Source organism: Leuciscus leuciscus (assembly GCF_965113295.1).
Source record: "Leuciscus leuciscus genome assembly, chromosome: 20".
In the NCBI taxonomy this organism is placed as follows: domain Eukaryota; kingdom Metazoa; phylum Chordata; class Actinopteri; order Cypriniformes; family Leuciscidae; genus Leuciscus; species Leuciscus leuciscus.
The window spans coordinates 21,642,622-21,770,806 of record NC_138744.1 but is presented as its reverse complement, the minus strand read 5'-3'; the positions used below and the strand labels follow the sequence as shown (position 1 = coordinate 21,770,806).

Below are 128,185 nucleotides of genomic sequence, written 5' to 3'. Positions count from 1 at the left end.
ACTTGGGGGGGTGCCGGGCGAACTGAATCGTATGGCCGAGTCTGATGGTCCAAATGAGCCAGTGAGACGGGCTGGGAAGCGCCAGAGCCTGTACAAGCGGGGTCAGAGGGACCACAGACATAGCCGCGAGGTGGAATGCAGGGATCCGACTCGGACGGCATAGTCTGAGTGTGCGGTGCAACACTTACCTGGTTCCACGATTGGGCAGGGGGTGTGTGAGAAAGCTTGGTTGCGTCCTCAAAGAGCACGCTGCTGCCCGCTGGTGATAGAAGATTGGGCTGAGGGTGGCAAGGCATAGCGTCGCACACCGCCAACCTCGCCCTCTTGGGACCCAGAGATAGAGGAAGCTGCTTGTTACTGAGAATTTAGTGGCGGCTGAGATGGGCGGCCAGAGTGCTTGGTTTTATACCGCAGGGGAATGGACACCCATGGCCTTGGGAATGGTCTGGTAGCATTTTGGAGCAGGCTCTTGATTGCCTCGGCCGGCTTCTGGACTGCCAAGAACTGTTGGGCATACTCCTCGACAGCGTCGCCGAAAAGGCCAACTTGTGAGATGGGAGCACCAAGAAAGCATGCTTTGTCGACATCTCGCACCCCTACAAGGTGTAGCCAGGGGACACTTCTGGACCATGAAGGTGGACATCGTCCAGCCGAGGGCCTGTGCTGTGATTTGATCACGGTCAGTTATCGTGCGTAGTTCCTGCATCAACCCCGGCTCAGAACTACCCTCATGCTAAGAGTGCTTTGGCTTAGTAAACTTGCAGGGTGCCATATTGCAGGGTGGAGGCGGCCTAACCAACAGCACTGTAAGCCCCAGCAGCAAGTTGCTGTTGTCTCACAGGTGCTGGATGGGACGCCAATGTCCATTGGCTCGTTTAGTTTATAGTGGTAGGTGATTGGACTCTCAGGCGAGATACCAATACGTCTGTGATGTTCCGATGTGACGTCGAACGTGACCGACTGAAAGGGAACTACAGCTACAGGTTTCATTGCGTTATTTGTCATATCACAAGTAAAACAATTGACTCCAAGCACAGCTACACAATATGCTTACAAAATCTTAAAAACATTTTTTAATAATATTTGAATAAAGGGTGAAGATGTCAATCACTTTTCATCACCACTTTTTATCTCGCAATTTGATATAAATATAAAATAAATCATAAAAATATCTCTCTTTTTACTTTGCGTGGAACTATACTTTGAAATTGTGATTTTATTTCTTGTAATTTCTACTTTACATCTCACAATATGACTTTATAGCTCACAATTGTGACTTTATTTCCTGTAATTGGGACATTTATTTCTCATATCTTACAATATGACTGTATGACTGATTTTAAACTTTATCCCTATCTCATTCCCCCTTCATATTAAAGTCAAGAAAGACAATGTTACCTTCTTTTTCGTTCTGTTACGACATTGTAGAATTAAAACGCTTGCGTACTGCACAGTTTTATGCCTCCAACCTGTCAAAACTTGATACTTGCTCTTTGGGACTCTGATTCACCCTAGCCGAGGCAGCGTGCAGTGTTGTTTTTGTGCGAGGCTGCATAGGAGGGCCCTCTCAAACCCTCCCCCACCCCCCTCCAGTTCCTCTTGTGGGCCAAAACACAGACGTCATCGATTTCTTCACAGACTGCTTTCAATCACATTGATCAAAAACGCAGAACCTCATTGTTAGGATTTTAACTCTGTGACCCCTCTTATGGAAAAACAAACTATGGTTGATGTTTTAGCTAATTACGGCATGCAGAGAAAGCCAAAACTTGTGGTCGTCCAGCCGGAGATAATCTTACCATGTAGGGTGGCATCTTCTGGAAGAGAAAGAACTTCAGAGGACAGAAGGAAACAGAAAGAGAGAGAATACAGACGGGCAGGATGTACATCTGAGCTGAATTAGAGTGAGCTCATTGTGTACGGCGTAGGGTTTAATAGTGCGTTTGGAGAGGAACGCCCAGGCCCTGCTCCTCTCATTCCAGCACCACTGTGTCATCCTCGTCCACCACACAGACACATGCAGAAACGCACACATACTCCTGCAAAGAGAGGGACAGAGAGAAAGAGAGAGAGAGAGAGAGAGAGAGAGATACCCTCAGAGCAGACAACAGGAAGACAGGAAGAGAGGGAAAGGGGACCTTGATTGAGAATATGAAAGGATGGAGAAGGGGAAGAGGAAAGGATCTGGGGTGTTGGATAGTCAAGAGAAAATCAAGTGATCAGGTGGACATGAAAGACTTTAATAAAGTATTTTATATTAATATAAATAACAGGGACAGGTGTACTTTGGGGTCCATAAGTCTTGAGATCAAAATCTAATTTGAACCTTTTTTTAAAGTAAAACAAATAAATGTTATAAAATTTAATTATTTAATTATTTACGATACTGCACTACTGTGTAACATACAATTTAAACACAAGGATGCCTTTCTTGGTATCTTTACAGTCACAGTTCTTTAATGTGGGATCTTTACATTTTCCTCAGTCTTTTTGGGATTGCACACTATCCACTGGTTGCACACATCACACTATTTCTAAATTTAAAGAAGTAAATTTGTGACCGTGTACTTGTAAAAAAAGGTCAGATGTTCCTGTCCTCATTGAAGCACAAGATGCTTTTTGAATTCCAGAATGATCAGCAGGTTTTACACAAACTTGCCCAAATTTACGCAGATCATTTGTAGTGTCATTTGTTAAAATAATTGAAAAAACATAGAGCTCTTGGTCTATTGGACCGCACTATAGGTCATTAGAAAACACATTGATGTGGTACCATGGTTCATGGCGGTGTGAGATTGTAATACCATGGTACATTGCCCTGTGCCATGAAAACATATTGTTTTCATGATATTTTTTTTTATGGTAATATGATATCATTGTACATTCTTTTAAGAATGTGAAGGAGCCCAAGGTAGACATTACACATTCTGTGGTTTCACAGCTGTTTGACGAACAAGTGACACTTTAAAGTCAGCATGAAACAGCATTTGAATCCACACCATTTTTCTCTCCATAATTTGACATATTTACAAAACAAACAGGATATTTAGTGAGAAAAAAAAAGTTGTGTGGCATCTGATTTTATCCTTTGGGAATTGATTGGAACCTGAACATTTTTTCTCCAAATGACTTCTTTGGAATTATATATCAGAAATATTCACAATAAAGTCCCCAATATACTCACAGCAATGTCTTTTTGTGTTCTTTGCACGGGGTACAAAGAAGTTTGAAATTTGTGTTTGTAAACTTTCCGAGCATGGAAAGTTTTCTGGAAAATTTGCACAAGTGAGTCGTTTCAAAACCATCAAAACGAAATCCAAAAAACTTTGTTTTGGCTAGAATTAATTCAAAATGACATAATTTGTCCTTCGATTTCGCTTGAAGAATATCGGGGCCGTAAGACTAAGATCTTGTATTAAGAATGTAAATAGCATCTAATTTTAATTGTATTTATACGACTTTTAAATGACAATGATTATAATTATAATTATATTCATTAGACCAAGGGAAGTTGACAAATGGAAGTTGGTGTGGAATTGATGTCATAATGATTTGTTTGCAAAGCCATTAGAGTGTAAAAAATGATTATTGAAGTTGTAGGTAAAACAAAGATTATTGTCGTTTTACTTTCTACTCCAGAATTTTGTTTAATTCAATGTTACTTGCTGTTTCTTCCTAATTATTTGAGAAATCTACTAGCAATTTCTGAGGGAAAATTGTTTCGAAGTAAATCCATTCTTTTTGTGTGCCTTTTGCCTTTCCATGGCTAAGAGTGCTATTGAAAAGCCATGGGAAGGATTCAAGTCATGCTGCTCTCAGTGTGATGAATTTGACGGACAGGTGGGGGCGGAGCCTGAAACCTCCCTCGGTCAGTCATGCTGGAAATCTCCCAGCATAGTTTCAGTCATGGGAAGAAACAACTGGCTGGCCTTGAGCCAAACCACTCTCTGTTTGTCTGTCTGTCTGTCTGTCTCTCTCTCTCTCTCTCTCTCTCTCTTTTCCCCCTCACACTGTCTTTCTCTCTCAGCCGGCTGGGATGAGAGATGTATCCGTGCATAATTGGGGCTTTGTGGTGAGCTGTGCCATGCTTGCTTGCCCTGAGGTATTCCAAGATAAGTCTCTCGCTGTTGTTCTCATTGACAGACTTTGACTTTACGCAGGCCTTCAATCTAGTGAAGTCCCTCCTCCGAATGGCGCTTTTTCATCGCCCCGTCCTCACTGGTCTTTAATGAGACTCAGGCTCCCTCACGGCCCTTCTCAGCTTGATTTATTTGATCAGATTCATATGATTCTACCCACTCTGCAGTCCTTGGGCCCGTGGCAAGCCCGTTCTCTCTCTCTCTCTCTCTCTCTCTCTCTGAGTGTGATTAAAGTGGTAAATCAGGGGCAGGTCCTGTGCTGTGTTTACTCGGACGCCAGGCAGCTGCAAGCTGTTTGGCCTCTCTCTGTTTCTCCCGCTGTTTAGGCCCATTGCCATGGAGACCGCACCACCGTCTCCCAGCGGCTGGAACCGTGCCCCGGGCTGTTTTGGTTACATTCACACAGCGAATGTACGAAAAAAAAAAGAGAAACGTTTTTGCACCATCGCTGCTGCAGTGTCTGCTCAAGTTAGTGTGGTGCAATGAGTGAGAGAGAGAGAGAGAGAACATGGTATTTAGAGAGAGATGGTGAAAGAGTGTAGACTTAAAAAGAGAGGTAGATGGGGAGAGGGTTTGGGGGGAGGGGGGGGGGGGTGTGTGTAAGAAGCCAAGAGCATTACATCATTGCTGGAGTAGAGTCAGAAGGGAAGGATATGAGTCAGTGGGCTGACTGTGCCTGGCTCTCTCTCTCTCTCTCTCTCTCTCTCTCGCTCTCTCGCTCTCTTTCTGGCTCTTGTCTCTCTCCCTCACTGAAGTGGTAGTCAAGCCTCTTACACTGAAGTCACTTCAGTTGGGCATATAGAGATGGGTGAATGCGCTTATAGTGGCATTTAAACAGCGTTACATTTTATAATTTCTCCTACTTACCATGATCATAAGTTTAGGACAGCTGTAGTAAAAATGAAAGCAACATGTATTGTTTATGTAAAGACTTGAATTACGTGCAATTTTCCAGAATTTTGGGAATTCCTCTCTAGATTGTGTTGAAGAATGCATTAAATGTTAGTATCCAGAACTGAGAGTCTTGGAGAATAAAAAAAAAAAAAAAAAAAAAATCTAGATTATGTTATGTATTGACTGTATGTTAGATTGTGTATTGAATATCAAAACTTGTTCTGTAACATTGAATATGTTTATCTAGAATCTACAATCTTTTATAATTCTTTTTTAAGAGTTGTCTTTGTATTCTAGAACCTACTGTAATATGCTTATATTTACAATGGTTATGAAATATAATTTTGTATGTCTAAAGTTATTAAATACCTATCCATAATTCATAATATATATGTATTTTTTTATCTTTTTGATTGTATTCTAGAATGCTTTGAATTGCCTTATCTAAAATATACAAACTTCCTAAGGATCCTAGAAATCTTCTAGAGTTCTATTGTAGATTATGTTCTAAAATGTGTTGAATGTCACTAGCCAGAAACTATAATCTTCAAGAATTCTTTAAGAAGTTTCTTTTAAATTCTGTTCTAGAATATGTTGAATGTGTGTCTATGGGCCCTATTTTAATGATCTAAGCGCATGGTCTAAAGCGCATGGCGCAAGTTCACTTAGGGCGTGTCCGAATCCACTTTTGCTAGTTTAACAACGGGAAAAATTGTCTAAAAGGGTTGTCCCTATTCTCATAATGAGTAATGGGTGTGTTTTGGGATTTACGTGCGTTAAACCAATCAGAGTCTCATCTCTCATTCCCTTTAAATGCCAGTTGCGCTCGCGCCATGGCAGATTCGATAGCTACATGACGGAATTTGCAAGCGGAAAGACTGAACGCTTCTCCAGAGAGGAAACGGATCTGCTTGTGCGCGAGGTTAAAGCGCGTGATCAGACCATCTTCGGGACAAGCCGGATTCCACCATATCTTTATGTACACAATATTAATCTTTTATATAGTAATCCCTTTATATTTAATATTTGGCTAGTTTGTGTGCTGCTGGGTGTCCCTGTGTGTGTAATAAGCACGAGCAATAAGCAAGAGTGTATGCGCGTTGTGCACCCGCCTATAGGCGCATATTACTAATGTGCCCTTTAAATAACAAAAAATATATATACTGCGCCATTGACTTTAGACCAGGTTTCAGTTGGTCAACCAGCCAGAAAAATAATCTTCTAAAATTCATTCAGTTCCTTCCTTCCTTCCTTCCTTACTTCATAAATTATTCTTTAGAAAAGAAGAATCTAGAACTCTTCAACACTTCTTCAATACTTTTTGTTTAGATTCATTCTTTTAGAATGCAGTGAACATCACTTGCTAAAATGTAGAAACGTCTTCTTTCAACATTCTTCAAGAACTTTGTATTAGATTGTATTCTGAAATACATTGCATATGTCTAGATTATAATTTACAATCTTCTAGAATTAGGCATCATTCATTAAAAAAAAGAATGAGAAAGTCATTCTCAAAACTTTTCTTGCATGAATGCTGCACTGAATTGTATGTGACAATTCAAAACACAATCATTTTACAAAAGGTCTAAACAGAAATTCTCTTTGTGTTTCAAGAGTAATGTCCCTATATTCTGTTCAAGAATTCATTATGTACCGTACTTATTGTAAATGCATAATGAGACTTTAGATTATCCTGTGATGTTATAACTCTATATGCAAGGAGAGAATGGAGTAACTTCTTAAACTCTCTAGACTCGAGGCTCTCTAGTAACGTCAGTGATGTTTTGTGTCTATTAGCTCAGAGAGAGAAAAGATAGTGGAGGATTCTGCTGAAAGAGAAAAGACGGTGAGGAATAGAAAGGGAGGAGTGATGTCATGTTGGAACAGGGAGACAGTGTGTGTAATGTGAGAGGAGAGGGTCAGGATTGCACTGTGTATGTGTGTGTGTTTTTGAGTGTGTCTGTATGCCCACCCCTCACCCTCCAGGGGTCTTATTATTCCCTCTGAAATGACAGCCTGTCATTAATACAAAATATAGAGTACATCATTCACACACATACACACAGTCACAGACATTCATGCACTTGATGTACACCCACATGAGCAGTTTTTTTGGGGAGTATGGAAAGTTTTTGTCTGTTCTGATAATTTGCTACTTTCATAACAGGTTATTCTTTTCTCTGTTGACACATTCTTTATTTCTCTCTCGCTGAGGAGCAGGTGAACGAGTTTGGCAGGGAACCTGTATAGCGTCTAAAGCGCCTTTCTTCCCGTTGGCCAGGTTGAGCTCTTAATTAAGGCTGTTTCCTGTTCGCTGAGTTTTAATGTGCAGCGGGACTGGCCCGTAGAGAGTTGACCCGCTCTCTGTTTCCCACTCGCTGAATGGTGGCTCAGAGCTGAGCTGTGGCTGTTCTCCACCACAATAATGTAAATCCTTTTTTACCAACTAAATTCCCTTATATTTTATTATTACACTGAACCAAAAGGGAAAAAACTCTGGCTGCATCCTAGTATGCATAAAGTAGGCAAAAACAGTATGTGAAATGAGTAGTGTGTACAAATTCACGGTAATGTGCATCCAGTAGACACTTTACTATCCCATGAGGCCATGGGAGAGGAGTTGTGAATGGCAGTGAAGTGATGCTACTAACACTGGTAGTTCACATGACAAGTGACAACATGGCAAATGTAGTATGTCCGGATCACATTCTTACTTCACGCATTTAGACTACATAGAACATACTTTTTAAAGGTTGTGAAGTAAGTACTTATTCAAAAGTTAATCTAGAGAACCTTTGCAGTCTCTGTGTTTTGTGGCAGTTAATGAGTGCAGGTTTTCTATTATTAGCGGAATGCTAATGTTGTTAGCATCTTTTTTTGCTTAAAATGCTAGAGTGAAGGAATAGTTCACTGCAAAATTAAACTTCTCTCATCTTATACTCACCTTCATGTCATTTATTAATACTTACTTTTTTTGTGGAACACAAAAAGAGTAGTTTTGCGGGATATCCTACAGTAGCGGTTCTTTTCCATATAATGAAAGTGAATGAGATTGGGGCTGTCAAGCACCAAGTGTGACAAAAAATTCCAGAAAAAGTTGCTCATATAACTTGTGAACTATTCCAGGCATTGTGAACCTGAATATAAGGTAACGCAAATTAGATTTGACAGCCGAGGGGAATATTTCTAGCAAATAACAATTTCAGTTTGGGTCTGTTACTCACAAAGCTATTGGATGGTTTCTGAAAACTTTGTAATACAAATGTGAGGAAATGGATATTAATGGAAGTTCATTGTTTTTGCTATTATTTGTCGATTTTGGAGTTTCATTGTATGAAAAAGAGTTTCTTTCCACAATAAAGAAAATGTGAGTTTCATTTAGGGGTGAACTATTCCTTTAAAAAATGAGCTAAATCTCAGCTGGGTGTGTATATGTGTGTTTTAGAGATGTGAGGTTGTTAAGCATGTGATGGATTGGAGTGTTAGACTCAAATGACAATATGTCAGAATGTTAATGACCGTATGTGCTTGTGTGTGTGTATACGTACACAGTAATCATGCAGTGTAAATGCTGCTATTTAGGCCGGATAAATACAGGTATTTGTTCAGGTGGGGACCCCCTCCTTTCCCTTTTAGCTGTCCGTCAGCCCTCCAATCAGACCCAAATAATGCTTGTCATCTGAGGCTAAAGGTTATTCAGACAAGCGGCGTTTCTCCACGCTGTGGTGGTCCTACAGGACGGCATAATGGTGAAGTTAGTGAGTGCTATATCTGACACGCTCTACCTAAATTTCAGTGTGGTCAGGGGAAGTGTAACGTTGGCAGCTTCATGCCAACCCGGAGAGGAAGTTGTGCGGTTGGTGTGTTGAAACCCCACCTCAGAGGTTCTGGGAAGTGTATCGCCTGTATTAGAAAACATTTTATAGATGTTTATTGTATTATGCTATTAAACTCTCTCATGTGTTTGCAGACTTCACTAACTGTGAGAGAGATTTGTAATAGGCTGATACTCCTCTTAGCATATTTTTGTATTCATCCATACCCACGTATTTATCGAAGCACACAGACTTTGATCAGCCTTAAGGCAAGAGTAAACCTCCATTGAGAGCTTCCAGCAGAACTTCTCTTGCTGGGAAAGCCATTCTGCCTCTCTGTGCATGCCTGACTTTGTGTGATTACTTCTTAAAGAGATAGTACGGCCAATATTTAAATTCTATTATTGGGTCAATGACATGACGCTTAATTCTTTGTTCTATCTGTTATATAAAAATAAAGAAACTGCAGAACCTCATGACCATGTACCAAGGTCAATAAGTCTCTTAAATAGCAGATAAATAAATAGATATCAGTCCTTTTTTATGACAAGGCAAGGTTATGTGAAGTCCCCATGAAAGCCATAGTGATATTTATGAATTAAAAATTAATATTTGTGAAAAAATAATAATTTTTAAAATATGTACACACATATATTCGAAGTATGAGGAAAATATTTTTTTGCATAATGGTTACACCACATTGCAATTTTGTAGCCATTTTTAGGATGTAAACTTTTCTTGAAAATGGCATAAAAGTTTTTAAAAAAACGTATGAAACATGAATACAATGAGAGTACACTGTAAAAAAAAAAACTGCCTTAAATTTTTAAGTACTATCAACTTGGATATTTAAGTCATTTCAACTTAAATCAGGAGTTGAGTATTGTATAACATAAAAAAAAGTTTGTTTGTAAGTAAACTTATTTTGATGAGTTAAAGAAATGTAAAAACATATGTTGTCATAACTTATTGAGCAAATATTTTTGTACAGTATTTTTAAAAACTTGGCTCATGTTTTTCAAACTAGATTTTCGAAATAATCTTTTTTTTAAATAGATACTTTTTTATAGATGAACTATATAAATGTTACACGACATATTATATGGAAAAGCGCAATTGGGACATTCTTCTAAATATCTCCGTAGTATCTCATAAGAAAAAAAGCCTCATGGAACAACATGAGGATGAGTAAATTCTAACAGAATTTTCAGTTTTCGATGAACTATGCCTTTAGTTAGACAAAATGAGTCACTGAAAATTATTAGGAACTATGACAAACCGTAACAAGAACTGAATTCATACCAATTCCAAATAACTGCAAATGTTTAGTGCTTGTGACGTCAGTTTCCTCAGAAGTTTCATCCGAGGAAACAGGTCAATCTCCCTTTTCCTTAATTTTTCTTTCTCTTCTTGTTCTCTGTTTTTTAGGCCAGTGCCTGGTTCCCTTTCCTCGTTGCTGCACCTGAGGAACAGACAGCGACAGCCACTGCCGGCCTCCATGCCTGGCACACTGCCTGACCCCACTATGCAAGGATCGTCTGCTGTTCTGATGCCTGTGAGATCATAAATACAGCCACAAACACACACAATGCATTTGCACTTCCCAGCCGTGGTTTCCTGATGCCTCTGACAACCGAAACGCATTAATACGCACACAAACGAATCTTTCATGCACCATTCTCATGCTTTTATCAGCAGTCTGCTTTAAATTAATATCTTTTCCAGTGCCGTGGCCCATATCAGTGGCTGTTTTATCAGGAAGCCCATCAGCAGAGGTGTAATTTTCTACCAAAGCTCGATCTGTTTTAATTCTATTTCAGAAATGTCAATAGGAACCTGAATGCAGGCTGAGGAAGGAGTGTGTGTGTGTGTGTGTGTGTGTGTGTGTGTGTGTGTGTGTGTGTGTGTGTGTGTGTGTGTGTGTGTGTGTGTGTGTGTGTGTGTGTGTGTGTGTGTGTGTGTGTGTGTGTGTGTGTGTGTGTGTGTGTGTGCGAGCCGCCCATATCAGGGTTCTAATGACACAACACATGTTCTCATTGTAACATAAGCCAGTCCATGTTGGCTATAGAGGTAAAAGCACAGAGTTGATTAAATTAAAGTAGGACGTTTTTTCTCTCTCTCGATTGACATCCCAAGAAAGGGGTGCAGGGTGGGGTGATATTTTTAAACCAAATATTCCTCCAATAATTACTGCGGACTGCTGCGCTTTCACCCTGCAATAGGTCATCAGGGGGTTGGAAAGGGGGGTCGGAGGGAGATCTTGGAGGTCTTGGGTTTTAGTAACAGGACCCCCAGTCTCTCAATCTCACACACACACACACACACATATTGAAAGTACCATTTTACAGTTTCCCTCACCTTAAACTGAATGTAAATCACCAGCGCACTCTTTGTATGAGTGCAAACATCTAAAACCTCCATTTCAGCCTTTTAGTCGCATTTAATTGAGACTTTCTGAATTAAGATATTCTGTCTTGCTCACAGAACTGAGCTTTGGTTGAGTTTGTGGTCTTGTTAATAGTCCTATTTTAGGCTTCACACTTCTGCAGTATTCAGCTTCCTCTCTTAGCTTCTCTTTGACTGCTGATTTTCCCGCAGAGTTGTGGAATATGTATAAATACACACATTAAACCACATGCATATATTTACGTAGCTATCTAAATGTGATGTTCGGCCATGGACTTTTACATATAAAGCTTTTTTTAAATACTAAAGTGTGACCCTAAACCTAAAATAACTTATAAATAATTAAAAATGAATTAATAAATATTTAAATAATACTAATATCAACTGTTTAGATTATAAATAAATGTTAATTTATAACTTTATTGTTACTGGAATTAAGAACATGTATATTAAAATATTTTAAGCCACTTTACCCTTTGATGAAGGTCAAAGCTACTTTTACTTTTTTACTACTACATATTGACTAAATGATTTTAAACCATACAAAAACGCATACATAAATACAAATTAATATACTTGTAATGTTTAATAATAAATACTTAAGATTATTGCATTATAAATAAATATTAACTATTATGTTTTGTGTTTTTAGACTACAACATGAACAATTATAAACCAAATGTCTCCATGATGTTCCCATCTGTAAAAAATGATATGATCAATAAGTTCAATCATATGTTTTTGCATTGCTTTAACTCATCAAAATAAGTTGAGCAATATTTAACTTTTTTTTTATGTTATACAAGATTCAGCTCATTTTTAACTCAGTTTAATGTAATTTAAGTTGAAATTACTTAAATGTCCAAGTTGATTGTACTTAAAAATGTAAGGCATGCAGCAACTTTTATTACATTGTAATTGTAGTAATGCTTTTCAGTAATTTTGTCCTCAAAGTAATGTAAAAGATTTACACACTTACATTGTAGCTTGCTGTGAAATTGCTTTGTTTTTGAAAATGTAATTTTTTATTCAATTAGTTTCATGCATTGATGTGTTTGGTTCTAAAGTATTATATTCACGTTTGTGGGTACAGATGGAGAGGCAAATGTCTATGGGCGCCAACATGATGGGCATGCAAGGCCCCGGCCACAACAGCTCATGCTCCTCCCCTCATGTTCCATCCATGCACTCAGAAGCAAAGCTGGTGAGTCAGTCATCAACACACATACTTGCATATTTTCTTGCTTGCCTGGCCTGTATAATTTGATTTGTGATTTTTTTTATCTTCTTATGGAACTAGTCACCCGTATAAGATACACAACACAAGCATGTATGAGCATAAGGAAACGTACTTCTTTCTGTTGCTCATATACACGCAGCCCCACACACACACACACACACACACACACACACACACACACACACACGTCTTTCTCTCTTTTACTGCAATGTAAAAGAGAGAAACCAAATGTCCGATGTATATCTTGATGCCCTGAACATACACTTGTGGCTTTGCTGCTTGTTAGCACTAGTTTGGCGTGGTGGTGATCTCATCAGAAACAAAGCAGTCAGTCAGAGCTCACGGAGACAGAGAGAACGAGAAAAAGAGAAAGAAACAGACTGGTGGAGAAAGCCTAGGAATTGAAAGAAAAGGAATATTTGTTTTTTTTTTACACATTTCATCAATTTGTCCAGATGACAAGACAAACTTATTTATAGTTCTCTAGTTGCTACAGGAATGTACAAATCTCATTAATTGATATAGTGTTAATATACGAAATTGCTAAAATTGTTTTGTAACTTTATAATATACTGACCACAGATACTGTACATAGATGGCTGTTTCAATGGGACGCCATGCATAAGTCATCCGCCATATTAGAACGGTCAAAGCCGGTCCGTAAACACCCGAGAGCAAGTTGACGGTACGTCTGCAACCGTAGTTATACATATGTATAAATATCTATATCTGCAATAGACTTCAGCAGATTATTTTTGTAGGATTTAGTTTATCACTGTTAGATGTGTTCATCAATTGTCTGGTTACCGACATTCTTCAAAATATCTTCCTTTGTGTTCAGAAGAAGAAAAAAATCGTTTGAAACAACTTGAGGGCGAGTAAATGATGACATATTTTTCATTTTGAAGTGAACTATTCCTTTAATTCATATAAAAACAAACCAACACACTCTCACCTGCGAAGGGTTATCCCATTTCTTTGGGAATTTAAATCTTAGCGTTTTTTACAATCAGAGACTGCGCCGTGTTGTGGCATCTTGGAAAAACTCATTGACTTTTAGTGTGAGTGACGACAGCATCTGAAATGTTGACCGTTCCAAGATGTCGGACGCGTTGACAAACTGAAGTCTCCAGCCGATAAAGTTCATATCCCGTCTGACTAGCACGCTTCCCATAATGTTTACGCGTGAGACCAGTAGGCGGTCTTTTGCGGCCGGTCAAATGCATTTTCCGATACCTCAGGAAGTTGTCGAAAGTGGACAATATCAAAACGTTTTAGACCCTGTTTACAATCAAGCGTAGCGTTGTTCTGGCAGGTCATGTTAGTCAAGCTTGCATTAGCTGATCCACGTCTAGCTATAGGAATATGACCCCTATCACTGTATTCATATATAAGCTCCTTCAGTATTATCAGCAGCTATCGCGTTTCTCAGGAGCTAATTACCCTCCTCCATCCCCAGCTCCACCTCTCATCCAGTCAGGATTTGGCATTCTGATTCCTCTTGAATCAGACTAATTTCTCGGATTATGTTGTACATTAAAATATTGACATTAATGATATCTGCATTACATTCATGTTGGTTCTGTTCTGTTTACCCTAAGGGTGGTTATTGCTGCTCTCCCTGCTCTTATCCATGCTAGGCTGCATGGATGCGCAGGGAGTTCTTGCCCAGAACAGAACCATATACCGCCAATCCAAACTGTATGCTAATTGTCAATCGTCTTTGACGATAGTGGTCCTGACAGAACCTGTATTTAGCATCATCCACAATCAACCTAAACGCATCTTAATACCAGGGAAATACTAATATATAGAGACTGCAGTGTCATACACACCATCACTAACATAATGCAAGAAGCATTCATTTAACAACAAGCTGAAACATAAAACTTACAGTTTGCTGTAGCATTTTTAGTCTTTTACCATAAAAATTAATGGTAAGGGTTTTTACAGTGTGCAGAACCGATCTGATCAATCAAGATGCAAACAGGCCTATAGAAGTACCATAAATGTAGTTTTTATGATTTATGCAATATATTCCAAGTCATCTGAAACTTTTATTTATGTTTTGAATAGACTCAAATTTAAATTGTTATTTGGTGAACATAATCCAAACAGCTAATTTGTGTTTATGTACATTCAAATCAAATTTGACTTTTTTGTCCCATGTAAGAAAATCATGCAGGTTTGGAACTGCTTAAGGATGAGTAAATGATGACTGTGGACTATTCCAGGACGGTTACATCCGTCTGCCTGGATTTGTACAGTTACCGTAGATCCCGTTTAAGTTTTATTTGAGCTTCATAGCGGTGGCAAGAGGATCAGCAAGACAGATTTGGTAATTAGATTAAAATCCACTAATTATACATGTAATAATCCGGTATTTGTGGATTTGGAATTGGACTCAGGAGGGAGTTAATTATTTTTCTCTGAGAAAAAGGGGAGCGCAGACATTTCCAGAAAGGAGGCGGCTGAGATGAATAGAGAAAAACAATACAAGATAAAAGACAGAAAAGGAGGGAGAGTGTCTCTATGTCAAAGCATGAGTGATGATTCTGACGGTGGAAAGAGCGTTCGAAGAGCACTTAACTCTCTCTCCTTCCCTCTGTCCCGCTGGAGATTGATCGCCGCGTGCATTTTTTTAATCCTTTCGTTTGTTGCCATGGGAACGGGCAAGGGGAGCATAATATTACTTTAATGTGCAGTCGTATCTGTCCCCTGGCTGGACTCCAGGCTCATCCCCCCTCCATGCCTCTCTCTCGGCCCTGATTGTAATTGAATTATAAATTCCTTTTTTTTTTTCTCTCTTTTGCTCCGACACATGAAACCATTTGTTTTAAGCTTTCAAGAGCCACTAAAACAATCGTATAGGAAGAATTAAACATGGGTCATTCTGCCTTTGAATGCTGGATAATGAAATTATCTGTAAGAATGTAAATATATATAAAAATGTAAAATGGATGAAATTTTAAAGTGATGAAAAGAACAGCTGCCAACATCTAGTGTTCCATCAGTCAAAAATATGATTAGTATTATATTGAGCCTATAACATATCATATAACAATATTTATTCATTTAATTATTATTTATGAGATCAATTATTATTATGAATTATTATTAATGAGATCAATTATATATTAAATACTAATTGTCAAACATTAATCAAATAATTTTTGATTAATGGTAAAACATAAAAAACAAAAGATTTTTATGTTTGGTAACAATATTTATTCATTGGATTATTATTGATTATTATTAATGATGTCAATTATATATTAAATAATAATGATCAAAGATGAAAAATGTTCTTGGAAAAACAATGTGTACTGTATGTACAGTCTTATTAAATTACTTCTGATAATGATTATGATAATTATGATATAATATGATAGTGATTATGATCATATGCTAAATGTACTTGATTTTTTTTCCCTTTGTTCTTTGTTTCTCTGTTTGGTAATAAAAAAATATAATAAAAAAAAAAGATTAAATTTTAAAAAATATTTTAATAACTTAATTCAAGATACATTCTCTGAAATCAAGTCTTAATATTTTCCACAATTCTGATTATTTTCTTTGATTGATTTTTTGATATTTTATGATATAACTGCACAAAGATTTCTTCCAGTGCAAGATCTTTTTTTAATTCCTTGTTTGTTGTTATTACTATGGCATTGGCGCCTATGCAGCTGGGATAATGGTAACCGTTGCTGTCAGGTGACCTGTTCTGGGGTGATCGGAGCCATGTGTCCCCCACATGGCCTGTCCCGGCCCAGCACAACCTCAGTGTGGAGATCCAACCCTAATCTCATTAAACAGAGATGTCGACTTATTCCAAATGGGAAATATCTCCCCCAACTGTAACCTCATACCCAGCCCTCAGCCACAAGAGAGAGAGAGAGAGAGAGAGAGGGGGCCGAACTAGAGAACATGAAGAAAGCGAGAGACAGAGGAAAGTGAAAGACTGTGTATGTGAGAAAGACAGAGAGAGAGTGTGTGAGAATATAGTATGTTAGATGGTGGATCAGTGTGCAGATGTATGCGTGCGTGTGTGTCGGTGCTCTTTGGCCGATGAAGCCAAATTGATTTTGTGGTGGGCCAGGGGGTCTCCGGTGGAAAAAAAAACCTGCTAAAAGTGCTTTTGTTCCCACGGGACCGCTGTCAGATCGTCTCTCTCTCTCTCTCTCTCTCTCTCTCTCTCTCTCACACACACACACACACATACAGCGTTGTATGGCAGAGTGCCTTGCTGTCTTCATTCTCTGTGGTTAAGGTGTCATTTATCTCAGGCCAGATGTGGATGAGCAGGCTCGTGTTTGTGGCTGTTTTGCTCTTGGGCTGAGCAGCAGAGTATTTATTATTAATGAAGCCCCTGATTATACGTTTCAGATATCCAGTTGTTCGATGTGCTGGGCAGATGTAGTTGTTCTGTTGTAGAAGTGGGAGTGAGATACAGTATAGTCAAATAGTAGTATATTCAGAGTTCATAAAGACATGTTTCTCTCTTGGTTTCCTCTTTTTGGCTTTATGATGTATTTTCATAGACATAGACATATACTCAACAACATTCTATTTATCTCACATAACCAAACCGTGCCCGGTCATTTTGTTTTTCCTTGATTTTCCACATGCTGTGTTTTGATACATGAAAGCTCTGGTGTCTGTGGAAAAGGAAGCATGAATGCTCTTATCAGAGAGAGGAAAATGCCTGTGTATGTGCCAGCTGAACCCTGTCAAACTCACTGCGGATCCACTTTCAGTTCCACCACTGTTTTGGCCTGTGCGGGGTTTTGAAAAGAAAAGTCCCTATGAGTTTGTGCCAGTTATATACTATACAGCTTACAACTTCCTTTGAAACATTAGTATGTAAATATTTGCTTAGAGCTATGAACTTATATATAAAAAAATGTGTATATCCTATTCTTAATCAGCACTTTTGTCTTGTTTTTCAAAAAAAAAAAAAAAAAATACAATACAGTGCTCAATACTAAGGATTTTTTCTAATCAAAATTCTAAATTAAATTTTTTTTACTTGCCCTGCTTCAAACAAAATGTTATAAATAAATGGAAAAAAAATAGCCCTAGTTATTTTTTGTTGTTGTTTTTGACCCATGTCTGATGCTCTTCCGTAATTTTGGATAAAAAAAAATCTTACTTCATCAGAATAGTACGAAACTTGGTAAATCATGACAGTGATTCGAAAAGGTTAAATGGTCCTGAAAAAATAGTCCAATGCTATCTCACGACCAATTCGTACGAATTCGTACGAGTGATAAAAAGGTGGCTAATTCGTACGAATTCGTATGACCTCACTCGTACGAATTTTTACGATTTGTCTAAACCCACGTGATGGGTAGGTTTAGGGGCGGGGTCAGGGGTAGGTCATTCGTATGAATTCATACGAATTGGGCAATTCGTAAAATATGTACGATTTAGCAAAAATCGTACTAATTCGTACGAATGAGGTCGTACGAATTTGTACGAATTAGCCACCTCGTAGAATTCGTATGAATTGCCGCGAGATCAGGCTGAATAGTCACACTTGTACTGTGGAAAATACCGCATTGGAATTGAATGGGAAGCAAATTTAATCTAGTGGAAACGTTTGGTGCTGCGCCCTAACAAAATTTTTGGGGGATATCAAGCTCAAATTTGGAACACTACTTGGTTAGATTTATGACTTTCTCTCAGTTTTAGAGTAAAACTTGTTTTGGAAAATATATATTGCATATAAATGTGAAAGTAGTATTTTTGTGCATTTTAATACAATAAACATAAAACTTTGTTCACTTTTTAAAACTTTTTAAAACAATAATCTGCCATGTGTCTTCTTTAAAAAGAGACCAAACTTATGCTTGTTCCAAAGCATTCAAGATTTATGACAGTTAAAGTTGGGAAATTTTAAGGTCTATGCTCAAAAAGTGAATAAATGGATTACAACTACTGCATAAACATAATTTAGTACCAAGTAAACTGTAATAAAATAGGAACAAACAATCAAAGTATGAGCAATAGCACAAAAAAAGACAGAACAAACTGACAAATGAAATAAACAGTGCTTTTCACTTTTTTTTTTTTTGAGGTAAGTCTATAACAGTAGTTTTATATTATTATTATTAATGATTAGGCCTCCCAAGACTAGCAAACAAGACCAGGAACGTGCATCAAGAACGTTTTATTGGATGTTTAAAACTAAACACCCGAGAAGCAAATTGTATAATATATTGAGTCTAAGTTTACAGTTTTGAAGTGGATTTTTTCCCCACTCCTTAAGTATAAATTTCACTAGATGTATTGTATCATATTTTCTAAAAATCATTTTGTGCATGGAAAGAAATGAAAGAAAGAAATGAAAATGATTCGACTAATTTCATAAGGAAAGACACAGAATAAAAATAAATTAATAACTACAGTATGCAAATAATCCACAGAATGCATTGAGTTTAATGTTTGCAAGGGCATTTGCTTATAGCTGCTTCACACAAGTTCTCTTGACCAAGAACTGAAAAATCTACGACTTCTGGTTGGAATGTTAGTCCCACTATTCATGCCAATGACAGTGAAAAACAATCTGTGGTTCTTTGTTTTATCAGGGGGTAATTATCTTTTGTTTACATTGTTACCAAGATGATAAATTTGTGACTAAGCGTCAGGCTAGGTGGTGAGTTTTTTTTTTTTTTTATGAGATAAACAATACTATATGTTCCTGCTCTGTTTCTCCGGGGCCCTTGCGCTGGCACACACCGCTCAGATGACATAATCCTTGGCATGCTCTAAATGTACTCTTTTTTTTTTTTTTTTTTTTACTTGAGCAGTGGAAAAAAAGGAACCTTTCTTAAAGAAACATTCCACTGAGGGATACAGCTATCAAAGTGATGTAAAGTTTTTATTTGAGCGCTGGAGATTCAGGCTTATGTAATCGCACCCTCGTTCTGTAACTGTAAGTACTGAACGCAAAAGTGTTCTGTTGCAGACATACTTTAAGCACAAAGTTACGTTTGTTATATATATATATATATATATATAAACAGATGTCTTAGAATATCCAAATATGAGTTTCTGTAATTGTGGTGAGTTATACTATATATTTATAGTTATAATATATATGTTATACTATACTATATATGTTTTAATCCACAACATTTTTATAATATTTTATAACATTTTTATGAATATAATAAAAATGTTTTGTGGATTAAAACAATGGAATTCTTGAAAAGAAAACCTGAAAAGAAAAGTTGTTTGGTATAATATTTTATTATTATTTCTTAGAAAAATAATGGTGAGTCTCCCCAAAACTGAATTAATAATTCATGATACCTGAAAAAAAAAAATACTTCCACTTCGACAAATATATGATATATGAATATGTGAAACTTTTGTTTGAAAATAAAGATTAGGATGTATACAGTCAAAAGTATTCAAGGTTTAAGATTTTCCCTTTTAATCGTAGATCTCTATTATGTAATTTCCCCATTATTATGTATTATGCATAATCATATCTTGTGCTGCAAATGTGAGATATACAATTATGTAACTTCATTTTAAATGTCATGTGTAACTTCAGACTGTCTCAATGACTCAGTATTTCTACTTGACTTCATACAATGAATTATGTAATTTCACACTATGAGTCCTTTACTGAAGAGACACCTGCAGCTGGTGCATAGGTTGTGTGTGAAGCTCTGTTTGCACAACGACAAACAGAAATCCACGTTTTGTCGCCACATCTGTATGAATAGTGGCATTGTCAGGGAATGATGTCATAGGAGAGCGGTGATGAGCTAACGCACAGCTGAAACGAGCAACACTGCATAACTCGGCTTTTACATATGTTAACATACAAAGAAAGAGAGACTGAATCCATCATGGTTGTGAGAAAATGTTATGAAACTTTGTTTAACTATATAAAATGAGTTTAACACTCATCAAAATGACTGCTTATACACTATTGACTACTCAGAGCATATCATATAATCTATGTCTAAAAAGTCATTAAAGGGGTGATTGATTATGATTTCACTTTTTAACTAGTGTGTAATGTTGCTGTTTGAGCATAAACACCATCTGGAAAGTTACAACGCTCAAAGTTCAAAGCAAAGGGAGATATTTTATTTTAAAGAAATTGCTTTTTAATTACAACAAATGGCTGGTTGGGACTATACGACATTCCTCCCGGGTTAGTGACATCACTAACCCTAAAATTTACATAAACCCGCCCCCAGGAACGCGATTTATAGATTATCATGACAGAATATGCTAATCAGTGACTGGAAGATAATTACACATAAGCTACATAAATTCATCGACTAACCATTGAGAAATGTTGTCTTCATGTTGTCACTTCTTCTTGAGTCTCTCCATCTTTCTGACTTCGGTTTGAACATAAAAGGCTAAACGTTTTTGACATTTTCAGTGCATGTCTGTGTGAGGTAAAAGGACACAAGCTCTTGAAGCTCCGCCCCCTGTGCTGGGAGCAGCAGCTCATTTGCATTTAAAGGGACAGACACAAAAACTGTCTGTCTTTTGTGAGGTAAAAACTGTGTGAGGTAAATAATAATAATAATTATTATTATAATTATATTATTTAAAAAAAGTGACAACTTTAACATGCTAAATAAAAATATATGTGGGGTATTTTGAGCTAAAACTTCACATACACACTCTGGGGACATCAAAGACTTAGGCTATTTTACATCTTGTGAAAAGGGCATTATACCACCCCTTTAAGGAATTACGCAATTAATTGTTGTATTTTTCTCAAGCAATTGTCAAGGAATGGCAATTACTTAATCCTCTAGCTTCTTTGTGCATTGAGTCTTTCCTTGTCAATGCAACAAAAGGATTATCTCGTTCAGCTAATGCATTTTCAATGCACAATAGTTTTTTTCATTAAGTGGATGGGGGGGATGGAGAACATCTAGTGTGCATTTGTGTTCTAATGGCAGTGTGTTGTTATAGCTGTATGGGCGTCCATACTGAGGCCGCCAGTGGGTCCACACACCAGTTGAGGGTAAACATGTGACACGCGTTTAGATGACCACCAATGAACACTGCTTAAAGGTGCAGTAAGTGAATTCTGAGAAGCGCTGTTTAAAGTTGACCGGACCGAGCACCAAAGCACACTTGTAGCCAGTCGGCAGGAAGGAGCGTATACATTCATGAGGGGGAGGTGTCCGTGTTGCATTGCGTGTTTGTTTTGGAGATTTACGATATCAACAGCGTTTCTCAGAAATCGCTTATTGCACCTTAGGTTAAAATAGATTATGCCTACACTGTAAAAAAAAAGTTGCTGACTTAAATTTTTAAGTACACTCAATTTGTTATCATGTTATGTTTAATTAATTTCAACTTAAACTATATTAAACTGAGTTTACAAAAATTGTTGATGTTGTATAACTTATAAAAAAGTTGAAAACTGCTTAACTTATTTTGATGAGTTAAAGCAATGTAAAAACATATGTTGTCATAACTTATTGATCATATATTTTTTTACAGTGAAATGCAAGAAACTCCAGAGTTCCCTGCTTCATTTGTCACCACAGCTGCAGTTAATAGTTTATTTATCAATTAAATGACATAGGTATAAAGAAAAGGAGCAATGTATAGCATAGTGTACAATAGGCTATTGATCACCTATCTCACACCATCTTTGCAAAGATTGTGTGAGATAGGTGACCAATAGCCTCATGCTTTGCTATTCAAGCATTGTGTACAAATTTAGTTTAAAATGAGTTGTGTATATTTATGTCTATACACATGGCTATTTATATTTACTTTGTGAATAATTTCCTCAACTACATTTATAGACGCACCTGAAATAAACTTCCCTGAACTAGTTTCCCTTTTCTCATTTGTAAGTCGCTTTGGATAAAAGCGTCTGCTAAATGAATAAATGTAATACTACATCACTGTGGTTAAATATGCCACATTAGCCATTAGATGAAATAAGTGCTTTTTGTAGTTTACATTTTGATTCTGCACTTTTGTTACTAAGTATGTCAAATTAAGATTTGGTATTTTTATGTTCCTCATCATACGACTAAAACTTAATTGAGAAATCCTCAGCTGATACTTTTGTTTGTCTAAATGTAATGCATGCTAATATGTTTCAGTGCTAAAGACATTACCCTACCTGTCTCTTTCTCCTTGAAGTTAAGGACCCTTGATGCTCACAGATCCATGCCTGAGTGCAATCAGCTCTGTTTTTACAACTGTTTGACCCTGAAATGTTTCAAATGGTGTTTGTTGAATGCACCCTGTAGGTAATACAGGTTGATTGGGAAGGCTGGAGTATTTCTTTTCATTCTGTATTTACATGGTAAAGTGATGGATGTCTGTGTCGGCAGTTGCACTCGCGTTGATTAGCTCGTCCGCAGAGCTGATTGTGTCTGCTTTTGTTAGGTGATCCTGATTGGGTTCTAGCTATTACCCAGCCTGTCATTCAGGGGCGGCTTTAAGGGAGTGATTTCCTTGCTCAGCTCCTGCCTTTTCTGGTGCTGAGCCACTTTATGTTGTGTGAATTCTGTATTTGAAGAGCATGTGTCCTTAAAAACTGAAAACTGAAAAAAGATTTGGTGTAGGATTTACTTTTAAGAAAGTTTTTTCAATATCCGTGACTGAGGTACCCCTGAGGAAGGCACCTAACCCCCAATCGCTCCCCGGGTGCCGCAGTGAATGGCCGCCCACTGCTCTGGGTGCGTGTGTCCACGGCTTTCAATGTGTGTGTTTGTGAGTGTGTGTGTGTTCACTACTCACTGCTTCTAATGTGTGTGTGTGTACTAACTTGGATGGGTTAAATGCAGAGGACAAATTCCAAATAATTACAAAGAAATAACACACTGAATAGAAAAAAGTAGAAAAACTGAAATAGGTTTTTCTTGTAAAATGTAATCTTAAATCGTTGAACTTTGAAATATACAGTATATATATATATATATATATATAGCGCATGACATTAAAATGTAAAGTTTGTTTTTAATAAACCTTTTTATTTTATGGGTCAATTTGTTAACATTAGTTAATGCATTAGGTATCATGAACAATCAATGAACACATTTTTTTTTTTTACAGTATTATTGTTTTAGGTTAATGATAATTCTTAAATATACTATTGTTCTTTGTTTATTCATGTTCATTTATAAGACATACAACTTAAAATGTAAAAAAAAAAAAATAGTAGTATATGCAGAGTTTAATATTATCCAGATTAATTAAAGCTGTAAAAGTATTATTCATTGTTAGTTCATGATACCTAATACAATACACTTTTAACAAACTGAACCTAATTTTAAAATGTTAACTTGTTTTAAATAAAAAAATTTCATTGCACATTCATTTTTCAACAACTTTTCTCAGCTAATTGCAGAACGCAGTGGATAAAATCAAGTCCCAATCTAGTCCTATCCAACTCGTATTCTGCTTCACATCACATCATGGAAGTTAAACACATTTGCATGCAGTTTTGTGTTATTTTTAACCCTTTAAACTATTTTGACATACTGAAGTGTAGAAAGCATTTTTTTACAAGAATGATTATCCTTATTTTTTCTGCCACATGTGCCAGCTTGTAGGGTTTTTGCCTTCCCGCTGTCATTCCTCCCATTAACTACATCATATATGAAATTCCTGCTCTGTGACAAGATGCAAAGTAAAGCCAAATTAAATTGGTTCCAAATGATTAGCCTGGCAAAGCTGACACAGACCCACAGTTGTGCCAAACAGTTCAGTCTGACGGCAGTGCTCCCACCAAACGGATTGCCTCTCCCGGCTCAGAAACCCTCCCATAAGAAATCAGTTAAGTGGTCCCCGGCTCGCAGCCGCTGGCAGGGTCTTGCTTTAGGGGGCGAGAGTGGAGTGGGGGTGGGGGTTGTTAAAAATGAGCTAATGGGTGGTGTGGAGGGATCGAGCATGCGCAGCGAGGCACAGCAGGGCCTGGACTCGGAGAGATGAGGGCAAGACCCTTATTGAGTCTGGCATCAGTGTTCAGGGGGAACTGGGAGAAATAGATGGGCGTCTCATACCTTGGAGCCCAGAGAGCAGGAACCAGTGCCAGGAAAATTACAGCTCAGATTTATGCAATGAGAGAGAGTGAACATAAAGCACAGTACAGACCCAGAGGGCTGAAGGACGCAAGAGTTAGTGGCTGAGACGCTTGAATCTATGGGACTCTGATGCAGGATATACTTTAATACCTGATTTCAGCCTCCTCTGTGGTTTGAAACGATTGTAAAATAGCAGAGCCATGGCTAGAATGAATTCAATCTAATTTTGCTGTTACATGTTGCTGTATTATGCTGTCAATTTAACAACACTTTTATAATAAAAAATATTATATTACAATTAAGTATGTTCATTTCATTAATTAATTTCATGAAAACATTCATTAATACTTGAATTTATTTTAAAATGTAATGGCAAAGCTGAAGCTTCAGCATCACAGTCATTAGAGTCACATGATCCTTCAGAAATCATTCTAATATGATCATTTGGTGCTCAAGAAACATTTCTTATTATTATCAAGGTTGAAAACAGCTGGGGGTTTTTTGTGTGGAAACTGAATAAAAAGTTAAACTATTGTGGCCTATTTGAAATCAGCTTCTGACGGATGGCGATCCGTTCTTGTCTTATTAGTGCTCGGGGTTGATCACAAATTGTGGACTTCTGTTTGTCCACTCGCCATTTGAGGATTTGACCACAGGTTCTCTATGGGATTAATGATCTCCAAGCCAGTTCATTATCACTCTTTTGCCTTGTGCTCCATCATGCTTGAAAAGGCATGGATCATCACCAAATTGTACCTGGGTCATTGGGAGAAGTTGCTCTTGCAGGACGTTTTGATACCATTTTTTATTCCTGGGAGTGTTCTTAGGCAAAACTGTGAGGACCCACTCCCTTGGATGAAAAGCAACCCCACACATGGATGGTCTCAGGATGCTGTTGGCATGACACAGGACTCACCTTTTCTTCTCCAGACAATCGATTTTCCAGATGTCCCAAAACAGTCGGAAGGGGGCTTCATCAGAGAAAATACCTACTGCTGTCCAATCATTACTTCCTGCAGAATGTCAGTCTTTCCTTGATGTTTTTCTTGGAGAAAAGTGGACACCACTTTTCTTGGACACCAGGCCATTGTCCCAAAATCTTTACCTCACTGTGCGTGCAGATACACTCGAAACTACCTGCTGGTGACACGAGTCCATAGCTGACTGCTACGTTTCAATGTTCAATGTTAAAAAAATGAAGATTTTCGCCAATGAAGCTTTTTGCAATTATTTAAAATGCATCTCACTCTTCACAAGCATCTAGAAACAATGTGAATCAACACCACAACAACTGAAGCAGCAAACTTTGCTAAACACAACATTGATGTCACTGCCAATACTTTTGGCCATGGCCGTGTATATAGAAATGTTATTAAGTTGGTTCATGTTGGAAGAAGAGAGAACAGTCTCACAGTTCAAAAAGTGTAATCGTCACAGGCAAGGAATAGGAGAGAGATGAAAGGAAATGAAGAAGAAAAGGAACAACACAGAACAAGACTGACAGAAGGAGTATTAGACAGGTAGAGCTGTCACTGATACGGTTCAGAGTGAGTTTAGTTGGCAGTAAGTCTGGCAGACAGCAGACAAGCTCTTTCTGGCTAGACACACACACACACACACACACACACTGTCCTGCTCCACTTCTACCCAGGGGCTCCCTCTTGCCTCTGACCTCATTCACTTTGATTTACTCCTTCAGCAGCAGGTGTGGCCCTCCCTCTCTCTTTACACTCTTTTATTGATATGAAGTCATCCCTCCGTCCTCAGAAAGCTGAGGCTGTTGTCAAGATGCACCTTGATGCATTCGCGATGATATCACTCAAACACCGGTGTCACGAAGGAAGAGGCAATTAATAAATACCATTAATGTGCAATTACCCGTCATGCCTCTGGCTTTGTGAAGCACATGTGAGTGAGAGAAATGAGAGGTCAGGCTAAAGCTCAGCGATGAAACGGAGAAGGATTTGAAACGATCGCTGCTCTTATGATTGTGCGGACGGATGGACGTTGCGGGATATCTGTGTGGATATCACATGAACGAAACCCGATAGATCATCGTCTGGGCTCTATGGAGCTATGTTTTATATTGCTTAAAATATCTGATGATTGATTTGTAGAAGGAAAGGAACAGGATAAGAAGGATTGGGGGTTATTTCTCAAGATGCTGTGGAAGGTATTGTCCAGGTCCAGACGCATCCCCCTTTGTCTCATGTTGTCACATTTTTCACTGTACAGTTTAGTCCAATTTGCAGCTTGTTGTGGCTTTTAGGTGCGAGATCATCTGAAATGTAATTGTTAAATAAAAATTAATTCAAATAATTTAGAAGTTATAAAAAAAAAAAAGTTCATATTGACTAGTAGTTGGCACTTATTTTGATAAAGGTTGAAATAAAGTACACAACCTTTGCACATATTTTTGCCTTGAATTGCAGTCTGGAGGCTAGTTTCCGAGTATCATAGATAGTCTGCTTTTTTTGGGCGGTCTGAGTTGACAAATTTCTCAGATAATTGTGTTGTGTATGATGTGTACAACCTCTGCTTCAGACCAGTTGAATTACATCAAACATGCTTGATATTTTCACGCATAGTGCATTCCAGCCTTAAAAAGACTTCATTAAAACATTCTACATGTCACCTATTCTCATTTTTTGTTGTCTGTGTGTGTGTTTGGATTTGAAATGGGAAACATCTTTTGCTAAAATCTCACACATGGTGACTCATCTGACATAAATCTCTCACATCTTATCTACATATAACTTGCAGTTTGAACAGTCAGTCTAAAAAAAGCTGCTTTACAAATTTACAGTGATTGAATTTTATGGGCACAGAAATAACTCTACACTGTAAAAAAAATCATATAATCAATTATACAAGATTCAACTGATTTTTAAAGTCAGTTTAATGTAGTTTAAGTTGAAATGACTTAAACATCCAAGTTGATTGTACTTAAAACTTGAAGTCAGCAACTTCTTTTTTTTACAGCGTAGCCTACTTAACTTGCTACTAAGTGCTTCAAACAAAACTCTTTGAGTAATTTTTAAAAGTTTTAACTTGGCAAACGTTGGACAATCCAGTGCTTAGCTTTTCCACAAACATTTTCCACGATTACCAATTCTTTTACATTCCCTCCCCACCTGTCTTGAATATTTGGTTACATCTCTCTCTCTCACACACACACACACGCACGTGCGCGCACACACACACTTCTCTCTGTCGTGAATCAGAAGAGTTTATCTCTGAAGGACAGCTTCTCAACAGGCCAACACTTGTGTTACAGTAATGACTGTTTTCCTCAGGTTTTGCAGTGCCAGCGTGCAAGACAGCACTATCATTACAGGCTAATACAGCTGCTGTTTCAGCTCGACTCTAATGTCTGTTTACACCTCATTACCAAAGGCAGATGAGACACACACCAGCGCTGATCTGGGTTCTCAGCCAACGTCATAAGAGATTATGGACACCTAACATAAATACAGTAGGTTATATTACAAGCCTCCCTGCACCGTTCATTTCTACCTGCCAGATCTGGAAGAGAAAGTTTTCCTTGAAGTACTTGGGTGAGAGTACTTTTATTCTTATTTCTTTGCTCTTGCTACACTCTTAAAAATAAGATAAAATACTTCTATTGGTTCCATGAAGAACATTTGACATCCATGGAACCTTTCCGTTGCTCAAAAGGTTCTTTAGATTATTTAAATGTTCTTCACACTAAGAAAAGAAATGGTTCTTTTAAGAACTGATCACTGGGGGAAACCATAATGGTTCTTCTATAGCATCCCTGCGAAAACCCCCGTTTGGAACTTTTGTTTTTATGGGTGTATACATTATTGACAAGTCCAGTTTGTGGTAGGAAGTGTAAAGGATGAGAAATCCTAGTTAAGTAATTGCTTAACAAATGTGATCTGAACTTTCTGGTTTTGATGTGTCAGATTTTTGTCCCGTCGAGTGACTAATGGTTTCATGTTTATTCTGGGTTTCTGCCAGCAGGAGAGCAGGTTTCAACGGTTTGTTTGATGTTACCAAAAGCTCAAAGAATTGAATGTCTGTCTAATAAGTGTGCCTTTTGTTCTTTTATGGTCCTTTGTAGCTGATTATCCGCTCGTGAAGTTGTAAATAAAACAAAGCTTATTAGAGTACGTTTTGCAAGAAAATGCGATTTTCAAAATTGTGTGTTTCTTTGTAATTGTTTGTGAAATGTAGTAGTTCTGAATTAAAAAATAAAATTCAGTGTATATATTATCTATTATCAATTCAGACTTTTTTTTCCTCACATGTTTAGTCAAGTGTTTCAGCACATTGCTTGTGTATTCCGTATCAGTAGTGTGTCTAGTGGTTACTAGGTATCTGTTAAGTGTGCACTTCCTGCTTTGTGCCGTCTCTCTCTCTCTCTCAGCCTGTTGTGGCTCATTTGGCCTCTGACCCCGTGTGGCACTCTGGGGCCCTGCTCAGAGCCAGACTGATTACATTAGAGCACTGATAGCGGACGCTCTCCCTACGCCCCACAAATGATGGATGAATGTCTCTTCCTGTGGAAGAGAAAGAGCGAGAGATACTCCAATACCCCCCTTCTCGCTTCCCCCCTCCATCAACTGCTGGCTCACTGCCAAGCGGAGCTTTATAGGACGAGGCCCCGTGCTTGTTCTCTCCTTTAGTGTGGCGCGGCCCCAGACAGTGGCATTCCCCCGTGTGGGAACTCGGCGCAATCTGCCCCGGACCAAGAGGGAGGGAGAGATAGGTGCACAGCTGCCCAGGTCCAATCAAAGCGAGAGTGTTGATGGACAGGTGGCGCAATCAGTCAGAGGTGTTTTAGTGCACTGTGACCCCATGTCAAGTATGTTAATGGATGAAAGATGGTCCCTTGGCTCCTGTGATTCTGATACACTCCATCTTTGTACACGTATTAGAACCTAGACGTCTCCTCTTTTAGATGAGCGGAGAGAGTGACATGCGGTATGTTATATAAAAAATTCTTATTGTCGATGTCCTATTGGATCTGACAGTTTTGAACTGTTGTTCATTTTTGAACAGTTTAACCACTCCTTGATTAAATTGACCATTAAACCATTCTTTGTGATGGAAAAGTGCAGAATTTCAAAATTCCATACAAAGATTTCAACATTAAAGTGTCCAAATTTGATTAAATATTATTAAAATTTTATATAAATATTAAAGTGTCCAAAAATATTTTATAATTAAAAAAATATAAATTTTATATATATATATATATATATATATATATATATATATATGATGAGATGATTTATAAAATTGAATCTTAAGACACTTCTTTGAAATTTTTTAATATATATATACACACACACAATTTTTTCATGCTTTTTAAAAGAAGTGGTCATATGCTCATTAGGACTGCATTTATTTGATCCAAAATACAATAAAAGACAGTAATATTGTGAAATGTTATTGCAATTTAAATGAACTGATTTCTTTTTCCATATATTTTAAAATATAATTTACTCCTGTGATGCAAAGCTGAATTTTCAGCATCATTACTTCAGTCTTCAGTGTTGCATGATCCTTCAGAAATCATTCTAATATGCTGATTTGAAACATTTCTTATATTATAAATGATGAAAAAAACACTTGTGCTGCTCAATATTTTTGTGGAAACCATGATACATTTTGTTCAGAATTCTTTGATGAATAGAAAGTTAAAAACAACAGCATTTATTTCCATTCTTTTCTAACATTGTTAAAGTCTTTACTGTCACTGTTACTGACTTTTGATCAATGTAATGCATGTTTGCTGATGAGTAACAGTATAAACATTTTATTCAAACAACAGCAACAACAAAAGTCTTACTGACCCAAAACCTTTGAACGGCAGTGTGTGTATATATTCAAACACTGCATTTTTTCCAATAAAATGTTTGATATATTTTATGTAGTGTCCAAATACTTTGTTTGTATAGTGTGTTGTTAATAATGTTACATTTTAAAAGGCAAAACCAGCCACTCTTGGTCCTTTTTCAATACAACATTAAAATCCAGACATATAAATCATACACACAATCATGCACTAGACATATACACAGATATCAGACTGGGGAGAACAGAAAATAGAAAGTTTAGGTGCCTCACAGTGGCTGGCAGTGTTTTCTTAACGGGAATTGTTTTGCATGCTGCAGCAGAAATGTTGATAAAGGCAATGGTGGGTTATTATTGCTGAGCTGGCAAGGGTTAGAGTGGATTACGATGCAGCGGGTGGGTGAAAACAGCGTTAACGCCAGTTAAGGGCAGCAGTAAGGATGGGAAAGTTAGTGCTTGTGCATTTGGCCGCCAGTGTGTGAAGGCAGAAAGCACTGGCAGCTCCAGGAGTCAGGGAGGGACGGTATGGCTTTGCTTGGCTTGGAGAGCCGAAGAGCCAGCAACTTATCAAATCAATTTGGGTTTTGTTTTGGTAAATAGCAACTAGGATGATTCAGAGAGTAAAGACATCTTGAAAAAAAAAAGACATCTCACAGGTTGACCAGCTTGAGAAGAAAGGGATGCTGTGCTCCGGTCTGTGCCTTGGCACTCACATACGGTCCAGCTGGCTCTGACTCTCAGAGAGTGAATGTGCTGCCTGTTACAAACACACGGCTCTGGACACTGGCCTCTCTGACCCACAGCATCTGGAGCGCCTGCAGGGAGAACAGGAGCATGGCAGGGACATGTCTGATTCTTTTCTCTCATTCTTCTGGATCTGTTTGTGGAAACTTGTGAGATTTAAATTACATGAAGGTGTGCTAAGTAATGTTTCTCTCGTTTAAAAAAAAAAACGTATACATAAATGAAGTGAACAGTAATTTTGTAAAATATGTGTAAAATTATGTACATTCACATGAGATGAAGCCTCTATTTGTAGCCTATATTTATTTTACTTGGAGTGGGTTGCCTTATGAATCAGCCATTTTGAAATCACAAACTACCAACTGATGTGATAATTGTGTGAAGAATGATTGATGACGGACCGTTGAATGATGGGAACAATAATTGTGTGCAGAATTGATTTCTTAAACATCTCATCCCAAGACTCCGTTGCTAATTCCAAAAACATCATTTTAGAGTTAGTAACAGAAGCTTGAGCCATTGATAAACAGACTAATGTAGTTAATTCAGAAGCAGAGAGATTAATTGATTAAAAGTGTGTGAATTACTTCAGTCTATGCGACTCTCAATCATCTTCGGCAGCAGCGTCTCTACTAACAGCAAAGCTGTTACAAACAATGATGTTACTACTTTGATACTGAGAAATGTCGCGTGGCTTTTCAGTTGCGAAACTATTTTACTGAGACAGTCGTAGGGCAACTCTGACATCAAGTTGCGTGCACATGTACTGTATGTTTCCATGTGTGTGTGAGTTTGTGTCTGTGCTGTATGTGAGAGAGATGGGGAGAAAGAGAACGTGCTATTCATAAATAATAAAACGTAATTTTGTGGGGAAAACATAGAAATAGTGTGTCATTTGTGGGTTCTATTTATTTGCTTGGTCAATGTCTTAGTGGGTTTTGGATCCTTTGCTGTTGTAGGCTGTGTGGAACTTTGAAATAACTGATATCATTTGGCGAAGTATGGAACTGTAATGCGGTCAAGACCTGCCTGGAACTACTTTAGCTGTGCGTTTACTTGAAATGAACTGCACGCCTTAGAATATTCATCTACCAATCAGAATCAAGCATTCAACAGCCCTGTACTTTAAAGTAACTTAGTAACCCCTCATTTTATTGGATTCTTACAGTATTCATGGCTGACTAAAAATTGCGCTCTTTCTACAATGGCATTTGACGCGTAATATTTTTTGCTTTTGCATGACGCTGCATCCACACCACTAGGTGTCAGTATATGTCCAAGAAGCCATGTCGGCCATTGCAACAAACAAAAAACTACTGAGTGCACTTTTGAGTCATTTTGTTAGATTTTTTGTTAGTCTTACTTTCCATGAAGAGATTATCCTTGCTTGACTTCATTTAATGTTTTCTTTAATTTATTTGAGGGTTTTTTTGTGTTTTTTTTGTGTGTTTTTTTGATCCTCAGACCCATTTCTTATAAAGTCAGTCTACCTGCTCAGCTCTTGTGGAAATATATATACCGTAGACTCAACACTCTAAAAATACTCTTCCGAGTTTTTGCCTTGGCTCAAAAGTGACACTGAATGGACACAGACATACAAGTATATATGCACATGCTTATGTACTTTTATTTTTTTCATTTTGTCTACATGTGCCGTCAACAGATCAAACCGTCGGACATATTTTGGCGGGAGGTATGTTTATACTTGTGGCTTTTTTCAGACCCCTAAGTTGTCTTATTGAGCTGCCCAGAAAAACAGCTCTGTGAGAGAGAGAGCAGTCAGGTAAACATATTCCAAACACAGACGCTTTGAGCGTCTCTAGAGTCATAGACTCAAAGACCAGCCCTGGGTGAAAACTTAAGTAGACCACACGGTTGAAGCAACAGTGCGTAGGCCGAAGGGGAAATGGGCAAATCGAGTCCTCAGGGGCTTCTTGCTGCCAGAACTGCACCGCGCTGGGCTCGTTCTTCAGATGAAGCTTTTACACAGTGACGACAGATAGTGGAAAAGTGTGTTTGGGTGTGTAAGCGGGTGTGTAGGTGTGTGGGTGAGAGGGTAAATGGGAGTGACAGGCTTAGTTTCGGACATTCATGTACGTCAAAAAGTGGGCGAGCCGTCTTATATAATCTATCGGAAAAATGTAATCGCTCACTTGTCGACTCAAGAGACAGCCATGTTTTTGTCATGTTAACTGAAATTTAAATGAATCAGAATTTTGGTCTTGTTTTCCAGGTAAATATCCTAAAATAATAAAGATATATTTTCTTGGGTAGCAAAATTGTAATTTGTTTTCTCGTAATTCTATCTATCGATCTTCACTGGAAAATAAAAATACTAAAAACATTTAATGCAATGTTCACATTCACAACATGACCCCCTTCCCCCAGGTGCTAATCTTAGTGACAGGTTCCTTTGGTTTTCGTACAATACTCTTTTTAAATGGAGCATTTGAAACTTGCTAGTCATATTGCTAATAAAAAACATTTCCCCCCATTTTTCTATGCAGAGACTGAAAGCTGCCCTTGCCCACCATCCAGGGGGCATGGCGAACGGCAGCATGAACTCCATGGGTCATATGATGGAGATGATGCCATCGCGGCAGGATCAGGCCGGTCACCACCACATGCACTCTCACCCTCACCAGCACATGCAGGGCCCGCCTCACGGATACCCACACCATGCCCACCACCACCACCCCAGCCATGCACAGAGCGCCCATCACCACCCACAGAGCCACGGGCACCACAACTCCCACCCACCCCACCTGCACCCTGCACACGGACACCAGACCTCTCCGCACCAACCCATGCACTCCGCTGCTTCACAGGTACTGAACTGGGTTGAGATGCATTCGTGGAGGTTTTAATGCTGTAATATTTACAATGGGGATTGATGAGCTCAGCTGAATTGAACTTACTCTAATTTATCTGAGTTGAGTTGGGATGAACTGATTTCCGCAGAGTCATGTCTAATAAATGTTGTGTGTTTTTTTTTATAGATTTTATTCAAAAACAGTGTAAATTAAAAATACCATTACTTGAATACACCTCTTTTATAATAAGTATAATTATACATTTTTATAATATAAATATATTATAATTATACGTTTCTGAGTGGTACAATTGTCTTGATATCATAATAAATAAAAAGACTGACATTATTAAAAGAAGTTTAGAATAAATTGTTTACATATATTTATTAAAAATCAATGTTTTTTTTTGGAAGGGTTATTTATATTTAGAATATATAATCAAAAACGTTTGTCTGCCAAATCGAAGTCATGTAGTGCGACCAACATACATACTGCATCCGAAATCGCATACTTCCCTAATATATATAGTAGGCGAAAAACAGTATTTGACAAAAAAAAGTATGTCTGAATTCACAATATTCATAAAAGAGTAGGCAAAAAGTACCCGGATGATGTACTTCTTCCGGCAAGATTCTGAAATGTGCATACGATGGACACTTTGGGGATATTTAATTTAATTTTATCAATCAATAAATTCCTCTTGAAACAAACTTTGTTGTATTATTTTAATTTAATACTGTGAAGCTGCTTTGATACAATCTGTATTGTGAAAAGCGCTATACAAATAAACTTGACTTGACTTGACTTTACTATCCCATGAGGCAACAGGAGAGGATTTGTGAATGACAGTGAAGCGACGCAACTGAGGCTGAGGCACATGATAATGACAACATGGCGAATGTAGTACATCCAGATTACATTCATACTACACACACTCATACTATATAAAACATACTTTTTTAGCAGTAATTACTGCTTAATTAATGACTTATTCAAAATAAGTGCCTAGTCAAGAGAGAATGCGGTTTTACGATGCAGACTCACAGAAAAAAACATAAAACAGGAAATTATCATAGAGAGACCCCTGCAGACTCAAGTGTGTGTGTCAAGGTCAATAAATCTCTTAATATATTAGATAATTTGACCACATTATGAAAACGCAATGTTAGTTCAGGTTGTAAAATCCTCAAAAACTTTATCAATTAATAATTCATGATTTAAAAAAAGCATTTTTATCTTGGAAAATATATTTAAAAACTTCTCTAATAATAATGTATTTAATGTTGTAAAGTAAACATAATGCAAAACAGTATGTCATGTTTGACTTGCACCACATGACATTTTTGTTGAAAATGGTGTCAAAGTTTTCCAAAATCATATCAAATCAAGAGTACATTTCTAAGAAAATGAAACGTGTTTACTCTAGATTTCTAAAAGAGCTTTTCTTTATTTATCGTGTACACTCTTATTTATATAAACCTTCAGGTCTGGACATGACTGAATCCATCTTTTTGTGATTCAGAAAGTCTGCCTTAATGTATTATTAAGCCAAAGAAGGGGCCCTGTATACATACAAACCATCAAAGCCACTGCATTTTCCATCGCCTCCAGAAACCTGTAATGATCTGAAGACGGCAAACATGGCAACTGCCAAGCATATGTCAAAGAAGCTTTTTGTGGGCCATGTGCGCTGGTAGTGGCCCTGTTTCTCAGGGTGTCGTAGAGCATTGGTCCGAGTGGAAAACTGGGCCCTGACACCTCTTTATGAGGGTGGGGCAGCCTGTAAATCACACTGCTGTTTCTCACACCCAGACGTCCATCATAGGGCCGTAGGGCCACGTGTACAGGGCACATGTTGTTTTAAAGAAAACTCCCAGACAGGATGTTTCTGGCTGGAGAGGTCTGAACTAGGAGAATGTTTGGCAGGTGATTGGCCGGCAGCCAGGTCTATGAATATGAATATGATGCCTCGGGGGAGAATGTAACTTCAGACTCTTTTCTTTTTTTTTTTTTACAGTTATCTCCGGCTGCGCAGCACATGCAGCCGACGCAGACCCTTCATTCCCCGCCGCCCAGCGGAGGTCGTCGCAGGCGGGTCATGGATGAAGACCCTGACGAGCGCAGACGGAAGTTCCTGGAGAGGAATCGCGCAGCCGCCACACGCTGCAGACAGAAGAGGAAAGTGTGGGTGATGTCGCTAGAAAAGAAAGCCGAGGAGCTCACCCAAACCAACATGCAGTTGCAGGTCAGCATCACTCATTCGCACACTTCTCCTCAGCTGAAGGCCTCGGTTCTTAAGCGTTAAAACGCACTTCACTTTGGAACACACACTGAGATGTATTTCACGCCTGGCGTCATATTTCACTCGGTATTAGCTTACTCTAGACCACAGAAGCTCATAAACACCCTTCATTTGACAGCTGAAGCTACTGTAGATGGAGAGCAGACGGGGACGGCTGTGAGGAGGGAAGGGTCAATGGGTTATTGAGGTCTATAGAGTAACCAGAGCACAGCCCAGCTGCAGCTGAATGTGTGGTTTGTAGGCCAGTAAAACCTCTGAGCATCACGGGACATTTCGTGGTTTCCATTTGAACGCGTCCATTTAGGCTCTCAATAGACCTTGAATCTGCATAGAGGTTTACCTGAAAGATTGATGCTGTGTGGATATTCATGTAAGTCTATTTTTGAAGGATGTGTTGAGTACATCCTGCATTGCCCACAACTTAAACCAGCCTAAACTGGTTTTCAGCATGGATGTTTCAGGTGGTTTAGTTGGTTGGCCAGCCGGTCTCCCATTCTAACCATATGACACGTGTCCAAAGCCCCTCTAAAACCTGGAAACCAGAACAGCCTGACCATCTTTGGGTGGTCTTTCTCCATCATGCCACATCATTCACTCTATGCTCTTTTCTGACCTGAGCATTACCCTGTCTTGCCCCGGGACAAAATAGTGAATATTTGCTGGTTGCACGTTTGTGTGGTTTGAGTCTTTCAGTTAACACCACCAGTCTTTCAACTTTAACCACTAGGCAACAACACATCTCAAAAGTTCCTACTAGGGCTAGGTGATCTAAGAATACTTCTGATATATTTAAAATATATTTTGTTGACAACTTTGTGAATATTGCAAAGAGTTTATTTAGTTTTTAATTACATTTTGTGATTCATCTTGGTCTCATGACTTGAATCAGTTCAAGACAGTTTTAGAAAATCAGTTCAAGACAGAGTCATTGGCATAGTGACAGAGAAATGTTCACTGATATATTTACAGTAAAATACAGTAAAAACAGTAAGTATGCTGACTTTTCAGCAGTCATTACTTTTGAATTTTTTCACATTATAAATATCACTTTTGATCAGTTTAATGTATCCTTGCTGAATAAAAGTTTTTAAAAAAAGAAAACGGTTGGATGACATTTAGCAGAAAATATGTAGGCAAATATTTCTGTTTATTCTGATGTCTACAGTAGCTGTACTGGAGCATATAAATGAAAACATAAAATCATATTCTTCTTTTTATTTAGTAAACTAATGTGGAAAAAAAAACATGCCTTTTTTGTTGCAATGTTTACTGTATTTTGCATCTTGCATTAAACAATGCAAATTAAATGAGCTATAATTGAAATGAAGGTTCTTCTAATAAAAAAAAAATTAAAAAAACTTTTTAATCCAAGCAATATGCATCAGTATATATTTTATATAGTCAAAAGGCTGAAAAATATTGAGATATAATTTCACCCAGCCCTAGTTCCCACCAACAATAGAACAAAACATGTTAAATGTGTTTGTTTTTCTTTGTTATTGCATAGTTTGACGAGATGGGACAGAATGCTCATAGACACCCTGGCACTCCCATAATTCCACTGTTCAGGCTTGTTTTGTCTTTTGGGAAATATTCACCCCACAGTCACAAACATGGTACCTGTCAAAGCGAGGATTCTTCTCCACCAAGCATCCCTGAAACGCTGCCATATATTCATATTGGTTCTGCTTAATCGTTTAATCAAATTCAAGAACACTGTGTGATCAGATGCTCGTGTTTCCCACAATGGTAATTGCTGAGAATTCACCGCCTGTTCATTATGAGGTTTTCTAATGAGACCCAGACTTGTCTGGCCTTTAATTTAGTGTGTCTGCTGGGAGGTTTGACGTGAAGCTGCCAATACAGCCACCAGAGACCTTTTTCCCAACATGTTTGTCATAATTATGTTAAGTATTGTATGGTTTATGACAAAAACAAAACATCATAAACATGTGTGACTTTGTTTAGATTTGTTTGCATACTAAGGAAGGAACCAAAGGGGTTAGCTCTCACAAACGTGATTTCCCCAACATGGCTTGAATTTAATTTTAAACTATGAAGGCATTTCAACGGACAGTAATTCTTAAGCAGTCAAATCCAGGCCAGGCTGTATCCAGGAAACTTGTGCTTTGTGAAATATACATGTTTTTAATCTGTGAAATAATGAGGGACATTTAGTTTTGCTTTAACTTTTAGTTGCTACACACCAGAAAAAAAAAAATTTGTTTTATGTCTGTTGCCAAAGTGTATGATTGGATTGGATATTTCACTAGCAACAAGTTATTGAATTCCTGTAAACACTGAGGGACTTTTTGTAAGTGTTTGATATTATCATTGTGTTTGTTGGCAGAGCGAGGTCACCATGCTAAAGAATGAGGTGACACAACTGAAACAGCTGTTATTGACACATAAGGACTGTCCCATCACCACCATGCAGAAAGAGTCTCAAGGTTACCTCAGTGAGTACTATCACGCACCCACACGGCCAGGGGTGACATATTACGTTATAACAGATTTATATTGTTTGTAGGACACACCCACTGATATAGATACTTGTGACATTTTTTAAATGTATGGAGGCTGTCACTCCCTGGTTATAGGGGAGGGGAAAACACACTCATTTTCTCAGTCACTGAACAACCTGTTGTGGTGTTTATAATGCAGGAAATAGATATATTGTTTCCATTTTCATTTTGAAGTACAGTAAATGCCTTCAGGTAATGGGCCCTGCCTGTCTTTCTAAACTTCCAAATTCATTAATAATACAAGATGTGAATATTTAAATATTCATCTAAGTGTGGTGTTTATTATCTTTACATTATTATTCAGTCTTCTCATAGGAAAGAAAAAACACAAATGAGATCTCTTTATTGATACTGTTTTATTTTCTAGACAGCAAATAGAAAGACATACAGATGGATGGATGGACAAATAGACATATGAATGTATGGATGGAGTCAGACAAATAGATGGATGGATGGACAGATAGACATATGGGTGGATGGATTAGATGGATGGATGGATGGATGGATGGATGGATGGATGGATGGATGGATGGATGAATGGATAGACAAACATACTGATGGATGTAAGGATGGATGGATACATTAAGTGTTGGACACGGATGAATGGATGGATGGATACATGGATAGACAGACATATGGATGGATGGACAGATAGAAAATTCTACAGATGGATGGATGGAAGGAAGAACAGATGGACAGCAATACAGATGGATAGATAGACATATGGACAGAAGGATGAATGGATTGACTGAATGAACAGATGTGACTGGCAGACAGACAGATATGGACAGATGTCAGACAGCTGGACGCACACACACATCTTCATCTCTCCTCTTGTCCCTCAGGTCCAGAGAGCAGTCCGGCAGGGAGTCCCACCCCTGTAACCCAGCAGCAAGTCATCCAGCACAATACCATCACCACCTCCAGCACGGGACCCAATCACCGCACAGATATTAACCCCATCCACTAGAGACTCGACCCCCTGACGACACCCCACCCCCCCTTACACGCTGGACATCCCGACTGCAAACTCTGGACAGACACACACCTCTGTGCCTCTGTGGCAGCTTTTTCGTCTGTTTGTAATTTGTAAATGTAAACTGATTACCATTTTGTTTAGTTCTGTGTGTTTTATGTTACCATTTGAGTCCGCTTAAAAAAAGGGAGTCGGCATAATTCATCGGGCACCATCTCGCTTGTCAAGAACATCACTGATGGGTTGTTACATCTGCTACATCTGTTCCTGGATTACTACTGGACAACTGCCTTTACAAATGGCAAAATTCAGATAGCTGGAGAGCTTTTGCTATGAATTTTCCATTGCCAAAAAGATCTTGTCCTTGCGGTTCTGTTTATTGTAATAACAACTACTCTCACATTCCCCTTTTTATCTAATTCAAAAGGATAAATTAGGAAGGGCAGTCTCCAACAGGGAATTCGTAATGAAAGTAACCTGAAGCAATATTAATCTGATTGTGTTCACTTGCTCATTCTGACCAGAATTTAGATCAGATTAAGTTCAACCTATTGGCTCCTTTCATTTCAGATGTCATATCAAAAGTTATCTTTTTAAAACGAAACAGCTTTGACTCCTTCGCTGGTACAGATCATGTAAATGGAATGCATTTATCAAGCTCACACAGGCTCCTGTGAGCATATGCCCCGCTGAACGTGTGTGAGATTTCAGAGTATTCCCAAAGTGTTGAGATCACAGCTGCAATCATGTAGCACCAGGAAAACATCTAACTTGGCATTTAAGTCTGAATGTTTTAGAAGATGCCATCAGCTGTTTCATTTTAAGATGGTGCAACTTCTGGTCAGATTTACCCCTGGTCCTCATTAGTTTGCACACTTCTTTTACTGGCAGTCATTTCAGTATCTGTTTCGGATAAGTATGGACTAAGTATTATGCACATTCTTGAGTAAATTTTTATATATGTAGTATACTCATAGATGGGCCTTCCAACCCTGTCCAAAATGCTCCTCAAGTGCGTCTCGCACCAGAATAATGCCATGGAAAACTTTTGGAAGGATTTTGCTTCACCTGAGGCTATGGAAAACTTCCACGTGAGCCAAATGCGTTGTTAAATGCTACTTTACATCAGCTTTCGTTTTGGCTCAAAGTATTGTTTAGATCTTCCTCAGGCATTCTGACTGTGAGATAAGATTCATTTAATACGATTTATTGTGATAGGATATATTTTGATACATCCCAGTTTAAAGTTCTGGTTTGTTTGCTGCCTAGGAAATCTTGAGGCTTTCTTCTTGACATGGACCAAGGTCAATTCTGCACTTGAATATAGTCCCTACGAAACTGTCAAACCCCTAAAGGTTCTGGAAATGTGCTGTTGAATTGGAGATGTTAGTATAAAGCCAGCATCTTACTGTTAGGGGCCGTTCACAAAAGAACACGTTATTACGTTTAAAACGCTGGATTAAGCACGAAAGGCTTGGAAAAGAATGAAGGTTTTTGAGACGCATTTTTGAAAGTTGAACTGCTTACAACTTGACGCAGCATTGAGTATCTGTGTAGCAGATGTTAACATTGAAAAATAAAGGGTGCGTCTCAATCAGCTCCCAAGTTTAGTAGTCAGGGCACTAATCGGGGAGTCTGCCATTTTAAGGGCCACTTCCAGTTCACTGGAACGTTCACTCCCTAAAAAAAGCCCCCAATGCACCACAAAAACCAGGGAGCATCAATGGTCCCTTACCGGAAAATACGTCACATTTTCTGAATCGCAAAACATACACGTCATGACACGCAACAGAAGATTCTGTACTTTTAAAAGATATCAGTCCTGCTGTTGTTGATAAATAACAAAATGCAAGTATGTTGTCGGAAACGTCCCAATGTGTATGTGTAGGAAGTCAGGGTTCTCAGCAGTGCCCGAATTTGTGCAAACAACATACACTTATTCACAACCTAGGGAGCTGATTGCCCAGACAGCAACATAGTGTAACAGAGTACCAGTTGTGGGCCGGATCTGGGCCGACACTATGTTGCTGTCTGGGTGAGATGCACCCAAATAAATGCAGCGCAGTGGAACGTGAAAACGCGTTCTGTGTGAACCGGCCCTAATAATGACATTCCAATGTGTACTTGTGCCCTTTGTGTAATTTTAAGGGATGCGTGTGCAAAGTCCCGTATACCTCATGAGTGTATGATGGACTGTTAAGATGGCCCATTAGATTTTGGATGGATAGATTTTTCACTTACAAGAAATCCTAAATCCCTTTAAGGCTGTGAGAAACCAAACTGGCATCAACGAACTAGCGGCGACAAAAGCCGACATTGTTTTCGCCTTGCGTCTGCCGCTTGAACACACCGCAAAGACTACATCCAACGGCCAACTAGCATGTACGTTCTGTGAGAGGAAATAACTTTCCATACCAGCAGTTGGCAGTCTGTATTCGTCATTCAAAAAGGGAAACCGGAACTAGGACTGCTGAAATACAAACCGCTTGCTTACCATTTTGAAATATGAATCATGTTGATCACTTTCTTCATTCCAGGCGGTCATGTTTTTATGAAAATATTTGCATATTGGAATGCGAATTTACATGATGTAAAATAAGAAGAGCCTTCTGTGTGTGCACTCTTGACTTTGTGAAGTATCTTCTCGGGCACTGGTTCCCTAAGCCGAACAGCCAATTAAGAGTGATCTATTTCACCGACTGCCTACACAGATTCAACATGCTCAATCGGCCACAAATCCGCCGATGGGGTCCAACTAAAAACTGAGCTGACAGATGTGTCGGCTTGGTATGTTACGGCCTTTAGTCCTGTTGTTCTTGTTTAACTGCAAATAATGATGCAATTTGGTCCTATTTTGTTTTTCTCTGCTGCGAAAATGTAGCATTTTACTATTTCTTCGCAGGTACTGATCTAGACCGATCTAGACACTGCTTTCCAAATGTCACTATGTGCCTGAATATGTCTTAAATACTCACATAGCGAAGAATGTCAGCCCTTAGTAATACCTTTATTAGTACATTTATTTTCAATTCAGGTTGAACTTCAAGGCCTTGACGTTGTTTAGCTTTTTTTGTAATGACTAATTACTAGTGTTTTAATGCAGACACTGTTTTGTTTTTGGACTCTTTTTGGTGTTTATGGACTCTTTTACCTTCTTCAACCAAGGAGGCCTGTGATGAGAACACAGGCCAGCTGGACATGTATTAGCATCATGCGGAGATATGCACCAAAATGTTTCCCCTCTGCCGAAAAAGGGCCTTTCTTCCAGCAGCTAAGCTCAGAACTTTGTTTCATGTTTTTCACAGTTTGTAGAGGATATTTCATCCCTCCTAAATGGAACATATTGATTCCCACCGCCTTTCCTCGCAGCACTGTGTTTGGAACATGAGCGTGCAAAACGACCTCCACATTGAGAGGTGGAAATCTTGTAGCTGTCTATGCACTTTGACCTCTGCGCAGCAGAGGATGGAATAGCCATATAGAAGACTCAGCGATTCCCAGTTCCCACACCAGCGAGAGCCAGCCACTGTCAGTCTATGGAGCAATGCAACTTGTGTGGGCTTACCGGAATGGAGCCCGGAATGGGTCGCCCAAAGAAGGACACGATTTAAACCCTGAAGGCTTGGGTTTGGCGGGCGTTCAGTACGGTGCTCCTGTAGCTTTAAGACTTTAAATTGTCCCTATAGAGAAAGCCTGTTTTTCACACTGTGAAAAGGGTGACATCAAGGTGAACTGGAAACATGATTGTGCTTTTATTGTTGATTTTGTTGGACCTTTCAGTAGATTGGTTGTTTCCCAACATCTCAAAAGGATAGTTCACCCAAAAATTAACATCATTCTCTCATAATTTACTCACCCTCATGTCGATTCAAAACTCGTATAATTACCTTTATTCTGCACAACACATTTTTAAGAATGTATGTGTTTTGTCAGTACAATGAAAGTCAATGGGGTCCAAACGTTTCAAGCTCCAAAAAGGACATAAAGGTAGAGTAAAAGTAATCCAAACTTTAGCGATATGATTACTTTGTATGGTGAATAGAGTGACATTAAAGTGCTTATTCACTCTCAAATCAAATCAAAACTATCAAATGTTTAAAGTTTTAAAAAGGGCATAAAGGTATTAAATATCAAATCATTTATTAAATATGTTGGCACGTCAGTAATATCAAACCTTATTGGTTCTTGTGTCATGACATCATGTGGCTCACAAGAACCAATTTGGTTTGATATTACTGACGTGCCAACATATTTAATAAATGATTTGATATTTACTACCTTTATGCCCTTTTTAAAACTTTAAACATTTGGACCCCATTGACCTTCATAGACAAAAACCATTGAGACATTCTACAAAATATGTTCTTTTGTCTTCTGCAGATAAAGGTAATTCAGTCTGGAACAGCACAAGCGTGTGTAATGGTGCGGTAACAGTTTTTTTCTGCTAAATGAAGAAATGTCAATTTCAATAGAAATCGATAGGAATTTTGCATGTGTTCTGGAAATCCCCCACACTGATGATTCGCCACGTTGACTAACACAAAGCTGCTTCGATTGAAATTGTCAATAGCCTAGAGATGTATGAAGCACAACTCATACAGAAGGACCTTTTTTGCCTGCAAAATTTCACTGATGTGATGATAGATTTTGTTTTGGGTGAACTATCCCTTTAAGTAACACAAGCCACCATTCAATGTTCTTTTGTGCATGTAGCATCATAATCTGGTTTCAAATGGGATTCAGATGACCACATGAGGTGCGAGTTTAAATGTTTTTGGATTGTGAGCTTGAAGGTTAACTTGAGATCTGTGTATGCATGTATTTTCACTCCCATTGTCATCTCACAAGTTTTGCATTGTTTAGCCCAACATTATGATGTAATACTATGGTGGGAGGGGCCTGCTAAACAGCAGTTTGCATCTTCATAGAGGACTGAAAACAGTTGCATTATATTTCATCTCCTGCGTCTTTACATTTCAAAGCAAGGTGGTCAGGAGCGTGTCGACGCAGGGCCACGTCATCTCTTACCCAAGCAACATAACATACAACACATTGAACTGGAAATATTTCAGTTGCTCTCATTGAGTAACAGACATTAATCTCAAATTGTTGATTTGGCACCAGTCCTTGTTAGGATGGGTGGATGGATGACTTTTGTAATAGCATTCTTATAAAGCGGAGGGAGATTTTTGTGTGTGTGCCTGGGTATATGTGTGCTTTTGTGTGCATCGTTTTTTTTTTTGTTTTTTTTTTAGGTGGAGGACAATGAATACACATTAATAAAACTATAATTGTATCATTGCAACAAAACTATAAATATTGTATAAATTCTCATTAATTTTTGTAATCTTGTTCCTGTAATGCAACCACCTTTCTTTTTGAAAGGAGTACATGTTTGGTACTTGTTTGTAAATAATGTTTGCATAGCACTTGCCGTCTTCAAATGTTCGCCTGTTCATTTTCGGAGCTGAAACATTGTAATGTTTGTTACGCATATTGAATTCATGAATTCACACACGCTTGCATAACTTTGTATATTTTATATGTTTATTAATGCCTTGAACAGTTTGTGTTTATGCAAATGTACAGATGTGAGATCACAACAGCTATATTACAATATGAAAATAAAGCACTTGTTCTGTAACAAAGCCAATTCATGATTTTGTCACTTACAAAAAAACTGTAGCTTGTGTATGTGTATACTGTATATATATATATATATATATATATATACACTCTACACACACACACAGTCAACTTGTCATAATATATATTGCACAGTATTTGTCATATTCTTAATTATTCCACATTTTTGACTGTATTTATATTGCAATTTAAAGTAGCAAATAACATACAAAAATATTTTATTCAAAATGTATGCACTAAAAATTATTTGACCATTTAATATACTAAAGAACTCTGGTTGACAGTTTTGGTGAACATAAAATACTTGATTTATTCAAAAGATATACATCAAGAACCTATGTGCTATACCATGTTGATAATCGTTCATATTAATGGCTCATAAAAAGCAAACATGCTTGACACGAAATGAAGCCCTATTGTGAGTGAGGGCAGAATTATGCAAATATATTAAATTACCTGCATAATAATAAGAAAGTAAGCCTTAAAATGCTATTATATTCCTAGGATGAGAAATATTTCAATAGTGAAAAATGCAGAATTTCTAACAGCTATGTAAATTAGTTGACACACTGAATGACACCAGTGATGTTAAATAGTAACACATACTGGTGCAAATTACAATTTATATAGATTACAATATAGAGACAATAACATTATTCAAATTTATGAATGTGCCATATAATTATTGTAATGTATGAATAATAATAATAAATAAATATAAATATATTTATAATTTTTATAATAACAATAATAATTGTTATTGTAATTGTTAGTATTATTATTAGAACAAAATATAATTACCTGATTTTCAAAAGACTCAATCTAGTAATGTTTGAATTGAATGGTTGCAAAACATTTTTTATAAAAACCTTAAACTTATGGTCAACAACCAGGTTTGTACAAATTGACATAAAAGAACAAAGTATAATCTCGCATGAAGTAGGCTAATACAAGCGCCATATACATTTTTAACCGCATTCACCGATCTAATTAACTAGACACGTTTCGTTTTATACAGTCAGCTGTCGCCCCCTGTAGGACACACAGAGGAAATGCTGTCAAAAATACCGAGGAAACAAATGGCTGAGAAAATGTATTACACAGAGTTAATTAAATATAAATGCATTTCATTTTATGGAATGTTGTGGTATTGGCAAATATATTTAACTTATTTTGTTAATAGCACTGCTAATACAAAATGAATCGGCTTCCTGTGGAAGTAGGTCATACCTTTCTTGAATGTTTACCTCGGTCTCACTTCCTCTTTGTGGTTTCGTTCTCTCATCTCCTGTGTGCACTGAAGCGCATACGGTTTTTGTTCTACAGTACATTACAATAAAGCTACTGAAACAGTCTCACCATTATTATTATTATTATTATTTTACTTGTTATGCAAATACGATGGATGGCGAATTTGAACATTAAGCATCAGAAAAGTATTGCTAGATAACAAACTAAAAGTACTGATCACACAGAATAGATAAAAACATCCATTTGGGTTCAAAAAGACAAGACAAAAAGTAGTACACTATACTCAAATCATACTTTAATCAAAAAGTTACCATGTACAATAAAACCATACACTTTACACACAGACCAATAAAAATATAACCCCCAACCCTTTCTTCATTATAGCACACAAACGATTGCATTAAAATTACACTACTGAACATGGATTCATTCAGTGATCACTTTACATTCTAGTTGCTCTTAGTGTATCAATGTGATGAGAATCCCTCTGTAGAAAGGAATCTATCAATCATGACAAATGATCTCTCTGGTTGGTCATAAGGCAAAATGTGCCCGCCTCCCCTGACAATTACCTGAAGAGAAGAAAACAGAGAGGAATTCATTATCAGCCAGCTTTCTATTGTATTTCTGAAATATTCATGTATTTCTACTACATTAGCTGATGCCAAATAATGACAGTAATATCATTTAATTATAGAAAGTAATATTTATTAAAATAATAATATGGCGAATTGAACAGCACATATTAGTATGGCTGTTAGCTGATGCCAATAATTTCAAAATTAATCAGCCAATTATATATATATTATATTATATTGATCTACCAATACTGCAAAACCTCACCTGAAAGAACTCTTTCACTTGTCGTACGTAACCTGCCACTTCAGTGTCACTGGGCTGGACCTTCCAGGGGAAGCGCATAGTTTTTTTGTACTCATCCGCTCCAGACCAGCTCACGGTGGGCAGGAAGCGCTCAGTCAGAGGGGCCGCAACGATGACATCAAGCTGTCCACTATAGATCAACACCTGAGTACACAAACAAATCAGTCCCACAGTTCAATCCAAAGTGGGAATTACTCCGGAAAAGGAAGACATGTGAAGACCCCAATGCTATTTAAACCCACAAAATGATTTGACAAGAATGATATCGACAGGGTGTATCTAAGAGCTGGTCCTTTTTACAGATATGGGGTCTAATAAATTTGATTTCAAGAGACACTTAACAATACAAGTAATTCAATTAACCAAAAACAGGGCAAAATATTAACCAACTTTACACAGGCAGTTGGATCATATAGTGTTTTATAATTCCAAATATTAAATTTACTTCAACAAATGATTCCCCCTGTGAAATACTTCAAACTATAGGCATGCACTCATATAACAAATCTGGCCAATAACGATAATCTGATTGTTATACTCAGTCGATATTAAAAAGCTGGTCACACTTTAGATTAGGGTCCAATTCTCACTATTAACTAACTATGAACTATGACTTTTGCCTCAAACTCCTAATTACTGCTTATTAATAGATAGTAAAGTAGTTGTTAAGTTTAGGAATTGGGTAGGATTAGGGGATGCAGAATATGTTCATGCAGAAAAAGGCATTAATATGTGCTTTATAAGTACTAATAAACAGCCAATATCCTAGTAATATGCATACTATTAACCAGCTAGTTAATAGTGAGAATTGGACCCTAAACTAAAGTGTTACCAAAATTCTATATAATTTTATTTAAATATAAACAGATTAATTATCCATTTAACAATTAAAAAACATAACACTAAAACCTAAAATCAACCTTTTGAAATGGCACATTTCAAATATTATATACTGTATCTATTAACCTATAAAGCCTACTGTATCATATTTGATACGCAAATTTTGAAGGCCTCTAAATTATCAACATGATCAAAACTTGGCTGAAAATCCTGTTGTACACTATCTTCTATATGCCTGCCGTCATCTGATTGATAGTTCATACTTTTTAAGTAAAAGGTCATTAGAATCATTAGCCGCTTGTTCTCATTGCTTTCCCGTTCCATGCCCGGCCTGAGAACAGTTTGTAAACATGGTGTGCCAAACCTGTGAAATCTTTACTGATTTATACATACAGTAGTCAACATTTGAAGTGGATCAAAACCTTTCATCAAAGTTATACATGAATTTTGAAGAATACCCGTTCTTGTCTTAGGACAACTTTGATAAACTTTTTTGATCCACTTCAAATGTTGACTACTGCAGTAAAAGTAAGACTAACTTTTATATTGCTAGTAATATTTCACCTAATTGTGGGCCACCAAATAACTTTGATCTTCACATTATCCTATATCATACTATGAGATAATGTATCAAATATGATATTCAACAAAAAAATGCATATGCAAACTTTTTTTAATAGATTTAAAAAAAAAAAAAGGATCTAAAAATCAATAAACTCCCAAACCAAAGTTTGCTCACTCTATAGTTGTCCATGAGGACGCCCAACCAGGGCTTGATGGACTTCATGACATCCTGAAGCAGGTGCTTCTCAACCTCCGAGCCGTCATTAAACGTAAGATTCCCGACGTGGATGGAACGTCGAACATCTGGTAGAGTCACAAATGCAGAAAAATACTCCTGATCTGGAGGTTCCTATTTAGAAAAGAAAAACAAGAAAAAACATCAACTAGCCATTCAAATCCAGACCACTGAATTCCCGCCATTTGCTTGTAATAAAATATGCTGGTACCTGACACTGCATGTAGTTGAAGTAGTTGGTGCAGCCAGTGACGTTTTGGAAGTATGAGGGATAAGGAACAAGATCACCATTCAGTAAGCTGTCAAACACCTGAGGACAGACGAGATGCTTTCAGAACTGATGAATTAAGAAGCCCCAGCGCCACAAATTCAGTATGTCCGAGAATAGGGCTGGGCGGTATGACGAAATATATCGTGGAGAGGATTTAAAGTGTCCATCATTAGAGATTTTGATATATTGTTTATATCGTGGCACGTAAATGATCAGCGTATCCCAGTACTACTTAAAGTTATTGACACTGTATACGCTGATTTCACGCAGCCGCCATTTTGAAATCGAAAGTGAGGCTCCGGTGGGAAGAACCCTGAAAGTAAACAGTGTTGGGGTAGTTACTCAAAAAAAGTAATTAGATACTAGTTACTTCTGTAAATTGTAATGAGATTACTTTACTAGTTACTGCATTTGAAAAGTAACTTCACTACTTATTACTTTACTTTCCCATTTCTTAATTTACCCTGTAGATACGGACAAACATCATAGTCCTATCATCACTTAGCCTGTCCGCATAGTGTTTATAAATGTAGCCTATACAAAATGGCATGTAAAACCATATGAAAGAACAATATCCATGTCTGCACAAAGAAATATGCCTCACTGTAAAATCAACAAACAACAGGATAAAGGACAAATGTCCACGGTGGTAGACACATAATCAGGGCTGGACTGGGACAAAAAAAAAAATCGGCCCTGGCATTTTGGCCATAATAATAATAGCACACTAATAGACATATATTGTAAAACAAATGCACTGAAAAATAAAGGAAACTTTCACAATTAGTTTTGTACTAATTTCTATACTTGAAAGAGATATAATCACATGATCTTTTATTTTGACGGAAACTGCATCAAGCTTTTATTTTGGCGGAAAACATGGTTTACAAACGCGTCTCATTAAATTGATAGTAAATTACGGTAATCGTCAACTATGCAGATGTGGAAATAATGCGTTACTGGGTAATGGGTTCCTACACTCATGACAAAGCCTATAAGTGTTTTGAAAGTAACTGTTAGTTCTGCTTACCGCAGGCTCTACATTTTCTCATCTCTGTCCTTATCCTCCTCACTATCCTCATCATCAGCCACTGGAGCTGATGAAGGTCCTGCTGCTGCAGAAAACATTTTGACAAATTTTTACAGCGTCTGCTTGAAGGGCCTGTGTCTATTTTTCACGCTATTTCTCTGCACATTCATTGCGACAAAAAACAGAAAAAGAAAAAAAGTATGAGATGTTGGCCCAAAAGGCACGTCAGCCCACTGGGAATCTCCCGGTAGTCCCGATGGCCAGTACTTGCTGCCTGGGCATAGAGTGCATTTCACGCGAATATTTTTGTCCTTTCGAGCAATAAACTGAAAGTAATGTGAATATCGCCACTGGCCGAAACCCCGACTACCAACCTGAAGCTGCTGCCGCGATTTACACTATTGGATGTTAATATCCAATATAGGATATGTATATAGTTCATTCCTGCTTCTTTTTTTACTTTCTGAATTATATATAAAAAAATATTTTATTTATAAATGAATTTCACTGTATATAGTCTAAAGTATTTGTATGTACAGTTTTAGAATAACTCATTTTTTACATTAAACACAACAATACGCCATCGCATTCACGACTCTCCAGTGATTAAAGGCGACACTTCCGGTTTTCTTCCCACCGGAGCCTCGCTTTCGATTTCAAAATAACGGCTGCGTGAAATCAGCGTATAGTGATAAAGAAATGCATGAATGCATGAATTGATAAAATAAATAGTGGAAAGTGCATGACGTTAAAAAGTGTTAAAGGAATAGTTCACTTAAAAATAAAGTCATGAGAGTATTCTAGACTTATATTTTTGATATTGTCTAGTCAGGATCTCAGAATTTTCCACTGATTTTGACACAAACTTCAGAGTACATTTTGTTCAAGTGGTAGAATGTTAGGCCTAAAGGAGAAGCAAGGTTAGATGTTAGAGTTATGATTAGTTTGATATACGGTTTACTATTTTATTCATTAAAAAAAATCCATCACAGGTCCATCAACTGTTTGGTTACAGAAATTCTTCAAAATATCTTTTGTGTTCAGCAGAAGAAGGAAATTCATACAGGTTTGAAACAACTTGAGGGTGAGTAAATGATGACAGAATATACATTTTTAAGTGAACTATTCCTTTAAGTGCAATAATCCATGAAAAACTAACTCAATGCGTTAGTCGCTGACTGTCACACACCCAAAGCAGCTTCTCTCAGACAGCATGCAATCCCGATTTCAACTCTCTTTAGCAGCTTATTGCACTTTAATGCTCAAATAAACACAAAATTATGTCAAAATGGCCATTGTATGGATCATTCACTTAAACACAGTCATTCATATCTTAAGTGAATGTAAACAGTTGGGTGAAAACCATATGTTTTGATTGGATGGTTTGCTATATAGCAATATTGCTGTGATGTCATGTGAGTGACAGGTTGTCCCGCCCTCACACAAGTAAACACATCAGAGTAGAGATGTCATAGCAAGTTATTTTGATTAAAGATTACGAGGGCACACGAAAAAATAATGACGTGCAAGAATACATAATAAATACGGTAAGAATTTATATATATTTAAAAAAATTATTATAAATAAATAAATAAATAGGTCAACTTTGATTTCATGGTGACTTTAATGTTAAATCAAACATCAAAAGAAAGAAAAATCACTGACTGCTCTTGCCTGAATAAGATTTAACTCATACTGTGAAGACTGTGCAGTGTTTTATTTTTACATTTGATTATTCAATTTCTGTAGTATTTCTCACTATATGTTAAATAAATGTTTATTCTTAATATTTTAGATTTATATTGTTATAGTGAAATAAAATTTCTCATATCATGATGATGTATGATTTTGGTCACATCCTGAACGCTGACTCTCACCTCAAAGGCCTCCACCCATCTCTGCTCCTGGATGAGTTTGACTCCTGCATCCGTCTGCATCTTCACATGCTGCCTCTGCAGTTCATCCACGAGACCAGTCTGATAGAGGAAATCTGAATAGCCTCCCAGCATCTGAGACAGAGAGGATCGACAAGATTAAAGTCTGCACATGAACAACAGTCAAAGTCAAATTTATTTGTATAGCATATTTCACAATACACACTGTTTCAAAGCAGCTTTACCGAAAGTCAAGTACACACTGCAGTTCATTTTGTTTGTCAGTTCTCCAACTTGTCCACTGGTCACCAGATAACTTTTAAGAAAATTGCATTACAAGTATTATCCTAGAGATATATGCCATTTGGATATTATATGGAACATTTACTTAATTCATCAAAGATTTTATTAAGTTATCTGGTGAGCAGTGGACCACGTCAGAAATTCAGTAATTTAACTTAATGGCAATGAAAATGACCTATTAATTGTCATTTAAGTGAAATTACTGAACTTAAATATACAAGCTTGAGAAAAATGATCATTCTATAAGAAAATTTCAGATGGCACTTAAGAGGCTTTTGCATCTGAACTCTTCATATACCGTTCAAAAGTTTGGGGTCAGTAAGATTTTTTATGTTTTTAAAAGAAGTATCTTCTGCTCACCAAGGCTGCATTTATTTGATAAATACAAACAAAAACAGTAATATTGTGAAATATTTTTCCAATTTAAAACAGCTGATTTCTATGTGAATATACAGTAAAGTGTAATTTATTCCTGTGATCAAAGCTGATTTTTCAGCATCATTACTCCAGTCTTCAGTGTCACATGATCCTTCAGAAATCATTCTAATATGATGATTTCATGCTCAAGAAACATTTATGATTATTATCAATGTTGAAAACAGTTATTTACATTTTTATTTCATGATGCTATGATGAATAGAAAGTTCAAAAGAACAGCATTTATCTGAAATCTAAAGCTTTTGTAACATTAAACACTACCGTTCAAAAGTTTGGGGTCAGTAAGAATTTAAATTTTATTTTGGGGGGAAATAAATCAAATAAATCAATACTTTTATTCATCAAGGATGAGTTAAAATGATCAAAAGTTACAGTAAAGACATTTATAATGTTAGAAAATATTCTATTTTAAATAAATGCTGTTTTTTTATTTATTTCTATTCAAAGAATTTTGAAAAAAATTAAATTGTACACAACTGTTTTCAACAATGATAATAATAAAGAATGTTTCTTGAGCATCAAATCATCATATTAGAAAGATTTCTGAAGGATCATGTGACACTAAAGACTGGAGTAATGATGCTGAAAATTCAGCTTTGATCACAGAAATAAATTACAGTTTAAAATATATTAATATTTCACAATATTACTTTTTTTTTATTGTTTTTTATCAAATAAATGCAGCCTTGGTGAGCAGAAGATACTTCTTTTAAAAACATAAATAAAATCTTACTGACCCCAAACTTTTGAACGGTAGTGTGTGTAATATATATATATATATATAAGGCACATATATGAGCGGGTCCAAGAACTTCCAAATGAGTTTTAAATTCATGAGATTTTTATTAATTTAGCCCTCTATGGTTAATTCTCGATGTTATGTATGCGCTTGACTGCGCGCGGGTCGAGTAGCTTTCAAACCCTGGAGCGGCGCAGTGTTGCCATGGAAACGGCGCAGTAAACACAACTGACAGCAAACTCCATCTCTCGCTGTTGTTTTCACTGCTTTCAGGTGAGTTTAGTCTCTAAAATCACACAAATAATACACACAACTGTTCCTGACACTTTTCTTACGTGTTATTGGCACACATCTGTTGAAAATAGAAATATTTTAGTGTCTTCGAAAAAGTCCGTTAGCATCTCACCCGTTTTCAGAAGAGGTAACTTAAGGTTAACGTTAACTGTTAGGCTGGTTTAACTGGTTTAATTGGGATACAATTTTCTAAAACATAAATAATACTAAATAATAGATGCATGAGATTACATTCATAAAAAGAAAACAAAAAATGTATTTCCTTACAGCGAGAGTGTCAGACAACGCGTTATACTCGCAGTTCAGCCGCGGCTGACTGGATTGAGCGCCCAGCAAAGCGTCAGTAAGCAACCAGTCTGATCACTGCCATTTGACTGGTTTAATTGGGATAACTGGCCCCAAAACATCAATCATATAAAAGAATAAATGCATGAGATTCCATTCATAAAAAGAATGCATTTCCTTACAGCGAGAGTGTCAGGCAACGCGTTATACTCGCAGTTCAGCCGCGGCTGACTGGATTGAGCATCCGGTAAAGCGTCAGTAAGCAACCAGTCTGATCACGACCATTTGACTGGTTTAATTTAGATAAAATTCTCTAAAACATCAATCATACAAAAGAACATAATCATATCAACATATGCATAATAAATGAGCTAAGAGAGGGAGGAACACAAAAACTGGCAAAAATCAATGGTTTCTGAAACTTGCCAAAGGCAACTAGCCAGCCACTGACAGGTCACGTGATATGACAGAATCAGACTGGCAGGTGCCAACCAGCCACTGACAGGTCACGTGACATGCCAGTGGGCTTCTGCCAGCCAGCTGAAGATTCTAAAAACGTGTGTTGTTTCTTTGATGGAATTGCTTTCAAAACAACCCCCCAACCACCGCCGGTAGTTGGTCCATTACCACCGCGGTGGTAAAAAAAACTGCCACCGTCACAGCCCTAAATATAATAAGATAACCTTGTTTGAAATACTACATTGACTGGGTTAAATAGAATTGCATTACTAAAAAGAGACTAAAATACAATTTTCATTGACTAAAACTAGACTAAATGTCATCAGATTTCGTTGTGGATAATTCTGACTAAAATGCTCAGACTTTTAGTCGACTGAAACTTGACTAGACTAAAAAGAGAATGAACGTGACTAAAACTAATAAAAACTAAAATTACAGCTTGACACAAAGACTAGACTAAAACTCAAATTAAAACAGGCCGCCAAAAACAACACTAGTAGTGACAACCGCATTTACAAAAATTTGACGCGGCGTATGGAAACAAACTGGTTGTTAATGACGCATTTAAACGAACGTCTCTCTGTATGTGCAGTGCAAGAAAAAAAAAAAAAAAAAAAAAAAAAAAAAAATCACAGTGAAAGAGATACATGGCTTTATATTGAAATATATATATATATATATATATATACTAAAATTTCATGACCCGCATTTGCCCATATATTAACTCTATAAGCTTCATTGCTTTATGAGCCCTAAAATGCTTATGATAAGAGGACATGGCATCACTTCAAGAAAGCGCTATGCAAAGCAAACTTCCAATCATCACAATTGTGGGAGCGAGTCGTGTTCCATACACGCATGGATCGATAATTTAGGGTACACACTCCCACATTTAAATGCGGTTGTCACTACTGGAACTTTACAGCGTGTACATGGCTACTGTTATGTTTATAATGCCTTTAGAGCAAGTTCAGTGCAATAGTTCTTCTGTACATCATAATTATCAGGAATGTGATGTGTTTTAAAGAAAATATCCTTTTCATTTACCAGCTCAGGGTCACACAGACCATCTCCAATGGCCACTCCTTTGAAGTTGATCTGCACTTTGGCGGAAGGATTGTTCTTGTGGATGTAGTAGCCAATCGCTGGAACATACTTTCCTGCATATGACTATGGGTTTAAAATGTTAAATAATGTAAACAACACTGTGTAAGAGAGTAGGATTTTAATTGTTACAATCCAAAATGAGGTCCCTTTCCTCACCTCGCCTGTAGCGTAGAACGGATTAGACTGGAACTCACTGAATATCTGGAAGAATTGAGTCAGGGCACTGAGGAGAAAAAAAAAAAAAACAGTAATATATATCACATGCATCTCACATTGTCTACATATACAGTCATTTTTTTGCCATTGTACCTATACAAGTCTCTGCCCACATCATCCTGGTTTTGGGCAAATCCTCGGTCATCCTCAGTGAAACTCCATCCTGTCCCAACCTGAGAAATAAACCACAAACAAGCATTTCAGATCAATAATTTAACTGAAACCTAAAGACACTGGTCACATGTACAGTATGAGTATATTTGCAGTAGGGCTGCAATTGATTTAAAAAATGCGTTCTGTCTTAAAGAACAAAATTGTGTGCAAATTAGATTCTGTGTGGATGACAATCAAGACAGAACGTGTATCCTATATAAAGACGGATTTATGCATCAATGCTCTTTAATCATCTCACTTTCAGAAATATATAAAAGTTTGGGGTCAGTAAAAATTTTTATGTTTTTAAAAGAAGTATCTTCTGCTCACCAAGGCTGCATTTATTTGATTAAAAATACAAACAAAAACAGTAATATTGTGAAATATTATTCCAATTTAAAACAGCTGTTTTCTATGTGAATATACAGTAAAGTGTCATTTATTCCTGTGATCAAAGCTGAATTTTCAGCATCATTACTCCAGTCTTCAGTGTCACATGATCCTTCAGAAATCATTCTAATATGATTATTTGATGCTCAAGAAACATTCATTATTATTATCAATGTTGAGAACAGTTGTGTAATTTTTTTCCCCAAAATTCTTTGATGAATAGAAAGTACAAAAGAACAGCATTTATCTGAAATCTAAAGCTTTTGTAACATTAAACACTACCGTTCAAAAGTTTGGGGTCAGTAAGAATTGTAATTTTATTTTTGCGGGAAATAAATAAAATAAATCAATACTTTTATTCATCAAGGATGAGTTAAACTGATCAAAAGTTACAGTAAAAACATTTATAATGTTAGAAAATATTCTATTTTAAATAAATGCTGTTCTTTTGAACTTTCTATTCAAAGGATTTTGAAAAAAAAAATTACACAACTGTTTTCAACATTGATAATAATAATAATGAATGTTTCTTGAGCATCAAATCATCATAATTTCTGAAGGATCATGTGACACTGAAGACTGGAGTAATGATGTTGAAAATTCAGCTTTGATCACAGGAATAAATTACAGTTTAAAATATATTAAAATAGAAAACAGTCATTTTAAATTGTCATAATATTTCACAATATTACTGTTTTGTTTTTTTATTGTTTTTTATCAAATAAATGCAGCCTTGGTGAGCAGAAGATACTTCTTTTAAAAACATTAAAAAATCTTACTGACCCCAAACTTTTGAACGGTAGTGTGTATATATATATATATATATACAAAAAAAAGAGGGAATTTATGAATTAATTTATAAATACATTATCAAAAGAAATCTTTCATAAAAAAAAATAAAATAAAAAAATCACACAGAACAGAATAAAACAGCCTTAATTTACAGACATATCTATTTGAGTCTAATATAATGAATACACTGAACTCACCGGGTTGTCGATGTAGAGAACCGAGTACCGTGATGTCCAGGGGAAATCTCTATAACCCACTGCAGAAAGACAGTAAAGGGTCAGACCATGCAATCTTTAGAAGGAAATTTTATATATCGAAATCAGAAGTGATTTTAAAAAACATAAAAAGAACAGGGTTTCTTTATTAAAGTTTAATGGAGTCTCCCAAAAGAAAGAACTGATTCTGAATTGCCTGAAATGAGTTGTCAGCAATTCCAGCCTTACTTCCTTTGGAACACATTTGCATAAAGCAAGCCTATGATCTTCATTGACTGCCTGTGAACAACATCTACTCTGACCCGCCCTCAAACACTGTAGTTGTAGCTGAGGTCTGGAAGAGTTTGTTTCGTGTTGTCGACATGTCAAGACACGCTCTTAGCAAATCTGGTACAGTAAAATGGACGGCATCGTTACAGTTCATAGTTCATAGGATGAAAATAGGTCTAATAGGTTAGACAAACTTAGTCCCGGTCACGTTGGAAGTTGGAAGCTGGGGACTATTTTCAGGCGCTGCGTCATATCATTACGCCTGCTGGACTCATGGTACGGCAGCAAAGTTTCTTGATTATCACGCAGGAATGAGAGTTTAGTTCCCAGCCATATCAGCCCAGAAAATCGCAACTTTTCATTTTCCTTCTGTCTTAGTACATGATGTAACTACAGAAGAGTCAAGTTTTAAATAGGAAAAATATCGAAACTGTTTGGTCATTTGTTTGAGAGAGATGCTAATGGTCCTGTCCGATTCAATGATCTATGCTAAGCTATGCTAAAAGTGGTACCGCCAGACCCGGAGTTCGGCTGAATGGATTCGAAAACGGTAAGACTCAACTGTTTAACTCTGGGTGAGTTGTAAAATGAGCCTATTTCCAAAAAAAGTGGAGTATCCCTTTAAAATAGCACAACAGGGGCACTTTAAGCAAAACAATCCTTTATGGCCTAAGAACATCTATAATTGAATGTGCATAAGACAGAAACAACATGCCACCTCCAACATATTGGAACACAACACAGAGATGTTTGTACTCACATGTGAGGTTCTTATGTACAAAATATGGGCCGTGCTCCACAAACAAGCCGAACATAGAGGTGCCTCCAGGTCCTCCCTGCAGCCACAGCAGCACCGGAGCCGTCTCTGGTTTCTCCTAAACAGAGAAGAACATGCAGTAACACATCAGTAACATCACACTATATCAGACCCCTGAAAGCACCTGACTCGAGTGAGGTAGGTGAAGGTCAGCAGATCGGTCTTATCTTTAGTGCTGTTTGTATGCAGTGTAACAAAACCAAGTGTATAACTTTATATTACCTGGGCAGGGAAGAACCAGAAGAATAGGTTACTGTTGTAGGTCTTGTTCACAGTGAGATATCCTGAGAAACTCTTGACATTGGCTCCAGGAAGGGGTCCCACCAAACTAAGTTTTTTGGCTGCATATTCACAAAACATAAATTAATTTGTATACGCATGCAGGTCAGAAAGATCAGTGAATTATGATAGCAGTTTTTAAGTCACCATGATATATATCAAAATGGACATTATTTATAAAAAATTATGAAAGATTTGCCCACATAATCTTTAATCAAAATTATTCCTCTCCTTCTTGTACTGACATCTCTTCACACATACCTTCTTCTATCTTGCCTTGCTCCAGATAGGGGGTGAGCATCAGAGGTTTGCCCGGGTCAACTCCAAAATGTGACCCGCTCACACGGCGTGATTTGCGGCAGAAGAAGGAGGAACATCCACGGGAGCAGACAGACCCCAGGACAGCCCAGAGGAACAGCAGCCTCAGCGTTTGCTTCAGCATCATAGAGATACAAGTTTAACTGCAGACAGCACTGAAATATGACACAGGGATCAATGATCAAGCATGATATTAAAAGGATCATATAACCTGCTCCCTGTCTTTACATGTCTAAACATATCAGACGAGAGAAGCAAATCCAGATCTCAAGTCAGATCAACTTACAAATGCGACACGAGTTACATAAGAACATAACAGAAAATGTGATAGGCTGTTAAGAGTTGCTATCAAATCATACGTGCTAATTCAAATACATCTATTCCTCATCATCGATAATAATAGTTACCTTGAGTCCAAATGGCAGTCAGAAATCCATAAACAGTTTGCATCGGCATGAATCTGAACTGAAGTCAGGTTGTTGTCACATGACTATATGGGCGCTGTGTCATGTGATCGCAGTGAACCAGGAACTTCAGTAGAGAACATTGACCCCTAGAGGACCATTTGAGAGAAGCAGTCCCCAACACACATACCAGCTTTCCCCCAAAATATTCAGTAATGCATTTGTTATGCTAGGTCTCACACAAGTGAATATTTCTTAGGGTTGCTTTATTTTTAAAAGTCCTTTTCTGACCACAAAAAGTCACCGAACATGTCCACTGCTATAGAACACAAGTTGAACTTTTCCTCAAAAACAGAGCATGTTGTCACACTATTTTTAGAATGGAACCTGTCATTAAAATGTCTATTATGGACTTCTGAGGGGAATCTAACCAAGTATAATATATATACATATTATATGGGGATATATATATATATATATATATATATATATATATATTCTCCATATATACACACAAACATTGTAAAACAATATGAAACAAAAACAATTTCATTAAACAGAAAAAAACCTTGTTTTGACCATTTTGTCGGCTGAAATAAATAAATAGTATAAATTCACAACATTCAAAATACATGTAGGCTAGTACTTGCCCCAATAAAACTTGCCCTGACCTGACATTTATGAAAAGGCACCCTTGTGTAACAAGTCACTGCTCACTTGAGAAGCATGTAATCCTAACCTTTGGGATGAGTCGAGCCATAACTTTATAATGTCACAGCACACATGAGAGATAAAAGGGTGATTCTGGCCTGTCTGTCTTGACATTGTCGACTGTATTAAACAATTAATGTCATGCAACAATATCATAAGTTTGGCCGATACGTTGTGATAAATATTAGAGTAATTCATTTTAAATATAAAATAATTGTAATGGGCAAAAATGTAATTTTTAGCTGTGTCTAACATTGCATATAAGTGGGTTTACTGCATGATTTCTCCCTATTATAAAAATGTAAGATTCCTTAAAATTGTGACACCCAAGAAATAACATAATTTGGGCCCCTTCTAGAGCATGACAAGTAAATCATGCATTTTTAAACAAACAGTAGTGTTGACTGCATTCATCAAACTATTAACTTTTAATGGTTATTTCTAGATAACCACATAAATGAGGGGTTTAAACTGTATTTTATACACTAATTGCAAACCTCATAGAAAATGAGTAGCAAAAAGCAGCTCATGTAATATATAGTTTGACCTCTTGAGAATGAAAATCAACATTTGCTGAAGGTAACTGACAATTTGTTGAGACATAAAAAGTGTAATTTCTTTTCTGGACCTACTCCCATATTCGTGGAAAGTGCTACATGCTTTTCAAATGGGTGTGACAAAATTACATGTTTTAAAGTGTACAGTGACATCATGTTATAAACGGCTACAGGCATTTCATGTGTTTAAAATTAGTTACTTTTCATGCTAGGTTAAAGGGGATCTATTATGCAAAATTCACTTCTACATGGTGTTTGTCGGCAGTGTGTGTACACAACCACCTTATAATGGCAAAAATCCACCCACTCCTCTTTTTTTTAATCCCCATAAATCATAAGCAGTGTCTCTTGCAGTTTTGCAGGGCGGGGTTTATGCTAATAGGGCAGAGTCCATCATCCATTGTGGGCGGGGCCTGTGCAATGTCCTGCCCCCAATTGCTGATGGACTCCGCCCTATTAGCATAAACCCCGCCCTGAATACACAGTCACATATACAGTACGTGTGTTTATGTACATGTTTATCTCCTCCCAGAGCATTTAACAGCAGCATTCAAGCAGGGTTCTCAAGTTTTATCAAAAGCTTGGAGTGAGATCACATGCGGTTAGGGGAGGAGCCCTAATGGAGACTGCATTTTGACTGCATCAATAATAATGTATACGATGGGCTATATATTAAATGTTCTAGCCTAAAAATGTTAGACGAGCTTTCTTCCAACTTACCTTCTCCGTTCGCGCGATGTTGTTGGTTCCCTAGTAACGAAGGTACGGTGGCCGAGAATGTTCCGTCAACTTCCGTGTGTTCGCGCATCTATGTTGCCTAGTAACGAACGCAATCTGGCCGAGATACGTGCTGGCGGCAGGAAACTTCACTTTGTGTGCCTGCGCCTCGTATACAACGTTATATATAAAGCTTGCAGGACAACTTGGTTGCATTGCCTTTTCAGCGTGAGAAATACACGGTGTGGCGTGTGAGCGTGTGAACTGGTTGAATTGCGTGTGTCTCACGGGCCACGGCCAATGCGTGAGACTTGAGAACCCTGAATAAGAAATGTATTCTTATTAGTATTAAAGCTTCTAAAGTTATTCAATCAAGAGCAGTGAGTGATTTTCTGTTTTCTTTTGTTGTTTGATTCATATTAACAGCATATATTGCGGTAGGTACTATAAATTATGCTGCTGTTGCTTTCACTTTAATACACAGGTCTAATATACACATGCAATTTAGCTGTTTACATTCACAAACATAACAGACTGTGTTTATGCGAACTTTGTGTGTATTTGACAGTTTACGCGCAATGAGACGTGAAAGAGAACTTAGTTTAATACTCATGGGACGTGCCGTCTAACATCCAGCTCTCTGTGCGCGTGCTTTAGATGTGTGCGCTCAGAAAACCACTTAAACTGATATGGCTTTTTAAAACGCATGCAGATAATAAACTTTCATGATGATGAAGATCTGCAATGTCACGTGTGCGTGACTGCGATAGATAGAGATGATAATCAAAACCAAACAGATGTTTTGTAAGTTTCTGGCAGAGTATCAGAGGCACAAGCTGTAAAGGCTCCGCCCTCTTCTGGAAAGCAAGGTGGGGAGCAGCAGCTCATTTGCATTTAAAGATACATGCACGAAAATAGCATGTTTTTCCTTCCATCTCAAAAATGGTAATTTACAACATGGTATAATAAATGATCTGTGGGTTTTGAGCTGAAACTTCACAAATACATTCTGGGGACACCTGAGACTTGAGACAGCTTGTAAAAAGGGGCATAATAGGTCCCATTTAACTTTAAGTTAGATACCAGTTTATCAAGCATATCTAATAGGGTTTAGCATCTAATGCTTTTTTAAAAGCAATATGGAACACTAAAGTGTTCTTACTCTACTGTGTATTAGTGTTATAGTGTATTAATGTCAAAAAGCACAGGAAAGCAGGAAAGTTTTGTACATCTAACATTTTTGAACCCCACTAGGAATGCCACTTTCTTATATGGCCACAGCACACAGTCGAGAGGCATGTAACTAAGGTTTACAGCATGGTCAGGTAGACAGGAGGAATGCGCGCGCTCTAGTGACGCGCGTCTCTTCCACTTTAAGAAGGCGGATTCGCCGCTGCACACACTGTGTGTTTATTACGAGCCTTGAAGTGGCACATGGAAGCGATACAGTAAAACCCATGTCTCTAAATATGGCGAAACCTACTGGCTTTGACAGCACACGCAACGGCTTGGAAGTTTTTTTGAATTCTGCATTTCATTACGATGACGTGTAAGTTAGACGAGTTGTCATATTTTCTGTACGTATATCAACTAGTTTCACATGGTTCTTCTTCTGCCACACGCGCCCGTAAATGCGGCAGCGTTGGCGACTCCCGTCTGACTCTCACAGCTGGATATTATCGGCTGTTTAGGAGGAACTCCGGAGAGCTGAAGACAGGTCAGGAGAGCAGAGACTGAGATGGAAGAGCTGTCAAGCCCGAACAGACGCCAGTAAGCTTGTGGATTCAGTGATTTACACGCCATGGCAGCGTCTAGTAACTCCAGTCTGTCGGGTTCCTCCGTCTCTTCGGGTGAGTACTAATGAAACGAAATGAAACATGGGTATTTTGTTTGGGAATCTGAAGAAGCACTTGACGTGATAATGGCAGAAAGGATATGGTTGGCAGTTTCATTTCTGTGGTTTTGGAAGGAATTAAAGCAGACAGGATAGAACATGGTGAAGAGGTGTGTCAAACAGTATACCTTTTCTTCATCCAGGACGAACTAGACCCACCTTTGACTTCCTTCACCAATGTAAGAGCATGCAGTTTTTAATATCAGCCAATGCACGGTGACAGAGGATTGTGTAATGTCACACTCACAGTACACGAGTTTTACAGGCCACCTCTATCTGATAATATGGCATATGACTCTTTGGTTTGATCACGATCACTGTTAACCATTATGCTAGGAGGTTAAAAAACTAAAACAAACAAAAAAATTTGCTGAATTATAAATATTGCAATTCCAAATAATATCCTATTTTTAACCCTCAGTGAAAAAACATTGGCTACTGCATGCACTGATGTTGATTTCATGTAGAATTAAAAGCATTTTGTCTTCTCTCTCTAATATAGTTATATTTATATTAAGTTGTGGCAACTCTTTTACCATACACTCTTAAAAATAAATGTTCTTTATTGGCATTGATGGTTCCACAAATAGCCTTTAATATCAATGGCACAAAAGGTTCTTTATAGTGGAAAAAAGTTATTAAGATTATTAAAATGTTCTTCACACTAAAACCTAGTTCTTTTTGAGGAACCCAAAATGGTTCTTCTATGGCATCGCTGCAAAATAACCTTTATTTTTAAGGCTGTCGTTCCTCATAACAAGTCCATAAATAATATAACTTTTATTATCTTATATTTTGTGAGGTTTACTATAAAATCTTAAATAATCAGCCCTATTACCATGATTTTTTACATTAAAGAACATATTATTGAAACCTGGATATTTGTGGAAATATCAGCGTATTGAGGAACCTTGTCAATGATTCATCCGTGCATTTGTTTATTTTTTAATCAAAACAACATCTTTCATTTAAATGACAGACTTGTCCAATCATTAAGTTCGCATAAATACCCTGCCCCTTTCTTTCAGTCGGCTGCAAGCTCACATTCAGATCTTCAGTGTCAACTATTGATATCCCAATTATATATCACTGCCAGTAATGCCAACAGTCGAAATGATCTAAACTTTTAAAACTGGAAAGTTTGGGTTTTGTTGTGTCCATTTCAACATGTTGTAACGTGGGAACCAAAAACTGGTTTGGACACATCCAGCACAAATGCACTTCCCGCCCAGTGTCTCAGGGGATAACGGTTACAACAGACATATAGCCTACCCTAAATCTCAACATTTCAGAATTTTTTGCATCTAAAATGAGTCATCAAATGTTTTAATGGGCGTGTGATGAAAACTAATTACCCTAAAAGCTGTTCCTCTCTCCGTTGTATGCACTTGAAAGATTTTCCATTATCCTGATCTTATTATCTGCAAGAAATTATTGATGTTGAAAATTAGCTTTTAAAATTACCTGTCATCTTCCTAGCTGAGTGTCATGGTGTTTGAACTACATTATCTCAGGTTTGATTGCCAATATATTAACTTCCCCCTACAATTACCTGTTCATTTTCAAAACTTTTGCCATATTTTCACATAGGTACCAAACTGCATCTTTTGCCAACAACACATTTAAATCTACACCCATGTACACTACTGTTCAAATGTTTGGGGTTGGTAAGATGTTTTCTGCCTTTATTTGATAAAAAAAAATACATTCATATTTTGAATATTATAAAATGAAATTAATTCTTGTGATGGCAAAGCTGAATTTTCAGCATCATTACGCCAGTCTTCAGTGTCACATGATCCTTCAGAAATCATTCTAATATGATGATTTGCTGCTCATTAAACATTTTATTATTATAATCAATGTTGAAAACAGTTGTGCTGCTTAATATTTTGCCTTTTTTGATCAATTTATTGTGTCTTTGCTGAATAAAATGATTCATTTCTTAAAAAGAAAAAATCACACTGACGCCAAACTTGATGTAGTATGACTTATTCACATTTTGTGAGGTTAGATGAGAAACGCACATTGGTTGGAAAGAGCGGAAACCACCATCCATAAATCCATAATTCCCTGTAAGACACAAAACGCAGTAAATGTCTTGCATGAGGTTGGCCGGAGGTGTGAGAAGCTCAAAAGGGTTTGCAGGTGTTTAAATAAACCGATCACAAGAGTGAGATAAGGAGGTTGGAAGCGCGCTCAGAATCACTCCCACATATCAACACCCTGTTCTCATGCTGCTCCGCTTGGCATTGCGTTTGTAAGAACAGAAGGAGGGATGTGTATGTTCTGAGGAACCGTACACGTCTCAAGGGAGTGCAAGTTCAAATAACAAGCTTTGTTAAATGGGTGTGTAAAGAAGAACCGTTTTCGAGCAGGCACTCATTTCATTGAAGCTCAATAGTGACCTTGGGAGAGAGAAAGAAAGGGTTTGTCTCATTCAATTCGTGCTTGCTGTAACTCTTCATCCAGAGGCGCAGAACCGCGATTCCTCCCCCACGCCAAGCCACGGGCTCTTGAGATCCAGTAAAGGGATCAAGCCAAGCCATGACTCTCCGTGGTCGCCATCCATTCCCAAATAGATTATCTCACATGCGTGTTGCTGAAGAAGCAGAACTGCACTGTGGCTGCGAGGCCTGGAGAAGGCGGAGGAACTTTTGTGCCTGCGGTACGGAGAGCTGTCATTAGCTCCGTGCCCCCGGTGTAATCATTGGATGCTGAATACCAGGCTCGCCGTGTCTGTCACAGGAGTATCATTATGTTGGAGAGAGAACTTTTTTGGCTGAAAACTCGTTTCGTCTAGTTTGTGTGCGTGCAATGCGCACCCGTTCTGCTTTATATTAGCCAAGGACAGGGCTGTAAACAAATGCAGGGCTAGAGCGAGATGGATGCCGCTCTGCTCAGCTCTTCTGACTTCAAAGGCCAGTTTGAGCTTTTGATGTTTCCCTGAAGGAAAACTGGGACTGCAGCTCAGAACTGCAAGCTTGTGAGCGATGTTGAAATTATGGGGGATTTCATGGGTTTGCGCTGATTTGATTGCTTCTAATCTGAAGGGGTTGTGTTAACTTAAGTTTGGGGGACCTTGACCAGAAGGTTGCTGGTTTAATCCCAGTAAGGAGGGACTCAACTGTAAAGAGACATTTAACCCCAGGTTGTTCTAGACGGATTGTCTTGATAATAAGTGCACTTCAGTAAGTCGCTTTGGATAAGACTTTGGATAAAAGAACCTGCTAAATGACTACTTATGTAATTATGAATCTGCATGTGGTAAGTGAGTAAGGTAGTTGTTAAGTTTAGCTGTTTATTAGTACTTAATAAAGCATAATGCCTTATTCTGCATGACAATATTCTACATCCCCTAATCCACAATACCTAAACTTAACAACTACAGTACCTCACTATCTATTAAGCAATAATTAGGAGTTTATTGAGGCAAAAGGCATAGTTAATACTGAGAGTTGGACCCTAATCTAAAGTGTGACAGAATTTTCATTTCTAACATTAATAATTACTTTTAAATGCTAATTATTGGTAATATTGTGAAGTATTATTACAAAAATCTAAATAACGGTTTTCTAAAATATTTAAAATGTTTTATTTATTCTTGTGATGGAAAACCTGAATTATTCCAGTCTTCAGTGTCACGTGATCCTTCAGAAATCATTCTAATATGATGATTAGGTGCTCAAAAAACATTTCTAATTATTATCAGTGCTAAAATCAGTTGTGCTGCTTAATATTTTTGTGGAAACCAAAAGGCATTTCTGTCAGGATTATTTGATGAATAGAAAGTTCAAAAGAACAGCATTAATTTGAAATAGAAATCTTTTGCAACATTATAAACTTATAACTTAACTGTCACTTTTGATTAATTAAATCTGTCCTTGCTGATTATATTTTTGAATGTTGGATGCACCGTATGAGTTTGATTTGACTTTAAAAAAATTAATAATATATAAAATATGAAAATGAATTGTATGTAAAAATTTTAAGCATGGTCATCTTATAAGAGATGCATTCAAGCCATTGTATGTATAAACTATATTTTTTATATATGTTTGAATTTGTAGATTTAGACCAATATATTTGTATGTCATTGATCTAAAAAAGGTCCTTTTTGATTTCATATTGACTGCTCATCTGTACTTGATCATAGTCATCATGAAAATGACGTCCACTTTTATGTGGTTCTGTTCTGTGTTCTTCTGGAAGTGAAGGGCGTATTCTACAAAAGGAACATATCACATGATTGAAAGCTCTGGTAAGCAAACAAGAGAGATAACTCTCAACAAGGCTTGCCTGTCCTTTTACTCTGCCTCTTTGCATTGCAGGCGACATCGGCTTGTTTGAGGTAAAGCTATGTTTTTCGTCCTGGAGTTGGTTAACATCAAAGTCAAGTCAACAGCTAAGGGAAAAAAGAGAATAGAAGAACTCTTACAAATCAATTCATGCAAACAAAATCACTCTTAAAGGGATAGTTGACCCAAAAATGAAAATTAGCCCATGATTTACTCACCCTCAAGCCATCCTAGGTGTATATTACATTCATCTTTTAGACGAATGCAATTGGAGTTATATAATAAAAAAAATGTCCTGGCTCTTCCAAGCTTTATAATGAGAGTGAATGGCCATTTCTGTTTTGAAGTCCATAAAAGTGTATCCATCCATGATAAAAAGTAATCCACACGGCTCTGCGGGGGTTAATAAAGGCCTTCTGAAGTGAATCTATGCATTCATGTAAGAAAAATATACATTTTTAAAACTTTATCAACTAAAACAACTAGCTTTCGGCAGACGACCTACGCAAGTAAAAACAGTAACACATGACGATGTATGATGTAGGAGTAGCGTAAGCTTTGATGCCTTTCATGGTTCAAACAAACAGGGCTGGGCAACAAACTCAAGCTCCTCCGACATTTCTCTTAAAAAATTTAACGAATTCCACGTTCGTCATTATGCTGTGCGTCAGGTCAAGGGTTACTCTTTCGCCGTAAATCGATGCGTACAGCCTTTTGCCGGAAGCTAGTTATTTTAGTCGATAAAGTTTTAAATATGGATGTTTTCTTACACGAACCCATCACTAAACTTCAGAAGGCCTTTATTAACCCCCCAGAGCAGTGTGGATTACTTTGGTCATGGATGGATGCACTTTTATGGAAGAGCCAGGACTTTTTTTTTTAAATAACTCAGATTGTATTCGTCTAAAAAGATGAATGTCATATACACCTAGGATGGCTTGAGGGTGAGTAAATCATGGGCTAATTTTCATTTTTGGGTCAACTATCCCTTTAAGCTGAAGACTGAAGTCTGGGTAAATGTCTCATAGCAGTGGTCTAGTAAAAGAACCTCGGTTTTTCGAGATCTTTTCTAAGCTCTTTCACGTAGCAAAAAAAAAGCATGAATGAAGGGGCGAAAGATTGAATGGAAGCTCAGCTTGTGATGACAGAGCTGGTAAATGAGGCGTGCACATCACTTACTGGCCCGAAAATGGTACTTTCTCTCCTTCGCTCTTCGGAAAGCTGCTCATTATTATAATCTTGTTTTTAAAGGCTTTCGTTTCTTACTGAAGCCACTGTAATACGGTCTCTCCATTAGTGGTCATCTTAATAGTTTTCATGGTTTCTTGTGTGATTCCCTCTGTAGTTTAACAGTCAGTGAGTCTGAGTGAAATAATAGGCTTATTTAAGACTGCCGTTTTATTGGTTGAATAGAGTGTTGCTGAGAACCAGAGAAGAGAGTTTTTTTAGTGCTCACCTCTTCCTGTGTCTCTGCATTTATTATTAATCACCTCTGTGGATATTCCCATGGTCATCCATCACCCTCTGGAATCACATTACCAAACAATGGATCTCCCTGCTATTGATGTATGCTTGTGTACTGTGCATGTGTGTGTGTGTATGGGTGTAAACTCATGGCAGGCCAACGGACCCTCAACAGTCTGTTCACTGACCTTCTGATCATACAAAACTGGAAATCACTTTCTCAAACTAGCAAGATCTAATCTGATTGACTGGCCTCGCGCAACTTTCTGGCATTGGTGTATACAACCTGGATTTTTTATTAATACTTTAAATTATTTTGTGTAAAGGTATTTAGGTCGATACATGAGCACCAACATATATATGTATATAAAATACAAAATGCATTGTAGACTGGACATTGTATACTGTGAGTCATATGTCTGGCTACGTGAGACTGTGTGTTTCCTTTGCCAATCAGAAGTGAGGGGCTTCCAACAGTACATGCGGTAAACACACGCACACACACACACACACACATGCACACGCACAATTAAACAAAGGCATACAGCCATACAGGAAAATACCCTAACCCACCCTCACTTGCATTCAGTGTTACAGGATAAACACACTTCATCTTGCCTTCCCTCACAGTTACTCTGTCTTGATGCCTTGTCTCGCACATAGTCATAAAATTCTCCACATTTCTTGCCAGTTCTGTTCCTGAAGATCCCCACACTCTTTAGGCTCATTGTGTGAAGTGGAAGTGATGTGTGGCTTTGCTTTCTGTGCCTCGGGGAGATGTAGAGTCTGTATAATGTACCCTAGCTCTTACAGAGCAGCATACTGTACAGATGGCCTCCCCGCAGGAGCTGGAACCTGTCCCCAAAAACACTGGATCAGCACTAAATGTGTGCGTATTGCATATTCACATATGTGTGTTGGCTGAAACAGACTGCTGTGTGTGTGTGAGTGTGTGTGTGTGTATATGGTTTTGCTGACATTTTTGGACCAAATGTCTCTACAAGCAATGTTTTCTTGGTTTTGCACATCCAAACTTCACTTAATATAACACAACAATAACGATAAAAAACTAAAGTAACTTTGAATAGGCTGTCGTCCGACGTTTTTACCTTGATATTTGCATAAAGTTGTGCTTCTCTCAATGCTTTCTCCGACCCGCTGTCAATCCCACAATCCAATATGCAGACGTGAAGCTCAGCTTCCATAGGAATTAATTGAAAAAGCAGTAGACATGCACTTTCAACGAGGCAAATTCGCATGACCAACTGAACCTGATATGAAGTCCGCACTGGGAAAATCTTTTGTCCTCACATGATGTTGATTTCTAAGATGACTGGATTTTTGGAGAACAACATTATATGTGACTGTACTTTTAGCCTTTTATGAGTACCTTCAACATTGTCCTATGGACAGGCAGACTGTATTGAAACACAACCTGCATTATTTCGATAACCGAAAATAAATAAATCATGTAATACAGATAAATATTATTAATAAGTAAGATGGTGATTCAGTAACCAGCTCTGATAGAGTCAGGTGAATGAAGGATTCACACTGATTCGTTTACATCCAGCACGATAACAATAAAGGTAAATATAACGATAACTGTGTATTAGTTCATACCAACGCATGATAACTTTCTGTTTATGATAAGCATGCGCACAGTTATGTAGTCTGCTGCTCTAAGTGTGCAAGCTCTTTAAAGTCAGGTGGTTTCTGATCGGCTGTCAATATTTATATTGTTCATCAGCTGGAAAACAAATCTTGCTGAAAGTGATTTAATAATATAGCCTAACTATAATAGTATAGACAATAACATCGCTATCATTATAGTTGTAGTGTGGACTTTCCTAGTCTTCATAGAATTAGAAAGATTTCTGCAATTAGTTTATATGCCAGACATTAAGAGTAGTATTCTAGTATATTGTTCTGAATTCAGCCTATGTTTTTGATTCACGTTGTTGCATGCTGCAAGCGAGTACAGCTTAATGGAAAGATGTTTCTTGCCAGTATATCTTTTAATTGCCTCACATTCAAAAAAGACATAAGGCAAACTCACATTCACAACTCAAAAAAAGAAAAAAAAGAAATTGCCATGGCCCTGAAAATGCTTGACAAGTAAACATTGCCCATAATGGATAGTAAACCTGAAAGCACACATTGTGGGGATGAGCGGTAAGCATTACCAATCATTAGTTCAGTATAAAATTAATAGGAGTCTAGGTCCCCACAATGATTCAAAAAAAGATGTGTGTGTGTGTGTGTGTGTGTATATGCAAAGGTGTTGGGATTAGATAGTCAGGTTTTACTAAGGCTGTGTTCCTCCACATGCAGATACTTCAGACTCAGTTCGTTTGAAGTACATACTGCTAGTCTGTTTCTGCATTTCTATGTTCTGCCCTAAGGATGCCTGTTCCCTCTCATCCGCTGAGCTTTAATTTGTGTGAGAGATAAGAGTCTGCCCAAGAAAGTGGGAGCTGTGAGGGTGTGTGTGAGCTGCAGATAGTCGCTCAACTTTCCATCTCAAAGCAGCAGCTTTTATGCTCTCAGATTCTTTTCTGCAACAGCCTGAAAGAGCAAATGACATTTAACATTACCCAGCCTGTAAAATACTACCTCAAATGGATGCTTGTGCTTAAGAGCTACGGTAGAAGTTGAATATAATAAGATATTTTACAGCAAATCTCCAACAATTTGTCCTTGGTTGGAACATTGTAATCAGATTCATCTAGTCTCTTTTTTCAGTAATGGCAAACACTCCTCACAGATTGCCTGTAGCATTCAGGGAAGGAAATTTTATTAATTAAAAGCCTTTTCTCATGAGGACCGCTGCAAATCTGGTGTCTAATCAAGAAAGATGCTTAGTTTGATTTTGTACTGAATCTTTCAGTCACTTCTTTTCATAGTCTTCACAAAGCCCAACTTTAACCATTCTAATAGCTCTGGCTTCAATATTCTTCCTATTCAGGCTTTCGAAACCTTTGTTCATTGTTAAATTATATATTGTAAGTGGTTGGGAGTGTTTTGTGAATAGGCAGCCTGCACCTCCTGACCCTCAAGTTTCCTCCGTCAGTGTTCTCCAGCCTCTCTATTAGATTCAGCGATAGTGGAAAGAAAGCACCTGGCAAATCACCAAAAGAATTCATAAATTTTCCAAATGAGCCACTGAAGAATATATATCTTTTCTTTTTCTTTTTTTATTATTGTTTGCAGCACACCAGCACTCCTGAGCTCCAACAGACAATACAGCTTCATACTAATCCAAACATAGGCTCACATAAACACTGATTGAAAGCTAATCTATCTCACTTGACTACTGTAAAGTGGATACTGGGCCGCCCAATTAAAGAAATAGTTCACACAAAAATGAAAATACTCACCCTCATGGAAAAGTGGAAAAAAGTGGAAAAGCAATATAACATATAACTATATAACTATTTGTTCCAAACCTGTATAACTTTCTTTCTTCTTTGGAACACAAAGAAGATATTTAGAAAAATGTCTTGTTTTTTGTTCATGCAATGAAAGTCAAATGTTGTTTTTGAACCCATTGACTTTCCTTGCATGGACAAAAACAGCTGAAACTTTCTTCAAAGTAGTGCTGCACAATTAATCAAAATAAAACTGAAAGTTTTTTTTAAGTCTGACATCAATGGACTGAACAGAAGGCCTTTTATTGTGGCCAGCCTAAGGCACACCTGTGCAATAATCATGCTGTCTAATCAGCATCTTGATATGCCACTGCTGTGAGGTGGATGGATTATCTTGGCAAAGGAGAAGTGCTCACTAACACAGATTTAGACAGATTTGTGTGAACAATATTTGAGAGAAATAGGCCTTTTGTGTACATAGAAAAAGTCTTTGATCTTTGAGTTCAGCTCATGAAAAATGGGGGCAAAACCAAAAGTGTTGCGTTTATAATTTTGTTCAGTGTATGATCACAACATTTTTGGCCAAATTTTACAGCCCTACAAACAAGCATTGATATTTTTTTAAATCACAAAGGCAATTTTTATCAGAAAAATCCCCCCCCACACACACACAAAATCGTGCAGCCCTACTTCTAAATGTCTTCTTTTGTGTTCCACAGAACAAAGAAAGTGAGGCACAATTGATGACAGAGTTTTCATTTTGTGGCGAACTATATCCTTATTTAATTTGTTCATATTTTTCCTCCATATTTAGTGCTGCAGTTCTGCCCGCATATAAAATGGTTTGCTACACACTTCGTCATGAATTACAAAGGATTCAGACCAGAAAAACACAAACCTAAACCTCAGCCAACATTTAAACCTCGCTATATCATCATCTTCCAGAACGAAAATGACTAAATCGCTTGATGTTCTTGCTAAATGTTCTCTTTGCAAGCACATGCCAAAGCCTTAAACCATACAATCCTTTCATTCTGGCTCAACATAGCTATTGCCAAGTCAAGATATTATGAGTATCTTAGCTTGGCAGCTCAGTTTTTTGTGTGCTTTTCACCTGTGGCTTTATAAATAAATCTGACAAAATGTTTACAACTTTGACAAGACATACAGAGCATGTTGTATAACAGTTGTTGTATGTTTGGCTATAGCGGGTTTGGATGGAGCGCTGTGTGTGTTTGTGGTTTGGACTTTGAGCTTGTGTTTAGTTGTGAGTGTGTAGGCAGGGAGGAAATGCTGACTGGCCGCAGTAAAGTGCTGACATTAAAAGAGACAGTGCCTGAAATAAGACATGGATCCATAGAGACCAGCACGTATTCAGGGAAGAGAAGAAAACACACATTGATTTATGCTTTCAAAGAGATTGTTTTACTAAAAGAAAACGGCTACTACTTTCCACTCTATCTTTCTTATTCGATCTACTCTTACACACACACAAGATCACGCAGTCATTCTGAACTTTCACACACTTTCCAGGGCTGTATACTACTATTCTCAACTCAGAAACACACAATGAGTGTGTCATTGCTTATGATGCAATATGTTTTTTTGGGGGTAATCTTTCCATGAATGATCAGAGATTCAGTTACTATTCTGGATGAGGAAATGCTGATCAGCACAACAGTTTTGTTTATTTCTCACACAAGCATGTATTGTGAAATTAGTGTCTTTGTCTTATTGCCAAATTTCTGTTTATGGGATTGTGCAGTTACTGTCAGGCCTACTTTACGTACTAATATTGATTATCTAGAAGCCTGTCTGGCTAGACTGAGAGGAACTGTTGTGATTTATTCCTGAGAATCCTGGTTTATTTATTCATTTTTCTTTTGATTCTTTCAGGCTTCTGTATTTAAACGTCAGAGAAAGATTTTGGATAATTAAGTTTAATGACCTATTTGGCAGATTTTATACTGTTTACCTTATGATCTGTAATAATTCATAAATGATACATTAATATTGCTTAGGGATGACAGTCAATTTAAAAATTAATAGCATGATGTTCCAGTTAATTAATCAGAATGAATCACTTTTAATTAATTGAATCAAAATTTTTTACTTAAAAAGAGTATACTTTGTGTAATGGTTTTAGACACTTAATTGCATGTTAACTGTAATTTTTAAAGGTGTCACAAGAATGAGAATAGCCAATGTATGTTTACATATATACACAAGTGCACTTCTTTTCACAAGGGACAGCTGTGCTGACCGCTCTACACTTAGATGGTACTTTAAGCTTAAATTGATCAGATGAAATGGCTTTACATAATTTGCATACAGTTCAGGAGGGCATGATTAAATGTGTTAATTTTTGTATCTCATATTTTTTTAAGAAATTTACTGTATTAAATTAACATGTTAAACAGTAATTGAGGTATTTAAATTAAAATATTGTTTTAAGGTGTTCTGTTTTAGACGGACAGGACTGCCATTCTCATTGTAATGTATGCAAATGAACCTCCATATCCAGGCTGTCTGTGCTCAACAGCCATACTAAACCATGTCAGGCTCTGACTTTAGAAATTACTTGCTTACTAGAGGTGCTGCTTCCCCATTCATTTATCTCACCCTAGTTTTGAAAGTATTCACCATATTGTTTGAAGTTAGATAGTCACCCAAAGCTTTAACTGGAAGAGGCATTTCTGAAAAGTTGGAAAACAGATATTTACTACTAATTGCGAACTATATAGAATGGTATGGAAGGTTCCGCCAAAAAGGTAATTGTGACTTTTTATCTCCCCTTTCTGAATTTTTCCCTGCAGTTGCGAGTTTATATATATATAACAATTCAGAATTTATAACTCGCAAGTGGGAGACAAAAAGCCAGAATTGTGAGTAATAAATTTGCAATTGCAAGAAAAAAGTCAGAAATGCAAGTTTATATATCACAATTGTGAGAAATAGTCAGAATTGCGAGATATAAACTGACTTAAACTGACTTAATTCTGACTTAAATAGATAAGAAGTTGCAATTACCCTTTTTCTTATTTATTCTGTGGTGGAAACATAGAATGGAGCTCTATTTGAGAGGAGCATGTCAATAACATTAGATGAGTATATAAATGTGACCCTGGACCACAAAACCAGTCACATGGGTTTTTTTTTTTTTTATTGAGATTTATACATCACATGGAAGCTGAATGAATAAGCTTTCCGTTGATGTATGGCTTGTTAGGATAGGACAATATTTGGTCGAGATACGACTATTTGAAAATCTGGAATCTGAGGGTGCAAAAAAATCGATCTATAAAATCGATCGATAAACCAATCATTTATGTTTGCGATTGTGCTGCATTAACTCACAAAAATACATGTTTTATATATTTACAGTAGAAAATTTACAAAATGTCTTCATGGAACATGATCTTTACTTAATATCCTAATGATTTTTGGCATAAAAGAAAAATCGATCATTTTGACCCATACAATGTATTAGGGCTGGGCGATATGGCTGAAAACTGTATCACGATATAAGTGTTTCATATCGGTCGATATCGATAATTATTGAATTTTTTTATAACATATTTAAAATAAGGACCAGTCCAGGAGACAAATATATTACATTTAAAGATTTTTTATTTTAAACTTAACCTACCTCTGATTATAATCCCATCAGTTAAAAAGGCAGAAATGTCAACACGACCATGGAAAACTCAAAAGTCTAAAATCACAATGAACACTTAACAATTATCTCTTAACATTAAGGTGCAAAATTAAAGAATACGTAAGAAATGCTTTATAAAGGGGTGGGCGATATGGCAAAAATATAATATTACGATTTCTTTCTATAAATTATATAAATCTATTTCTTTCTATTTTCTATAAATTATACATTGATACTTATTAAAGCTATTAATAAAGTTATTAGTCAAGAGCAGTGAGTGATTTTCTCTTTACATTTTGTTGTTTTATTAACATTAAAGGGATAGTTCTCCTAAAAATTCTAATTTTCATAATTTACTCTCTCACGTTGTTTTAAACTCGAATAAGTTTCTTTCTTCTGTTGAAAATAAAAGTTATTTGGAAGAATGTGGGTAACCAAACAGTTGATGTACCCCAGTGACTTCCATAGTATATTTTTCCTCCTATGGAAGTCAATGGGGACCAGCTACTGTTTGGATACCCACATTCTTCAAAATATTAATATTAGAAAATATTAGAAGGCAATTAATACAGGTTTGGAACAACATTAGAGTGCGTAAATAATGAGATAATTTTTATTTTTGGGTGAACTATCCCTTTAAGGACAAGCGGCAGCGTGTTTACTATTACTACTGTCTCTTTAAGAGCTGCGCGCGACGCGTCTATTATACACGCATTTGACAAGCAGATTTTCTCTCAATTTTCTCAAGTTTGCTTTCACTTTAGACATATCCGACTAGTTTATGTAAACCTTGTGTGTATAACAGTATGAGCAAAATAAGACTCGAAAGATAACTTAGTATTCAGGCGCTGGTAGACAGGCTTTTAGTGCATGTGAGCTTCACATGTATGCGCTGAGAAACTAGCTAGAACAGCGCATAAGCACGCGAATAACAGAAAAACTGACGACGGTCTTGCATAATCTGCAGACGACATTGGTCTGACTACGGTCAGACTTTAAGTCAGGCGAGCTGACTTTTTCTGTTTTATCTAGTTACTAGAGAGTGAGTGCCTTTGTTCATGCAATCAAACTTGCTTTGCTGGTTTCTTCCAACGAAAAAAATTAATAAATAATTATCGAACGTTTTATCGAACGCATTTTTTATTGATATTGATTACGTGTCTATCGCGATACATATCGTTATCGTTTTATCGCCCAGCCCTACAATGTATTGTTGTGCTACAAATATACCCGTGCGACTTGTGACTGGTTTTATGATCCTGGGTCACAAATAGTTTCTTATCTCATTTCTGTGGCAATTGTTCTGTCACCTTACCACAACCCCAACTCCACCTTATTTCTATTCATTTCTGTAATTTAAGTCATCCTGGGTGGGCTGCAAACCAAAATCAGTTAACTTTCATCTCACTCAATAATTACCGTATTAATATGTGAAACCGATTATTGCTCTCTTTTGATCTGCCCAAGTTAAAAAACAACTCGATGTAACGCAACAAACTGTAACAGAATGTAAGAGGAAGCAAAACAAACAGTATACTGACATTCTATATCCATTTTTGGAATTTTTATTCAATGATTTTGTCTGCAATTAAATTCAACGTCCTTGAATTCCCTTTGTGTGGGGGCTTTTCTCCGCAAAATAAATTTAAATATGCAAAATGCAATTAATTGTGATTTAATTTTATTCATTAATCTGCATATAATGTAATTAATTTGGTTAAAGTGTTTAATCGATTGACAGCCCATGTGTTTTAAATTAGAAAATCGTGTGTGTGTGTGTGTGTGTGTGTGTGTGTGTGTGTTTAGCTGTACGGGTGTGTTAAACACACATTTGTATATTTATTGTCTTTGAGCTGGGGAACTAAATGAAAGAAGTGTTAAAACACGTGTACCCCGAAGGCATTGTAGAGGAAAGATTATATTGTCCGTGCCATGCACATTACGCATCACAGCTTACAGAATATCCTAACATTAAGGAAACAATATAATAACCTTGGATTACAGCCACTCTCTAACCTGACAGTAAGTTTCATAGACCGTGTTAAGTGAGAACATGTTGACAAGAGACAATTATTTTGACACGTGTTCATTTAGCACAGAACAGAAGACATCCTGACATTCTTTTATTATCCTTTGTTGTAGATCCTGAAGATTATCAGCCACCGATATGGAAATCCTACTGTAAGTATTCTTTTAACATTATACATGCACAGACATCATTTTAATGTCTCGATTAGATCCAGTTGACAGACTTGACACTAACAACCAGAATAAAACACACTCGACTGAAGAAATACAATAATCTGGGCTTCAAACATGAGAACATTGCATAATGGGAAATGTGGTTTGGCATAGGGCGAAGGGAACAGGAACCAGGGCCTGAAACGAACTTTTCAATTATAGGGCAATATTTGGAATTGATTACTAGAGAAATTTTTATAATTACCTTAATAAATGTATCTGTGTTGTCTTTTTATATCATATACTTAAATTTAACCAATTACTTCATTCAATTAAAATGCTATAGACGTTTACCTGTAAAATGGTTGCACGTCATATTCTGGCTACACAAACAAAACAAGCTGAGTTTACTCAGTTTACTGCTTTTTATGCATTAGAATATCAAAACTTAGGAGCATGAAAAACAAAATGGTAATTCGAACTGAGAATTAATACAGAAAGTGAGCAAAGAACATTCCCAATCCCTGGTGAAGTTATGCACTCTCACAAAAACTCTTGCTACAATCACTCAAGCTGTCTACACTGCAAAATGAATCTCTTACATCATATCTGAACTTTGTTGTTTATTCAGTTTCAGTGGTTTCTAATCTACATGCTAATCTAAATCGCAACATCCATAATAGATTTAGTTTAATTGTGCAGAGTAACCTTTTCCCCCCTTATCTTGAATGTGGTGGCATTTATGTTCATCTTGGTGGCATTTTTGCCTGTAAATTTCCGACCCTGACAGGAGTGATTCACTTGTCAAGGTTTTCCTGGCCAGTGACCGTTATCTCCGATTTTTCTAGCCCATCCCACATTTCAACTCATTTTCCCTCGCATTCCCTCCCACTGTGCAGTATTTTTAGAGCAGGCCCCGTCCTTGTCATTCTGGTGGACGTTGTCCAGAACCCACTGCTCGTTCTGAGCTTCTTTGACAAGATCTTGGCATCGCTGTCAGATGCCTTCCTGCTCTCGGGAGGAAAAATCTGAGCGCTGAGTCCAGATTCTGCCTGTGCTCGGACTGCGCCGGCCAATCGCTGCTCTGCATGATGAGCAGCTTTTAATGAAGTCATCAAGAGAAGGTCACGTCCATGTCGAGCTGAAGTACCCCTGCACATCTGTTGCTGTTTTTGAGCCAGTATTGATCATTTCACTACCACTGCTTTCTTCACAATGATCTAAATGCCATTATTAAAAATTTTCCTCACACTAAAGAACTAATTGGTTCAGATTGATAATATTCTGCCAAAAGTCTAAGAGTCCACTATTCACTATGCTTTCATGTTATATTTTTTTAACTACAAATTTGATTATCAGTAATTCAATTTGAATTGTAAATTGAAAATGTTTAATTTTGAACATTTAATATGAATATAAGAATAATTTTTTGCTTCATTGACAGCAGCATCATTATTATTTTTTACTAGTATAATGATTTATTAATACGTTTTAAGGGACTCAACCCATGCACATGACATTTTACAACTTGAACTAATCTTGCCTTGACATTAAAAGGTCAAATTATCTGATATTCCCAAGAGGGTGAACATACAACATGTTCCTGGATCAACATCTTTGTTGATCCTGGAACAACATTCCAATCAACCAGTCAGATTTGAGGGATAAGTTTACAGTTTATGTCAAATTTAGGCTTACAACCAGCTTTTTGTCCTTCTACATCACCTTCATCTTTTCCCTCTGATTTTAAGTATAACTTATGGGTAGGATTAGGTTTAGGGGTAGGGATATGGGATATGTTTAGGACTCCAAATTTTCAGGCAGGAATGTTGTTCCAGGATCAACAAAATATGTTGATCCAAGAGCACGTCTTACTTGGCAAAATCACAGTGATCTTGTTGCACCACAGTACTTTGCTTTGGCGGACAAACGTTATAATAAGCAGTAATGTAGTTTCGTTTCCCCCCCTAATAAATAGTAATAATAAAAGATTATGCCAAACTACCCTGTTTTCTTTACAATAATTTATTCTTTTAAGTTTTTTCACCTTTAATTATGATATCAGGACAGTTGCATTAGTTGTATTTTTTTACTTTACGCCCCCGCCACAATAATATCGAAATATTAAAAAGTATTTTAATTCAGAACATTAAAATATGTTCATCATAAAAGAGATGCATTCAGGAATACGTAGGAATGTTTGACAGATCCATAAACAGTATTTCTAATTCAATTTACTTACATTTTTCTGCATTTTACGGTGTTCCAAATTCTTTCCCAGTTTAAATAAAAAATAATTTCAATGTAGTCTCACCCACTGCAAATGCAGAGAGAGTTGGAGGGGCACTTTAGCACCTTGTAGAAACAACTTCTGTTTATTTGAATAGGAGATACAGGTGTATTTTCACTTGTGAAAAGTTTTCACTACAGGTGTGTGATGGCTTGAAATTCAAAATACCCATTATTATAATTGAGAATGAACTCACCATCAAAGGAATGTTGTGAGAACTGACCACAAATTGACCTTGCCTGTGCAAGCTGATTATTTAGGAGAGGATAACCTGAGGAATTCCTGGTATTAACCTCTATTCTCTGGACTACATTTTCAAACAAACAGGCACAATCAAAACATCTGTACTTAAACCCCTTTGAGCTGAATACTGGCCCTTCATGTACTCCTTTCCCATATTGACCAACTGTTGGTGTTGATTTATCTGTTTGCCTCTTGCGCAGTCTTCATTTTTCAATAGCTTTACCAATATTACCCAATCCACTTTTATAATGCGTTGTAGCTTAGCCTGACAGCAGTGTAAGTGGGTGTGTGTCCTCAAGCTCAGACCTAATGGATTAATGTCTAAGAGAGAATGCTGTGTTTTGACATGCTCTATATATACCCACATCTCACCACAGCGTTATAAAGATTAGAGGTAAAATAAACTGTAGAATTTCTGTTGAGCTGCTTCTCATGCCGAAAGACAACGTAACCTTTTCTTATTTTCAAAATATTGAAATATTAATTTATAAAAAATGTCAAAATATTTTGCTTTATTGTTTATCAGTGTACCAATTACAACAAGAAGCGTCAAGACCAAAGAGGATCACATGTCCTCAGGAGGTAAGTACAGGAAAATGTGTGTAAACACTCCCAAGGTTTTTCAAACATGACTCATATTGATTCAGTCTGCATATCTTTTACTAAACACTGGAGCTTATGTTTAGACTGTCTCCATGTTCACAAAATGCTCATCTTGTTAGATAGACTTACTATTAGAAAAGCTTGTTTAACCACCTCATGACCCGTTTGACTAAGTGATTTGTGTTGAAAACTGTAATTCTCTCTCTTACGTTCTTCTCTCTGGCTTGCAGATGGAAAGCAGACCCAAATACTATGGTAGAGAGTGAGTGTCTAACTTTATTGGTAGTGCTTTGGAAGCAAAGCATCAATATTACTATTCCTCAAATTACTTCTACTAGCTGTCTAGTTACTTTTTACCCCCTTCCTTCAAGTATGCATGTGAAATTTGCTGTGAGTTAGCAGAATTTATTATTTAAGACTGTTATGAGAGGTGGTGCACATTGATTTTGTGTAGTGATGTGTGTGAGGGTGCTAATATGAATGTATGAGGAAGAGACTGTGATTTATGTCGTGTCAAGCAAGTTAGAGTGTTTGTGCATGTGAATATGTAAGCATCACAAAGTCTGTGCTGTGTTTGTGTGTGTGTGTGTGTGTGTGTGTGTGTGTGTGTGTGTGTGTGTGTGTGTGTGTGTGTGTGTGTGTGTGTGTGTGTGTGTGTGTGTGTGTGTGTGTGTGTGTGTGTGTGTGTGTGTGTGTGTGTGTGTGTGTGTGTGTGTGTGTGTGTGTGTGTGTGTGTGTGTGTGTGTGTGTGTGTGTGTGTGTGTGTGTGTGTGTGTGTGTGTGTGTGTGTGTGTGTGTGTGTGTGTGTGTGTGTGTGTGTGTGTGTGTGTGTGTGTGTGTGTGTGTGTGTGTGTGTGTGTGTGTGTGTGTGTGTGTGTGTGTGTGTGTGTGTGTGTGTGTGTGTGTGTGGTGTGTGTGTGTGTGTGTGTGTGTGTGTGTGTGTGTGTGTGTGTGTGTGTGTGGTGTGTGTGTGTGTGTGTGTGTGTGTGTGTGTGTGTGTGTGTGTGTGTGTGTGTGTGTGTGTTGTGTGTGTGTGTGTGTGTGTGTGTGTGTGTGTGTGTGTGTGTGTGTGTGTGTGTGTGTGTGTGTGTGGTGTGTGTGTGTGTGTGTGTGTGTGTGTGTGTGTGTGTGTGTGTGTGTGTGTGTGTGTGTGTGTGTGTGTGTGTGTGTGTGTGTGTGTGTGTGTGTGTGTGTGTGTGTGTGTGTGTGTGTGTGTGTGTGTGTGTGTGTGTGTGTGTGTGTGTGTGTGTGTGTGTGTGTGTGTGTGTGTGTGTGTGTGTGTGTGTGTGTGTGTGTGTGTGTGTGTGGTGTGTGTGTGTGTGTGTGTGTGTGTGTGTGTGTGTGTGTGTGTGTGTGTGTGTGGTGTGTGTGTGTGTGTGTGTGTGTGTGTGTGTGTGTGTGTGTGTGTGTGTGTGTGTGTGTGTGTGTGTGTGTGTGTGTGTGTGTGTGTGTGTGTGTGTGTGTGTGTGTGTGTGTGTGTGTGTGTGTGTGTGTGTGTGTGTGTGTGTGTGTGTGTGTGTGTGTGTGTGTGTGTGTGTGTGTGTGTGTGTGTGTGTGTGTGTGTGTGTGTGTGTGTGTGTGTGTGTGTGTGTGTGTGTGTGTGTGTGTGTGTGTGTGTGTGTGTGTGTGTGTGTGTGTGTGTGTGTGTGTGTGTGTGTGTGTGTGTGTGTGTGTGTGTGTGTGTGTGTGTGTGTGTGTGTGTGTGTGTGTGTGTGTGTGTGTGTGTGTGTGTGTGTGTGTGTGTGTGTGTGTGTGTGTGTGTGTGTGTGTGTGTGTGTGTGTGTGTGTGTGTGTGTGTGTGTGTGTGTGTGTGTGTGTGTGTGTGTGTGTGTGTGTGTGTGTGTGTGTGTGTGTGTGTGTGTGTGTGTGTGTGTGTGTGTGTGTGTGTGTGTGTGTGTGTGTGTGTGTGTGTGTGTGTGTGTGTGTGTGTGTGTGTGTGTGTGTGTGTGTGTGTGTGTGTGTGTGTGTGTGTGTGTGTGTGTGTGTGTGTGTGTGTGTGTGTGTGTGTGTGTGTGTGTGTGTGTGTGTGTGTGTGTGTGTGTGTGTGTGTGTGTGTGTGTGTGTGTGTGTGTGTGTGTGTGTGTGTGTGTGTGTGTGTGTGTGTGTGTGTGTGTGTGTGTGTGTGTGTGTGTGTGTGTGTGTGTGTGTGTGTGTGTGTGTGTGTGTGTGTGTGTGTGTGTGTGTGTGTGTGTGTGTGTGTGTGTGTGTGTGTGTGTGTGTGTGTGTGTGTGTGTGTGTGTGTGTGTGTGTGTGTGTGTGTGTGTGTGTGTGTGTGTGTGTGTGTAAATCATGGTATCTCTGTACAGGTTCCATGGTCTGATTTCCAGAGAGCGTGCAGATGAACTGCTGGCGGGGACAGAAGGTGCTTATCTCATCAGAGAGAGCCAGAGACAACCAGGAACTTATACACTTGCTTTGAGGTACATGCCATCTATTCTTTATCCTTTCTCTACATGTCCATCCATCTGTCCATCCATCCATCCAATATTATATTATATTGTATTATATTAAATCATATTATACAAATGATAAAAATAATAAATAAAATATTTAGTTTTACAATGTACAGTATTATTATAATATTATCATAATATACAGTAATATAATATGCAGTACTACTTGTCTATCATTCAGATTTGGTGGCCAGACTCTGAATTACCGACTGTTTTATGATGGAAAGCACTTTGTGGGAGAAAAACGTTTCGAGTCGGTTCATGATCTGGTTACAGACGGTCTCATCACTCTCTATATTGAGACCAAGGCAGCAGAGTACATTGCCAAGATGACCACAAACCCCATCTACCAGCACCTGGGCTATACTTCTCTTCTGAGGGACAAAATCACTCATCGACTCAACCGGACCCGCTCTGAGCCCAAAAAAGTTACTTTTCAACAGAATGACAAGGTAAGGTACATACCTCTTCAGATATAGATTATAATGTTCTTACCATGTTACTAAAGGTTATAGCGTGTATCGGCAATATAATATGATTTAAAGATATCATATACTGCATAATCACAAGACATTATAATAAATCCTTAGTCATTGTGTGCCAAATAAAGGTGATGAGGAAATTTGTGACAATTTTTGTTGAAATCGATCATGAAAGTGCACCGGTTTTTGTGGAATCCCACAGGGCTTTGTTTTAGGACCTCTGTTGTTTTCATTGTATATGTTAATTATAGGCTAATCAGTAGACTTGGGATAAATTTGGCATTTTTTGCTTGTTATTGAACATTTCAGCCCTCAACACTAACCTGCAGTAATGCTGCAAATTATTTTTCTTTATCTGAGCCATCATTGGTATTTGAGATGACATTTACATGCAGAATTCAGTGAGAGAGTTACAGTAATCATAAATGCCCATCTCTTTGTCTGCGTGTAGTGATAACAGGACATTGACACTGGCACTGCTTCATTATGCATTTGCCCATAGATGTTATCAAGGTTTTACTGATAAGAGTTAACACAGGCACCGTATCCATTCATTTAGTTTTTTTAATATTATTCACACATTTTCTTTTGACCAAATCATGGTGTCCTTTCACAAATCGTTGTTAGAATGGTATTTTGACAAATGAGAAGGAGCATTTCTTTGTGTGCATTTGGAAGATTAGAAAAGTGGGAGAGTGTTTCAGCATCAGGGTGTGAATCTTTGATGAACGATAATGCGATGAATGTGTTGTCTCCTCTCTCATTCATCAGACACACTGTCTGGTTCACTGACAGGAGAGTTTGATCAATTCAGTCAGGTCTAACGCTACCTTTATGAATTCTGTTGCCTCACTATTGAGATGAAATAGCTCTTCATAAGAGCTCTATGAAAGCGATGATCAAACCATTCTTGACTTAGTCAACGGAAGTGTTTATCACCCACAATCATGTTTGCATAGAGAACATTTGTTTTTGTTTACTGACACCAGACAGAGAATTTTAATTGGCTTAAGTATTTGAATTCATAAAAATGAACTCAACGCACTTTAACAAGTGGAGTTTTTCCATCTTACAGCTTTGTTCAGATGTCCACTAGAGGGCAGCCTCAACAAGCTGTCAAACTGTGAATATGGATTTGTATACAGTATATACTTCAAAAGATCTGCCTTGTTGCAGCCAGGTATTCACAGTATTTCAGTTTTCTTAGACTAATAATGCTGGGATTCATGATAATAACTTTGCAGTTATCATTTTAATTTTGGTTGTGATATACTGCTGCTTTGTTACAGTGTGACTACAATTCTTGCAGACTTACTAGAATCTTCCTATTAAAAGTGTCTTTATCAGTGTTATTTTAGTATTATTCATATACTCCTATAGGATTTATTAATATTTTTAATTAGCTTTTATTTTTATATTTTGTCAGTTTTTTATTTCCATTTTTATTTATTTTGTCTTTTTTTTTAATTGCCTATAATTTATTTCTGTTTCAGTTTTAGTCATTTTAGAACTTCAACTTATTTTATTTCAGTTAGTTGCCAAGTTTTCCAATGAATAATTTTTGTAAAAAATTATTTCAGCTTTATTTAAATATTTAGGAATATGACCTATTTCTTTAAATGATTTTTAGTAGTTTTAGTTTTGTTTTAATTAGCAATAACAACTCTTAATGAGCTACCATTGTGTTTTAACAATGTAATTGTTATGAATCTATATTTAAGGCTTTTCATGATAATTGGCTCACCCTGGAAGGCTTAGCCAATTTGTTACAATGGATAAATGGTAATCATCATCAACCTAATGATCAAATTATTTGAAAGGAATTTTTTCTCTTGAAATTTTACAGTGACCTCACACACCCTGAAATCCCTTAAACTTCACTGTCTCGATTTACCTGTGCCTGACCATTTTCCGGTTTCATTTCGGGACCAGAATCAGGGTGTGTCGTTCTACGACGGCAGTCTTCTTGAGTGATGACCTGTATGAATCGCTCACCTTGCCTGTCTGGTCATCTACGCAGCTCAGAGTTCACATGGCTCTCTTCCTTTAATAACAGTAATCGCTGAAATGTTTTGCGGGCCTGGCAAGTTCCACCTAAAACCACTCGTTGATGATGGATCGGAGTTATTAGAATTAGTGCTGAGCTTTTTGGTGATTTATCATTGTTGTTTACATTATATTTCAGCACTGCAGCTTTTAAAATGAAGGATTGGAATTATCTGTTTTTTTTACTTTCCTGCGGTTGTCTTACAAATGAGTCTGGCTCTTACAGTCACAGTGTATTGGTGGTTTCATTATTTGGCCGGTTTGACAAAATTCATTTTTTGTCCGTCATTTTCAAATGTCTTTTCTTAGAGTATAAATGAGAATCTATTATGTCATTTACAGCCTGGTCTCCAACATCAAGTATTGATAGAGAAAATCCCTAATATTACAGCTGTGCTGACAGTGATAGACAGTATTTTGAATTAACTGAATAGTGTATTAAATGAATGTAGCACATTTCCCTCTGTGTGTGTCGCATAGGATGTGTTTTTGTACTGTACATACTTTATGTGCCCTAGTTCTGTCTGTCTCCTCATCTGTGGGGTCTCTAAAAGGAGACTAGGCCTTATTGTCTCCCTTTTGTGTTTTGCTTTTGAGCCTCTTTCATTAGGAGACAAGAAGCCATCTGCCTTAGGACAAAAAGTGCAAGTCTTTCTCATTCACTCACACTTTCTGTGCGCCCCATCTCCCTCTTCCCCTGTATCACTGTATGTGACTCACCAACATCCCTTTATCTTTTCTTTTGAGTGTATAGCTTAAACGTGTGATCCTCAGTAAGTTACTGTTTTTACTGGTATTGCAGTTTATGCTGTCTGATGTTTGTTTTCAGTTTGAATTTTTGAGATCATCATCATTGGATGTGCATACAAGTTTCAAGCTTACAATACAGGCTTAGCCTAGCCTCTTGTGTTAGGTTATGTTGTAAATGCACATTTTGAATGTTTTTTTGAGTAAATAAGTGTGAAATAATAGTTTGTTGTATTAGCAAAGTTGTATATCTCATTTGCTAGCATAGAGCTATTTATGACCTTGTGAAAAAGAATTGCACTTAATTGTATTATATATATATATATATATATGCACTTGTTCAAATTTTAAAAGTATAGTTTTATTAAACTTTACTTGGAGATAATATAATATTAATTAAATAAAAAAGCACTTAAGTGTTCATGACTGTTTCTCGACACACTTACAGCAAGTACACTTTTTGTTTTTGTCAAATTAAAAGTTCTGCTTTAAAGTACATTTTAAAATCATGGTTTAATAATCTTTTGTTATGCTTTTAAAGAAGTACACTTTAAAAAAGTGTGTCACTGTAAAAAAAAATAAAAATCATGATTTGTTATCACTACTTTTTATCTTTTGTCAAATTAACTTCAGTAATTGATTTGGTTCTGTTAACATAATATGTTGAGTTTCTATTTATTAAACCAATCTCCTTCATTCATTGTATTAACTCACATTTTTATTCCGATGAACTCAAAATTTAAAGGCAACCAGATAACTTACTTAAACCAACAATATTTTTTAAAGTGTTTGTGTTATATGTGTTGACTAACATACAAAAGCATATGCAAAGTAATTAATTATAATTTTAACTGTATTATTTGATATTATATTTAAATTAAATGTATTTTAAATGTACTTAATTGCAACTTCATCATTACAAATGTGTAATTACAATAAATACAAGTTTCAATAGAAAAGACATTAAATTATATTTTAGTTTAAAATATGATTAAAGTGTATTGCCGAATGTACTGACATATTTATTGTAAAGACAATAGAAGTAATTATGAAAATACATATACATAAGTGCTATTTAAGTGGGTCAAAAAAGCTTCAAATTTCAGCTAAATATATTTAATATAAATGTAATCTATAATACGTTTTAATTTAATTGCAGTTTCTGAAAACGTTACAGTCAGTTCGCACTTATATGTATTTTTAAAGTACCGGTACATTATTTCAAAAATAAGTACTGTTTTTAAAAGTATGCTAAAGTGTAATTCTTTTTCATGATTCTGTGCTTAACATTACCTAAAGAGACTTTCTTGTTTTGTTCTACAACATAAATTACGCACAGTCATGTCTCTAATGTGAGTTTTAAAATTGTTGTGTGCAGTAGTAATGTCATTTAAAAAACTTTATTTTACTCATAAACCAAAAGACTGCTATTGCAAAAAAAACATAGGAAGTTCCAGAGGGAATCCGTTCTAGGACTACAAACTGAACAGCTCTATATTGATTATAAAATTGCCATTATATTGGCCATCAGCTGCCTTGTGCCCTAGATATTGGCATCGGCCGTGAAAAACTCATATCAGTCGACCACTAGAGCACATGTTAACTGCCCTGTACCCCCAGCACACAAAAATGTGTGTCACTGTGGAGGTCAGCAGCAATAAAAACCACACCAGCGCTTTTTTAGCAGTGCTCATACTTTTACTCAGAACAACCCTTGACAGGCTTCCACTCATCTCCACCTCACTTTCTTGGAAATCAGGTACATCATGTCCCTGAATGCGGCATATCTTCTATATGTGACCCGTAGCCAAGTTGCTTTTCTTCCACTTCAGCATTCTTTCTTTTTTACTCATCAGATCTCCATTATTCTTTCCTAATCTCACCATTTTGTTAATTGATGTAATCATGCAAATGACCGGCCACCCATACTAGGCCCTAAGCTGCGCTGTATCTGTGAGGTTAGCCAGTCTCATGTGTGTTCTCCAGGATGTTTCAGCAAATACCCAGACAGTGTTGCTGGATTCGGCATCAGCCTCCTGCTGAGAAGGGTCACGGTTCCCCAGCCTGAAAAATGAGTCTCGCTCGGTTGTGGTCCGACAGTGGAAATGCAGCTCATGAGTCCTTATTTACACCTAGTACTTGGTAACATCCGTCTTAGATGATCTGGTCACAAGGTTTGATGGTCCTGAGATTAATTTATTAATTTTTTAAATGTTAAATTTATTCGCTTGTTTAAAATGCATGTTTAAAAAGTTTAAAACGCTTGTTTTAACATAGTGGATAATTGACAGGTACTGTAAGTAGGCAGTACTTAAAGGAAAGGACTTCAGTTCATCTTCGAAAGACAAATTAAGATATTTTTATCCATATGAATTGATCAGTTTAGTCTTCTGAAGAGACGTTCACTTTATGGACAGATTAAATGTAGGCTTTTATTCACAGAAGCTCAAACGTGCTTGCTTAATGCGCGAGAACCAATGAGGTTTGTTCTTGTGCGTCAAGCAAGTACAGTTAAGCTTCCTTTGACCACATATGATGTTTCGACTTCACTGTAAAAAAAAAAAATCTGAAGTTGTAAATAAAACAAAGATTATTGAGTATGTTTTACAAGAAAAAACTTTTTCAGTCTATCTACAGAAGAAAACACAAATTTACAGCACTTAAAAAAGTAAAAAGAAATCTAGGTGTATAAACAACAATAATCAAAATAGTTGCAAAAAAGGCCCACAGACTATAAAGGTGGAAATGCCATAAAAGCCCATGCATATGTAAGAAAGTGGCTTTTTGAATAGCTTTCCTCTTCAGTGAGCTCTATGTGTGAAAAGGCTAAAGCAAACCCTACACCAGTTGTTTTTCAGTGATCCCCAAATGTGGTTTGAGTGATCCAGATTACAAAACATTTTGAATCCTGTTTTGTGCTACCCACTTTTGATTAGATTACCCAAAATGGATCATAAGATTAGGTTTCAGTGGGGTCTAAACAAGTCTGAGTCCCTAAACAAGGGGTTCTGGCACTATAGGATTTTTTTCCGTGATGCAGGATTACGACTGTAAGCTGCCTAAATCCTGATCCGATTTGTAACCGAAGTTACGCTCAGAAGTGAAGAGACAGAGAGAGGACTAGAAGGCTAAACCCCATAAAAGTTGACGTGCTAGACAGGGACTAGACCTGATAAAGACCTTTTTTTAAGAGAGAACCTACTCTTCTTAGAGTAAATCTCTGATTTAAAGCATGTAAAGCTGAGCTCTTTGGCTTTGAAATGTAGGATTGTCCGCACTCAAGGGAACTACATTGGAATCGTGTCTGGAAGTGCTGTGTTCCAGTCAGGGCCGGCACCAAGGGAGGACATTCGAAGGCTATATATATATATATATATATATATATATATATATATATATATATATGTCCGCCTGTCATTTGTTGGGCTCTGTAGTAGTTAACAATAATAATCCTGCTGTGTTCTGGATTCCATTTATCCTACTGTAGAAACCTGTTGAGATGTATCTACAAGACTGACACATTCCCTCCTCCCACTGTCTCCCCTCTCTTGTGTTGCCACTCTCTCAGAGTGCTGAATGTGTGCTATTGTTTGAGACACACTCCTGCCCCCAGGCAGCCCACCCACCCCCAGCCCAGCCCTGCTCACGCAGGACCAGGCTGTCCCCCTTCTCATTCAACCCAGATTACCAAAGAGTGAAGACGACAGTTGCCTCTGTTATCCCCCATTCCACATCATTGTCATCTTCCTCTACAGAGGAGATGCAGGATTTACTGAGGACCAGGGCCCTGGTTGTTGGCACTAAGGGGTCAGCAAAAGGGGAATTAGCCCCTCACAAAGCTAAGCAGAAGGACCGTAAGCACCAGGAGTTGTTGGCGTTAGCTCTGGGGGTGAATCTGGGCAGTAAAGGTGCCCTCCTCTGGAAGCCTCTAAAGATTTTGGCTTGTTCACAGATCACCCCGTCACCGCTGAGCAGACGCACCACGCTCAAGGATGGACCGGAGAAACACTGCAGCTACGAGAAGATCCACAACTTTAAGGTAAGCACTGGTTGCGTTACGACTACTCTACGTCATGTCAGAATTATGGTAACTACCCTACCGTTCAAGAGTTTGGGTAAAAAAAAACAAAAAAACACTTCAATTCAGCAAAGATGCATTAAATTGATCGGAAGTGGCAAATAATACTGAAAAAAGTGTATCACGGGTCCCCAAAATAATATTAAGTACCACAACTGTTTTCAACATTGATAATAATAATAATACATGTTTCTTGAGCACCAGTTCAGCATATTAGAATGATTTCTGAAGGATCATGTGACACTGAAGACTGGAGTAATGGCTATTATTTAAATTGTAATAATATTTCACAATATTACTTTGGTTATTACTGAGGATGTCATCTCGCAGTTACGATCATTTTTACATGTAGAACATTTTAATGTAAACACAAATGTTTCATGCAGAATTATCAGTAATTTTAGTCAGCGACCTGTATTGAAGGAATAGTTCACTTAAAAATGAAAATTCTGTCATCATTTACTCATCCTCAAGTTGTTTCAAACCTGTTGCCGACATTCTTCAAAATATCTTCCTTTGTGTTCAGCAGAAGAAACAAATTCATACAGGTTTGAAACAACTTGAGGGTGAGTAAATGATGACAGAATTATCATTTTTAAGTGAACTATTCCTTTAAATGTTGATATTGCACACACTGAATATGTTTTTTTGAAGTCCTGTGTTTATATATATGTTTGCGATTTTCTCAAATGTTCTGATTGGATGGTTAATTTATTTTAAAACTACCAAAACTTGAAATGTTGATTTTGAGCCTGAAGAAATCCTTCACTCTTATTACACTCTTTATGTGCCGCTACTATGAGGTTGTTCGAATGTTTACTAATGTCTCGTTCAAATGTTTATGTGCTGACAGCGTTTAAATGCACGGTACCGTGAGCCTCATATCAATAAGCCTAAATCTATCCTATGAGCCTAATTGCCTAGGCTTTTAATCCATTAACAGCGCTATTGACTGATAAGATTGATCGCACAAATCAATAACCTCTCGCTGCTGAATGGAGTCTCCCATTCCTGGGAGTGACTGAGTGACTGAATGATCTCGTCGTCTGACTTTTTTAAACTCTAACAAAGCAAATCAAAGCAATCATCTGACTTCAAAGTGTCACTTGGATGCTTCCTCATAACATCTTCCTCATGATGTCACCTGCAGTCTTAAGAGCATCATGGATTATTCAGTGTCCACCTCCCTCATAAGTGTTCTCACACAGGCTGTGTCCCAAAACCTAGTGAGCTCACTGAATAGGTAGAGTTTTTTTGTTTTTTTGTAATTTATATTGGCTCCTGAGATTTTTTGTTTCAAAGAAACAGCCACAAAAGACCGACTACTCTCCGCCTACTGACCTTATGCGTAAACATTATAGGCACGCTAGCCAGACGGGATTTCAACTTTGTTGGCTGGAGAACCAATTTTGGTTTGAAGACGAAAAACGCACCAAGCACAATGTTCTCTCACCATTCCTGATTTCTAACATGCACTCACAGCGTTCAGCGCGGTCTTGCGACTGTCAGAGCAGTAATGAAAGCAGTTTTTGTTCCAAAAAGTTACGTCTTTTCTTTTGTCCATCTTTGAGTTTTGTTATGACAGCACAAGGGCGTGCATGGGAACATGCTTCGCGTGTGACTTTCAGCAGCTTGGTAACAGATGCCAGACACATTGTTTTCCCTAGCAATCCTGTAATCTGACTCACATGTATTTTAATTTAAATAAATTACATTCTTTTTACATTCTTACAGTACCAGCCTCTAGTCTTTACTTACAGGCTTGATTATTTCCTTTGAACTTTGACAAGGATCAGTTTTGTCTCTTGAGTTTGTTCCTTTGGTCAAACTGGCCCTTGAGAGTTTGGTTGCAGTCTCAGGGTTTGACAGAGATGGTGGGGTTGACACTTCCCTGAGCTATAGACAACAACTTAACTTGTCACTTGCTGTCGTTTCCTAAACTACATCAAACGTCATGGTTGTGACATTAAATACACTGAGTTTTTGACCCAAGAGTTAGTGCACAAACATTTTGCCTTAATGGTCATGCAGACAACCGTTTTAATCTGTTTAGTATTTCCCAGGCCTTTGCAGAACTCTTTTTATCATTGCTTGGAGGCAAGTGGCAAATTTAAATTAAATGTATTTATTTCATTTTTAATTTATTTATGTTTAATATTTGTAATATGTATATTACATTTATTTTTGTTTTATGTTTTGTGGATTTTTTGTTTAGTTTTCTTTAGAAATGTTTTAAGCGAGTGGCAAATTGAAATTAAATGAATTGTTTTAATATTTTTGTTTTGTTTTGTGTATGAATATGGTTATCCTACTGCTCATGAAACATTCTGTACTAGGTTTAAGAGACATTACTGTAGCTTTACCCATTAATAGACACAATTCTTCATTGAAAATAAATTCCAGCACAGCACTACAACAACCATGATGAAATGACCCTTCACAATAGATAATGCTTTACAATGAACTCTGTAAGAGAGCTATACATGGCAATTAATCTGTTTAATAAAATACCGTACTCACCTGTTGAGTAACCGGCATGTCTGCGTTGCTTTTACAACATTTCAAATCCCTCAGTTTGCACCATTTCCAAAAAGCCAAGTCCATGTTGATTCATGTTTTATTACGAGCTCTGTCGCCTTCTCTTTTTGCTAGCAGACTCTCCTCTGTTCAGCGTTTATTTTAAACGGCTAACTCCCCAGATATTGGAGCTTTAGCTGCTCCATGTCAACCTTTCTCGCTTGCTGTGACAATTAACCTATGCCGCTCCCACTCCATACACGCGTCAAAGTAGCTGGAGCAACATTTCTTTATTTACAGATATTCTGGATGTGCGCAATTTGCGGTGAAAACCCTTGTGTCAGGTCTAAAATATAAACACTTGCAATATGCTTACCATAGTGAATCAAGGTTAGATTAAAACGTGTTTTGGAGGCATTATTGATGGTGTATTGAATAAAATACTGAACTTAAACAATTTTGAACAGTACCCTGCCTTTTAAGTTTATAAAATAATAATGCCAGTGGTTCTTTGTACATTATAGGTCTAAAGTATAAATGTGTTGTGCTTTTGATCTTCATGTTTGCCCAGTCTGAGTGAGACGGGCATTGTTAGCTGTCAGGTACAGTGAGAAATACTCTGGAAATGTCATCACGTGTTTCTGTGGAAGTTTTATTATGAGCTTTAGCTGGAAATGAAAATGTAGAGATGAACAAATCACTGACATTGTGTGTGTGCATGAGTTTTCAAAGTGTGAGCTTGTGCGTGTGTGTGACTCATGATGACAACTTTGTCTTTGGTGTAGGTGCACACCTTCAGAGGGCCGCACTGGTGTGAATACTGTGCTAACTTCATGTGGGGTCTTATCGCCCAGGGCGTCCGTTGTTCAGGTAACCCTCCACCAATCACAAACTCTCCCACACAAATAAACTGTCTATCAGAATGATGGCACCAGCCAAGGAGCTTTATTCATATCAAGTTACAATCAATAGCCGCTCAAGATCCAGATAATTTCTCATGCCGTTCTGGTAACAATGCGCAATTGCCTGTAGAAATGTTCCAGTGTGCTGTGGAAACCTGAGGCTAAAAATACTGAAAGTGATACCTGGGACAATAAGGGTTTAATTAGAATGCTGATGTATGGGTAGTACTCTGAATTCCTAAATGACACCTGGTCCGAACCAGTTGAGTGTGTTCTGTTGAGTATTGACTATTTATAGATATACACACTGTATACACCAAAGAGTATTGTGAGAGAGGCACACCCAGGTGAACCAGGACAGTCTTCTTGTATTAATGCCAATTGAATCAGGCTACACTTGACATATATAAACATGTGATTAGGTGCACATACACCCTGTACTGTATCAGAAAGTGTGACACTTTATTGGTTACTTTGTATAAGTGACGTGTATGAATTATGCAATAACTTTACAAGTAAGATTTTAAGTAAAATTCTTTAAAATTAAAGAACTATGTATCATAAACTAACAACGAACAACATTTTTATTGCATTTATTAATCTAGGTTAATTTATGAGTATACTATTGTTCATTGATTATTATTGTTTTATATTGTTCATTCATGTTTGATCATAACAATGAACTAATGTTAATGGGATAGTAAAAATGAGGACATTGGAAAATATGTAATTATTTACTCACCCTCATCTTGTTCCATCCAAGCCTGTATGACTGTGGACTGTGTTTGTTTTAAAAAAAAATTGGGGTGAACAATGCCTTTTAATTTATACACACAATACATTTTTTTTAACAAATTGTATATAGAAAGTAACCTAAAAGTAACCTATTAACTATAGAATTTAATATTAATTAACTTAATTAATGAAATTGTTATTAATTAACAAGATTAATAAATGTTATTAAGTATTGTTCATTCATATTTTATGTTAGCTGTGGCATTAATAAAGGGATAATGTACTGTCAGACGCTCATTATCGCTAAATAAACCTTGACAGGATGATCTCCCTTATACGCTGATTTCACGCAGCCGCCATTTTGAAATCGAAAGTGAGGCTCCGGTGGGAAGAACCCCGGAAGTAAAGATAAACAACAATGCCTTGGATTACCAACCTAAAGCTGCTGCCGCGATTAACACTATTGGATGTTAATATCCAATATAGGATATGTATATAGTTCATTCCTGCTTCGTTTTTTACATTCTGAATTATATATATAAAAAAATATTTTATTTATAAATGAATTTCACTGTATATAGTCTAAAGTATGAAAGAAATGTTTGTACATTTTTAGAATTGACACAACATCATTAAACACAACAATACGCCATCGCATTCACGACTCTCCTGTGATTAAAGGCGACACTTCCGGTTTTCTTCCCACCGGAGCCTCGCTTTCGATTTCAAAATAACGGCTGCGTGAAATCAGCGTATAGTGATAGTTGACCTTAGAATGAAGGTGAAGTCATCATTTACTCATAGTTGTTCTAATGCCTTATACCCTTCTTTCTTTTATGGACAAGAAAAGGAGAATTTTCAAGAAATGTTCCGCTCACGCTCGTCCATATAATGGCAGTGAATAGCGACCAGCTGCAGCATCAAGCTTTTTTAAAAAGATGCAAAAGTATCACAGAATGGTATGATGCGACACGTGCCGTATATATAGTATTCTGGGAGTATATGATAGGGTTTGATGAAAATATAACGTATTATTTAGCAAAAATCCTGACCTTGGCCGTTGGTCTTCTTTGCAGCTGCACGACATGCACGTTCGTGAGACTCTATTCACTCCGTCTTGCCCAGAAAAAGTACATGATTGTAAAAAGTTGTGATAAAATTTTGATTAACCAAAATGCGACATGAAATACAATCCATGTACCTTCCCTGAGCTATATGCTATATGTAATCACTTTCACATCGGTCGACAGTCATTCTGACGGAGTTCTGGTCTGGTCATATTTGACTCAGTGAAGGAAGGATACGGATAATTTATTGGGATTTCTAGGCGTTGTATTTCATGTCATGTTTTTGTTAATCTTGATTTCTCACAACCTGTGTGCTTTTTCTGAACGAGACCAAGTGAACTGCGGTGCTAATAGAGTCTCACAAACGTGCATCTCATGCAGCCGTGCACAGAAGACCAATGGCCAAGGTCAGGATTTTTGTTAAATAATACATTGAATTTCAGTTTGGTTTTCACCAAATCCTATCATATACCCCCAGAACATGTGGGATATACAGTAAGACACGTGTTGCATTGATCCATTCTGTGATACTTTTGCATCTTTTTTATAAACCTTGATGCTGGTCGCTATATTCACTGCCATTATATGGATGAGTACAAGCGGGACATTTTTTGCAAATTATAATTTTGTGGTCCATAAAAGAAAGAAGGGCATACGGTATTAGAACAACACCAGGGTGAATAAATGATGACTTCATTTTCATTTTAGGGTGATCTCTCAATACCTTTGTTTCGTTTCGTTTTGATTTGCATTGGTTTTGTTTAGCTTTTAGTTTTTTTAGATTTGTCTTGCCTTGTATTTGTTTGTTTAGTTTTTTTGTTGTTATTAAAAATGTAAAAAAAATATCTATAAAAAACAGCCATATTAAATTGATAACCATCTTCGATACAGGATGTTCTTTGATGTGCCCTAGATAAACAAATGCACCATAATGCCATGATTACAGGTTTGGTCAGATCTCATGTTAACACGGCGCTGGTTATTGTATGACAGCACTTTCCCAAAACACTCTGTACGTAAACTCAATCCAGTCACAAGGCATTACTGTTGGTTTGTCTCTCTGTAAATGGTCTCATCCATTTGGGCCATTATTCAAGCCTTTTCTTTTCACACAGGAGCTCTTATTTCACATTGGCCCCCGGGCGAGCCAGTGTCATCAGACGCATTGAGAATTAGAGCAGAGTTGAATTTGTCCCCAGGCCCATATTGAGGAACAGAGTTTTTTCTTATTTTTTCTCTGTGGCGTAAAGATGTGAAGGAGGGGTCCAAGCAGGCATTAAAATGGACAGAGAGAGTGATTAATGGGATTGCTTAAGATGAGGAACAGTGGGACAGCATGCGAATGCTACTGGAGACACACAGAAAGAAAGACCACCATTTTTCCACATTCCACTTCACACACACACACCACTGTCCCTGTGTCAAAGCAGAGTATCAAACCAGGTTTATTAAACCTAAAATGACATGAAATCTGCTTACTTTTTTCACATTTTCTGATGGTGATGAAAAATGTCTGTTGAGTTAAATGGCACTCATTTTTGCACTCATTATTTGTAGTAAAGTTCTTGCTACCAATAATTTTTGTACATTTTACATTTTTTGAAGAAATTGCGAAACATCGCCACTGATGCTTGGGTGCGGTTCCCAGAGCTTTGCTATGGGTTTCCTAGGGTGTTCTGGGTGGGTACTAGCTCAAGTAAAAAAAACAACAACTCTCAAGTCTTAATGATATTCCCTAAATATTATATTCATAATATTCTGATTCAACACCTGTCAGATCATTTGAGGTATTCGTGTCTGTAGCACAAATGGTGCGGGGAACATTACATGCTGAAGTTAAATGGAACTCATTTTTGCACTCATTATTTGTAGCATAATTCTTGCTACCAAGAATTTTGTTACATTTTAAATTTTTTGAAGAAATTGCGAAACATCGCCACTGATGCTTGGGTGTGGTTCCCAGAGCTTTGCTATGGGTTTCCTAGGGTGTTCTGGGTGGTTGCTTACTAGCTCAAGTTTAAAAAAAAAACTCTCAAGTCTTAATGATATTGCCTAAATATTCTATTCATAATATATTCTGATTCAACACCTGTCAGATCATTTGAGGTATTCATGTCTGTAGCACAAATGGTGCGGGGCACATTACATGCCAAAGTTTAATACTTCAAGGGATTGTTCAAATATCTAACCCTGAATATGAGCAAGCACCAGTAATAAGGAAAAAGGTCACATTTAACAGTAAAGTTCAATGTGATAACATTAGTTCATACAGTGGTTGACATGAAATAACAATGAAGAATACTTTTACACCGTTACACCATAATTAAGTATAAATCAAGTGTAAATAAATAATACTTGATAATACTATGAACAAACATGAACAACAGGGGTATATTTATAACTTAAAATGAATCCAAAACTGAAAATTCTGTCATAATTCCCAATTCTTGTGAGTTTCTTTCTTCTGCATAAAAGAATGATTTAGCTATTTTTGTCCAATTTAATCATTATGGGACCCAATATTTTCAAGTGCCAAAAACAGCATAAAGGTAGCATGTGACTTGACTGGTACATTTCAAGTCTTCTGAAGCAACACAATCACTTTTTATAATGAACAGATCAAAAGTCTTTATCATTCTGGGAATATTGTTCATGTAATGTGCCCCGGGTTCAATACAAGTTACGCTCAATCAACAGAACTTGTATAATGTTGATTACCACAAAACATTTTTTTTATCTTGTCTCTCCTTTTTGGATACATGCACGTATGTATGTATGTATGTATGTATGTATGTATGTATGTATGTATGTATGTATGTAGGCCTGCTGGCAAACTCGCCCAGAGTCACTCAAGGTTACGTTCTCAGATTGACAGAGCCACGAACACATGACAGCATGTGACGTATATTGTTACACTTTACCACCCAGCTTGACTGACACTCACCTGTCTCTGCACGTATACTTTACCCCTGAGGACATACCCTCGATCAGACATACACACTCAATCTTCGTCTCTTGGAGTCTGTCTTTTTGTCTCTTTTGTCTCGTAGTCCTCTAACCCTTTGGCCTGTTGCTCTTGCAGACTGCGGGCTGAACGTGCACAAACAGTGCTCCAAACTAGTGCCCAGCGACTGTCAGCCGGACCTGCGCAGGATCAAGAAGGTCTTCAGTTGTGATCTCACCACGCTGGTCAAAGCCCACAACACGCAGCGGCCGATGGTTCTGGACATGTGCATCAAAGAGATCGAGCACAGAGGTACTGATCGCTTCTAAAATGGTGTGCTATGAATAATCAGAACATTTTAATATGGAGATCCCAGGCTCAAACCTTCTTTGTGGCCTTCAGCAAGACAATTAATCACTGTCTCCCTGTCATATTAAAATGTGTAAAAAGAATCCTTAGTTGCCAAACTTAAAACAACAGGAAGATAAGCTAACATTCTTCACATTATGACTTACTGGTTGACGCCTATCATTAAAGAGAGCATTCTTTAAGTTCTCAAAATGTATTTATTTGAGAGAAAAACAACAATGAATGTTGCAACGAAAGTGATAAAATTATAAATGTTTTGTTTTAATCCAATACAGAGTGTGTGTGTAAATAAACCGATCAGGCATAACATTATGACCACTGACAGGTGAGGTGAATACGGCACCTGTTAGTGGGTGGAATATTTTAGGCAGCAAGTGAACATTTTGTCCTCAAAGTTGATGTGTTACAAGCAGGAAAAATGGGCAAGCGTAAGGATTTGAGCGAGTTTGACAGGGCCAAATTGTGATGGCTAGACAACTGGGTCAGAGCATCTCCAAAACTGCAGCTCTTGTGGGCTGTTCCTGGTCTGCAGTGGTCAGTATCTATCAAAAGTGGTCCAAGGAAGGAACAGTGGTGAACCGGCGACAGGGTCATTGATGGGAGCGAAGGCTGGCCCGTGTGGTCCGATCCAACAGACGAACTACTGTAGCTCAAATTGCTCAAGAAGTTAATGCTGGTTCTGATAGAAAGGTGTCAGAATACACAGTGCATCACAGTGTGTTGCGTATGGGGCTGCATAGCCGCAGACCAGTCAGGGTGCCCATACTGACCCCTGTCCACCGCCGAAAGCACCAACTGGACCACGGAGCTATGGAAGAAGGTGGCCTGGTCTGAGGAATCACGTTTTCTGCGTGTGCGTCGCTTACCTTGGAAACACATGGCATCAGGATGCACTATTGGAAGGAGGCAAGCCGGCAAAATGTTGTAATATCTTTTGTCCTTAATGAGGTCCTAACTGAAATAGCCATGGTTACTAAACAGATAAGATAGGATTCTAAAGTTAGGATCTTTCTGTAATGCGCCCCTAACAGCTTGCTGTTAAAAACCTACTGTCAGGATTTACTAAAGACACACAGTGAAAAATTTGCGCTTAAAAGGCGTGGACACGGTTATTTTTATATACAGTTGGGGAAGTTTCCCTTAAGACACAACATTTATGGGAGGAGAGTGTTTAACTGAATCATGCAAGGTGATTTACTAAGGTTTGCGCTCTTCAATTTACTGGAATTTGTGACATTATTTACCACCCAAAAAAAGCATGTCTTAAACCAGACACTTATTTGCACTGCTTTTGGTAGATTGTGTTGATCATTATGGAAATTATCCGGCTGCGTCTGTGTTCTTTAATTTGTGCATCGTCGGTAGATCACGTGCAGAACTTTCCACTCCCATCGGCGCTTTTTTAGAATTACGCTCTCACGCTAATTTTCCCTGTTCAGTAAATCTGGCCCTTACTCTTTTATACTTGAACAGTGTAAATGGCATAGATATGTCTAATAGATGCTACATTCGACCACTCTAGACACGTTGACGTGTATGCCATCATGGAATGGTTAACATTACACTGTTCATCACTCACACTAACAAATCAATGAAATACTGAAATACCGCTGAGCTAGAAGTTACAGATGGAATGGGATAACCTCAGAGGTGAAAGTGTGCTGGTTTGTGTTTTATGTAGAACTCAATATGCAACATCCACATGGAGAATTATCACATTAATGATTAAATAAATGCTGTGAAAATCATCTGCTAATGTCTTTTGCATATATATATATATATATATATATATATATATATATATATATATATATATATATACATACATACATGTGAATAACTAAGTTGCAGTTGCACAGTCGACTTCCTCTCGAGTGTCACAGACCAGATTTGACCTTTCCAATGTTGAGAGCGGCATACATTATCATATATTTATATTATATATATATATATATGATAAATAATTATATAGCTGCTTTTAGATTCAATGAAGACGGTACCTCCTCATATTTGGGGGTCTTTGGCATCAAAAGTTTGCAAATCTCTGTTTAAACAAATCCACAAAGGACTAATCAGAATGTATATCCAAATAGAGTATCATCATTTTTGGCACAAAGGGAAAAAAAATGCATCTTCCATACAATTATTATATCATTATCAGAGGATACACTCTTAAAAATAAAGGTTCCAAAAGAGGGTTTCTGCATTGATGCCAGAGAAGAAACATTTTTGGGCTCCCCAAAGAACCTTTCAGTGAATAACCATGAAGATTTTAATAATCTAAAGAACATTTTTCCACTATCAAGAACATTTTGTGCAATGGAAAGGTTTCATTGATGTTAAAGTTTCTTCGTGGACCTATACATGACAATGAAGAACCTTTACTTTTAAGAATGTATCATCCAGCTTGCTTGTCTAGTGTCTAGTCTAGTGAGTGAAGGACTTTATGACTGTTCCACATATACATTTTCCAGAATAAGTGAGTGAGGGATGACGTTCCTGTACACACAGGTGAATCGATAATAGATATACTGGGCAATATGCAGAATATTTGTTTATTGAATAAATTATCGACAGATTAATTGATCATCCTATTAGTTGTTGGTTGCAGCCCTAGTTTGATCAATACTAGTTTACACGTCCACCTCCAAATCCACTGTCTGGATAGTTCAAGTAAATAGGTGTTGCTTCTGCTTCTTTCAGGTTTGAAATCAGAGGGTCTGTACAGAGTGTCAGGCTTCACAGACCACATAGAAGATGTCCGGCTGGCCTTCGATAGAGGTGTGTAGCAGAATAACTCTTCTACCTTAGATTATGTGTGCAATAAACCTGATGTGTATTATAGGTGTTTAACAAATATTTGGTCTCTTTACATTTTCTCACATGCTTGGATGAACTCACAATCATTTATGTCACTGTAATTCTATCAACATTCGACCCTGATGGAAAAGCCCAGGCTTTTTCCAGTCAAAACAATGTATTCTTGGTGAAGTATAGTGAATCATCTGTTATTCATAACAGATAACTAATTCTCCTTCGTAGATGGTGAGAAGGCGGACATCAGTGCCAATACCTACTCGGACATCAATATAATCGCTGGAGCTCTGAAGCTTTATTTGCGAGATCTGCCCATTCCAGTTATCACATATGACGTCTACTCCAAATTCATACAGGCAGCCAGTAAGAGACTTCAGAACACTTTCACTGACATTGAACCAGGAACTTTCTCTTCTAATCTGTGATTTGATTATCCTTAATAATGTTTTTTTTCCCTTTTTTTTTCCTTTGATTTTACCATTAAATTCTCTTGGATTCTGATATAGCACTAAATAAGGAAATAACTTATGACAATGAATGAATGAATAAACAAATATATAAATTAATAAAAAATATTTAAATAAATAAATAAATCTTTTATTCAGTGGGGTCCAATATTATTTGAAAATATACAGTACCGTATACCATTACTAAATATACACTAACATTTGGGGATATTAAGTTGTTGTTGTTGTTGTTGTTGTATACTTTTATTCAGCAAGGGCACATTAATTTGATCAAAAGTGACATTAAAACATTTATAATATTACAAAAGATTTCTTAGAACTTTCTATTCATCAAAGAATCCTGAAAAAAATGTATGACAGTTAACAAAAATATTAAAACTGTTTTCAACAGTGATGATAATAATAAGAAATGAAGAAATGTTCTGCAAATCAGCATATTAGAATGATTTCTGAAGGATCATGTGACATTGAAGACTGGAGTAATGATGCTGAAAATTAAACTTTTTCTTCACAGGAAAAAAAATGCATAAATAAATCACAATATGACTTTTTTTTTTACCATATTTTGATCAAATGACTGCAGCCTTGGTTAGCATTAGATACTTAAAAATTAAAAATCACAATCTTTTGAATGGTAGTGTTATTTCTAATTGGAAAAATGATCACTTTCACTAGTGTTCTCAGATTTTGGACCAAATTATATGTTTATTAAACATCAGTAAAGTATATGGACTAGTGGCAGGTTTTAGCATAATTCTGAATAGTATTTTTCAAAACCTTTTTTCTTTCTTTTTTTTATCAGAAATAACAGACCCTGACTCCAGACTCGAGGCAGTTCATGATGGTCTCCTCCAACTTCCTCCAGCCCACTATGAGGCCCTGCGGTACCTGATGACACACCTGAAGAGGTAAAACCACAAAATGTATTGAATTTCCAGACACATTTACACCTCCCTTAGGTTCCGGTCCCATAGTTTATTTCATGACTCCACATTGAGCCGGTGGGTGTTCAGGTTTTTGTTGCATTTAAGCATTTTACCTACAGCTTTATAGAGTGAGTTTACTTCCTGTCACCTTACAATATAAAACCTCTAAGATTTGGAGGAAACCGGAAACCCAATACGGCACTTTAGCTCAGTGCCCTTCAGGAAACCTTTAAAATGATCCTCAAGGAAAGCTTGTCAAGCCAGCTTTGCCGCATTTCCCTAACCATGGAAATTATATCACTTACTTACCTGTGTTTATTACCAAAATGATATTGTCTGAGGTGTTTTTTCCATGTCTTTTCTCTGTTTATCAGGGTCACCATGTACGAGAAGGACAACTACATGAACTCAGAGAACCTAGGAATCGTTTTCGGCCCGACGCTCATGAGGCCCCCGGACCAGAACACGCTCGCCACTCTCAACGATATGAGATACCAGAAACTGATTGTTCAGCTCCTGATAGAGCATGAAGACATCTTGTTTTAAAAATGAAGACATATTTTAAAGACTTTAAAGAGCTTGTACATTTGAAAAAGCGGCCTGCCACACATTTCAAAGATATTATGTTTTCGTATTATTTTGCATACGAAATTTGGAAGTAATTGCACATTTCAATCAATGTGTTTCAAACCCCCAAACTATGGAAGTTTTAAAAACTAAAAAAGGCAATTGCGAATTTAATCTCACAATACTGACTTTTGTCCTTTTTTTTCTGACTTTTGCAACGCCGATTTTTGTCAATTTGTGTCAGTTCTGATATTTTTTTCTCACAATTCCGAGTTTATATCTCAGAATTGTCAGAATTGTAAGTTATAAAGTCGAATTGTGAGACAAACTTGCAGTTCTGTGAAAAATAGAATTGCAATATAAACTCGCAATTGTAAAAAAAAAATAGTCAGAATTGTTTAAATTGCAGGTTTATATCTAAATTCTGAATTTACAAACTCGGAATTGCGAGAAATAAAGTCAGAATTGCAAGGTATAGTCTAGCAATTATAAAAAGTAATTGCGGCTTTTTATCTTACAATTCTGACTTTTTTCTCACAATTGCATGTTTATATCCCACAATACATATTTTTTTGTTAAACTAACAAATTGTGAGTAAATCTGAATTGTGAAACATAAACTCACCATTCTGGGGGTAAAAAGTCAGAATTGTGAGAGAAATTTACAATTAAAAAAGGTAATTGTGACGTTTTATAAAAAGTCGCATTTACCTTTTTTATTTTATTCAAACAAATGCTGTTAAGCATGGAGTAACATTGTGTATTCATGCTTAATACAGTTTGAATTATTATTGAAGGGCATTTTGTTTAAATCAAATTATAGTACCTTTTTTTTTTCTCTGATGCCAAACAAGTATGATGCATTGACCTTGATGCTCTACATGATGTATGAATCTATGGTCAATTAGCATTGTGACACTAACAAATTCTCAAATATATAAAAAAATTATATATATATATACATATATATATTTTTGGGTCATGTGGTTGGTAAATGTATATGTACTATAATGGCAAGACAATTGAGATCATGTGTAAAGCACTTTTTAATTTTACATGGAGTGTAAATAGTAATTTTTTTGTTCATCCAGTGTTAATAATTCTGTGTTTAACCCATGCCTTTGAAATTGTTGTGTTTACCCTGACAACAATAGAGTGATTATTCTGTGACTGGAAAAAAACTGTTCTTAGAGCATTTCTTTAGTGCTTGTTCCTTCCTCATTGAACTTGATCCCATTTCAAGAACAAAATTGTTTGTATTGTATTCATCTTAGTCTCCTGAGGCGAGATCATTTATTCACCTCGAAAAATGTTGGGAAAAAAGAAAAAGAAAAAAAAAATGTTGATAAACGGTACAGTCACCTTGGTTTGACTTCCTTCAAATTGTTTATTTGATATAAGACCTTTCTACAATTTGTTTTTTGAAGATATTTTCTGTGAAGAATGATTGTAATTATGATTGTAATTTATCAAATGCTGATTTATTAAATTATGTAAATCTGGTTACTTTTAAATCTGTGAAGACCTTGATTCTGGACTTCAAAATGAAGTGGCAGTCGAAATGAACTTCTGAAAGTAGTTTTTGTGTCATTATTTGAAGCTGCAACACCTCACATTTGCAGTATGTGAAATATGTTGCTGTAATTAGTGGTCGGTCAGCTCTCTAGGCGTTGGTTTTCTCTAAGCTCGGTTTTCTTGTTCCAAATTCAGGGGTGTGAACGGCAGCATTGTTTTAGTATCAGACAGCTGAGACGGTATATGCCCCAAAGAGATTTTTTTTTTTTTTTTTTTTTCAAATCACAGGTGAAGCGAAAACCTGAAACCAGCCTCCTGAGGGCAGCTGGAGGAGATCAACAGACCAATGGGAGAGATGAAGGAGGGTGTTTGAGACGCAGGTGAAGTATAAATGAATGAATTCATCACTTATTATAGTTTAGCTGTTGCTTCAGAGCTACATGATGTTGTGGGTTTGGATATAGACAAAAAACAATAACAACAAAAAAAGAGCCACAAGGTTGTTCTGCTGGATGTTTTCTTAAAAGAAAAGATAGACTTGACAGTCTGTCTCTGACTGACATTAACACACCGGCTGCTGAGGTGAGTGTTTCTGATGGATGATACAGAAACAACTTTATCTTGAGGACATGCTTATAGGCTATATATTATATTATATATATATAATGTGTATATATAACACTGTAAAAAAAAAAAAAAGTTGCTGCCTTAAACATCCAAGTTGATTGTAGGCTACTTAAAAATGTAAGTCATTTCAACTTAAATTACATTAAACTGACTTTAAAAAATTAGTTGAATCTTGAATAATTTATAAAAACAGTTGGAAATTCCTTAACTTATTTTAGTGAGTTAAAGCAATGTAAAAACATATGTTGTCATAACTTATTAATCATATTTGTTTAGGTATATAATTGTAATTGGTGTCGTTTTTGTTGTATAAACGTTAATAATGTGCATTTCAGTGTGAATTGAAGAATAAGACAGAATGGCAGACAGATACTCCTGGTGGAAAAACTTAACTGGAAGAAACAAGAACAATTTCAAAGAAACCCAACAGGAATTTGGAAATTCGGACAAGACGTCAGCGAAACAAACTGGGAGCGAGAACAAAAGCAACAATCTGATCAGCGACGAGACTTACGACGACTCTCAGCTCGAGCCCTCCTTCAACGAAAACACATGCCGCAGAAACTGGACAGTTTCACGGTCTGGCCGTTTCAAGGAGAAACGAAAAGTGCGGGTCACCATGCCCGAGAACAACTTTTATGACAAAAACATTGCTGTCGCGAAGTAGCACAGCTAACCAATTTGCGCAAAAACAACAAAAATAACCTGTTTATAATGGAGCTGTTTACACTGCAAGCGCGCGAGGCGTCTTCTGCGATTTGTGAATGGAATCTTCAGCCGCCCATCTGTCGCAAGAGCGTTGTAATGTTGTCGCGTTGCGTCGAGTAGAGAGGATGTAATGAAGAAATCCAGAATTTCAATTTCAGTGACTGACAATGACACCTGTTACACTCTGCTGCAGTAGGCTAGTAATCTGGGATTATTATTATATTTTTTACTGCTGGTTGTTCTTAGAGACACTGAACGCTTCATGAATAGATGAATTAAGCCTACAAAAAGAAATACATTGACTCTGTAGGCTCATGTATTTATTGTTTAGTTTTTTTTTAAGAAAAGTCTCTCAGCCTATTTATTTTAAAAGGGGATTTTAAAAGAAGTATTTTCGGCTACCGTAAATGAAGGAAATAGCCTACAGAAGATATGATGTATAGGCTAATTTTTTTTACCCTGATATGTAGTTTTCCCCCCTGACTGTAGAGGGGAAATTCGGTTTGATCTACATATTGCATGTTTGAGAAGTTAGGGTAGCCTACCCTATCTAACCATTTTATTTCGGAAAAATGTTTCCTAAAAAAATATTTGGTTGAAAAATATTTCAGAACTGATATTATTATTATCTTTATTATTATAATCTTTATTATATTATAATCTATATATTATTATTTATGTAACTGTGTAATGCCATAGTAAATGAATGGAATGTTGTTAAACATGGCTCTGAGTAAATGTTGTATCCAAATTGTAATCCACATGTAATTTGTTTAAATATTAAGCTTGTTCAAATTTATATTTAGTAAAGAGTGAATATCAATGTCAGTTAAACAGATGGTTCTGTCCAAAGTGATTTGAGACAGAGCCATTGGAGCTGAACTGGTTAGGTAAACATACTTAAACACACAAACTGTAAATGTCACTAATGTAACAAAAGGTTTATGTAACTGTGTAATGCCATAGTAAAAGAATGGAATGTTGTTAAACATGGCTCTGAGTAAATGTTGTATCCAAATTGTAATCCACACCACAAACTAGTCATCTGCATTATGAAGGTGTGTGATGATAACTATGCCATCTGTCAATGAAAGGCCACATGACTGCATTTTAACTGCATGTCTCAGAGTTTTCTGTCCCTTTGTTCATTATCAAACACTAAAGTATGTTTTTATCTATGGTAGGCTATGTATGTTAGAGCCATTGCAGATAATAACCAATCCAAAAAAAAACTTAATTTGATTGGCATGATCTCAGGTTATTTGTGTCATGACAGGCTATAACAGGCTAAGAGAAGAGCTCCCTCTAGTGATGGTGTATAAAACTACAATGTCAAAAGTGATGAGCAGCACAAAACTGATATATTTTATACTTTATAAGAAATACTTACAGGCAACTCCTGACAAATTAACTTTAACATCTTCTAAATATTGTAAACAGTATGCATAATTCATTTGGCTCTGAAGTAACACACACACACACACACGTACTATAAAATAAACAGCACTGAAATGTTCTCAAAGGTTCAATATTTCACTTAACAGGCAATTTGGGGAAAAAAACATTATCTTTGAGCAGAATTAAATTTTCATCTTGCCATTGAAAAAGACCTAAAATCTTCAAACACTACAAACAGCTCAAACAAACTATATTTAAAAAAATAAAGAAAATGTATTTACACACATGACCTGTAGATAACAGAAAACCTGTTTATATCTACCGTAACATTATGTGAAATGATACTGACACGCTGCAAATCTCTGAAGGTAAATATTGGAATCTTTTCAAGGTAAACATTGCTGTGGTTTTGCAGGAGTGTGTATTTATAGTTCATCATGTTTATAAGTGAACTCCCGGGATGAAATATATCCATCATTGTCTTCATCTTCTTTTTGGAAGATGTCATCAACCATCACTTCATGATGGGTGTCATTGGGGGCGTATCCATGTCTTTCAAACTCTTTGCGCAAGTATTCTTTGACCTGAAATAGAAAGGAATAACACAAATAACTCCCTGAAATAAATTACTATTCTGAAACCCATGAAACAGCTGCTTTTTGACATACAGTTGTGAACAAACCTCTGATCTGGAAAGCTTCCAGTCATCATTGAGGTCCATTTCCTGAAAGGACTCATGTGACCTGGGCCCATTTCGGATCTCCATGATCTCGATGTCAAAGATCAGACTGCTCTCCGGAGGGATTTTACCTGAGTACAGAGCATAACCATTGGCAAGATAATGTAAGTTCTTTTTGTATGGGGTGTTTTAGATCACCCTCAAATAAAAATTGTCATCATTTATTTTCCCTAAACCTGTTTGAAGTTCTGTTGAACACAAAAGACAATATTTTGAAGAATGTTGGTAACCAAACAGTTTCTGGTCTCCATTGACTTCCATAGTATTTATTTTTCATATATATAAGTCAATGGGGGCCATCAACTATTTGGTATACAGGTATTCAGGTTTAGTACAACTTGAGGGTGAATAAATGATGAAAGAATTTTCATTTTTTGGGAGAACTATTCCTTCAATGCAACGTCAATGACAAGTTCAATATCAGAAGGTGTAGGAAGCCAAAGTTCCTCAAGTAATGCTTTATGAATATGCGTCTTGCTGGCACACCTTTGCCCTCTTTGCCATATGCAAGAGCTGGAGGGATAGTCAGCTTCCTCTTCTCCCCCGCACACATGCCTTGAAGACCCTTGTCCCAACCCTTGATCACCTCACGGATCCCCAAAGTGAACCAGACAGGGTTTTTGTCTCCATGATGACGGCTGCCGATTACAAGACATGAGCAAAACTCTGTTAAACTCTAGAGACATGCATACTTGACATGCTTGAGCTGGCAGCTGTGTTTTGGAACATGATAGGTGTTTCTATCTGGTCTAAGTTGGTCCAAACTAGACCATCTTGGTCCAGCAACACACCAGATAACAGCTAAAGGTGGTCACACTGTTTTTGGACCATGGTATACCATATAACATGCTAATGCTCACCTTATATCAGAAACAAACTAACATGGTCCAAAACATAGATGTTTAAGCTTAAATGTTGTGTATTCAACAGCTACAAACACATGTGGACAGTTAACTAATGAATTCTCAGAGCAAAAGAGCAGGCTTAGGTTAACACAGTCTGTTCTTGCAGTGTGCAGTCTATTTAAAGTTTATGAACATGCAGTAGATGGTTCATTAGATGTCACCTGGAATGAAACATTGTGCCATTACTCTCCAGAAAGCCATCGTAGTGCACCAGAAGAATATCCCCGTATTTGGATTTACGATGGCAAAGGAAAGGTTTGTACAGAACTTCTATCTTCACCTCTGGTTCCGGAAGTTTTGCTCCATGCACGTAAAAGAAGAATGCAGAAAAAATGCATGTCCACAATTCTGGAATCATTTTAATATCAAGAACAGTTTAACAACCTCTAACTGTTAAGCTGATGTTTCATACACAACAAAGCATGAAAAGCTTCACAAAGTACAAGTTGTGCAGCCGCGACTACGTGGCAAGCAAGTTTCTGCAGGGGTCTTTCCCAAAACTAGCGCTGTTGGTCCGATTCGTTAACGAATCGTTCTTTTGAGTCGACTCTCTTCAATGAATTGTTCGAACCTGTTCACAAAGCTGTCTAAATAATTCCGAGCAATTCACTACCGAATGAGAAGTGCACAGTCAAATCTAGTTAATAGCAGAAATGTTAATGGCTGATTGTATGACTTATTTAAATATATGAAACTTACTGAAATTTTAAACTAGCCAAGTGATCATGAATTTTTAGATCATTATGAGAATATGGTCAAAAGTTTGGAAACATTATTATTTTTATTTTTAACGTTTTTGAAAGAAGCCTCTTATGCTCATCAAGCATGCGTTTATTTGATGAAAAACACAGAAAAAACATTTTGAAATATTATTATAATTTAAATAATGGTTTTCTATTTTAATATACTTTAAAATAGAATTACTTTCTGCGATGCAAAGCTGAATTTTCATCATCCATTAGGCTACTCCAGTCTTCAGTGTCACATGATCCTTCAGAAATCATTTCTAATATGCGGATTTATTATCAATGTTGAAAACAGTTGTGCTGCTTAATATATATATATATATATATATATATATATATATATATATATATATATATATATATATATATATATATAGGCTATATTAACCTGTGATAGTATTCTTTGATGAATAAAACGTTTTAAAAGAACAGCCTTTATTTAAAATCTAAATCTTTTGTGAAAATGTACACTGCCATTCAACAGTTTTGGATCAGTAATTTTTGTCTTTCTTTTTTTTTTGAAAGAAATTAATACTTTTATTCCGCAAGGATGTGTCAAATTGATATTTTAAAAAAGGTGATAGTAAAGATTTATATTGTTAGAAAAGATTTCTATTTTGACTGAATAAATACTGTTCTTTTTAACGTTTTATTAATAACAAATCAGTAGGCTATATTAGAATGAGAATGTAATATGCCACGTTAAGATGTCATAACGCAATGGCGTAAAAGACTCGTTGAGTATATTCTTTTAAAACGACCTGTTCAAAAGAACCGACTCGAAGAAATGAGACGGACATCAGATCACACTCCCAGATCCCAATGTAAACGTTACCACCCTAAAATAAAACCTTGTATTATTATTGGTCAGATTCTTTTGAAGACACGCCTTAACAACCAATATTCAATTTTCATTGGACGTCAAACACATAGCCCCAGTACAACAACGCCCATATTCTCGTACTGTATCCAATCAGAGATGCTCTAAGAGAAAATCCCACAGACGTCAGGCGCGTGGGCCGATCCTTCTATGATCACATGGATTTGTACTCTCGAAGCATTTACGAAAATCATTTGCGTAATCTCAACTCCCAGCAGTAACTGTGCGTCTTTTACGTACAATTGTCGTAGGTAAGAATTATCTCGAGTTTCTCAAAGAGGCTGTGTTGGGCTCAGTCTTGCCACGACTAAGTAATGAATTGTCCAGAGAATGTCTACCATGGAGGGAGTTCTCTATAAATGGACCAACTATATTAGTGGTATGTATGCTGCGTCAGTTAACAGTTATGTGTTATATAAATAAGGGAAGTCTGTAAAGCAATTAGCCTGTTTGCTAGCTTTAGTAGTGTATAAATGAAGTTAAGCCATCATCCTCTTTAACTCTCTGTGTCGATACTTTATCCAAAGCAGTGACCAACTCAACCACATACATTTCATCTGCTAAAAAAAAAAATATATATTCGCAGAAAAGTTCCTAATATTATGTATTGGAATGTGTTTTATTCATTTTTGACAATGGGTTGTTAAAAGCCTCTTGACTGGAAAAACAAGTCAAGCCATTATGTTCATGTATCTTAAACGTCATCCAGATACATTGTTACATGCGTCAGCTACAGCTTAAAATGTCATTATGGCTCCTTTGTGTCTTTTGAAGGTTGGCAGCCCCGTTGGTTTGTTCTTGAAGGAGGCACTCTTTCCTACTATGACTCTCAAGAAGATGCATGGAAAGGATGCAAGGGCAGCATCAAAATATCTGTGTGTGAAATACAGGGTAAGGGAAAGTGTATGCCTAACCTGAGCAGGAAATCTAATAATGGTTACATCACAAGCATCTATTCTTCATATGCTTCATAATGCGTCATAATACGTTTGCGCAATCTTCAGGAACTTTTATGTCCCAGGGGTTAATTTTCATTCAAACAGATTTCAGCTGTTATTTTTGAATTTCACATTACTGTCTTGGAAACTTTTTTATATATATATATATATAATACCATCAGAACTTATTTTTTCTACTTTTCAAATTATGGTTTTATGATTTTACACTTTTCTAAGACCCAGACTATCAAACCCAGCTATAACAAAAATAATTGTAAAAGTATGAATTATTACATGGTTATAACTGTTATTTATACTTATTTTGATATTTATTGTGTGAAAAATGATGTATTATTATTGCCACTGCTACATCAAAACATTTTCCTTAATACATGGTAAAACAGTAAAGCGTTTGAGATAAAATATGAGACATGATCAGAATAAAAAAAAAAAGTGAGTTATTTTTATTGTACCTCATTTCTAACCTGTAATTTCATCAAAAAGGGTGAAAATATTATTTAATTGTATTTAGGATACATAAAATGCTAGATATGAAGTTAGCCCTTTAAAAGACAGATGTGTCAGCTATTTTATTCAAAAAATGTCCCCAAAAAATCCCCTGCCATCATTTCCACCATAGAATGCTATTAAACGTAAAACTTAATTTGAGATGTGGTGTAAATGACACTGTGGCTGAAATCATTATTGCTTTTCTTAATAAAATAAGGGGGAAAAGTTTGTGATTAATGTGTGTTCACTGTTGAACATATTAGACTAATGAAACAAACTATTAAGAGTGTGTGAAGAGACATTATTTTTGACAGCCCACAGGCCCCAAAATGTCCCTAGTTGAAGAAACACCCAAGTACTGTATTACAACTATTGTGAATGATCTTACAGAAGGTATACTTTGCTAATCCATCTTCTTTGTCCTCCCTCTGCCCATTGTAGTTCACCCATCGGATTTCACAAGGGTTGATCTGATCATTCCAGGAGAACAGTACTTTTATCTCAGGGCAATTAATGCAGCAGAGAGGCAGAAATGGCTTGTGGCATTAGGGACTGCAAAAGCCTGTCTTACAGACAACCGAACCAAGAGAGAGAAGGGTGAGTGTTGTATTTCTGCTTAAGTAGACAAGATATTCTCTGTAGATCATCTGGCTTTTCGTTTCGTGTTAATATGACAGTGAAATATGATAAAGTAATTTAAAGGGTATTGTGTAGGGTAGCTTACATATTGTGTTGTGGTTTTTAGTCCATGTCTATGGATTTTTAGCTCCTACAATATGACAAAATGAACTTATAAGGAGTTATACATATTGAATATTTATAGTCTTACACTTCCAGGAAAAAAATTATACCAAAAATATTTTGTGTCCAGGCACCAACTTCCTGTTTCGACAGACAATGTGTCAATACAGGAAGCAAAACCCATTTTATGGGATTCAAATTAAATTACACAACTCAGATCATGATGGTTCCTCATTTTGCAATTCTACAAAGAACTGTCTAGGAAGAAAGCAAGTGTCAACACTAGTCTCTTCTATTTTCTTAGAACTCCAGGAAAGCTCAGAGGCTCTGAAGACAAAAATGTCTGAGCTAAGGCTTTACTGTGACCTTCTCCTTCAGCAAGTGAACCAAATACAAGAAAGTCCTCTAGCGGAGATGACAGCTGATTCTGAGGAGGTAAGGGAGTGTCGTGTTGATTTTCAGTGTCGACCTCGACTGCCTTCTGCTTTACTATGCATACTTCAAGGACATAATTGAGGAAACATGTATACCATTAAACAATTCACAAGCTCATCAAACATCAATAATGCAGGGTTATAAGTTTTATCTTTTCATACCTTATCATTTTAAGGGTGTGTTCACACTTGTAGTTCGGTTCTCTTGGTTCTTTTGGTCCAGACCAATAAAGAAAATGATGCAGTCCTGGTTTGCTTAGCGGTCACACGGTCATTTTTAACACTGAACCCTAAAGACACAAAACAAAACAAAAACAGCTTTTATGGTGTATATATTGCAACGGAATTTATCGAACATTGTGTGCTGGGTTAAATGCGCTCGCTGTACGTTTGTACATATGATGTGGTATATAATGGAGCTGAGAACTCGTGAAGAGCTTATAAAATGTGTAAAGGACTCAAAACAGCGGCAGGAATCCCTCCGTCACACACACAGAGGATTCTGTCCTTTTATGGGTCGCATGTCCTGCTTTTGGTTCGTTTGCATGTCTTTTGTCCGTGTTGCATTCATATTTCATTCAGTCCGCACCAGAGTTTGTTTGGAAGTGGACAGAGACACATCTTTTTAGTGTTCTCGGTCCACTTGTTTGGGTGCGCACCAGGGTTCTGATGGCAGCCTTCACACTTATTCAAATGAACCGCACTAACAGAGTAATCGCACCAGAGTTCGTTTTAATCAAACCAAACCTGCCAAGTGTGAACTTGTGTGTGTGATTTGTCTTTATCACAAAACCAAGGGTCAAAAAGCTGCCCAGTACTGTTCAGACTGTTTAAGTGGCTCTGGATATTCAGGTTTGGTATGTGTTGGTTTCAGGTAGGGGATGAGACAGGAAATCTAGTGAAGTCCACATGCACCACCTTCTTAAAGACCCTGGAGGAGTGTATGCAGATTGCTAGCCGAACGTTCAATCCAGAACTTCTGAGTCAGACCCCTCCAGGCTCTCCTCCTGTGGCTACCATCAAACCTCAGAAGGTATATTAAATACACCGTAATCACCAACTGGAAAATTCTAACGTTTGTGCTGTTGTAATTCTAATTCAGTTTGTCAGAACCTAAAATATTTCTTATTTCCATAGATCAAAACTACTGATCCAAAGAATCAGCACCAAGGAGAAACGTGAGTTCAGTAATGTTAATGGACTCTTGTGGGTCAGGTGTGCTTTTGTTTGTCTCTAAAACGTTGAAAATGTGTGTTATGCAGACAAAGGGACTTAATAAACACCTCAGCAACATCAGCACATGAGAGTGGACCAGAACATGAACCACCTCCATCTCCTCAAGAAAGCATACCTACAGGTTTGCCAAGCATCAAGCCAGTCGGATTCAGAACTGGTGCTACATTTTGACTTACCTCAACTCTCATTTCCTATCTTGTCTGTCTTGTTTGGTTTAGGAAGTGGTTTAATGGAGGACCAAGAGGAGCCCATGGAGCCTCATAATTACTCTTCATCAAGCACGCATGACCCTGAAGAACCTGTAGGAGAGAAGAAGGACAAACCACCAGAAGAAGCAGACCGTGCTCAAGAAAAACAACTGGAAGTCTCCCATAGCCCCACACAGAACAAAGAAGAAATGGTCACTGAAGAAATCCAGGCTGACCTGGAAGTGAACAAGCCTCAGTCTGAGAACACACAGGAAGAGGAAGATAAGGTGGACACATTCTTCAGTACCATGAGCCACAGGTATGAGGCGCCTCCGTTGCTGTGATCCTCTGAAGAAACGAGATGAATGCACTGCACACATTTACGCAATTCAGAATCCAGTTTACTTTGTTCATGTAAAGTTATAGCTAACACTTCTCTTAGAATTTTGTTTTACAGAAATGTGCGATATGCAGAGTCAGCATTTCAGTGAAAATCTAGATTGAGGGACTAGAAATCTCCATATAGTAACATTGTGTTCTAAGGAACCAGGTGCAATGCGATAAAGTGACGTTATCAATCATGTCTGTTTCATATTAAGGAATGTCCAGGTTAAGTTCAAGTTAAGAATCTGTTTTGTGAATGCTGTGAAATAACACAGAAAACAAGTTGGACACATCTGATAGTTCATTAAAACAAACAAAAACAATGCACTTATAATTTAAGTCTATGAGATCATTTGTAGAGTCTAGCCTGATTAGATTATGGTTTAAAAAAGGCACTTCCCACAAATAGGGTACAGTTTGGTCTCCCATATTTTTTTTTACTGCAATAGAGGTACAAATCCCATTTTTTTGTTAGCTAAACAGTAGGCGCGTTCACGCCATGTCAGAACAACAAAGCAAATTTTGACGGCTGCAACGTAATGCGGAAACACTCAAAATGGCAGTATTAAATATAGTGAAGTTGTATTATTTCTGTTGAATAATTCCTGTAATTGTTTATTGTTAATGTCTTAATGCAAGACTACTATTATTTAATAAGCTAGCACAAGTTTGATAACTAATTAGCTTCTAAATAAATTTAAGTTTATTAATAATGCATTTGTATATTGACTGTTACTTCTTGTATTGTGGTTTTGTATAGGCTAACTTTATCTGAAAAAAATTATTACAGCGATATCTAATCTCTAAGTAGCTAGCAGACTATTTTGTTTATTTATCAAGTTTAAAATAAGTATTTTAAAATAAGGTAATTATGAAATTTTGGTAACAGGGTTAAAACATCTCGTTTAATATTTAGAATGACTTCCGGAATTTAACAGACAAGCAACTTCCTTGCTGGAAAAGAAAAAGTTTTAAGACTGTAATTTGTACCCTGTTTGTGGAAAGTTCCAAAACAATGATCTAATTGTCTCACAGTTTCATATATAATGGTTTCAATATGTAAAGATTTGAAAGACAAATGGTCCATGATTAAATGTTTATCATGGTATGTTTTCTTTTGATCACTCAAAACGAGACCCGGCCTGTGATGAGGGTTTGTAGATTCTTTTGCTATACATAATTCTTTCATCTTCTTTATGTAATGATGAGGTCATCATATAACTACAGCACTAATCTGTTCCAACAACCTACATTGGGCTGAAACTAAACTGAATTGAACTAGTAATGTTATCAAAGCAATGGGTTGGTATTTAGATATAAAACCTTTTCAGTATTATACCACTGTGTGAAGATTGTAATTTTTTTTATTTTCTAAACATGTATTTAATGTGTGCCGTTCTCAATCAAGGAATGCATGCTCCAAACCGGTTTTCTTCTGCTTTGGCTATGCCTGCTTTTGTATTTTATGTGTTTTATTTGATCAAATAAATGTGCTCTCTGTTGATGTGTGTACTAATTCACATGTATTGTCCTTGTGTGATGTCTGTGGTTTTTTTCTTGTAGATTTAGTGATATAATGCTGGAGGACAACAGTGGTATTCCCACACAGGCCTTTTTGGATTCTTGCTATGCTATAGTACCAGTTTTAGGTAGGACACTCTATCTTTCACTCTCCATTTTCCACCCTTTCTTTGCTTTGTCTTTTTCCTTCTGTCAGTTCTGTCGGCTATCTCAGTCTTTGCTCTCATTAGTGTTGTGCTTATTAAAGGTTGTTAAAGGCTCGTGGGAACATTGATTTCTGACACTCTGTGCATGTGTCGGCTCGCCATATGCCCTTGATAATTTTTTTAAAATGATTATTCTGCATCTCATATTAGTCTGCACAGTTAATCCCTCATTCTCCCTCAGGCATAGTCATGCATGCTTTGATATGTCTTTATACTGGGACAGTTCGGTGAGTATCTGCAGGATCCCAGAACAACAAGAAAATAAAGTCCAACTGTAGCAGCAATCACTTATGAAAGCTTTTGTACAGCACTTTCTTCTTAAGAACATACAGTGGTAATGAAGTTTTTGTTTGTTTAGGGGGCACCAGTTAGTCTATTTAGCAGTTTTTTCTATAGTTTGAATTGGCATGATGCTTCTGAAAGCGATTAGGTTAGGATTGCTGGTTTCTCTGTGGGTGGTGGTGGCAGCTTTAACTTGCGCATCAGGAATGAATCTGTGCAGAAAGAACATGAACTGGCATGAATTTTTATTTCCCACAAACATCTATATAGTATCTTCACAAATTAATAAAATACTGTGACCTACCTATATTTTTTATATATATATATGTATATATATATGTATATATATATATATATATATATATATATGTGACACTGGATCACAAAACCAGTCACAAGTCGCACGGGTATATTTGTGGCAAATGGCAACAATACATTGTGTGGGTCAAAATTATCTATTTTTCTTTTATGCCAAAAATAATTAGGCTATTAAGTAAAGATCACGTTCCATGAAGATATTTTGTAAATTTCCTACTGTAAATATATAAAACATTTATTTTTGTGAGTGAATGCAGCATAATCGCGGACATAAATGGACAACTTTAAAGGCAATTTTCTCAATGTTTAGATTTTTTTGCACCCTCAGATTCCAGATCTTCTAATTGTTGCATCTCGGCCAACTATTGTCCTATCCTAACAAACCATACATCAATTGAAAGCTTATTTATCCAGCTTTCATATGATGTATACATCTCAATTTCATAAAATTGACCCATGTGACTGGTTTTGTGGTCCAGGGTCACATTATGTATTATCAGTATTGAAAACAGTTTTGCGGCATAATGTTTTTGTGAAAACTGATGCGTTTTCAGGATTCTTTGATAAGTAGATTTTTTTTTGCATTTATTTGAAATTGTTTTTTATTTATTTAACATTGTAGGTTGTTACTGTCACTTTTAATCAATGAATCCATCCTTGCTGAATACATGTATTCATTTCTTAAAAAAATAAAAAAATCTTACCCCAAACTTTTGAGTGTATGTTTAGGCAGAAAATAATTTAAACCAACAAAGTACTTACAAAGGCTTTCTCCCCTCAGACAAACTTGGACCAACTGTCTTTGCTCCAGTTAAACTAGATTTTGTGGGAAACATTAAGGTAAGTGTAACATGTAAACAATGAAACTCAATGCATCCTTTTTTTTTTTTTATAAAAGCAAGAAATGTAAATAATAGGTGGCATATTTTGAATTACATGAGCAGTGGGTTTATGGATTATAGATTCACTGTGTATATATATATGTGTGTGTATATATATATATATATATATATAGCCTATATATATATATATATATATATATATATATATTAGTGCTGTCAAATCGATTAATCGTTTCTAAAATAAGTTTGTGTTTATATAATATACGTGTGTGTATATATATTATATTTATTTAAATATATATTGTGTGTGCATGCGTGTCTGTGTATATATATATATACACACACACACACACACACACATATATATATATACACACTCACACACATATATATATATATATACACACACACACACACACACACACACACATATACAGTATATATATATAATATACACATATATATACACACACAAATGTAACCCATTTATTTCTTTATTAAAATACCTGGAAAAACTAAATTCCTTGAGCCTGTGGATTTAAAACTTGGAGTTGGAGTATTGTTTTTTTCCTTCAGTATTCCAAATTAGATTCCATATTTATCTAAAATTGTATTTTAAAATCTAAAATAGCTATCTAAAATTTCACCTAGGGTACCAAAAGAGCCAGAGCCTGGGTCAACAAGGTCCTCATTTGTGACCCTAGATCACAAAACCAGTCACAAGTCGCACGGGTATATTTGTGGCAATTGCCAACAATACATTGTATGGGTCAACATTTTTGAATTTTCTTTTCTGCCAAAAATCATTAGGATATTATGTAAAGAGATCATGTTCCATGAAGATATTTTGTAAATTTCCTACCATAAATATATAAAACATTTATTTTTGTAAGTGAATGGAGCACAATCGTGAACATAAATGGACAACTTTAAAGGCGATGTTCTCAATGTTTCGATTTGTTTGCACCCTCAGATTCCAGATGTTCAAATAGTTGTATCTCGGCCAAATATTGTCATATCCTAACAAACCATACATCAATGGTGCATCAATTTATAAAAAAAATTTACCCATGTGACTGGTTTTGTGGTCCAGGGTCACATTTAGTGTCTCCATAACCACTAGAGGGCATCATAACTTGATCTGAGTTGATCCTCCTTATTTGCTCTATCAGAAGATCCAGCAGAAGGTGGTGTCCGATCCTGAGAGTTTCCCCACCCTACAAAGCATCGTGCTTTACGAGGTGGAGACGGAGATGTCACAGGTGCGGAACTCGGCCACAGAAGCGCTGCTATGGCTTAAACGTGGACTCAAGTTCCTCAAAGAATTCCTTTCTGAAATCAATACAGGGATGAAGGATGTCCATGGAGCTCTTAGTAAGTCACATGATCAAGTGTAAAACTGTGATACATGGTTCAAAATGTCCTTCACCTACGTTGATATCAGTGCTTTGTAATGTCTCCTGTTCAAACGTTTTTTTAATTATTTTTTTTAGATAAAGCATATGGAAAAACATTACGGCAATATCACGGATGGGTTATTCGAGGAGTCTTTGCAGTAAGTATTGTGCTAAGAGAAATGTACTTGCCCTAGTGTCGAACACTTTTTGTTTTCAAGACAGTTTTCAAGACACTTTTTGTTAGGCAGCTCTCACCATAAAAGATTAATAACAACCAGGGGTTGTCAAGCTTCAAAAAGAACAAAATTAAATCCAAATAATTTTTTTTAAGTTGTTTAAAGTATGTCCAAACAAATAAAAATATTAAATAATCAATTTATGTACGGAGCCCTACACGACAAGGGTCTGGGGGGTTGTGGGGGTGGGTTGATCGTGGCAAGATATCATGGTCACGAATTAAGAATTTGTTCCCTCCTTTTAACTTAAAAAAGTAGATATTGAAGTATCCGATCCCACAACTTATATATATATATATACACTCACCTAAAGGATTATTAGGAACACCTGTTCAATTTCTCATTAATGCAATTATCTAATCAACCAATCACATGGCAGTTGCTTCAATGCATTTAGGGGTGTGGTCCTGGTCAAGACAATCTCCTGAACTCCAAACTGAATGTCAGAATGGGAAAGAAAGGTGATTTAAGCAATTTTGAGCGTGGCATGGTTGTTGGTGCCAGACGGGCCGGTCTGAGTATTTCACAATCTGCTCAGTTACTGGGATTTTCACGCACAACCATTTCTAGGGTTTACAAAGAATGGTGTGAAAAGGGAAAAACATCCAGTATGCGTCAGTCCTGTGGGCGAAAATGCCTTGTTGATGCTAGAGGTCAGAGGAGAATGGGCCGACTGATTCAAGCTGATAGAAGAGCAACTTTGACTGAAATAACCACTCGTTACAACCGAGGTATGCAGCAAAGCATTTGTGAAGCCACAACACGCACAACCTTGAGGCGGAGGGGCTACAACAGCAGAAGACCCCACCGGGTACCACTCATCTCCACTACAAATAGGAAAAAGAGGCTACAATTTGCACAAGCTCACCAAAATTGGACAGTTGAAGCCTGGAAAAATGTTGCCTGGTCTGATGAGTCTCGATTTCTGTTGAGACATTCAGATGGTAGAGTCAGAATTTGGCGTAAACAGAATGAGAACATGGATCCATCATGCCTTGTTACCACTGTGCAGGCTGGTGGTGGTGGTGGTGTAATGGTGTGGGGGATGTTTTCTTGGCAAGCTTTAGGCCCCTTAATGCCAATTGGGCATCGTTTAAATGCCACAGCCTACCTGAGCATTGTTTCTGACCATGTCCATCCCTTTATGACCACCATGTATCCATCCTCTGATGGCTACTTCCAGCAGGATAATGCACCATGTCACAAAGCTCGAATCATTTCAAATTGGTTTCTTGAACATGACAATGAGTTCACTGTACTAAAATGGCCCCCACAGTCATCAGATCTCAACCCAATAGAGCATCTTTGGGATGTGGTGGAACGGGAGCTTCGTGCCCTGGATGTGCATCCCACAAATCTCCATCAACTACAAGATGCTATCCTATCAATATGGGCCAACATTTCTAAAGAATGCTTTCAGCACCTTGTTGAATCAATGCCATGCAGAATTAAGGCAGTTCTGAAGGCGAAAGGGGGTCAAACACAGTATTAGTATGGTGTTCCTAATAATCCTTTAGGTGAGTGTATATATATACACAAACTTGATCGATGTGATTAATCAGGGTTAATCATATATATATATATATATATAATCATGAAAACACAACACAAATATTTTTTATTTAATGTAGCAGTATTTATTATGTTCACATCGTTATTATTATTTTTTTTTTATTCATGTGCCCTCGTACTCTCTGATCAAGATAACTTCCCGTGTCACTCACATGAAATCACAGCAATAGCAAACCACAACCATCCAATCAATTCCCGAAGGACAAAAGTCCTGTCCTCGATTTTTTTTCTTGTTCGAGGAGCCGTTTAACTCGGATATACGTCACAATAGAGAATAAAGACTTTAAAATTGTCCTTTTGTGTTCCATTGAAAAAATAACAATATTCAGTTGTGAAAAATCATGACAACATGCATTCAAATCCCCTTAGTCCTTTCTGACCCTGTTTTTGTGTTTGTGTATGTTAGCTGGCGCTACGGGCCGCCCCGTCCTATGAGGGCTTCATGGCTGCTCTGGTTTCTCATGAAGGCGATGAGCTGAAGAAGGGTTTCAAGACCGGCATGCACCGAGACCTCGACTTCTACCTTCCAGCTATGGGGAAGCAGCTGTCCATCCTGGATTCTCTCTATGAGGAGTACGGCTTGGAATCAGACGAAATCGTGTGATTAACACAAACGCACCCGCACAGCGAACACCGCTTGCTTCTGAAGGAGCTGATCGGTTTCAGTGGTGGAGTTGTATTTCTTTCACCCGCTGTGGTAACCGAACCCTGAGTTGGTGTTGAAGAAGACAGGGATGTTTCTGTGAAGGCAGGGCTTGCAAAGACTGACCAGTAAGAGTGTGTTGGTTAATGTGGTATCGCAACTTCAGTAACAGTCATCCCTGCAAAATTGAAACAGGGGGGCAGGGTGTGATTCCAAGTGTTTTCAGGGAACAGCTGTATTTTTAGCAACCTTCAATGGTGTGATCAAGTGTTTTGTTGACATTGGTTGTATGTTTTTACATACACATTTGGGCATCAGAGTGCAAACTGCAGATATGGTGAAGAAGGTAATATACCATATTGTTCACCTGGAAGTGAAGATTTTAGTCGCAGTATCCTTATTCACAGTAAAAGTGCAAAAATGCACTTGTGCTTTTCTCCTCAATTGAAATATTGCATTACTTTTGTTCAGATACTCACATCTCATTCATTTTAGACTAGCACAAAATTATTCAGAGACCTTTGGGGATTCAGAACATGCATCATGAAACCATTAAGTGTACAGATATTTTTTGCAGTGACATAGTCTTTAAACATATTCACAATTGTCCAAATTCAGGACTTGTAGGATCTACTTGGTGTTAGGGACCAAAGGTGTTTCTTTTTCTTGGTTAAGTGGAGAAATTCCTGAAAAAATGTAGCTGTGATGATCTTGGATCTTCATTTACAAAAGGAAAGATTTGTGATATTTCCTCAGTGACTTTATTTATCAACTTATTTATAAGAATATAAATTCTAACTGTTGATTTTATTGTAAGAATCACACCTTGCTCGCTCTCAAATCATATGAATGCAGTAATACTAATTTGCGCATGTTGCATTACATGGGTTTTGTTTTTTATATTTCAGATTTATATTACTAAATGATTAGCACATAATATGAGGATGAATGTTCTAGGTTTATATTTTATTCTAATTGCATTCCACACAGTTTAACTAAAATCCCACAAATCATTGTCTTTGTAAATATGCATTCCTAACATTACTTTTCAATTCCAGTTTTGCTTAAACTGTCACAATTTATCCGATGTGTCCTTTACCAGAATCTTTTATGGGAAAGTTCACCCAAAAATGAAAATTATGTCATGTTTCAAACATGTATGACTTTCTTCTACAGAACACAAAAGATATTTTGAAGAATTCTGGTAATCAAAAAGTTGTACTGAGAATATAATAATTAGTCACAATAAAAAATAAATAAATACAAATATATATATATATATATATATATATTTTTTTTTTTTTGCATACATGAGGGCATTTACTTTTACATTTACTTAAATGATGATGGAATTTTGGCTTTTCAATTTTGGCTGAACTAACCATTTGAATCTTTATTAAATCAATACAACTTCAGTTGAAAAGCAGACCTTTGACATTACAGCATTTAGGAAAATGTTTGCTTTTACTTTTCCCAGGAATAGCACACAGTATCCATGTTGTCATTCACTAGTATTAAAATATGTCTATATGCCTTTTTATATGTATTTCCTAATTGTATTTTTAAATGGTCATTTATACTGAATGGACTGCAGTGTTTTTAATCTTTTAATTCAAAAATATGCAAAATTCTTAGCAACATAGATACATTTTGTAAATATTTCAAAGTGATGAGATGACCGTTTTAGACACGAGGCGACAGTTTTAGACACAAGTAATGTTACATCGTCGTTATGACACTCAATCCTTCAATATCTGGATGTGGTTGCCAGGATACTCTCACCACAACAAGGATGATCACTAGACTCAATAATAAGTGCCAAGAATAGAAGGATGGTTTTTACGTGCACTTGTGCATGTGTGATAGAGGGATAAAGTTTATAAATAAATAAATAAATTATATATATATATATATATATTGGAAACTCTTTACCTATGCAACATTGCTCAATCTATTTCCAGGGTTGTCAGAATTGTCTCAGAATTTTTCTCCTTCACTTAATTTCACTTGAAGAAGAGAGGACGATGTGAAAACTGAAAAGTGATATGGCCATATGGGCCTGGAGTGGTCAGTCCCAGAGCAGCCAGTTAAGAAGTGGATGGACAGGTCTTACCTCAATGCAGGCCATCAGTTGGACGACCCGCAGAGACCAGCTCTCTTCTTCCCTAAGCTCCACGATTAGCTCATGCGGTCATGGCACCCCCCTCATTCAGCTCAAGCCCATTCCCAAGGAACTCACCTCCTCTCTGTGGTGGAGGGGGTTGACAAACGTGTGGTTATGCCCAGTTGTCTCCTGTTGAAGAGGCCATCGCGGCTCACCTGTGTGAGTCCCACTGATGGAAGTCAACTTCGCTGCTTTCTAAGCCATGTAGGACTACAGCCCACATCGCAGAGAAGGTATATGTTTTGGCTGGACATCTAGCATCCGCCCTTCATACAATGGCGGTCCTGCAGGTGTTTCAGACTAGACTCCTGAAGTCCTGGATCTCGCCCTGTGTGCAGCGAAAAAAGTCGCATGGTCAGCCTGGTAGTGCTGCAGTGGCATTTGTGCCGAAATTCGCAGAAATGTGTGACTCAGACAAATCACCACTGCTTGACGCCCCAGTAAACCCTCAAGGCCCCTTTGGTGTGGGTCGTTTTCCAGACAAGTTGGCGCAAAAACAGTCAAAAATGATGACTCACTTTTTCCCCAAGCGGACCGATGTCGCTTATTAGTTCAAAGTTCTGCCTTTCGGACTAGCTTTGGCCCCTTGCACGTTCAAGAAACATGTAAATGCAGCTCTTCCCCCCTGAGACTCAGTGGGATGCAGATTCTGAACTCGATGACTGGCTCATTATCATCCAGTCTCAGAGTGTGCTAAAGGACCACAGACACAAACTCCTAGCCCATTTAACATGCTTAGGCCTACCGGTGAACATGCAGAAGAGCACGCTCCAGCCCTGTCAGTCCATCATATTCTTAGGATTTTAGACTCGTGTTCGATGATCATGCGTTTTTTCAACAGAGTGAGTTCAGACTTTTCTCATTGTTCTGACCACTTTTGTGCAGGGGAGAGCCATTCCTCTGAAAACGTTTCAGAGGATACTAGGTCTGATGGCTACTGCAGCCTCCATTTGCCACCTGGGCCTGCTGCAAATGAGGCCACTGCAGCTTTGGTAAAGATCCACGTCCCGCAGAGAGCATGGAAATCAGGGACAGCGCGTATTGTAGTAACACGCGCATGTCTTAACGCCCTGACTCAACATGAGCATGTACGAGCAGGAAATCAGTATGGGCAGAGTGGTCAGACGGAAGGTGGTCACCACATGAAGAGACCATCATGTTCTCATTCGAATGGACAATACAGAGGTGGTTGCGCAGCGCAGTGGAATGCAAAACGTAATACTCAACGTAACCATGGTTCTCTGAGAGGAGAGAACAAGACATTGCAAAATAGCTTACGCTTTGGGGAAACTCCTTTCTCCCAAATTGCATAAGCCTGATTGAATCGCGCTATTTCACGTGCAGTGCAATAGCCAATGGTGTTTGCGCGCTCACGTGATGGACGGGCCCAGTCGCAATATAGGTAGCGACGAGCACCAAATTATCTCAGAATCTTTCTGAGTGAATACTCATGGAGGTTTTACATGGCGATCCACGTAATGTCATGTTCCCTCCTCTCAGGGAACCATGGTTACGCTGAGTAAGCTGAGACGTTCCCTTTTGAGTCAGTCTCTCGACATTGCGTAATAGCTTACGCTTTGGGGAAAGTATAAAATTCACACCATGTAAAACAATGTTATCTCCCAAATATATACAGAGTTAAACATGATGCGGCAGGTGAATACAACAATGCTCTAGCACCCCACCTCACTTAGGTTGGGTACTGGACCTAGTTGAAACACCCAGATATCTAGCTCTTACTACAACAAGGATGATCACTAGACTCAATAATAAGGGCCAAGAATAGAAGGATGGATTTTACGTGCACTTGTTCATGTGTGATAGAGGGAGAAAGGTTTAATATATACATCTAGCTGGCAGAGGACCAAGACCATCATACACACAGTCGAACAACGCTGGACTCATGAAGTGCAGAGAGTGATAATAATAATAGATCAACAGGTGCATACAGCATTAAACCAGCTCCTACGAGCGAGTTACACATATATTCACAGCGTCCAGCATAAATCTGCGGGACAAGCCACGTTCTCAAGCACAATAACAGGGCAGACAGCTACAGCTGGAGCCCCTGAATACCACTGAAATTAATGCAAGCAATAGCACGGCACATCAGCCTATACGACTGAGATGAAACACGCTTAAGTCAGGTGAATGGC

At 37.2% G+C, this 128,185-nt stretch overlaps 5 protein-coding genes across 9 annotated transcripts in view; 3 read left to right on the top strand and 2 right to left on the bottom strand.

Annotated features, from left to right (window-relative positions):
• The window catches only part of creb5b (cAMP responsive element binding protein 5b), a 73,020-nt gene extending 27,608 nt beyond the window's left edge, over window positions 1–45,412 (top strand). The window contains exons 6-12 of one of the 2 annotated variants that reach the window (XM_082150002.1): window positions 10,277–10,403; window positions 12,348–12,458; window positions 32,772–32,801; window positions 33,616–33,936; window positions 35,939–36,166; window positions 38,574–38,682; window positions 39,594–45,412. In XM_082150002.1, coding sequence (XP_082006128.1) covers window positions 10,277–10,403; window positions 12,348–12,458; window positions 32,772–32,801; window positions 33,616–33,936; window positions 35,939–36,166; window positions 38,574–38,682; window positions 39,594–39,718 — 1,051 coding nt within the window. In that variant the 3' untranslated portion in view covers window positions 39,719–45,412. The remainder of the gene's footprint in view (window positions 1–10,276; window positions 10,404–12,347; window positions 12,459–32,771; window positions 32,802–33,615; window positions 33,937–35,938; window positions 36,167–38,573; window positions 38,683–39,593) is intronic. The other variant, XM_082150003.1, reaches the window with a different exon arrangement.
• Window positions 45,413–46,894: 1,482 nt separating this feature from the next.
• On the bottom strand, window positions 46,895–59,916 carry cpvl (carboxypeptidase vitellogenic like). Its single transcript, XM_082150004.1, has 13 exons — window positions 59,800–59,916; window positions 59,336–59,547; window positions 59,018–59,136; window positions 58,739–58,853; window positions 57,691–57,749; window positions 56,252–56,331; window positions 56,099–56,165; window positions 55,883–56,005; window positions 52,321–52,452; window positions 49,354–49,452; window positions 49,083–49,256; window positions 47,465–47,647; window positions 46,895–47,193 (listed from the first exon to the last, which is right to left on the bottom strand). The coding sequence occupies exons 2-13, from the start codon at window positions 59,517–59,519 to the stop codon at window positions 47,089–47,091; spliced, it is 1,440 nt and encodes a 479-aa protein (XP_082006130.1). The 5' UTR covers window positions 59,520–59,547; window positions 59,800–59,916; the 3' UTR covers window positions 46,895–47,088.
• Window positions 59,917–63,166: 3,250 nt separating this feature from the next.
• On the top strand, window positions 63,167–106,477 carry chn2 (chimerin 2). 4 transcript variants are annotated; one of them, XM_082150008.1, is made up of 14 exons: window positions 63,167–63,330; window positions 63,473–63,631; window positions 78,609–78,647; window positions 81,707–81,762; window positions 82,014–82,045; window positions 84,090–84,203; window positions 84,418–84,688; window positions 91,464–91,550; window positions 94,892–94,976; window positions 99,893–100,066; window positions 102,827–102,904; window positions 103,166–103,303; window positions 104,210–104,315; window positions 104,708–106,477. In XM_082150008.1, the coding sequence occupies exons 2-14, from the start codon at window positions 63,583–63,585 to the stop codon at window positions 104,877–104,879; spliced, it is 1,401 nt and encodes a 466-aa protein (XP_082006134.1). In that variant the 5' UTR covers window positions 63,167–63,330; window positions 63,473–63,582; the 3' UTR covers window positions 104,880–106,477. The 4 variants fall into 4 exon arrangements, with proteins under 4 accessions (XP_082006134.1, XP_082006131.1, XP_082006133.1 ...); XM_082150005.1 differs by having other exon boundaries at window positions 63,451–63,631; XM_082150007.1 differs by having other exon boundaries at window positions 63,422–63,631.
• Window positions 106,478–108,966: 2,489 nt separating this feature from the next.
• On the bottom strand, window positions 108,967–111,303 carry fkbp14 (FKBP prolyl isomerase 14). Its single transcript, XM_082150023.1, has 4 exons — window positions 110,953–111,303; window positions 110,373–110,524; window positions 109,830–109,957; window positions 108,967–109,731 (listed from the first exon to the last, which is right to left on the bottom strand). Exons 1-4 carry the CDS (start codon window positions 111,147–111,149, stop codon window positions 109,573–109,575), a joined length of 636 nt encoding a protein of 211 aa, XP_082006149.1. The 5' UTR covers window positions 111,150–111,303; the 3' UTR covers window positions 108,967–109,572.
• A 1,335-nt stretch (window positions 111,304–112,638) lies between these two features.
• plekha8 (pleckstrin homology domain containing, family A (phosphoinositide binding specific) member 8) lies at window positions 112,639–125,449 on the top strand. The gene is made up of 13 exons (XM_082149994.1): window positions 112,639–112,796; window positions 113,192–113,308; window positions 114,307–114,462; window positions 114,911–115,041; window positions 115,915–116,073; window positions 116,178–116,218; window positions 116,303–116,397; window positions 116,495–116,783; window positions 118,412–118,497; window positions 119,957–120,015; window positions 121,190–121,391; window positions 121,511–121,572; window positions 123,629–125,449. Exons 1-13 carry the CDS (start codon window positions 112,748–112,750, stop codon window positions 123,824–123,826), a joined length of 1,644 nt encoding a protein of 547 aa, XP_082006120.1. The 5' UTR covers window positions 112,639–112,747; the 3' UTR covers window positions 123,827–125,449.
• Window positions 125,450–128,185: the final 2,736 nt, after the last annotated feature.

Coding starts and splice junctions, on each gene's coding strand:
- cpvl (XM_082150004.1), bottom strand. CDS start 59,519: ATGATGCTGAAGCAAACGCTGAGGCTGCTGTTCCTCTGGGCTGTCCTG. Junction 56,332..57,690: donor TTCTCTACATCGACAACCCG/GTGAGTTCAGTG, acceptor TTTATTTCTCAG/GTTGGGACAGGATGGAGTTT. Junction 52,453..55,882: donor GTCTGTGTGACCCTGAGCTG/GTAAATGAAAAG, acceptor TCTCTGTCTCAG/ATGCTGGGAGGCTATTCAGA.
- chn2 (XM_082150008.1), top strand. CDS start 63,583: ATGGCAGCGTCTAGTAACTCCAGTCTGTCGGGTTCCTCCGTCTCTTCG. Junction 82,046..84,089: donor CCCAAATACTATGGTAGAGA/GTGAGTGTCTAA, acceptor ATCTCTGTACAG/GTTCCATGGTCTGATTTCCA. Junction 91,551..94,891: donor AGAAGATCCACAACTTTAAG/GTAAGCACTGGT, acceptor TCTTTGGTGTAG/GTGCACACCTTCAGAGGGCC.
- fkbp14 (XM_082150023.1), bottom strand. CDS start 111,149: ATGATTCCAGAATTGTGGACATGCATTTTTTCTGCATTCTTCTTTTAC. Junction 109,958..110,372: donor ATATGGCAAAGAGGGCAAAG/GTGTGCCAGCAA, acceptor CTCTGTACTCAG/GTAAAATCCCTCCGGAGAGC. Junction 109,732..109,829: donor GGAAGCTTTCCAGATCAGAG/GTTTGTTCACAA, acceptor TTTCTATTTCAG/GTCAAAGAATACTTGCGCAA.
- plekha8 (XM_082149994.1), top strand. CDS start 112,748: ATGTCTACCATGGAGGGAGTTCTCTATAAATGGACCAACTATATTAGT. Junction 112,797..113,191: donor ATGGACCAACTATATTAGTG/GTATGTATGCTG, acceptor TGTCTTTTGAAG/GTTGGCAGCCCCGTTGGTTT. Junction 120,016..121,189: donor ATTTTGTGGGAAACATTAAG/GTAAGTGTAACA, acceptor TTGCTCTATCAG/AAGATCCAGCAGAAGGTGGT.